General features: G+C 43.2%; 2 protein-coding genes and 2 pseudogenes across 6 annotated transcripts; 3 read left to right on the top strand and 1 right to left on the bottom strand.

Moving 5' to 3' along the window:
• Nucleotides 1-34633: 34633 nt before the first annotated feature.
• Nucleotides 34634-87218, top strand: SLC25A14 (solute carrier family 25 member 14). Of its 5 annotated transcripts, none has more exons than XM_056107729.1 (11): nt 34634-34763; nt 34893-35139; nt 42500-42593; nt 45147-45294; nt 55841-55935; nt 59033-59118; nt 63555-63650; nt 65522-65646; nt 68637-68772; nt 85073-85153; nt 86767-87218. In XM_056107729.1, the coding sequence occupies exons 2-11, from the start codon at nt 35065-35067 to the stop codon at nt 86806-86808; spliced, it is 978 nt and encodes a 325-aa protein (XP_055963704.1). In that variant the 5' UTR covers nt 34634-34763; nt 34893-35064; the 3' UTR covers nt 86809-87218. The 5 variants fall into 5 exon arrangements, with proteins under 5 accessions (XP_055963704.1, XP_055963705.1, XP_055963703.1 ...); XM_056107730.1 differs by having other exon boundaries at nt 34893-35130; XM_056107732.1 differs by lacking the exon at nt 34634-34763 and adding an exon at nt 36102-36119 and having other exon boundaries at nt 35102-35130.
• On the top strand, nt 40998-41098 carry LOC130017072 (uncharacterized; annotated as a pseudogene).
• LOC130017071 (uncharacterized) lies at nt 41461-41588 on the top strand (annotated as a pseudogene).
• Nucleotides 87219-108425: 21207 nt separating the features above from the next.
• GPR119 (G protein-coupled receptor 119) lies at nt 108426-109415 on the bottom strand. The gene has a single exon (XM_056107764.1). The coding sequence runs from the start codon at nt 109413-109415 to the stop codon at nt 108426-108428; it is 990 nt and encodes a 329-aa protein (XP_055963739.1).
• Nucleotides 109416-118083: the final 8668 nt, after the last annotated feature.

Genomic DNA, 118083 nt, shown 5'->3' on the forward strand with positions numbered 1-118083 from the left:
TTGCCCCAAGGCAGAACCAAAATAATTTATTTTGTACTGTTTGTTGGGCTGGAGTGATAGCACAGCAAGTAGAATGTTTGCCTTGCATGCAGCCAACATGGCTGACCCGAGTTCGATTCCTCCGCCCCGACAAGCTACCGAGAGTATCTTGCCCACACCGCAAAGCCTGGCAAGCTACCCGTGACATATTCGATATGCCAAACACAGTAACAAGTCTCACAATGTTACTGGGCCCGCTCGAGCACAAGGGGAGGACAGTGACAGTGACAGTGACAGTGACTGTTTGTTATGAATAGCCCACTGAAAACTATACAAAAAAATTTCCTTAGAGGAAAGTGTGAAGATTGTTGTATTTCACCCAGGGGCAATAAGCCCTTCTATAAGAGATTACTAACATGTTGTTAAAGGTTGGAGTTTTATGTGCATATATATATATATATCTGTAAAAATATAGTTCTCCCTAAGATTGGTTGCCTTCTACTTTAAATCCCATCAAATGTTGTATGCTACCCTTGGAATATTAGTGGTATGAGGTATGAGATTTGCAGCCACAGTCCAGGAATAGACTCCCTCATGGGTAGGCTCGACCTGAGCATGTGGAGAGCAGGCGTGAGCATAATGGTGATTGAGTTCTGTAGGTTTTCAGCTTCCAGGCTGGGTCCTTTAGGGCAGGGAGGGGCCTCACCCTCCCCCCTCTGGGTTGCCCCGATTGAAACAGCCTGGCGCAGGGTCTGGAGGCATGACTATGGCATATCGTTTTATGTGTTATGCTCTCTTCCAAGAGATTAATAATAAGTCTCTGAATCATGGCTGTGATGAGATTATTCTGATGCTAGCAAGAGGTGGCTTGTGGGCATGACTGCCAAGTTGCCAAGTTGCCAGAAATGGCGGAAGGTCACCCATTTCCAGTTCCGTTGAACCTGGAATTTTCAGTTACAAGTTATGTACACCTGGGTTTTCTGCAGATTCACTCATGGGTTAGGCTTGACCCGAGTCATGTGGAGAGTGGCTGTGCCCTGCTGTAGTTATACTCAAGCCAAGCGGTGTTACAAAGGTCAGGTGTTAAAAAGGAAACACTCCTTTTTTAGACTAATTGGAAACTCTTCCAGTGTTTTAATAAGCAATGAAGAGGGGACTCTTTGGGTATAGAAGTTGAGTTGCCCATATCTCTCAAGTACCAGCAGCAAACGAAAAAACCTAAAACAGGGTGGTTCTTTGGCAAAACCTTGTTCTCAGGATCTTTCACATTGGCCTCTTCCTAAGGGACTCTAGCCCCTCCTACTTTGGCCTTTAGTCAGAGAGTCATTAAATATTGGATATCTCCTGGCCTCTGAGTCTACCCCAAGCATCCCTGGAGCCTTCCCAGGTGTCCACCACGAACCACGGCTTGCATGTGCAGCCAGACCTAGCATGCTGTGGGTTTCAAGAAACCTTGCTACTTGGAAAAAAAAGTTCTGGCTTTTTGAGCTCGTTATAACTTCCACTGCCTTGCTGGCTTGCCAAGTTTTTCCCTGCTTTCTGCTTTGCTGCCTCTTTCCCAGGACTCTTCTATTTTTTTAACCTGCCTTTTCCTTTTTTTCCCTTGCCTTAAATCGCCTAGAGCTAAACCTACTTGCTGCCTTCATTAGCATTTCAATTGACCTCCTGGCTAGTTCTCTTGTTAGACTGAGATAAGGGGAAAGGATTATCTGCTTGGTTGTTGAACTCCTGCTTTTACTATCCCAGAATCTTTACACTAGTGGGTTTTCCCCCCACTCCTCACATAGTTAACGGTGATGCTAGAGCCTCTTTACAGGGCTATTCAGGTGCTGCCTGGCGGTGGAGGACTTAGCTGTGATGGTTCAGCATTGTGATTTGAGCTGGAATCTATGCCAGTGCTCCTTCCACTCTATGTCCTCTGTGGAATCTCAGGCAGCCCATGCGGGCTCTGTAACTTAGAGGAACTTTTAATAGAGTCAGATCAGGGGACTGGAGCGATAGCACAGCGGACAGGGCGTTTGCCTTGCAAGTGGCTGACCCGGGTTCGATTCCCGGTATCCTATATGGTCCCGTGAGCACCACCAGAAGTAACTCCTGTGCATTGCTGGGGTTAAAGAGTGCCAGGTCATAGGCATGCACACACACACTCACACAGAGATTATTGCATTTCTACCCCATATCCTAAGGTAAAGGTAAAGGCCCTCCCGTTGATCGTCGATTTGCTCGAGCGGGCCCAGTAACGTCTCCATTGGAGACTTTGTTGTTACTGTGTCTGGCATATTGAATACTCTTGGTAGCTTGCCGGGCTCTCCGAGAGGGGCGGAGGAATCGAACTCGGGTCGGCCATGTTGGCCGCGTGTAAGGCGAACGCCCTAGACGTTACTGGGCCCGCTCGAGCAAATCGACGATCAACGGGAGGGCCTTTACCTTTACCTTTTACCCCATACCCTAGAGATTTGCAAGGGAGCATACCTCCACAGCAAAGACCAGAGCAAAGAGAAAGAGCATACCTATTTCCTCATGGGGTTCTTGACTGCAAACTCACTGCAAACTTGCCCAGGGGTGGCTTATGTGAGGTGGGGAGGTCACTTTCTCCAGATCTGCCTCTGCCACCCCAAGACCATCTGGGAAGTCTAGGACTAATAAAATCTGCAGTGAGCCCCTGCATGGCACAGGCCAGAGCTCCAACAGCCCCACAAGGTGGCCTGATGTTCACTTGGTTTTCTCAACACTGGAGTTGATCCCCACCACCACAGACTCAGGTTGGAGCTAGGATAGACGTTACCTGGCATTACTGGGTTCTTGTTTTGCCTCAAAGCAAAGCATTTCAGTAGAATAACAGTGAAGTAAAACAGATTTTATTTGGAAGTTTTTAGAAAGGAAAAGGAGAGAGGGAATGTGAGAGAGAGAATAACGCACTAGAGAGAGAACAGAGGCATTTCCAAAAACGAGAGTCCCATACACACATCCCAGCATTAGATATGAGAACATGAAAGTATACATCTCAAGAGGGGAGATCCGGGTGCCATATGTGCTTGGGTGCCACATCCCAGCATTAGATATGAAAGTACAGGGGTTGGAGAGATAGCACAGCAGGTAGGGCACTTGCCTTGCACACGGCCAATCCGGATTTGATTCCCAGCATCCCATATGGTCCCCTGAGTACCGCCAGGAGTAACTCCTGAGTGCAGAGCTGGGAGTAACCCCTGTGCATCGCCGGGTGTCACCCAAAAAGCAAAAAAAAAGATATGAAAGTACATATCTCAAGAGGAGAGATGCTGGCGCCACATGTGCTTGGCTATATGGGCACAAGCAGTACATGGGCTCGGGCAGCATATTCGTGCCCTTCCTTTGCTCAAGGTGGATTTTTATAGGGCTTTTCCAAGTCGCTCCCCCAACCCTGTGTGGGACTTTTTAGCTAGATAAGAGTCCATTGCTAGGGTTGTTGCTAAGGGAATAGAGTGGAGAGTTGGGATTGGTGGATGATCTTCTTTGAAAACTCATTTTCCTGACCTTTGTTCCAGCTGGATCTTCTCCTAGAGGGTGGGTCCAGCCTTCTCTGGTCTGGGCTAGCTGGAGAATTTTTCAGGTCTTGCTTTCTTTCTGTATCTACAAGGTGGATCAGGCTGGCGACTTTATTTTTCATTTTTTTTCATTTCATCATCCTGTTAATCGTCGATTGCCTCGAGCAGGCCCCAGTAACGTCTCTTTCATCCTAGCCCTGAGATTATATTCACGGCTCTTTAGGAGAATGAGACCCATCATTGTTACTGGTATTTGGCATATTTGGTAGGCCACGGGGAGTTTGCCAGACTCTGCCCTGTGGGCAGGCTACATTCGATAGCCTGCAAGTTTGGGCGACTTTATTATTTTCCAGAAATTTCATTGTCATGATGTGTGTGTATATGGGGGGGGGGGCGGAGGGTTTCCCTAATCTACCTGTCCACATTAGTATTAGGAGATGGAGTCTTTAGGGAGTAATTAGGTTTAAAGGAGGTCATAAGTATAGCCTCAGTGATGGGATTAGTGCCCTTGAACAAAGGATAGGAGAGAGATCTTTATCCCTTTCTGCCACGTGATACAGCCAGGGAGCAGCTGTCTGTGAGTGAAAAAGAGAGCTCTTACCAGGAACACAAATTAGCTGGCAACTTAATCGTGCACTTCCCAAACTTTAGAAGTAAGAAATCAATGTCAGTTGTTTGTTACCTGAACAGACTGTGACAATAATTATATATTTGATTTTAAGAAATTGGTGTGAAGTGACATCTCATTGTAGTTCTAATTTGCATTAAAATGGGGTTTAATATCTATTCATGTGTTTATTAGCCATTTGGGGAGAATATCTCTTCAAAAGTCTTACCCAATTTTAAACTTTATTGCATTTAGAAAGTTGTGTTTTATTATATTCTGGATTCTAGGGTCTTATTAAATATATGATTTGCAAATATTTTATCTATTTTTCTGGGTAATCTCTTCACTTTATTAGTAGTTTACCTTGAAGAACAATCATTTTTAATTTTGATGGTATGGCTTTTATTTTTCCTCTTTTGGACTGTGCTTTTAGTGTCTTACTTGAGAAACTTGAATAATTCAACATCAAAATTTCTACATATGCTTTATTCTAAAAATATTTTAATTTTTAGATCTTAAATGAGGTCTGTGGTTCATTCTGGATTAATTTTTATATTCAATACGCAAAAAACAGTAACAACAAGTCTCACAATGGAGGCCGCTCAAGCAAATTGATGAACAACGGGAGGACAGACATTATAAGATAATTCATTCTGAATATTCTATTTCTCTATTGAATTGTCAAATATTAATTCTGAACTCTCATTGTATTACATGTATATGTGTGCATGTGTATACGTATGCATACTTATGCATAGATATAAATATATATATATATATATATATTCTGTCCATATGGCCAAAGCATATTATTTTATTTGGTTTTTGTGTTTGTGCCACACTCAGTGGTGCTCTGGAATTATTCCTGGGTCAGTGCTCATGGATCACTTTCGTGGGGCTCAGAGATCACAAAGGGTGCTAGAGATCAAACACTAGTCAGCTGCATGCATGCAAGGCAAGTACTGTTCTATCTCTCCAGCCAAGACCACATTATTTTAATTACTGTACATTAATGGGCTGGAGCGATAGCACAGCAGGTAGGACGTTTGCCCTGTGAGTTTGATTCTTCCACTTTCGATTCTTCTGCCCCTCTCAGAGAACCCGGCAAGCTACCGAGAGTATCTCGCCCCCATGGCAAAGCCTGGCAAGCTATCCATGATGTATTCGATATGCCAAACACAGTCTCACGAGTCTCACAATGTTACTGGGCCCTCTCAAGCAAATCAATGAACAACGGGAGGACAGTGACAATGACAGTACATTAATAGTAGTCTTTTGGGGGGCACACCCAGCAGTTCTCAGGGCTTACTTCTGTCTCTGTGCTCAAACTTTATTCCTGACAGTGCTCAGGTGGCCACATACAGTGCTAGGGATCAAACCAGGGTCAGCTACATGCAAAGCAAGAGCTTAATCGCTGTGCTATCTCCCTAGTCCTGTTGTAGGTTATGAAATAGGGAAATGGGAATCTTCCTATGATGTAGGATAACACTCTTTTGTCCTTTCTCAGGTAGCTTAGGTTTATCGGGTCACACCCATCCCAGGGATCCCAAGTCACTCCCATTCCTCTGTTTGTCTATAAACTCTTCTCTGTTCTCTTCTCCCCAGCCAGTTAATCACCTTTTCTCCCTAATCAGATTCTGTTAGCTTGTAAGATCAGATCCTTCTAAGAACATTCAACTTGTATTGTAAGTTATGTCTTTTGCATAGTTTACCTTAAAGCAATGTCCTTTCTGTATGGACACAGGAAGACAGTTAATATTATGCTTTGTAACTTGGGGGTTGATTGGCTCCAAATAATATTTACTCCTGGGCATCTGCTTTCTTGACTCAGTTGCCCTTAGTTCCTAGTACCCCAAAAGCAGGGTCCCGATGAGGGACTGAATGAACCCAGGTCAAGCTGTGAGCTACCCTGCCATCGAAATGGGCCATGCCACAGTGCCACAATACTATAAATTGAGGGCATGGTGATAGACAAATGCTGTCATGATCCAAAAGTAAGGACGAGACTAGGACCCTGCTGGGGCTAGGAAGACTAACCTGGCCTGAGGACTGAGGGATATATAGTGAGATGTTCTCAGGAAGAACCAAACTGTAAGTTTATATCTCTTACTGTGCTTATACATAATGACATTGCTAGAAATATTAGAAGTAGATTATTAAATAGTACAACTATTTAAGTAGATTACTAGCTGAGGAAAGAACACACCCTTGTTGGCATCCCACCCTTGAGCAGATCTCCTAATAATCTGGAGTAATCTCTTTAGATGATATTTTATCCTTGAGTTAATCTCCTGGAGGAGTGGTTGATTTGTTAATGTTTTTTTGATTTATTAATTTGTTGATTTGTTAATTTGTTGATTTGTTAATGTTCAACCCACCTTTGTGTCACCACCCTACATTACTGCTATATAAACTAAGACTGTAAGATCAGAGGGGGCTCGGGCTCCAGAGATCCAGAGTCAGAGCGAGAGGGAGAAAGGGCTCCAGATTGGGGCCCAGGAGAGAGGCAGAGGAGAGACAGGAGTGAGGAGGATTGGAATAAACGGCAACTAAAACAAACCAACCTGGCTCTCATTTCTTCCTTCGTCTGTCCTTGGCTAACAGCTGTCCTGATTCAGACCACACACAATGGCTCAAGAGCACCGAACGCGGGTGGTGAGATAGAGCCATCCAGAGAGCCCATGAACACACAACCTTCAGCATGCTTAGATTTTACACTATATTGTTCTTCCTTTGTGGGGTTGGGAAAGGGGAATTAAACCACACTCGGCATTGCTCAAGGCTTACTCCTGGCTCAGTGTTCAGGGGACTATATGCTATGCCAAACATGAGGCCAAACACAAGACCAGGGTCAACCGCATGTGAGGTCCTTACCCCAGTACCATCTCTCTGGCCCAGTACATTATTCTTCTGTTTCAAATTTTGTTTTAGATTTGTAGTGTCTTTTGCAATTCCATAATCAGTTTTTCCATTTCTTTATTTTTTTCTTTGTGGGCCCCCCTGGCAAGGCACAGGGGTTACTCCTGGCTTTGCGCTCAGGAATTACTCCTGGCTGTGCTTGGTGGACTATATGGGATGTTGAAAATCGAAACCGGGTTGGCCACGTGCAAGGCAAATGCCCTACCCTCTGTGCTACTGCTCCAGCACAGTTTTTCCATTTCTGAAAAAAAAGCAGGGTTTTTGTTCTTTACTGGTCTTGTAAATCAATTTAGGAATGATTGTATCTTAACGTTAGGGCTTATAGTTCTTGGAACCTGGAAAGTCTTTTACTTTTGAGGTCTTCTTTAAATTTTAACAGTATTTTTAATTTTTCAGTATAAAAATCTGAAGGCCACTACTCATGACACTTAGCCTGGCCATGCAGCTGTGCAGGCCTGATTATTCAGTGCTTAGGCCTAGTGATGCATCGCTGCTCTGGCCCAGAGGTTCTCAAATGCCACCAGGCTATACCCAATATTGTTTGGGTGTGTGTGTGTGTGTGTGGAGGTGCTGGAGCACATGGTGCCAGAGATAAAATTCACTGTCTCAAGCATGCAAGGCTTGTGCTCCAGCCATTTGACCTATTTCCCTGTTCCCTTCAAATTACAGTCTTAGATTTAGGAGGGGGCACATCCAGAAGTGCTCAGCGGTTACTCCTGGCTCTGCACTTAGGTACCACTCCTGGTGGTGCTCAGGGAACCATATGGTATGCCAGGGATTGAACCCAGGGCGGCCATATGCAAGGCAAACACCCTACCCACTGTATCACTCCATCCCCAAGACTATTATAGTTTGATTTATTCCTAAATATTTTTCACTTCCAATGTTATATTTTTCTTTGGTATTTGGCCACACTTAGCATTGCTCAGAGATTACTCCTGGCTCTGTGCTCAGGGATCACCCCTGGCAGGCTAAGGGGACCATATGGGATATCAGGGATCGAATCCGGGTAGGCCAAGTGCAAAGCAAGTGCCCTACCTGCTCGATGCAATTTTTTTTTGCTTTTTGGGTCACACCTGGCAATGCACAGGGGTTACTCCTGGCTCGGCAGTCAGGATTTACCCCTAGCAGTGCTCAGGGGACCATATGGGATGCTGGGAATCAAACCCAGTTGGCCGCGTGCAAGGCAAACGTCCTACCCGCTGTGCTATTGCTCCAGCCCCCCTGCTCAATGCAATTTTAAATGCAAAGATTTTCTCTAATTTTGGTCTCAAATGCCCAATGCTAATAGCAATACTATTATTTTTCCTGAACAGCTTTATTGAAATATAATTCACAGTTCATACATTAAAAGCTTAAAGTTCAAAAGTCTTATTACTATCACTAAATATATACTGTAGGATAACATTGGTTTGTCCTTTCTCCCTTGCCACAGGGAGCTTAGGTTTATAAGTTTACACCCATCACAGTGCTCTTCACTCACTCCCATTCTTCTGTGTTTATCTGTAAACTCTTCTCTGTGCTCTCCTCCCCAACCAATTAATCTCCTTTTTTCCTTAATCAGATACTGTTAGCTTGTAAAATCAGATCCTTCTAAGAACACTGAACTTGTATTGTGAGTTATGTCTTAAAGCAATGTCCTTTCTGTATGGACACAGGAAGACAGTTAATGTTATGCTTTGTAACTTGGGGGTTGATTGACTCCAAATAATATTTACTCCTGGGCATCTGCTTTCTTGATTCAGTTGCCCTTAGTTCCTAGCACCCCAAAAGCAGGGTCCTGACGAGGGACTGAATGGACCCAGGGCAAGCTGTGAGCTACCCTGGCATCAATATGGGCCAGGCCAAAGTGCCATGATACTCAGCTATAAGTTGAGGGCATGATCATGGACAAATGCTGTCATGATCCAAAAGTAATGACGAGACTAGGACCCTGCTGTGGTTAGGAAGACTAACCTGGCCTGAGGACTGTGGTCTGAAATATATTGTGAGATGTCCTCAGGAAGAACCAACCTGTAAGTTTATATCTCTTACTGTGCTCATACAGAATGACATTGCTAGAAATATTAGAAGTAGATTATTAAATAGTACAACTATTTAAGTGGATTACTAGTTGAGGAAGAAAGAGACATACCCTCATTGGGATCCCACTCTTGAGCAGATCTCCTAGTAATCTGGACTAATCTCCTAAAATGAGATTTCCTTTTGGATTTAATCTCCTGGAAGAGTGGTTTTACCTCTCTTGTTGATTTGTTAATGTTCAACCCACCTTTGTATCACCGCCATATATGATTGCTATATAAACAAAGACTGTAAGAGCAGAGGGGCCTCAAGAGAGAGAAGCAGAAGGGGAGTGGATATTGGAATAAACTACAGTTGATACCGACCAGACTGGCCCTAGTTCCTTCCTTCGCCTACCTATCGCCATCGGCCTCCCCCGAGTGGGGGAAGCGGCTCAAGACCACCAAATGCAGGCAGCAAGAGAGATAGAGCGCTGCCACCATTGAAATCACACAATATACAACCATTATCCCAGTCAATTTTACAACATTTCTGTCATTTTAATCAAAAATCCCAGGCACTTTGGTTTATCATGCCCTTTTACCTCCTTCCCCACTACAGTAATCAGTCATTAATATACTTGCAGTTTCTGTATGTTTGCTTATACTTGTTGCTTCATATATATGTGACCATATAAAATGTGACCTTTGTGCTTGGTTTCTTTCACTTGATGGAATGTTTTTAAGGTTTGCCCATGTTTTCATGTTTTAGTACTTTATTCTTTTTTATGGATGTATGGTATACAATTGCATGGGCACAATTCATTTTACCTTATGTCTTGATAAACTGAACTGAGGGACTGAGTGGACCCATAAAATTTGAATATTTTCATTTTGGGTCATTAAGGATGTTATAACCACTATTATAAACACCGATGTCACAAGGTTTTGTATAAACAGTCTTTTGTATTTGATCAACAACTTTATTGCAACTGGGGAAACCAAGACCCTCCTCCCCCACTGTCTGGCAGCATGGTGGTCTCAGGCTCTGGAATTCCAGGCATCCTGTGGGCAGAGGGGATTGAGCTCAGAGGTCACAGGCAGTGCTTGGGGCAAAGATACAGAATGTCAGGGTCTAGATTTCACCTTCTGCACTGAAGAGTGGGCTGTAAGCTGAGGCTCTGTGGCCACAGTCAATGACATGTTTTTAATTCTCTTTAGTATATACCTAGGAATGGAATTATTAGGTCATATATTTAATTTTATGAGGTGTTGCATGTTTTCCATATTGGCTGCAACATTTTACATTCTTACCAGCACTGTAAAAGGCTGGGTAATGAATTCTTAGTTTGACAGCAAAACCACAAGCAACCTAAGAATAAAGAGACTAATTGGACTACAAGAAAATAAAAAAAAAAACTTTACTGCCTCTGAATTCACTATCAAGTATGTGAAAAAGGCAGCCATGTGGAGCCAGATAGTACAGCAGGTACGGCACTTGTCTTGCATGTGGCCACCCTTGTTTGATTCCCAGCACTGAATACGGTCCCCTGAGTCCTTCCAGAACTTATTCCTGAGCACAGAGCCAGGAATAAGTCTTGAACATCACTAGACATGGCTCAAAAACAAACAAATGGCAACCTCTGGAAAGGGAAAAAGGAAGAGACTTATGCTGACAATGATGGAAATAACCCTGCAAAAATGGAGATGCTAAAAACAGAAAGCTGAAGGTACTGGATAGGCCAAGTGAAATATGTGCATTTTTTAATAAGTGTGTCTTTTGTCATTCTCAGTTTGAAATACTATATATTTTTTGCTTTTTGGGGTCACACCTGGTATTGCACAGGGGTTATTCCTGGCTCTGCACTTAGGAATTACTCCTGGTGGTGCTCAGGGGACCATATGGGATGCTGGGGATCAAACGTGGGTCGGCCGCTTGCAAGGCAAACGCCCTACCCACTGTACTATAGCTCCAGCACCACTGAAATACTATTTTATGGTTTTGCTTTTTTGATTTGGGACTACACCCAGCAGTGCTCAGGTTTTACTCTTGGCTCTGTGTTCAGGGATCACTCCTGGCATAGATCAAGTAGGCTATATATGGTACCAGGGATTTCACCCAGGTCAGCTGTGTGTAGAGCAAGCATCATACTTGGTATATTATTGCTTTGGCCTTGAAATACTATTTTTGTCAAGTTTTATAAAAGTGCAGAATTTTGTTTTAATTTTGGAGTTTTTTTAGGTCACATCCAGTGCTGCTCAGAACTAACTTATCTCCCTGCACTTAAGGATCTGTGCTGGTGGGGTTTGGAGGACCAGATAAGGTGCCTGGAATCGAACCCTGGTTGAAAGTGTGCAAGGTAAGTAGCTTACATACATACTCTTTCTCTCCTCTCTCTGGCCCTACCTTTTTGGAGGGGGGGTATTCTTGTCAGTGCTCCTGGCTCTATGCACAGGGATCATTCTTAGAAATGCTTAGGGGACCATATGTGTTGCTGGGAGTTAAATCACAGTCAGCTGCATGCATAATATGTGCCTTATCCCTGTAATATCTCTCTGAGTCAAGAATTCATGCTTTACATATGTACTTAGGGGATCATATGTGATTCTGGGGTTCTAGCTGGGTTTGGCTGCATGCAGGGCAAGCACCTTATACTCTGAACTATCTCTCTGACCGTCTTATTCCCGTTTTTTATTTGTCTACTTATTCTGTTCATTGTGGGCTGGAGAAATAGCACAGCAGTTAGGGCATTTGCCTTGCATGCAGTCAATATGGCCGACCCAAATTTGGTTTCCTCCGCCCCTCTCGGAGAGCCCGGCAAGCTACTGAGAGTATCTCGCCCGCATGGCAAAGCCTGGCAAGCTACCCGTGACGTATTCGATATGCCAAACACAGTAACAACAAAGTCTCACAATGGAGACGTTACTGGGCCCGCTCGAGAAAACTGATGAACAACGGGAGGACAGTGACAGTGACAGTGTGAACTGTAGTATGATGTCTGGCAATGCCAACTCTCAAGGACTTTGCAGTCTAATGGAAAAATAAAGCATTAAATAAAAGAATTTGGGGTCATAGCCAGGTTCAAAAATTCTACCGAACAGCCCACCTTAGGAGCTGCCATAGAAGAGATACTGAGCAGGTGGCTTGTTACTCAAAGCACCAACAGCTAGATCTTACTGTATGCTGTCATACACCATAAAGTAACATGTCTCCTCCTTCCCCAGGATTTCCCTTTAGCTCTACCACTTCACTTAATCACTTAACTTCCGGTTAGTCGTCGATTTGCTCGAGCGGGCGCCAGTAACGTCTCCATTTGTCCCTGTCGCGTGCTAGTGTAGCCCAATGGCATCTGTTCGCTTCGGGAACATGAAGGGCCTCAAACCGATCGTTCATGATCTTGACGAAGAAGTCTGACCATCTGGTAGGTGGGCGGCCATGCGGTCTTTTGACATCCCGTGGAATCCAATCAGTAACAGCTCTAGTCCAACGGTCGTCTTTAAATCTCATTACGTGACCAGCCCATCTGATTTTCGACACCTTGGCAAATGAGACAGCGTCCCTGATCCTTGATCGTCGACGGATGTCAGAACTCCGGATTCGTTCTCTCATTTGAGTGAAACGTGATATTCCAAGCATAGCTCTTTCTATTCTTCTTTGGGAGACCTGAATAGCGTTCTCATCTTGTTTGCGTAGGGCCCAGGTCTCTGAGGCATATGTTAATGCAGGAAGAACAGTGGAATCAAAGAGATGTGCCCGGAGCCGGAGGTTCTTCGTCCTCTTAGCTATTTCTTCAACGTTCTTGAAGGCGTTCCAAGCCGCTCTCTTCCTCCTGCGCAGCTCGGGTGCCAGGTCATTTGTCATGTTGACCTCTCGACCTAGGTACACATAGCTGTTGCATTCGGAGATGGTTGTTCCGTTGAGAGCGAATGGGGCGTCAGGAACAAGGCTGTTTCTCATAAACATTGTCTTCGTAAGATTCAGCTGTAGTCCTACCTTTCCACACTCACGGTCAAAGTCGGCCAGCATTTGTGCCGCTTGGCTTATGTTTGGTGTTATTAAAACAATGTCATCAGCAAAGCGGAGGTGGTGTAATTGCTGACCATCTATCTTCACTCCCATTCCTTCCCATTCCAGTCGTCACATGATGTTCTCGAGGGTGGCACTGAAGAGTTTTGGTGAAATGGTATCACCCTGCCGCACCCCTCTCTTGACATCAACGATCACTTCTTTGTAGAATGGTGAGATCCTGGTAGTGAATCCACAATAGAGCTCACGGAGGATCCTGATGTATTGGGCTTGAATGCCCTGATTGGCTAGGGCTTCAATGATCGCTTCCGTCTCAACAGAATCAAAGGCCTTCTTTAAATCAATGAACGTTAAGCAGAGCCGCATCTTGAACTCCCGAGAAACCTCAATGAGCTTGGTTATCGTGTGGATATGGTCGATGGTGCTGAATCCTTTGCGGAACCCTGCTTGCTCGCATGGTTGTCCTTCATCTAATGTTCTGCCAATCCTATTTAGGATGACTCGAGTGAACAACTTGTAGATGACAGACAATAGGCAGATCGGGCTATAGTTGCCAATGTCATGGATGTCTCCCTTCTTGAACAGTAGTACGGTCCTGCTGGTTTTCCATTGGGACGGAACCTTGCATTCAGACAGGTAGCGTGTGAAGAGCCGAGCCAGTGTATTGATGAGTACTGACGGCAGGTTCTTCAGGTGTTCAGGTCTGATCTTGTCTGGGCCGGGTGCTGTTTGTTTCTTTACCAACGAAATGGCGTGTCGGATTTCGGAGGGGAGAACGTTGGGAACAACATACCCATCCTGTGGAATTTGGTATGTTGGCAAATGGACATGGCTATCGAAGAGAGTGAGTAGAAGTCATGGATAATCTTCTCCATTGCCGTTCTGGAGGATGTGATGGATCCATCAGGACGTCGGAGGGCAGTCATCTTGCTCTTATAGTTGGCGAAGGACAGGCGGGCGTTACGAATACTTTTCCCGGCTTCTGCCGCATCTACCAGTACTTCTGCTCGTCTCTCTTTGAGGTCTTCCTTGATCGCATCTCTGCACTGCTTTGCAAGCTCGGACGTTAGCTTGCGGTTGCCTGAGGCATGCGCCAAACCACGCTGGCGAATTAGCTCAAGAGTTTTCGAAGATAGGCGACTTTTTGTGGCTATCTCTCTCTTGGCGTTCCTCGCACATTCATGGAGGTGCTGAACCAGTCGATCGTATTCCTCGTCAATGTTGTCAACAATGGCATCTTCCCATGTTGCCGCAATAGTACCAAAGAGTTCCCAGTTGGTGGTCGTTCTGGGAGTTCTCTTTTTGAACTTTGCAGCCCTTTCTCCCCGCTCTGTGAAGTAGAATTTTGCACGAAGGAGACGGTGGTCCGATCCCGTTCGAAATTTTGGGACAACAGCGACATCAGTCAGGCAAAACCGTCGATTGAATATGATGTGGTCTATTTCATTGTGGAATCGTCCACCGGGAGACTCCCATGTCCATCGTTTAGATTCTGCCTTCTGGAACTGTGAGTTACCATGGATGGTCTTGGTCGACATGATGAACTCTGACAGTCTCTCACCCTGTTCGTTCCATTCTAGGCCATGGGTCCCGATGTGAAGTTCTTCAGCTGATCTTCTCGGTCCTATCTTGGCATTAAAATCACCCACAATGATCTTGTAGAAGGTGTGGTCTTCTTTATAGAACTTCTCTAGCTCCATGTAGACACTACTTCCACTACCCAGCCGTTGCCACACTCCAGGACGCTTTCCGGACCCGCGCGGCAGCTCCGGCCGAGACCCACGCACAACTGAAGACCCACAGAACAAGATAAGCGGAACTCTCTGAGACCTTGGACTCCAGGCTCGGCGGACCCAGGGACAGAGCTTCTCTGCTTGCTCCCACCACCACAGGTGACAAAGGGATTCTAATCAGGAGCCCCACCCTACCCTGCCCTGTCTGCTTCCATCAACCACCCAGGGATCGAATTGTGCACAGGAGACCCACCCTACCCAGATAAATACCCCACTGGCAGACTTCCACTCTCCACACTACTTCCACTACCCAGCCGTCGCCACACTCCAGGACGCTTTCCGGACCCGCATGAAGCGGCCACGCGACACATCATAAGACACTAAATACCCGTCTTCTGGAATTGTCGTACCATATTTGATAGGGTTCAAATATGGTAACACCTACAAGGGTGATTAGAGGTCACCCCAAAAGCCTCTATACCTCTCGGAAAGACTGGCAAGCTACCGAGAGTATTCCACCTGCACGGAAGAGCCTGGCAAGCTATCCGCTGTGTATTCGATATGCCAAAACCAGTAACTACAACTGGTCTCATTCACCTGACCCTGAAGGCTTCACCGACATGGCAGCACTGAGAAGGATGAGAAAGGAGAGGCCGACAAAATCTCAAGGCCGACCTAGGCTGCCACAACAAAGGAAGACAAAAATGATCGTCTGTACTTTCAATGCACGTACGCTAGCATCACATGCATCCATCGAGGACCTGATGGTACAAGCGCGAATGATCAAGTACGACATCATTGGTCTGACCGAGACAAGAAGGCACGAATCTCACCATGCCGTTTTCGACACTGGAGAAGAATTGTTCCTCGGAACATGCGATAAAAGAGGTGTTGGAGGCGTCGGTGTCCTTGTCAACACAAACTTGGCCAAGAGCATTGATTCATTCGAATGCCTAACAACCCGAATCGGACGTTTACATTTGAATAGATGTGGCTCACTGCCTGCAGTTTCTATCTTCGTTGTCTACGCACCAACATCTCATTATGATGAAAGAGAAATCGAGAAGCTCTACCACTTAAGGTGATATAAATTCTTAGTATTGGGATAAGCTCTTACCTAATTCATAAGCCTATTGGATGCTTGGGTCTTTGCTCCCAAAAGTGGGCCATAGATACACTAGGTTACAAGGAACAGAAAACCCAGTCTTGCTAACCCAGTCTTGATAGTAGACCTGGATTCAAAAGCTGTTTAATCCAGAGACTTAAAGGTGTCACCAAAGGAGTTGGAGAGATAGTACAGCAAATAGGGCTCTTGACTTGCATGTAGCCAACCCAGATTAGATCTCCATCACCCTATGTGGTTCCCCAGGCCCACCAGGAGTGATTCCTGAGTGCAGAGCAGGAGTAAGGCCCTGAGCACAGCCTGGTGTGATCCCAAAACAAAAAACCAAGTGTCACCAAATTTACATTTCTTCTGCCAGGGTTTCCTTGATATCTGCTTTATCTTAACTTAGCGCTTCCTTATTGCTGGTATCTAGCTGCTTACTCCATCAGAGGCATTTACATCTTTGAGCACAGGAAGAAAGAGAGAGGTTTTGAAACTTCTTCAGAACATGAAAGTTAAACTTTCCCCCCCAGTGTCCAGGAAATTTCCACTCTCTTTGGCTCCAATGGGTCCATGCCTATAGTCAATCACTACAGAGAACAGGATTATGATGACTTACACTTGAACTGTGAAAAAATCCCCAGAAAAATTTAAACTGGTACTGAGAGATAACAGCCAATCAGGTGCTTGCCTTGCACACAGCTGACCTGGGTTCCATTACCAGTACTCTATATTGTCCCCTTTGACCTAAGGAGTGATTCCTGAGCACAGAGCCACGAGTAAGCCCTGAGTACCAGTATGTGTGATCCAAAACCAAAATATAAATTTGAAATATATGATTTTGCTGATTGGAATCACATTTCCAGGAGGAGACTGTGGCCCCATATGGCCCCTTTGGGTGGGACTCAAAGAATAAGAATTGGCAATTGGAGAGATAGTATAGGGGTTAAGGAGCTTCACCCTTGGTAGAGCACCCACGGGCTCTCAGCAATCTGCAGGAGGAGTGATCTATGAGATAGGACTGATCTCACAGCCAGGAGAAAGCCTTGAGCACCCCAAGTGTGGTCTGGACTCTTCTAAAAACAGGAGTTGCTCACCAAGATAAGGTGTGGATTTTGGAGTTATTGCCACAAGATCTTTCTGGCAGAGTCTTGACTTAGCCAGAGATGATATAGAAATCTCTAATCTACAATCGCCATCCTTTCTGGACAACTCCCACTGTAAGAGAGTATTTCTCTACCACTATCCGCAAATCTATTTCACTGTTTCTATTAGATTCAGAGTAAGAATGGCCTCTTGCCCTGCTGTCTTCAGACCTGCCAGCTTTTTAAAATTTATTACTATAGTTGTGTCCTCTTTCTAGCCAGTGTTTTGTTTTTGTTTGGGACCACAGCTGGTTGTGCTCAGGGCTTACTCCTGGCTCTGTGTTCAGGGTTCACTGGGAACCGTATGGCCACCATAAGCAGTGCCGGACATTCAACTCAGATTGACAGCATGTAAGCAAGTGCTTTACCAGCTGTGTTGTCTCTCCAGGCCCTAGCCAGTGTTTTTTCTGCCTGGGTTTTACATCTTTCCTGCTTGTTTCCCTAACCCCAAAAAGAGATTGATTATGACTGAACATATCCTTATTTGCAGCAGCGAGATAAGCAAAATGGCAACTTCGTTCTTCTTTTTTTAATGACGTTTGAGGTTTCTTAGGTCAATATCAGAATTTGTGCCAGATAACAGCCAAGTAACAGAACCTGGCTCTCATCTGTAAAATGAAAAAAAAAAAGAGAGAGAGAGAGAGTACAGGGATTAAGGTGCTTGTCTTTCTCGTGGTTCACCTGGGTTCAATCTCCCCTGGCATCGCAGCACCACAAACGTTTCCCCAGAGCCCACCAGGAGTGATGCCTGAATATAGAGTCAGGAGAAAGCCCTGAACACTGCCAGGTGTGGCCCCAAACCCAACGAAGGGAAATGAAAAAGAGAGCCCCGATCTGCCTTGAAAGGTCCGCCCTGTTGTGCAATCCTGTGGCCTTGGTGCAGAGATGGAGTGTCGTGTTTGGAAAACTGAAGCCGTAATTGCTTTGTGGAGTGGGAGAGAGGTTTTGCCCTTTATTCTGCATGGAGCTTAGCAACGAATTTGACCGCCCACGTCCAACTCTTAAGAGTGAGCCTCCCTTCCCCCATGCGAGCATCTTCAGCGCCCAGCACAGCCCAGCCACCCACGGACTGAGTCGCTAGCGTCCACTGTGGTTGGCTCAGGAAAATTAGCCATCGGTAACCTGGGCAACGGATCCAGATGCGCCTGCAGCTGCGTCTCCTGGCGCCGCATCCGGTGGAGGAGGGAGCTAGAAGGGCGAGAGGGAGGAGGCGCCACCGTGGCCGCCGCATTCTCTCCAGGGGGCCTACATTCCACTCCGCTCCCGCCAGCCTCTCCACCACCACCCCCACCCCATCCCTGGCTTTGTCTTGCGGCTGCGCAGGCGCCCCTCCAGGTTGCAGCCCACTCTGGAGAGCCTCCTAGGCTAGGCCCTACTTCTGTGCAGGTGGTTCGAAGGCGCCGGGGATTAGGGGGTTAACTGGGGCCGTCTTGGGGAGTAGAGGGCGCTAGAGCAGCAGCCAGGCCGGGTCTCGAACTGATTCCCACTCCCCCCCCCCCCAGTGAATAAAATGTCTGTTGATCGCAGGGACAGGCCGATTTCCCCCAGGACAAAGGAGGCCCAGAGCCGAGATTCCTGGTGGGGCCTCATGCACAGGCTGGGGGCAACGGGGCCAGTGGCCCAGCCGGCTCGACCCGTCAAAGGGAGCCTGAATTCAGGTGCTTGGATGCCGCGATTAGGCGGTGGCAGTTGCGGGCTGGCTGGCAGGGCCTGCCCGGTGCCCCCCACCCAGCCCTCCTCCGTCTGAGGCGCTTCCACACGGGGGGTGCGGGGGCGCGTGGCCTTGGACCAGAGGTCAGATTGCGCGCTGCGTGCTGCAAGGTCGCGGGCGCCAGGGCCTGGGACACGTGAGGCCGGGAGGAGAGGCGCTCTCAGAGGGTCCCCGCTAGCGAGTGGGGCAGCAAAAGTGGGAGGAGGCCGAGAGGCAGAGGAAGGAGGAGGCCAGTGTCGCAGTTTCTATTTTCTCCCGAACAAAGAGCCCGGGGTGTGCTGGGGACCGGTTGGGATCAGGCACCGCCAGGGCCGCTGTCATTGCAGCCGGTCAATTTTCTCTCAAAGGCCCCTGTGCGGTTCGCTTTCTCTCACGCACATCTCTCCTCTAGGTCACCCCACTCAGCCGGCGGGGATGCCCAACTGAGCCCCTCACCTTTTCCCTGCATTGTTTCGCCCCTCATCTATGCCACTTTGGGAATGGGGGGTCGAGGGTGGGTTGTCACTGAACTCAGTACGGTGACCCCCGCCCACCCCCAGCCTTCATTCTCTTTCCGAGTTCTTTCCCCATCTCCCCAACTCTCCCGTGTTTGGGACCCAGTGGTTTCTCCCTGCATCCCTTTCCCTCTGCCTTAGGAACTGCAGGAAACAGCCAGAAGCAGCCACAGCAGCAATATGGCCGCGCTAGGGACCAACAGGGAGAGGTTGAGATGCAGAACTTTCCACTGTACCTTGGAGTTTTGCCGAGGTTTACAGAAACAGCAAAGGAAAGAAGAAAAACAGTCGATGTGGAGATTAGGCAGCTTGAACTCCCATCTGCCTTGAGCGGTATAGTTGTGGGGCTGGGGTCCAGCTGCGATGAATTGGACATCTGAACTTTGATGTAATGTCTAGACTTGCAGATTTAAAACTCCAATGCCAGAGAGGTCGTTCGATGTAACCAGTTAAAAGGAGATGAGGGTACTCATGAGTCACCCTCCGACCCTGATGTTTAGGGCTTTGGGGTTTGAAATTTTAAAAAAGCACTTATTTTTCTTTCACATACTTTACAGTCTCCTGATATTAACATAGTTTAATGTACCCGAAAGAAGTCATTACAAGAAAGCCAGTATGGGATTAGAATTTCCAACCGTTTGAGCCAAGCGCTTTCAAGTCTGCTTTAGAATTATTTTTGGGCTTGAGAATAATTTAATGATTTTTAAATATGAGCTAAAACGAAAGGGCTCGCTGTTCTTTTTAATGGGCTGTATTTTATTGCTAATTTTTCTCTGTTCTTGGGCCACAGCCAGTGGTTTTGGGAATTGGGAGGAGGGTTGCTCAGGGCCGGGGGTGTAATTCTTGGGCTGCTCAAGGGACCATGCAGTATCTGTGATGACCCTGAGGAGGCTGGATCCCACAGCTACACAAACTTCAGCAGAGAAAGAGACTGCAATTAAGGACCTGAAGATTTATGACACCTGAATGACCCGCACCTCTGGCAGAGAAACTCCAGATCAAGGCAACCCCCCTTAGCAACCACCCTAGCAACGAACTCTTACCTAGCTAGAAATCCCCAAGTCGGGGGAGGTTGGAGAAACCCTATAAAAGCGACCTTGAACAAAGGAAGGGCTTGCATATGTTTTGCCCACATGGCCAAGCACATCTCCCACGCCTGTGCACACCTACATCTCCTCCCTTGAGATGTGTACTGAGGCTCTCTCCACCTTTGGAGAAGCCTGCCTTCTCCCTTGAGCATTACTTTCTCTCCCTCCTTCCCCTTCCAAAAAAAACTCCAAATAAAATCTGTTTTTACTTCACTGCTCGTCTGCTCCTGAAATTCCTTCCTGCGAGGAAGACAAGAGTCTATAAACCCTGGGTAAGGTCTAGGACTGACTCTCCTTTCCTATAAAGAGCAAATCCTCCTGCCATCCTGAATCCTAGTCTTCCTAGCCAGTCCTGGGTGGCAGAGGTGGATCAGGAGAAAGTGACCGTCTCTCTCTCCTCTCTGCCTCTTATAAGCCACCCATGGTGGCCCACTGACTACACCTGGATTGAACTAGGGTTCAAATCTTGGGGTACTGCTGTTTGCAAGGCTTGTCCCTATTGAGCAGTAATCCTCACTCCTTGAACAACATTTTTTATTGATTGTGGGCAGAAAGTAGGCCCCACACCTGCTCTGTAGAACTGTGCCATAATGAATAAGTTTCATTAACTGATTTGACTGTATGTGTATGAATGCAAGGCAAACCTCCTGAGATAAGGAGAGTCACTTTGTTCCAAAGTGAAGATCATACCCAAAATTTACAATTTAAACTTAAGTATCTTTCAATTTGTCATAGAAATGACTGGTTTTTCCAGAACCGAACCAAACCAGCACTTTGAATGAATCATTCAATGTCTTTGCCTTTTAGGGGGTAGATGGGTTGCTTGGGCTATACCTCGTGGCTCCGTCCTGTCACAGTGCCCAGGCAGCACTCTTGGTAGCTCACATGGGAAACCTAGGATCGAACCCAGGTTGGCTGCATACAAGGCAAGTGCCTTATCCATTGTACTATCTCTCTGGCCCTCAATGTTTTTGTCTTATTTGGGGAGCTATTATTTAAAATGTTAATGAAAAAATATGCAAATAGAAATTTAAATGTCAAATTAAATTAGATTCTTATTCTTACAGTAACGCAGTCTGTAAGCTTATTTTCTGCATATTGAGGATTAATTTGCTCCAGTTTTAAACATTTATCCTTTTATGTATGTTTTATTTATTTAACTTTTAAAACTCTTCATTCTTTATAAACATTCCAGAAGAAAGGACTATTTTTATCTCATAAGAAAAGTGTGAAAATAATATAAAGGAAGCTTTGTTAAGCATTAAACCCAGTATCTGGAACTGATTAAATTTGTATAAACCTCCATTTCTCTTTTTACTAATGTTCCCATGAAAAGTTACAAATTGATTTTGATATGAAAGCATGTTAGCCTCTTACAAGTCTTGGGGGACTCTTAAAGGCACAGCTGTTTTGGATTCCTAGAGTTTGTCCTGAATAAAAGGATGAACCTGTACTTGTTTTTAAATGCTTGACAGGAGGTTCTGTGAGTCAGGAAAATGAATCCCCCGTTAAAAAGAGAATTGGTTTGTGTAGTTTCTAGAATACAATAGGCAGTCAATAGAAGGTAGAGCATTTTTTTTGTTTTATTTTTGGGTCACACTGGAGATGCTCAGGGGTTACTCCTGGCTTTGCACTCAGGAATTACTCTTGGTGGTGCTCAGGGGACCATACAAGATGCAGGGATCGATTCCGGATTGGCCATTTGCAAGGCAAATATTCTACCCACTGTACTATTGTGCCAGATTCAAGTATTGAATCTTAAATAATCCTCATAAATATATTTCTAATATCTGCATATTATTTGAAAAATAGGGCTGGAGCGATAGCACAGCGGGTAGGGCGTCTGCCTTGCACGCAGCCAACATGGCCGACCCGAGTTCGATTCCTCCGCCCCTCTCGGAGAGCCCGGCAAGCTACTGAGAGTATTGGATATGCCAGACACAGTAACAACAAAGTCTCCAATGGAGACGTTACTGGGCCCGCTCGAGCAAATCGACGATCAACGGGAGGGCCTTTACTTTACTATTTGAAAATGATGTATGGGGGGCCACACCTGGCAATGTTTGTTTATGACTTACTACTATTTCACTGCTCAGAAGTCACTACTGGAGGTATTCAGTGGAACCTATGTGGTGTTGGAGATCAAACCAGGGTTGGCTTCATGCAAGACAAGTGCTTTATCCCCTGTATTAGCTCTCAATCCCCATGAAACTGATATTTTGGGGGGTTGGGCCACACCCAGTAGTGCTCAGGGCTTACTACTGGCTTTACACTCAGGAGTTACTCCTAGCAGTGCTCAGGGGACCATATAGGAAGCCAGAGATTGAATCCAGGTCAGCTGCATGAAAGGCAAGCACCCTACCCGGTGTACTATCGCTCCAGCCCTAAAAGTGGTATTTTTAAGGCAAGTATATTTTAAAATAATATTCCTTTAAATACATGTTTAGAATTCCACGGAAACAAACAATTTTTATTTTAAGAAGCAGACATTGAGATGGGCATATGGTTTAGTTATAGGGTGCATATCTTGCATTGTAGGATCTTGGCAGGGAAGCGTGGTGGAAGACAGAAAAACATTTGTCATAAAAAGTAATCCTGGAACAACCTGTATATATATCAACATTGTTTTTTTCCCCTGTGTTTTTGTTTTTTTGATTGCAGGAGTTTTTGTTTTGTTTTTGTTTGGGGGCCACACCCGGTGATGCTCAGTTACGCCTGGGTCTGCACTCAGGATTATTCCTGGCAGTGCTCAGGGAATCATATGGGATGCCAGGGATTGAGCCTGGATCAGCCACATGAAGGGCAACTTGCTGTACTATCTCTTTGACCCTGCAGTTATTTTTCTTATATTACAGTTTTCTTTGTTGTTGCTGCTGCTGCAGTGTGTGAGAGGGGTGGGGGCACAGCTGGGGGTGGCAGATTTTGTGGTGGTGTGTGTGTGTGTGTTGTGTCCATGAGTGTGAGCATGTGTGTGTGAGCAAAACAGTCTCACTCATTCAAGTGTTCTATCATTAAACTGCGCCTCTATGTTCTAGTTTCATTTAAAGAATATGTATGTGGGACTGCGGAGATAGTACAAAGGTTGAGATCCTTACCACATACAGAAACTTCAGGTGTGACATCATTTCAAATCCAAGCATAGCATATAGCAACCCAAATACTGCTAGGTATGGTCCCCGAGGGCCCCCCAAATATGTTTTTAAAATATTCTGATTGGTGCTGGAAAGATAGTACAGGGGTTAAGGCTCTTGTCTTGAATGCAGAAAACCTTGGGTGAGTCTCTAGCACCTCACGATCCCAGAGCATTGCCAGGGGTAACCTCAAGCATAGAGCTTAGTGTGGCTCAAGACTCAATAAAATTTTTAAAATAAGACTTCCTGATTAAAAAATAGTCACAGGGGTCAGAGTGACAGTACAGTGGATAAGGTACTTGTCTTATGCTCACCTGACTTAGGTTCTATCTTCTACACCACATATGGTCCAATAAGCACTGACAAGAGTGATTCTGGAGCAAAGAGTCAGGCATAAGCTCTGAGTACCATGGATATGGCCCCCAAACAAACTAACAAAACAGCCACAAATTACAGCTATTTGTTTAACAAAAGCTATAGTAAAGCGGTGCAGATACCATGGGAAAAGTTTGATAGTGCCTTAAAACACTAAATATAGAATTACCATATGATCCAGCAATTCCACTCTAGTCCAGACAATTCAAAGCAAGGCATCAAAGGGTCAAAGACACACTACAGCAGATAGGATGCTTGCCTTGTGTGCCGCTGACCTGGGTTCAATCCTCAGCATCCCACATGGTTCCCTGAGCCGCTCCAGGAGAAAGCCTGGAGGCCCCCAAAGAAAAAAAGCACAAAAACCAAAGGACTCAGATTCTTGTATACCAATGTTCGGAGCGACATCATTTGTTAATGGCCAAAAGGTAGAAACCACTCAATTGTCCTGTCAGCATATTTTTTGTTATTTTTTGAACTACACTCAGCAATGCTTTGAGGTTATCCTTGGCTCTGCCCTCAGGAATTACTACTGGAGTAGCTAGGGGGACCATATGGAATGTCTGAGATGGAATTCAGGTAGGTCTCATGTGAAGTAAGTTCCCTACCCACTGTGCTACCGCTCCAGCCCCTATAGGCAGATTATTGAACAAAATGTGGTATATACATACAATGGACTCATTATTCAGCCTTTATAAAGAACAGAAATTTGGTAATAGGCTTCTGATAGATTACTCTTGAAAACATGCTAAGACAAATAAGACAAAAATAAATATGAATTATTTTACTTATATGAGGTATCTAGAGGAGTTAAATTTATGGAGACAGAAAGGAAAAAAGCAAACTGGTGAGAAAAGGGGGTGATTGTTTAATGGGTTTTTGTTTGGCACTATGAAAAGTTCTGAAAATGGTTAGTGGTTGTTGGTTGACCAACATTGTGAATGTGCTTGATGCCACTGCACACTTAAAAATGATAAAATTTATGTTGTATGTATTTTACCACAATAAACAATAGCTGCAACAAAGGACTTCAAATGCCTCTTTCAAAGGGAGTTGGGATTGTGTGTGTGTGTGTGTGTGTGTGTGTGTTTGTGCGCTCAAACACGTGTGTGTTTGGGCCAAACCCAGTGATGCTCAGGACTTGCTCCTGGATCTCTGTACTCAGGAATTACTTCCAGAAGTGCTGGGGTTGAGGGGGACCATAAGGGATGCTGGGCTATGTGCAAGGCCCTACCCACTGCACTATCAGTCTGCCCTGATAATTGAATTGATGTAGGCCAATAACCCTGAGTCCCGGGTGGCAGAGGTGGACGGAGAGAAAGTGACCCTCTTTCTCCTCCCTGTTTCACATTAGTCACCTGTAGGGGCCCACCGACATCAGAACTTCAAGACATAATTCATATGTAGTTCTTAGCACAATGATGGGCTCATAGAGACTCCTCAATAAATGAAAGAGAAATGCTTTTTTTCTAATCCTTAGAACAGATTTAAAAAATCACTGTATCACTGTCATCCTGTTGTTCATCGATTGCCTCAAGCAGGCCCCAGTAACGTCTCCTTCGTCCTAGCCCTGAGATTTTAAAAAGTGCCACATTCAAGGCTCTTTCAGGGACAGGAGAATGAGACCCATAATTATTACTGGTTTTTGGCATATTGAATATGCCACGGGGAGTTTGCCAGACTCTGCCGTGTGGGCAGGATACTTTTGGTAGCCTGCCATGTTCTCCAGAGTAAGAACTAGATAATAAGATGTCATGCGGCCGCGAATGCTTCCAGGAGCAGGAGTCTCCTGCCTCTGCGCCTGGCTGTCCTCACCGGGGCCCCTTGGAGGAGGGTGGGTTGAGTTCCCCTCCCCATCCCGAGTAGAGCTCTGGCAGCTGAAGACCTCCGGTTCCAGCCACAGCCATGCTTAAGACCACTCTCCACACATTCGGACGAGCCTCACACATGAAGGAACCAGCAGAGGAACCCAGGTGTGCGGGACCCGGAGCATAGATCTTTAAGCCTGCTCAGATTGGAACTGGGGCCTCCTGCACCCAGATCCCCCATCTTCCAGTATGTAGGCGTTACACCCACCAACTGACCTCCCCCCGCGCCGTGTAATCCCATCAACAGCCAAGACCCAGAGACTATAAAAAAATAAAATTATAAAAAATGAAAAAAATTAGAAATTGAACTTCCATTTGACCCAGCAACACCACTCTTGGGAATATATCCCAGAGAGGCAAAAAGGTACAGTCGAAATGACATCTGCACTTGTATGTTCACTGCTGTACTGTTTACAATAGCCAAAATCTGGAAAAAATCCGAATGCCCAAGAACAGACGACTGGTTAAAGAAACTTTGACACATCTACACAATGGAATACTATGCAGCTGTTTGAAAAGATGAAGTCATGAAATCTGCATAGAAGTGGATCAACATGGAAAGTATCACGTTAAGTGAAATGAGTCAGAAAGAGAGGGACAGACATAGAAAGATTGCACTCATCTGTGGAATATAAAGTAACAGAATGGGAGACTAACACCCAAGAATAGTAGAGATAGGGAGCAGGAGGTTTGCTCCACATCTTGGAAGCCGGAAGCACATGCTAGGGGAAAAAGCAGCTCAGATAGAGTAGGGAACACCAAGTAAAGGATGTTGGGAAGGCAAGCTTGGGATGGGAGTTGTGTGCCAAAAGTAGACTATAGACCAAACAGATGGCCGCCCAATACCTCTATCGCAAAACCACAACACCCAAAAGGAGAGAGAATAAAAGGGAATGCCCTGCCACAGATGCAGGGTGGGGCAGTGGGGGAGGGGGTGGAAGTTGTGGGAGGGATACTGGGAACATTGGTGGGGAAGGATGGGCATTGGTGGAGGGATGGGTAAACCATCACTGTTTGACTATAATGCAAACACCAAAGTTCAAAGTTCGTAAGTTTGTAACTATACCCCACAGTGATTCACTAATAAAAAAAAAAAGAAAAAAAGAAACAAACAAAAAGAAAAAAGTGGGGCTTTTGGGGGCTGGAACTATAGGACAGCAGGCTGGCCACTTGCCTCACATGTGGCCAGTTCCGGAGCCCCTCCCGGCCCCGAAGCCCTGCCACAGAGATTCCTGAGCATCGTTGGTGCACCAACTCCAAGCAAACCATCAGTACTTCTGAAGTGGACTTGTAGAACTTAGTCCTCCAGGCTAGGGAGTTCTCTCCTCTCCCTTCCACTTCCCTGTTTTCAAAATTCATTATAATTATAATGCTGATATTCTTGAAAATATTGAGACAGCTGGGAGCCACGGAGCAGTCCAGAGACCCGCTACGGAACCACGGAGCAGCCCAGAGACCCACCACGGGACCACGGAGCACCAAAGACCCACCACAGAACCACGAAGCAGTACAGAGACCCAACACGGAACCACGGAGCAGTCCAGAGATTTGCCACAGAGCCATGGAGCAGCACAGAGACCTGCCACTGCCATTCCTACACCAATACCGCATCCTGCTCTCACCTCCGGGGGGCGGGGGAGTGGACACAGCACCCTGAAGTCTCCTCCCGGGGGTGGACACTGTACCCTGCACTCTCCTCCCGGAGGTGGATACCGAAGCCTGCACTCTCCTCCTGGGGGTGGGGTGGGGACACTGTACCCTGAAGTCTCCTCCCGGGGGTGGACACTGCACCCTGCAGTCTCCTCCCAGAGGTGGACAACACCTCAGCGTGCTCTCTCCTCCCGAGGGTGGACACTGCAGCCTGCTCTCTCCTCCCGGGGGTGGACACCGTACCCTGCAATCTCCTCCCAGAGGTGGACAACACCTCAGCCTGCTCTCTCCTCCCGGGGGTGGACACTGTACTCTGCTCTCTCTTCTCGGGGGTGGACACCGCAGCCTGCACTCTCCTCCGGGGGGGGGGGCACACTGCACCCTGCTCTCTCCTCCTGGGGGTGGACACTGCACTCTGCACTCACGCTTGTTTTCCAGCTGGTGATGTACTCAGGGACCCATACAAGGAGCTGTGGAATGAAGCCTGATCAGTGGCTGCGCCAAAGTGCCCGCCCTGCATCTGACCCTGTCACATGCCCCAGCTGTGTCTCAGGGCTCCGACTAGCCGACTGGCCGCCCTGAGGGTGGGTCTCTAACCCTGGGTTCCTGTGTGGGTCTCTGGGTTGTCTGAGGGTTTGGACCTGCCAGACCTGCCGGCAGCGTCAGCCTCCGTGAAATGCTCCTATCTGACGGGCTGCCCGCATGCGCCCACCATCTAGTTCTCTGAGGCTAAACAGTTCTGGGGCCAAGCCTGGGGCTGTTCTTTTTGCAGGTGGCAACGTGAGTTCTTTGTTCCTGGAAATGTGTAATTGGAGGCAGAAAAGACTCCTTAATTTCCATACGCAAACAAATTTCTTATGCAAAAAAGGGTAGTTTTTAAACGCAGATTCTGATTTAAGTAGGTCTTATGTGGGGTATGGTTTTCTGCAGGTTTAACAGCCGGAAGTTGCTCTAATGAGCACCTTTGAGTTGTTAGGAGTCAGAAGATTTTTGGGGGCCAAGATAAATGCTAGAGAAGGTCTAAAAGAGTTAAACCCAAGTTGTTCAGTTACAATGGCCAATACACATATAGCTTTTGTCACTGTCACTGTCATCCTGTTGTTCATTGATTTCCTCAAGCAGGCACCAGTAACGTCTCCTTCGTCCTAGCCCTGAGATTTTAGAACGTGCCACATTTGAGGCTCTTTCAGGGTCAGGAGAATGAGACCCATCATTGTTACTGTTTTTTTTGCATGTTGAACACGCCACGGGGAGTTTGCCAGACTCTGCTGTGTGGGCAGGATACTTTTGGTAGCCTGCCAGGTTATCCAGAGTAAGAACAAGACAGTAAGATGTTGCACGGCCGTGAACACAGCCGCACGCTTCCGGGAGCTGGGTTTTATAGTCTCTGGGTCTTGGCCATTGATGGGATTTCACAGCGCTGCCGGGGGCAGTTGGTGGGTGTAACGCCTACATACTGGAAGATGGGGGATCTGGGTGGAGGAGGCCCAGTCCCAATCCGAGCAGGCTTGGAGATCTATGCGTCAGGTCCCGCATACTTGGGTTCCTCTGCCGGTTCCTTCATATAGCTTTTGAGCAGATAAAATGTGGCTAATATGGACTAATATGGCTAATATGTGACATGGACTGTGAGTGTACACAAAAACTTGCAATTAAAATGAATAATCACATTAATATTTTTATGTTTATTATATTCTGAATTCATATTATTTTTAATATTTGTATTAAATGAAGTGCTGTGAAAAACCTTTTTCCTGATTTTGTGCCCCTGAATGGCAGTGCACAGGGATTACTCCTGGCAGACGCTGGGGACCATATGGAATGCCCTGGATTGAACCTGAGCGAGCAGCATGTAAGGTGAATGTCTTAGCCGCTATACTATCATTCTAGCCCAGAACATGCTATTTATTTTATTTTGGTGAAGCAAAACAAGTTTTTAAAAATTTATTTTTTATTGAATCCCCTTGAGATACACAGCTACAAATTTGTTCACCATTGAGATTCAGTCATACAATGTTCCAATACCCATCCCTTCACCAGTGTACTTTTCTTGCCACCACCAATGTCCCCAGTTTCCCTCACACCCCATATCAGCCTGCCTCTATGGCAAGCAATTTTCTCTCTCTCTCTCTCTCTTTCTTTTAGGCACTGTAATTTGCAATATTGTTACTGAAGAGCTATCGTGCATATCACTTTACCTCCTTTCAGCACCCAGTTCTTGTCTAGAGTGATAATTTCCAACTATCATATCATTTCTATTTTATTGAAATTTATTTAGAAAGATATGAGGGGGAAGAGAGAGAAAAGTATGTGCTCAGAACACAAACTTGTCAGATTGGAAATAAACAAGCAAAGAAACGTAGAGACAAGCCAGCAAAATACGTTTTCAAGGGAGAACATGGACTTGAAGAGCAAGTCTGACTTTGCCATTTTTTATAATATAAAAACTAATTGTGATTTTGTAAAAAAGAGCAAAATAACAGAAAATAGCAGCCCCTGCTATTTATCTGTTCAATTTTATTAAATTTTATTTAGTTTAGTAATACTTTGTATTATTTGTAATAAAAGCTCATCTCAGATATTCACTCTCCTGTTGGCCTGGAAGAAACATAGCCATGCTGTAAATGACCTGTGGAGAGGGATATGTTACAGGAAAGCAGCCTTTGGCCAAAAAGTAGTAAGAAATTGCCCTCAGTGCAAAAAAGAATAAACTAACTATGCAGCCATTTCAAGAGCGAGACTTTTATTCATTCCCTTGTATTTAGTGCTTTCAAATTACATGGTGCTGTGTAATCCCATCAACGGCCAAGACCCAGAGACTATAAAGACCCTAGTCCCGAAGCCAACATCTTATCATCTATTTCTTACTCTGGAGAACCTGGTAGGCTACCAAAAGTATCCTGCCCACACGGCAGAGTCTGGCAAACTCCCCGTGGTGTATTCAATATGCCAAAAACCAATAACAATGATGGGTCTCATTCTCCTAACCCTGAAAGAGCCTCGAATATGGCACTTTTTAAAATCTCAGGGTTGGGGCTGGAGTGATAGCACAGCGGGTAGGGTGTTTGCCTTGCACGCAGCCGACCCGGGTTCGATTCCCAGCATCCCATATGGTCCCCCGAGCACCACCAGGAGTAGTTCCTGAGTGCATGAGCCAGGAATAACCCCTGTGCATCCCCGAGTGTGACCCAAAAAGCAAAAAATCTCAGGGCTAGGACAAAGGAGACGTTACTGGGGCCTGCTCAAGGCAATCGATGAACAAAAGGAAGACAGTGATACAGTGATACAATTTTGGCCATGCTAGTAGGCATGCATTGTGATTTTAACTTTCTAGATGACCAATAATGATAAACACTTTCCATATGCATATAGGTTATTTGGATATACATTTATGAAACACCTTTCAATGATTTTTCCCACTTAAAATATTGAGCTTTGGGGCTGGAGTGATAGCACAGTAGGTAGGGCGTTTGCCTTGCACACGGCTGACCTGGATTCGATTCCCAGCATTCCATATGGTCCCCTGAGCACCACCAGTATGGGAAGCTGGCCCTTTAACTGACCAAGGCCTAAGTGCCTGTGCTAGGTATGGTCATCTTGACCTACGACCCCGAGGCAGGCGCAGCCTGTGCTATGTATGGTCGTCTTGACCTACGTGACCCTGCAACAGGCAAAGCCAGTGCTATGTATGGTTATCTTGATGTATGGTTATCCTGAGAGAACATCTGTCATGGCTGTCAGTAATAACAAGAAGTAACTATCTCGTGTCTGGTACGTGATGCATATAAATTTTATAAATCATATGGACATGGCCCTTTGTGTAACTACCTCGTGTCTGGTACAAGATACTCATAAACTTTATGCGTGAGATGTGAAAACAAAACTTCCTAACCATATATGGGCACGACCTTTTGTGTAGCTGCCTCACTAATGGATATATACCCTGATTGCCCCCAATAAAGTCTGTCCCTTTTTCTCTCTGTTTCTGAACTGCATTCTGTCTCTTGTGTCTTGTGTTCATTCGGTCGGTCCTTCCCTGCACCTACGGATCCTAGGGCCACCTCCGCGGGCTGGAGAGTGGTTTTGCGGGCTCCCCGCACACCAGGAGTAATTCCTGAGTGCAGAGCCAGGAGTAACCCCTGTGCATCGCCGGGTGTGACCCAAAAAGTAAAAAAATAAAATAAAATAAAATATTGAGCTTTGTAACTATCGCAGTAATTTGATAAAAAAATGGAAAAAATATTGAGTTGCCTGTCTTTTTTATTACAAGTTCTTTACACCAGATAGGAGACTTTGTAGGATAGCTGAGCATTTTTCTCTGAAGTGATCAATGAGAAAGAGTGAGGATTGAAGGGTTAGGAGATTCTATGGATTTAGATGGTAGGTGTGCTATGGTAACATATTTTGAAAAGGCTTGAAGTTGTACCTATACAACTAACATAGGATCATAAATGAAAGTTCATCGGTACCTGGGCTGGAGTGATAATATAATGAGCAGTATGCGTGACTCACATGCTGCCAACCTTGAGTCAGCCCTCAGCATCACATAGGGCCCCCCAGTACCATTGGGAGTGATTCCTGAGCACAAAGCCAGAAGTAAGTCCTCAGTTCCACTGGTTGTCCCATCACCCCCAATTAAAAAAAAAAAACCTTTCCAATTTGGAGCTTGCCTTTTCACTTCTAATAGTACGTTTTCATGAAAATATGCACTGTAGCGCTGTCCTCCCGTTGTTCATCGATTTGCTCGAGCGGGCCCAGTAACGTCTCTATTGTGAGACTTGTTTTTACTGTGTTCGGCATATCGAATACATCATGGGGAGCTTGCCAGGCTTTGCCGTGCGGGCGAGATACTCTCAGTAGCTTGCCGTGATCTCCGAGAGGGGTGGAGGAATCGAACCTGGGCCTACCAGGTTGGCCGTGTGCAAGGCAAACATCCTACCCATTGTGCTATCGCTCCAGGAAAAAAAAATTTAAATAAAAAGTGCATGTTAAATTTTTTTTTATCAGTTCCAGGGATCAAATTTGGCAGGTGCTCTCATACTACTATTCCTAAGTAAATATTCACACTTCAGTCTAGAACTTACTGGGGTTGTTTGTGGGAGTGGTCTGGGGAACAAGTGGTACCAGGAATGAACCTGGGCATTCCACACGCAAGCATGTTCTATACCCACAGCTCCACAGAACTATCTCCCTGGCCCCAGCATCTATTTTTAAATAAAAAGATAAATGCCAGTTTGTTTCTTCTTGGCTCAACATGTTCTATTTAGAAAGTTATTATGGAGAATACTAGTGAAATCCTTTTAACTTTTATGTCATCTTTAAATTTTGTGGTTGAAAAATACTTTTAAACAATTATATTTATCATCTATTTCTATTAAGATAACATTTCTGAAATGTAACATGTGGAGCCAGAGTGATAGCACAGCGGGGAGGGCGTTTGCCTTGCACACAGCTGCCTGGGCTTGATCCCCGGCACCCAATATGGTCCCCTCAAGCACCACCAGGAGTGATTCCTGAGTAGAGCCAGGAATGACCCCTGAGAAACGACCCCTGAGTATTGCTGGGTGTGGCCCAAAAACTAAAAAAAAAAAAAAAAAAGAAAAACATAAGAGAGAATGAGAGAGGGAGGGAGGGAGAGAGAGAGAAATGTAACATATTATCATAGTAACAGAAATAGTTTTATTTCTGATAGGCATGTAAAGCAATATGAACTTTGCTTTCTTCTTTCTTTCCTTTTCTTTTTGCAATGTCAGGAATTGAGTCCAGGGCTCCTAAATGCAGGGCATGCACTTACCAATAAGCCACAATGCCACTCTGCTGCTTTTCTGAACAAATAATTATCTTTTACTGTCAAACAGGGCAAAAGTCCGTGACAAATGATATGAAAATATAAATATAAATAAAACTATTTCTGTTACTATGATAATTTTTAATGTATTTATGATTCATTCCCAGTTTTAGTGAGATATAATTGACGTATATTAGTGTATTATTTATGTGACCCTAATCACAGTGAACTGCAAACGTTTTCCCGTTTTTACAGGTAAGAGATAGTACAGGGATTAAAGGGCTTGCCTTGCAAACAGCCTATCTTGTTTGAGTCTAACGCATAAGGTCTCCCAGGCATCACCAGAAGTGATCCCTGAGCACAGAGCCAGAGGCAAACCCAGAATACCCCCAGGTGTGGCCCAAAAAACCACCTCCTCCCCCCAAACAAATTGTTTCCCTGTTTAGAATACTATGTTCTTTTCATTCTTGATGTTTTTATGGCGGCACAGAGCTGGGAATTGAACCCTGATTGGCAGAATGCAAGGCAAGCACCTTATCTGCCGTACTCTCAGCTTCGCTTTTTTTTTTTTAAAGATAATGTTGGGTGTTTTGGTTTTTTCTTTTTTGGTTTATTGGGCCACACCCTGCAGTGCTCAAGGGTAACTCCAGGCTCTGCACTCAGGAATTATTCCTGGCAGTGCACCAGGGTCCCTATGGGATGTCGAGGATCAAGCTGAGTGCCTTACCTTCTGCACTATCTCTCTGGGCCCCTCAGGCCTAACTCTTTTTTTTTTCTCTTTGAGTCACACCTGGCGATGCACAGAGGTTACTCCTGGCTCATGCACTCAGTAATTACTCCTGGCGGTGCTCCGGGACCATATAGGATGCTGGGAATCGAACCCGGGTCCGCAAATGCCCTACCCACTGTGCTATTGCTCCAGCCCCTCAAGCCTAGTTCTTAAATTCCTAACTCCCAGAGCACAGGGGTTGCCGAGGTTTATTAGCTTTTTTTATCGCTCTTTTCTTTTGGTTTTGGGGCCACGTGTCTCTTCCCCACTCTATAGCTATTATCGGCCCCTGATCTTTACTTTCTTTCACAGACGCCCCTCCCCCACCCCCTCATTTTTCCACTTCCGTTTTAGTCCCTCGCCCCACCCCGCTTCCCTCCTTTTTTCCCCTACGCTGTGCGCAGGCGCCCCTCTGCTACCCACCCTTCCTCGCGCCAGAGCTAGGGAGGTGGGTGGGAAGGGAAAACAGTGACTAGGCGACAAATCTGTCCCCAGCTGGCGAAACAGATTTTAATAACTGCAGAAGCTGCCAAGTTCTCATTTCCTACCTGACCTCCCTCTTCCCGCACTTCCCAAGAGCGAAGTGACACCCTCTAGGGATCTACGCCACCAGGCGGCCGAGCACCCTTTCCCCCGCCCTCTCCCTTCCCGCCAACCCCCTAGTCATCCTTCCTCTTATTTCGCGCCATCTTTTTTCAGGCTTCCGGAAGGTGGGGTTTTAATGGCTGCGCCACGGTTGCCACGGCGACTCCTTAGTTACTTCCGCTGGTCGCAGTGCTTCCGGGTTGGCGTTGCGGTAGCGTTTCCGATCGTGGGAGCCTCGGCTTCCCAGTCATCCGATGAGCCCGAGCAGGTGAGGGGGAGCTCCTGGACTTCCAGGCTGGGGAGCGGGGTTGGGCCGCGCCTAGCTGCGCGGGGCCGGCAGGCTTGGTTCCCGGCTTGGGAGGGGCTTAACGGTCCTTTGATCTCTCTCTCCCCTCAGCTGAGCCCCTTCCCTGTCTTTCACTCTTCTGGCATCGGTGGTTTTACTTCTGCGATTGAACCCTGCTTCCTCGACCCCCCTGGGAGGCCGCCTCCTTCAGGCGCCTCCCTTCTCTCCACGAACTCGCACAGACAGCCGAGGACCTGGCAAGATCCTGCTACCCAGAGGGTGAATGGGTATCTTTCCCGGAATAATCCTAATTTTTCTAAGGGTGAAGTTTGCAACGGCGGCAGTGATTGTAAGCGGAGTAAGCAAACACGTCCATTGTGTTAGTGTGAGGGATGCTATTCAAAGATGCTCCCCTTCTGTTTCTCCCCCGCCCCCGCCACTTCTGAGGTCAAGGCATTGGAGGCATCTGTTAAAACGCAGTTCAGCTAATTGATATGGCAGCCACTGTCGATATGAATGGATTTTTCGGACCTGGAAACAGCAGGGATATTTTGAAATTCCTATCAATTTTTCCTTATTTTTTTCCAGGCTAGGGATGCTTATTTTGTGAATTCTTCCCCTCATTCTGAGTTACTACATAATCAAGGTCCTTTGTGACTCTGTTTCAGAAAATTGTAACCTCACTGCAAACAAACCCTTGTGCTTTACTTAACACCATCCTAAGCTAATCTCCCTGCCTTGTGCCTCTATGTAATCAGTGGCTTGCTGCAGCCCTAGTAAGTGAACTAAAATGTGGTGGGGTTCATTATGTCACTTGCCTGTTTAAAAAGTATTCAGGGGCTGGAGCTGGTATACCAGCAGTATAGCTGGTAGGGTGCTTGCCTTGCACACAGCGATCCCCAGCATCCTGTATGTCCTCTGAACACTGCCAGGTGTGGCTGACCCCACCACCCAAAAAAAAAGCCCCAAACTTGCAGTATTCAGTATCCCTCTTGTTCCTTACACACACATGACTTCAAGTATTTCAACCTAATCTATTCTTTATCCTTCTTTTGGTCGGATTTTTTTTCAGAAAGATAATGGAAATTTCTGTTAGTTGAACATTCTTCAGAATATACTATATATTGATGCCTGCCTCCACATGCTGTGATTCCCCCCCCACCCCATTTTGTCTCTGTCTGTCCTGTTCTCATTATCATTTATCAAGTCATTCAAACCCATGCTGATTATCTCCTTTTCTGTACTTTGGCTCTTGGTTTGTACTATATGGTTTAGTGCTCCAGTATTTCTCTAATGAACTACTTTGATTTCTTCCACCAGATTGTAAGCTCTTGAAAGGCAAGTACTGTATTTCATATAACTTTTCCCCAACCTTGTTTCCTTGATTATCTAGAAAAGATAGGTTCAATGAAAATGTCATTATGGCATTCTGGATATAAAAGATTATGATAAAAAGGGATTATGATAAATATCCTTCTGGTGTTAGAACATATGTTCTCTGTGTTAGGTATTTGGGCCACATCCAGCTGTGCTCAGGGCTTATTCCTGGTTCTGTGATCAGGGATCACTTCTGGCAAGGCTTGTGCGGGGGGACCATACGTGGTACATGAAATCGAACCTGCGTCAGCTACATGCAAGGGAAGTGCTTTACCCACTGTACTATCTTTCTGGCCCCAAGATAAAAAGTGTGTTTATCTTTTTTTTTTCTTTTTGGGTCACACCTGGCGATGCACAGGGGTTACTCCTGGCTCTGCACTCAGGAATTATTCCCGGTGGTGCTCAGGGGACCATATGGGATGCTGGGAATTGAACCCAGGTTGGCCGCATGCAAGGCAGACGCCCTACCCGCTGTGCTATTGCTCCAGCCCCTGTTTATCGTTTTTTTTAAACTTAAGTGTTTTTTTTTTTGCTTTTTGTTTTGTCTTTTTGGGTCGCACCCGGTGATGCACAGGGGTTACTCCTGGCTCTGCACTCAGGAATCACTCCTGGTAGTGCTTGGGGGAACCATATGAGATACTGGGAATCGAACCCCGGTGGGCCACGTGCAAGGTAAGCGCCCTACCCACTGTGCTATCGCTCTAGCCTGTAAACTCATGTTTATACTCATAGTATATTTTAGGTTTGAACATTTAATATAACTTGAAGAAACGTTTGCTTGACTTCCTATTATTAGCTTTGGAATCTGAGATTCTTTAATGCCTATGCTTACCTAGAGGAGAAAGAAAGACTGGTGCCCAGATTTTTTACTAGATGTTTGGAGTAGCATAGAGCTGTGCAATTTGTTTCTGGGACATTATTTTTATCAGTCTTTAGACTATCAATTTTTCCTTAGTTTTTCAGAACACATGTCTGCATTTTGAAGACAATTTCCAGTGAATTTATACAATGAAAATGTTTGAGATACTATAATATTAACTCAGATAAGACTGTTTACCCATATCAGGAGATAGCCCTCACAAATCAAAGTCATTTTTAGAGTACTTGGGTTTATTACGAAATTCTCTGTACAAAAGTTAGGGAAGTAAAACGAACAGAGTATCATGTAGTATTGGTCCAATCAAGCAAGCTACCTTTCTGATTTCTATCATAATTTTTATCATAATCTTTTATATCCAGAATGTGTACATAATAGACATCACACATCCATCAAATAAGTATTTGATCCATCTAATACTTATTTGATGGATGTGTGTCCAATTCTGTGCAAGCTATTCCAAGGGTTATAAGCGGGCACTGTGAAACATAGTGTCTTGCCTTTTCTTTTCTTGCCTCACCTCATTAAAGAAGGACATAGGGCTGGAGAGGTATACCATGGGCAAGACTCTTGCCTTGCACACATCTGACTCGGGTTTGATACCCAGTATCCTATAAGGTCGGTTCTCCAAGCCCTGCCAGCTGTGAACCCTGAGCTTAGATCCAGGAAAAAGCCCCGAGCACTGCCGATTGTGGCCCCCAAACCAAAAAAAAAGTGAGAGGGAATAATAAAGAGTAACTAGAAGACAAATCTCATCCTAGTCAATTTTGGTGCCTGAGATTAAGATACAGAAATGGTAAACGAGGGTTTAAATAAATTGTCTATCGGTACATTGGGTATGATGGGTACAGCTTCTAAAAGACTTGGAGGTTTTAGCTGACATAGTAATGATTCATTATTGTAATATGGCCTTCACAAAAAGAACTGTAATTTTCAACTATAGTTACTGGAGTGTAACACAGAGAATTATGAAAACAATTATGCATATTCAGCCTGGGAATAATAAGATATAGGAGAACACAATGGCTGTCTTGAAAATTTTCTTTTTCTAGCTTTTTGGGTCACACCCGGCAATGCTCAGGCTTATTCCTGGCTCTGCACTCAGGAATCACTCCTGCTGGTGCTTAGGGGACAGAGTGGGATGCCGGGGATTAAACTCAGGTGGGCTGCATGCAAGGCAAACGGCCTTTCCATTGTATTGCCACTCAGCTCTGTCCTAAAATTTTTGAAAGAAGTTAGAGAGACAGCTCATGAGGCTGTGTGCATGCTTTGTATGCTGATGCCTATGTTTGATGCTCAGCACTTGTGTGGTCCTTTAAGCAATGCTGACAGTGTCTCCAGAGCACAAGAGCCAGAAGTAGCCCCTGAGCACCACTAGGTGGGGCTCCCCCAAATAAAATATTTGAAAAACTCTCCATGGGTAAAAGACTCAATGTGTTATATATTACCTCCCCAAAAATAGGTAAAAACTATAGAAAGACAATTGTTACTGAGCTTGAGATATGACTCTTTAAAATCAGAACAGTCAAAGATAATACGGGACTTTAAAACAAGATTTCTTTCCAAGATTGGCAAGAAAAGGATTTTATTGTTGAATGAGGGTGGAAGTGATGGTAGAAGGAAGGTGGGAGGAAGTGATCCCCTCATCCAGCATCAGTGAAAGTGGCCCTCAAAAACAATTCTCTGGGAGTAGGAAGAACAGGATCTAACAATCCTTTAAGTTGCCCAAATTAAAAAAAAAGCACCAGGGGCTGGAGAGATAGCACAGCGGGTAGGGCGTTTGCCTTGCACGCGGCCGACCTGGGTTCGATTCCCAGCATCCCGTATGGTCCCCTGAGTACCGCCAGGAGTAACTCCTGAGTGCAGAGCCAGTAGTAACCCCTGTGCATCTCCAGGTGTGACCCAAAAAGCAAATAAAATAAAATAAAATAAAATAAAAAAGCACCAGGGACAAAATTTTAAACTAAAAGGGGCACTAGGCACCCCTTTTTCTCTTTTTTTCTGTTTTACTTTTTTTAGTCACATCCAGCAGTGCTTAGGGCTTATGCTTGGCTCTGCACTCAGGCATCACTCCTGGTGAGCTGAGGGTGGGTGGGCAGGAATATGGAACATGGGAGTCGTTGCCTTACCCCCTGTGCAATTTCTCTAGTACCCAGTACCCTTCTGTTCTAAATTTCACTTCAGAATTGTGAAGTTTTCATTAAGGAACCACGGAGCCAACCTAAGATTCAGCGGTTGGTCTTTCTACTCCCTATTTTGGCTCTGTCCCCTGTCTTTAACTGATTCATTATTTCCTGAATCATGAGTACATGCTTTTTTAAAATTCAAAGCCTGTGTGGTAGTAAAGTTCTGCAGATTAGCCAGCCCACCCACCAGATTAGTAAATTTCTAACAGACTCTGTAATGAGAAGATAGGAAATAAGTTGTGAGGAGGAAAATTTGCAGAGATGCACGGCAACTGTTTGAAATGTTTATTGGGGCATCTCTAAATTTATGAATGGAGAGTGCATCCCTCCCCGTTGCCACCCCTGACCACACAAACTTGGGGGTTGTGCCATGGTCCTTGCTTTTTTGGGGTTAGCCTTTTACAAGATGTCATGATTTGCTATCAATTATAATCTTAAAAATATGGGCATAACGTATTTCAGAAAAAAAATTGATAAAAGAGCTATTGGAAGTACCCATCCCCACTCTGATTTTATAGAATTCCTTTGAACAACTTCCTCCAAGGAAAACTATTTAAGACAGTCAGATGGACTGGCTGGCTGATCACAGTATGCTTGAAAGGGAGTTTCCATAATTGCTTTTTGGTCTGTAGCCAGAACTTTGGTATGCGGGCTGGAGAGATAGTTCAGGGGGTTAGGCGCTTGCTTCGTGTGTGGCTTTAGTCTGGTTTGGTCCCTGGCACTGCAAAAAATTCCTTGAGTACCACCAGGCGTGACCCCTACACACCTGGGTGTGGCTCAAAAGCAAATAACCTTCCCCTCTCTGCCCCCACCAATAAATAAAACATGTTTGCTATCCTCTCTAAATAATTGTTCTGTGCTTAGAGAATTCCTTATATGGGTATAAAGGAAAATCTTGTCTCTCCTAAAAAAGAGACTGTGGCTTAATGTTGCTAATCCTGTTGGGCAATGAAGGAGGGCAGCAAATAATATCTATTTTTTTTTTGCTTTTTGTGTCACACCTGATGATGCACAGGGGTTACTCCTGGCTCTGCACTCAAGAGTTACTCCTGGTGGTGCTCAGGGTACCATGTGGGATGCTGGGAATCGAACCCGGATCCGCTGCGTGCAAGGCAAATGCCCTACCCGCTGTGCTATCTCTCCGGCCCCAAATAATATCTATTAAAATGTAAATTTAGGTACTTTTGAAAATGTAGTAATGATTATAGCTAACAGATATTGAGTTAGGTGACAGACATCTAGTTGTTTTACACTTCTTATATAATTTTCAAAGCTACCCTATAATTAGTGTTTATTAGTCCCACTTGATAGTTCAGAAAACTCAAATACAGACAGGTTAAGTAACTTGCCTAAGGTCATAGGAACTAATAAAAGGTGGTGTCAGAATTTGAACCAAGGTAGTGTGATTTCAGAGACTTCATTTCTGATCATAAACAACTTGGAAATTGCTTGTACAGTTCAATGATATACATCTTCTGGAGCTCTGAAAAGGGAATAAATACTGAAAAGAAACCTGGAATGTCTGTTCTATGAAAAGATATTATTTCCAGCTAGACCTGGATTTAGCAGATTGATGCCTGGAGCAGCAGCTGTTAAAGTGTGGAAGCATCAGTATAATGCGAGAACATGGAGATTTTCAGGCAAGATCCAAACCATGAATTAGAAAGTGTGAGTGAGATTCTGAAGTCTGCTTTCTTCAGCTTTCTAGATGGTACACATTAAAATTTGAAACCCACTGATCTAGAGGGAGAAACTTTGGGGAAAAATAAAATTCAGTTCCATGTGGCATTGCCTGCTCCTCATTTCTTTAGAAGCAGGAATACATTCATAACGTGCTGTATTTTGTGGGGGAATTCTTGGGGCCACACCCAGCAATGCTTGGGAGTTACTCCTGATGGTGCTCAGGGAATCATGTGGGATCCTGAGGAGGATCGAATCCAGATAGATACATGCAAGTCCTCTACCTGCAGTACTGTATCTCCAGCCCCTAATTTTTTTGAGGGGGGCACACCCAACAGTGATCAGGGCTCATTCCTGGCTCTGCACTCAGGATCACTCCTGATAGGTTTTGGAGGACTGTGTAACATACTACATTTTTATGTTTTTTTTAAATTTTTGGCTTTTTTGGGTCGCACCTGGTGATGCCCAGGGCTTACTCTTGGCTCTGCACTCAGGAATTACTCCTGGCAGTGCTCAGGAGACCATGTGGGATGCGAGGGATCGAACCCAAATCAGTTACATGCAAGGTAAACGCCATACCCACACTGTACTTACACTCTGGCCCTATGCTACATTTTTCAAATAGGAATTCTCAGGACTACCAACCTTACACTAGAGGTTAAACAATAGTATATTTCTTCAACACGAAAAAGGGAGGGAGAGAAAAAGAGGAAAGTACAAGAAAGCAATAGCTGAGGGTAGCAGAGAAAAATGCTGCAAAGATTGAAATGACAGGGCTGGAGCAATAGTACAGTGAGGATGGCGTTTGCCTTGCACACAGCCAACCCAAGTTCTATCCCTGGTGTCCTATATGGCCCACCAACACCACCAGGCGTAATTCCTGAGTTTGGAGCCAGGCGACACCCCTGAGCATCACTAGGTGTGACCCAAAATGCCAAAAGAAAGGATCAAAATGATAGATCTAATGAGGGCTGGATAAGGAAGGAAGAGAGCAAGGTTTGTTCTCGCTCCTCAGGGAGCCTGAAGGAAGGTCGGAAAGTTGGTACTTAGCTCAGCCTGGGACCTAATGGGGGATAAGTTGTATACAGCTGGAAGTAGCTAGATTAACTAAAATTCAAATGTTTGGTGAAGAGATGAGAGGAGTATGAAAGGGTGGTGGTATTGGGGTGTGCTTTGCACCTGAATCAAGCAAACTAAATACTATAAACTGCTTTTGTGAGTTGCTTTAGCCTGTATAATTTGAATAGTAGTTTTCCTTAACTTGTTATTGTTTAGTTGAATGTCTATGTTGGGTATGCTGGATGGACTGAAGTCTATTACTGGGGTGGCGCTGGGGATATCATTAAGGAAACTAGAGAATGAGGGGCACAATTTTCGCTCCAAGTGAATCACCCTGACCCCTACATAATGGCAATAAAGAATGAATTCATATTCATCTAGTACATAAATCAGCATCCCCCATTTTGTGGCATTCTAGTTGGTACGATTTTTCCCTCTCCATGTGTTTTATTTGCAATTTAGTCAATAAAAGTAATATAACCAGATACTAACATCTGCTTCCTCATTCTTGCCTTGATCTGATTTGTGTTTATTTTTAGCACCAGAGAAGTACCACTGTAAGCCATGAGATGTCTGGTCTGAATTGGAAACCCTTTGTGTATGGCGGCCTTGCCTCTATTGTTGCTGAGTTTGGTAAGAATGTGAAAACTATGGGGTGGGGCTGGGATGGGAAGCTTGAGTCATTGGTGGAGGGACACTGACACTGGTGGTAGGTTTGGAGTTGGAACATTGAATGTCCGAAACTCTGTTATTAATAGCTTTGTAAATCATAATGCATAAAAATGAAAGTGGTTTATATTAATTTTTAAAGGAGTGTGAAAACTGACAAATCTGTCTTTTTCTTTTTGGACCACCCCGGTGGTTCTCAGGAGTGACTCCTGGGTCTGCACTCAGGAGTCATTCCTGGTGTGCTCGGGACCATATGGGATGCTGGAGAATCAAATGAGGTCAGCTGTGTGTAAGGCGAGCAACTTACTCACTCTACCTCTCTGGTCCCAGAAATCTGTTCCTTATGGTATAGATGGTAACATATAGTAGCAGTTATTTTTGGTAAAATTAGAGAAAATGTAATAAAAGCTCACTGTATTTGCTTTTCAAAGTTAACAAGTAATAATTTATGACAAAATACTACTAATGGTGTGGCAGTGAATTTAAGAAAAGTCAGACTGGGACCAGAGAGATAATTCAATAGGTGGAGTGTGTACTTTGTATGCAAGTGGCTCAAAGTTTAGTCCCCAGCACTGAATGGACCCCAAGCACTGCCAGGAGTAATTCCTGAGTGCAGAGCCCAGAGTAACCCCTGAGTATAACCCAAAGAGCACCCCCACAAAAAGTCCATCTGAAGTAGCCTCTAATCACCACCTAATGTGCTCCCATCTAATTTTTTACTCAAAAATTTTGTTTTAGTGAAACATTAATTTTTAAATTTTTTTTTGCTTTTTGGTTCACAACTGGCATTACACAGGCGTTACTCCTGGCTCATGCACTCAGGAATTACTCCTGGCGGTGCTCAGGTGACCATATGGGATGCTGGGAATCAAATCCGGGTAGCCCATGTACAAAGCAAATGCCCTACCCGCTGTACTATTGCTCCAGCCTCTAAAAATTTTTTGGACACACCAGGTAGTTTACATAAGGCTTACTTCTGACTCTATACCCAGGGATCACTCTTGCGAAACATGTACAGTGCTGGAGATCAAACTGGGGTCAGCTGCTTACAAGACACACCTTAATCTGACCATTGTTTCTCTGTCCTAGTCAAAAGAAAATTTAGGTCAAACGTCAAAAGCTTTTTGTATAGTTTGATAATTTGTTAATTTACTAGGTTTAGATACTTGTGAAGATGCAGAGGGAGTTAGACACTATAGTGGTTTCTGCTATATTTCTCTATTGATGCTTTTTCATTTTTGCCAAGTTGTTGGTATCCAAGTTTCCTTAGTATCCAGACTTTATTACTTCAAAGATCTGTTCCATTATATAAGCAAACCTACTGACAAGTTCAAATCAGAAGGACTGAAGACAGTACAGTCGGTAGGGTGCTTGCCTTTTATGCAGTCAACCTGGGTTTGATCCCTGGCATCCCATATGGTCCCTGAGCCTACTAGGATTGATTCCTGAGTGCAGAGCCAGGAGTAAGCCCTGAGCACCACTGGATATGGCCCCAAAACAAAAAAAGTCGAACCAGATTACTTTCTATTTAATTTTAATTTTTAACTAGTTTTAGTGTATGTTTTATCATCTTCCCAAATTTTCCCTTTTTTAAGTATTCGTAAATTACTCCATCATCTAACCTTTATTTACTTTCTTGACATGTGCTCATAAGTAAAAGCAGAATTACTGTGCTATTTTTACCATGTTGCTTTTATTTATTTATTTATTTATTTATTTATTTATTTTGCTTTTTGGATCACGTCCGGCGATGCACAGGGGTTATTCCTGGCTCATGCACTCAGGAATTACTCCTGGCGGTGCTCGGGGGACCATATGGGATGCTGGGAATCGAACCCGGGTCGGCTGCGTGCAAGGCAAACGCCCTACCCGCTGTGCTATCACTCCGGCCCCCCATGTTACTTTTGTACATTGGAATATTCCTTGAAAGCTATTTTGTCAATGTAATGGACACCATCTTGTTGAAAATTATAATAGAAAGACATTTGTTTAAAGGAAATGTTTTTCAGGCAATCTGCTGGTATTATTACTCCAGGGTGAATAGCTCATTATGGTCTTCACCATTACCTTATATCATATTAGGGAAATGTTTATTTCCTGTCAAGATAAAAGAGAACAATCTTAAACTTTGTAATACTTCAGAGAACTGAATCCTGTTCTTATTTATGAAAATTTGATAATATTTTATGAGAGAGAGATGGGGAGACATGGGGTGGGAAGGGGTAGAAGGAGATGACTGTATTATTGGTAAAATTAAAATATTTGAATTGTTTTACACTTGGAGTTAAGAGAAACATCTCAAAATACTTTGTCAGTTTCACTTAAACTGTGGTTCAAATCCTGCCTTCTCTATGCTGTATAGTACATTTTATTTTACTCCATACAACTTTTATGTGTTCTAGTAGAGATCCTGTATGTATTATAAAAGGACTTATGTTTTAAAAATCACCATTGGCTTAAATCCAGCAAAATTTAATTGTGCCGCTTGGAAAAATTTATGAGTGTGTTCTTTCACAGGAACTTTTCCTGTGGACCTCACCAAAACAAGACTTCAGGTTCAAGGCCAAAGTATTGATGTTCGCTTCAAAGAGATAAAATATCGAGGAATGTTTCATGCCTTGTTCCGAATCTATAAAGAAGAAGGTGTATTGGCTCTGTATTCAGGGTAAGACTGGATTCTTTCCTTAGATCATAAATAGAAATACTTTTTATTAAAGAAGCTTTGTTTTTCAGTTTTCTGCTGGTCTCAACTCTTCATAGTCACCATTTTAACTTGTAATTCCATATTGATGTGCCAGTTTAATTTTAATTAATTTATTGAGGTTGCAGTCTTAGTGATGCTCCATGAGCCATCAGAACTATACCAGAGGTTTGGGGGGCATGTTGTACCAAGAATCAAACTTAGGCCTCACACATGCCTTGCGTCCTATCTTCTGATGAATAGGTAATATTTTACTTTGCTTGTAAGTCTTTTTTTTTAAATTTTTTTTTTTGCTTTTTGGGTCACACCCGGCAATGCACAGGGGTTACTCCTGGCTCTGCACTCAGGAGTTACTCCTGGCGGTGCTCAGGGGACCATATGGGATGCTGGGAATCAAACCCGGGTTGGCCGCGTGCAAGGCAAATGCCCTACCCGCTGTGCTATCTCTCCAGCCCCTCTTTTTTGAAATTTTAATTTATTTTTATAAAGTAGTTCACAATATTTGATTACATTTAATATTTGAACACCAATCCCACCACCAGTACAAATTCCCACATCATATTTGGATGTTTCTATCCCGAACACCAACCCCTGCCCCAAAGCAGAACCAAAATGATTTATTTTGTATTGTTTGTTATGAATAAACTGCTGAAAATGCTCTGAAAAACTTTCCTTAGAGTAAAGTGTGTGAAGATTGTTGTATTTCACCTAGGGGCCTTTAAGCCCTTTTGTCCTTCTATAAGAGATTACTAATATGTTGTTAAGGGTTGAGCCTTGTGTGCATGTGTATATATATATATATGTAAAATATATGTTTCCCTCTAAGATTAGTTGCCTTCTACTTTAAATTCCATCAAATGTGGTGTGCTACTCTTGGAGTATGAGTGGTGTGAAGTAAGAGATGTCGCATGACCGCATTAAGGATAGGTTTACTTGTGGGTGAGTCTCAGCCCAAAAAGTGTGGAGAGCGGCCATGAGCATGATGGTGGTTGAGTTCTGGAGGTTTTCTGCTGCCAGGGCTGGGTCCTCCGGGGTGCCCCAAATGGAATGAAACTTTGCTTGTAAGTCTTGAGCTTTGAATCATGTACCCAACTGATTATAAGTGAAACACTTTGATATGGATGTCTCATTGCATCCTTTTTTTTTTTTTTTGCTTTTGGGTCACATCTGGTGATGCTCAGGAGTTTCCTCTGGCTCTGCACTTCAGGAATTACTCTTCACAGTGCTCAGGGGACCATATGGGATGCTGGGAATCGAACCTGGGTTGGTTGCGTGCAAGGCAAACGCTCTACCCGCTGTGCTATTGTTCCAGCCCCTCATTGCATCCTTTCCCGGAGACATTGACGTGACTGTGAATAGCAGCTCCACTAAGTGCTATTCTCCCTGAGTTTCCATATACTGACATCTTTGAAAATTTCATTCTCTAAAGGAACACTATTCTGGCAGTTTAAACATTAAATATAGAATGAGAGAGGCGAAAACCCACCTTTTTTGTGCTAGGGATCATATCAAGGGCCTTATATAACATGCAAGACAACCATATCACCCCCAAGTTATATATCTGGCCCAGAGAAACCCATTTTTGGGTCAACTTTTGAGTAGCCATTGGTTTGTGGTTTATCATCCAATTTGTTTATCTTTGACAATTTCCTCGGCCACTCCTTCCTCCAGAGTACATGTTAGTTGCTTAGAGAATGGAGGTATGTTTTATTATTAGCTTATGTGAGATTTAGTTTTGGGTGGGGGTCAGGGGTTGGGCCACATATCCTGGTGCTCAGAGGTAATTCCAGGCTTTGTCCTCAGGGGAACACATGTGGTAACAGGGTGGAACTCAGGTCAGCTGCATACAAGGCAGATACCTTACCTCCTGTACTCTCTCTGGCCCCTTAATATAATTTTAAACTTTGAACTTAAAAAGGTCATTTTCCTAGGGGCTTGTGAGATTGGACAGCATTGGTAAGGTACTTACCTTGCATGCAGCTAACTTGGATTCAATCCCTGGCACCCTATATGGTCCCCAGAGCTCTTGCAGGAGTGGTCCCTGAGAGCCAAGCTAGTAATAAGTCCTGAGCACTGCCTGGTATGGCCAAACAAAAAGAATTTTCATGGGGAAAAATTAAGTACTACATCTTGAAACACACGAGATACGGATCATTTGTTTCACCTTGTTCTTCCATCCCCATGGATGATCACAGGATTATTTTTTTCCTGGATCACAAACAATAAAGTCACATACCCTTATTTAGTCATAATATTTTTAATCTTAACCATCTGAGCTGCTGATGTCTTTATTTATAACTACTAAAGTTTAGTTCTGCAATTTGGAAGAACTTCAAAGGAAGTATGAGTGAAAATGTTTCTAGTTTATAACAGAAATTAAATAGGGTACACTTGGCTCCAGTATTTCTTTCTTGATAAGATTAAAGAGATACCTGCAACGGTTTGGAAGTAGAAATTGAAGTTTTCAAATCTCTAAGGTGAGTAATGAAGTATTCTTTTTAATTTTACTGTATTCAATTTGTTAGCGTTCTTTTAAGGATTTTCCATCTAAGTATTTGAGACTGTACAGTTTTGCTTTTTCATACTGTTTCTGTCTGATTTTATTTATTTCTATTTATTCATTTTTAATTGAATCACCATGAAATGCACAGTTACAAAATTGTTCATGATAGGGTTTCAAACATACAGTGTTCCAATACCTGTATCTTCACCAACATCTATTTCCCATCACCAGTGTCCCCAGTTTCCCTCCTGCCAACCACCTTCCTAGCTTACCCCATATAGCAGGCACTATATTTTGGCTTTTTTGGTCACACCCTGCATTGCTCAGGGGTTACACCTGGCTCTGCACTCGGGAATTACTCCTGGCAGGGGTCCCACATGGGATGTTGGGGATTGAACCCAAATGGACCACATGCAAGGTGAATACCCTACCCGCCATACTATGACTCTAGCTCCCATAGCAGGCACTTCTCTCTCTGTCTCTGTCTCTGTCTTTCTCTCCCTTTCCTTCTGGGCATTATGGTTTGCAATACAGGTGGTAAAAGGTTATTATATATATTCTTTTACCTCCTTTCAGTGTTCAGTTCTTGTCCAGGGTGACCATTTCCAACTATCATTGTCATAGTGATCCTTTCTCTATCCTAACTGCCTTCCCCTCCAACTTGTGGCAAGTTTCCAACTGTGGACCAGTCCTCCTGGCCCTTGATTCTACTGTCATTGGGTATTAGTCACATACTATATTTTTTTCAAATTAGTGCAGTTATTCTATGTCTGTCCTTCTCCTTCTGACTCATTTTACTCAGCATGATACTTTTCATGTCCATCCATTTATGAGCAAATTTCATGACTTTGTTTCCCCTGGTGGCTGTGTAGTATTCCATTGTATAGATATACCATAGTTCCTTTATCCAGTTGTTTGTTCTCAAGTACTCACGCAGTTTTCAGATTCTGGCTGTTGTGAATATTGCTGCAAATTGTGAATAGTTCCTCAATGAACACAGAAGTACAGATGGTGTTTCTGTTGTGTGTTTTTAGGCCCCTAAGGTATATTCCCTGAAGTAGTACTGCTGGGTTATATGGAAGCTCAGTTTCTTGTTTTTTGAAGAATGCCCATATTGTTTTCCAAAACGGCTGGATCAGTCAGCATTCCCACCAACAATGAATGAGAGTCCCTTTCTCCTGGCATTCATGCCAGCACTAGTTTATTCTTCTTTTTGATGTGTGCCATTCTCTGTAGTGTGAGATGATATCTCATTGTTCTGATTTGTATCTCCCTGATAATTAGTGGGCTAGAGCAATAGCACAGTGGGTAGTGTGTTTGCCTTGCAAGCGACCAACGTGGCCGACCTGAGTTGGATTCCTCCGCCCTTCTCGGAGAGCCTGGCAAGCTACCGAGAGTATCTCGCCCACTTGGCAAAGCCTGTTAAGCTACCCTGGCATATTTGATATGCCAAACACAGTAACAATTGTCACAATGGAGATGTTACTGGGCCCGCTCGAGCAAATATGAACAACGGGAGGACAGTGACAGTGATAATTAGTGATGTAGAGCATTTTTTCATGTGCCTTTTGGGCATTTGTATTTCTTCTTTGTGGAAGGTTCTGTTCATTTCTTCTCCCCATCTCTTGATGGGATTGGATTTTTTTCTTGTAAAGTTCTACCAGTGCCATATATGTCTTTGTCTTTGATAGTAAGCCCTTATCAGATGAGAATGGGTAAATATTTTTTTCCCATTTTATGGATGTTTTTGTATCTTGTTTGCCGTTTGCTTTTTTTTTTTTTTTTGCTTTTTGGGTCACACCCAGCAATGTTCAGGGATTACTCCTGGCTTTGCACTCAGGAATTACTCCCGGCGGTGCTTGGGGGACCATATGGGATGCCGGGGATTGAACTCGGGTCGGCCGCATGCAAGGCAAACGCCCTACCCACTGTGCTATCTCTCCGGCCCTGCCGTTTGCTTTTTTTTTTTGTGGCTTTTTGGGTCACACCCAGCAATGCTCAGGGGTTTCTCCTGGCTCTGCACTCAGGAATTACTCCTGGCAGTGCTTGGGGGACCATAAGGGATGCTGGGGATCGAACCCAGGTCAGCTGCATGCTAGGAAAATGCCCTACCCACTGTACTATGGCTCCAACCCAAGTTGCTGTTCGTTTTGTCTTTCAAGTTGTTTTTAACTTCAATGTCGTGGAGGGGTGTTCCTATGTTTTTTGCATGTACCTTATGAATTCAGGTCCAATATTGAGGTCGTTAATCCATTTTGATGACTTTTGTGCATGGCATTAGAAAGAGGTTTGAGCTCGTTTTTTGCATTTAGCTACATAGTTTTCCAAGCACCACTTGTTGAAAAGACTTTCCTTCCTCCACTTCATATTTCTCACTCTTTATCAAAGATTAAATAATTATATATTTGAGGGTCTCTTTCAGGATATTCAACTCTATTCCATTGATCTACAGATCTGTCTTTATTCCAATACCATGCAATTTTATTTTTTTTTTAATTTTTTATTTATTTTTTGCTTTTTGGGTCACACCAGGCGATGCATAGAGGTTACTCCTGGCTCTGCACTCAGGAATCACCCCTGGCGGTGCTCAGGGGATCATATGGGATGCTGGGAATCGAACCTGGGTTGGCCGCATGCAAGGCAAGCGCCTGACCCGCTGCAATACCATGCAGTTTTAATTTCTACCTCTTTGTAGTACAGTTTGAAGTTGGGGAAGGTGATGCCTCCCATCTTCTTTTTCCCAGGGATTCCTTTAGCTTTTCATGGGGGATTAGTGTTCCATATGAACTTCAGGAGTGTTTGATATGTTTCTTTGAAAAAGGTCATGGGTATCATTAGAGGGACTGCTTCGATCTGTATTATGTTTTGGGGAGTATTGCCATTTTTGTGATGGTAATCCTCTGAATCCATGAGTACGGGATGTGTCTCCATTTCCTCATGTCCTCTTTTATTTCTTGAAGTAGTGTTCTGTAGTTTTCTTTTGATATAGGTCCTTTGCCTCTTTAGTTAAACTGAGTCCAATGTACTTGATTTTCTGAGGCACAGTTGTGAACAGTGCTGGTTTTTAATATCTCTTTCTTTTTTATTACTTGTATATAGGAAAGCCATAGAGTTTGTGGTATTGATTTTGTCGCTGGCCACTTTACTATACAAATCTACTGTTTCTAGGAGCTTTTTTTCTATTTGGGTCATACCCGGTGATGCACAGGGGTTACTCTTGGCTCTGCACTCAGGAATTACTCCTGGAAGTGCTTGGGGGACCATATGGGATGCTGGGAATCAAACTCGGGTTGGTCGTGTGCAAGGCCTTACCCGCTGTGCTATCGCTCCAGCCACTCTAGGAGCTTTTTTATAGAGTCTTTAGGATTTTCTTAGTATCATATCGAACTCGGGTCGGCCACATGGGCTGCATGCAAGGCAAATGCCCTACCCGCTCTGCTATCGCTCCTCTTGGAGAGCCTGGCAAGCTACCAAGAGTATCTCGCCCGCATGGCAAAGCCTGGCAAGCTACCCATGACATATTGGATATGCAAAACACAGTAACAACAAGTCTCACGATGGAGATGTTACTGGGCCTGTTCGAGCAAATCGATGAACAATGGGAGGACAGTGCAGTGCAGACAGCGCAGTGCAGTATCTTATCATCTGTTAATAGTTGAAGCTTGACTTCTTCCTTTCCTATCTGGATGCCCTTGATATCTTTTTCTTTCCTAACTGCTGTGGGAAGTACTTCCAGTACTATTTTGAGTAGAAGTGGTGAGAGTGGGCAACCTTGTCTTGTGCCTGGTCTTAGAGGGAAGGCTTTTAGTTTTTCCCCCATTGAGAATAGTGCTTGCGGTAGATGGCTTTGACTATACTGAGGAAAGTTCTTCAACTCCCATTTTGATGAGAAATTTTCTTATATGAATGGTTGCTGGAGCCTGTCAAGTGCTTTCTCTGCATCTATTGATATGATCATATGGTTTTTGTTTTTTTCTTGTATTGATATGCTATATTTTGTTGGTTGACTTGCAAATGTTAAATCATCCTTGCGTTTCTGAGATGAATTGTACTTGGTTATGGTATATGATCTTTCTGATGAATTGTTTCATTCTATTTGCTAGAATTTTGTTGAGGATCATTTCATCTGTGTTCATTAGAGATATCGGCCTATAATTCTCTTTTTTTGTGGTGTCTCTGTCTGCTTTTGGTATCAGGGTGATATTTGTCTTGTAGAAACTGTTTGGGAGTGTTTCTGTTTCTTTACTCTTCTGGAAAATCTTGAAAAGGATTGGCAGTAGTCCTCATTAAAGGTTTGGAAAAATTTACTAGTGAATCCTTCTCAGTCTGGGCTTTTGTTTTTGGGAAGTCTGTCTGATTTTAATATCTGTCTGATTTTAATATCATGATTTTAATAATGCTAGTTTTCATGAAGTGACTTAGGGACTATTTCCTCTTTTTTTCTGGAAGAGATTTTGTGATTTATTTTTGTTAATTTATATGTAGAAGTTGTGTTTGTGTGTGTGTGACAGCACATGCTCGCTTGTATGTTCATGGTGCTGGAGACAGAACCTAGGGCTTCATACATGCAAGACAAGTTCTCTTTCTGTGAACTAGATCCTTGACTCCTTGATATGAATTTTTATATGTTTGGTAGGATTCCTTTGTGAAATTATCTGGAATGGGAGACAGTCTTTGGGGGAATTTTAAAACATGAATTAAAATTCTTCAATGGTTATGAGACTCTTTACATTATCTATTTCATCTCGATGGAGTTTTGGTTATTCATGGGTTTCCCCCCCCCCCGTCCTTTTTTTAGTTTTACATTACCAATTAACACGCTATTTCCAGAGTCATTGAAGCCACTCTGAGTAACAGCCCCATTAACTATGTATTTTTGTGCTATTCTTTCCGAGTTTCTAGTTACTGAAAATTTTCCTCCTTAAAAAGTACTATTCTGGTAGTTCAAATATAATGTAGTGCTCACTTCTGTAGCATATATACTAAAATTGGAATGATAAATGTTCAGTGCAGAATAAGGGAGATGAAAGCCCACCTTTTTTTGTTCTAGGGATTATACTGTAGACCTCACAGAACATGCAAAGCAAATGTATTACCACTGAAATTACATCTCTACCCTCTAGAGATATGTAAATAAATGTGTGACATAAGCATTGATAACAGGAGCATTTTGATTCATGAGAAGAAGAGAAATGTTTTTCAACCTACAGCTCAAATTATCCAGACTTTATCCACTGTCACTCTATCACTGTCATCCTGTCATCCTTTTGTTCATCGATTTCCTCGAGCAGGCACCAGTAACAGCTCCTTTGTCCTAGCCCTGAGATTCTAGAAAGTGCCACATTCTAGGCTCTTTCAGGATCAGGAGAATGAGACCCATCATTGTTACTGGTTTTTGGAATATTGAATACACCACGGGGAGTTTGCCAGACTCTGCTGTGTGGGCAGGATACTTTTGGTAGCCTGCCAGGTTCCACACAGAATACATTTATCAGAATATTGACAGAATGTTTTCATTCAGTGGTGTGGATGAATGCTGGCTATCCTCTATGAAACAGAAGTGTAGATCCCAGAATTTGGCAGAAGAAACTTCCAGGGAATCGAGTGATAGGACAGCGGGTAGGGTGTTTGCCTTACACGTGGCTAATGTGGTTCGGTTCCCAGCACCTCATATGGTCCCCGAGCCCACCAGGAGTTATCCCTAAGCACAGTGCTAGGAATAAACCCTGAGCACTGCTGGGTATGGCCTCCAATAATGAAAAAATGAAAAGAAACCTCCACCTTGTCCCTTGTGAAGAGTCATTCTCTCCCTTTAAAAAGTTGTTCATTTAAATTATAGGTTTATTTATGTTTTATTTTTTGAAGCACTGTGATCTCTTAAAAACAATACAACTGTGAAGAAATTTTATTTTATTTTTTGCTTTTTTTGAGTCACACCCAGTAATGCTCAGTGATTATTTCTGACACTGCACTCAGGAATTACTCCTGGCGGTGCTTGGGAGACCATATGGGATGTCGAGGATTGAACTTGGGTCGGCCCATGCAAAGCAAATGCCCTAGCTGCTGTACTATTGCTCCGGCCCCTGAAGAAATTTAAAAAAAAACATTATATAAATGGAACTTGGTAGTTGTGGTATAAAAGAAATCATTAATTTGGATTTGGGAGCCACACTCAGTGGTGTGCAGGGGTTACTCCTAGCAGTAACAGGAAATGAAGAGTTAGCCACATGCAAGGCAAGTGGCAAGTGCCTTAACCTCTGTATGTTTCTCCAGCCAGTATTTCCTTTATTTTTGGTTTTGCGACCACATCCCATGGTGTCCAGGAATTATTCCCTACAGTGCCTGGGGAACCATATGGTGCGCTGGATCGAACTCAGCTCAGTTGTGTGCAATGCAGGTACCCCACACACTGTCTCTCTAGCACCTCTTTATTTTTGTTAGTATATTTAATTAATTAATTTATTGCTTATTTTTGGGTCACACCCACAATGCTCAGGTTTTACCTCTGACTCTGCACTCAGGAATTACTACTGGCAGTGTTTAGGGGACCATTAGGCTGCCGGGCATCGAACCCGGGTTGGCTACATGGAAGGCAAACGCCCTACCTGCTGTACTGCCTCTCCAGCCTCCTATTAATGTTTAGTGCTACAAAATTTGTGATGTTATTCTTTGTCTCATTTCTGATATCAGTGCTCTGTTTTTTGTGAGCCATGTTAGAATTTATCAACTTCACTGTTAATTTTCCCAAAGAAATTTTTGTTTCATTAGTTTTTCTCTCTGGGCTGGAGTGATAGCACAGTAAGGCATTTGCCTTGCATGCAACCCACTTGGTCGACCTGGGTTCGATTCTTCTGCCCCTCTCAGAGATCCTGGCAAGCTACCGAGAGTATCTTGCCCGCATGGCAAAGCCTGGCAAGCGATCCATGACGTATTTGACATGCCAAACACAGTAGCAACAAGTCTCACAATGGAGATGTTACTGGGCCCTCTCGAGCAAATCGATGAACAACGGGAGGACAGTGCTACAGTGCTACAGTGCAGTTTTTCTTGATTTTTCTGTTTTCAGTTTCCTTGATTGATGCTCTATTTTCTTTCTTTTGGTTTTGGTTTGGTTTGGTTTGGTTTGGGGGTCAGACCTAGTGGTGCTTGGGGGTCGATCTCAGTGTTGCCCAGGGAACCATTCTTGCTGGGGATCAAACCTGGGCCTCTGCATACAGAGCAGGTGTGCTAGCTTTGAGCTAGCTATCTTCTCAGCCTCCTTTTGCTTGCCTTGGGTTTATTTTACTCTTTTTCTAGTTTCTTGAGGTAGGAATTTAGATTATTCATTTGAGATGTTGCCTCTTTCCTAAGTATTTTGTATAATAAATTTTCTTCCAGCCCTGCTTCAACTGTATCCTGCATATTTGGGGGGACCTCCCAAGTGGTGGTCAGGAGGACTGGGTGCCTCACATGCAGTTCTCAGCCAGCTGGGCTAGGGGTGCAATGCAAAGGCCCAAGGATGCCACACTGCTCAGATCCCGCGATGCCAGGGATTACCTGGGCCACCCCAGCCGTGTTTGGGGACCATCAGAGTTGTTTGGGGGGAGGATCAAGTGATGCCAGGGATTGAACCCAGTTCAGACGCATGTTAGGCTGTTCCCTCCCTAATGTACTGTCTTCTGGCTCTTTTCCTGCATATTTTCATATGTTGAATTTTAATTTTCATTCAGTTTGTTTTTTAAATTCACTGAGATATCCTGTGAACCATGGATTGTTCAGAAATATAATATTTAATTCACATGTTTTAGTAGGTCTTTATTGATTTTAATTTTACTTCTATTATGTTTAGAGAAAATATTCTATATGATTTCAATTAAATTTGTTGACTTTTTTATGATCTAAGATGTGTTTCTCTTGGTGAAAGTTTCATGAGTGCTTGGAGGGGTTGGGGAGAAGTCTTTGTGGTTAAGAGGAGGGAGGGAGGTAGTGCAAATTTGCAAGTCCATGTTTTCTTTCTTTTTTTGGTAGAATTGCTCCTGCTTTACTAAGACAGGCATCATATGGCACCATTAAAATTGGCATTTACCAGAGCTTGAAGCGATTATTTGTAGAACGTTTGGAAGGTCAGTATAGATATCTTACTCTCTTTGTGGTAGTACTCAAAGGAATTATTGAAATTATGCTTGATTAAAGAAGTGTTCGTCATGGGATGCCTGAAAATGAGTGACAGTCACTGCAAGGACAAAGCTAGCTTATACTGATGGGATAAATCCTTGCATAAATAGTGAATGTGGGTTACAGGGGTGATCTTCAATCACTGGTCAACTACTTTGGTTCTAACTGTGGTCCACGGACTGGTATGCAGGATTGGGGCTAGTCCACAGGTATTAAAAAAGTGGAAGAGTCTGAGAACAGAAAACTGGATATAGAAACTATGATATAGCTATATAGTGGAGTACTATGCAGATGTTAGGAAAAATGAAGTCATGATATTTGCCTATAAATGGATGGACATGGAGAGTATGCTGAGTGAACTGAGTCAGAAGGAGAGGGACAGATACTGAACAACTGCATTCATTTGTGTTATATAAAATTAGTATGAGACTAATAGCCAAGGCCCAGGAAAACAGGAGCCAGGAGGACTGGTCACTGGTTGGAATCTACCACAAGTGTGTGTGGAGTGGAGGGTAGGTAAAATATAGAAGGGACCACTATGACAATAATCGTTGAAATGGTCATGCTGGGCAAGAACTGAGTGTTGAAAGTAGGTAAAGGGATATACATGATACCTTTCAGTATCTGTATTGTAAATGGGGGGTTGGTGAGAGAGAGCGAGCGAGAGAGAGAGAGAGAGAGCCTGTTATAGAGGCAGCCTGGGGAGTGAGGAGTTAGGGGTGGTGGGAGGGAAACTGGGGACATTGGTGTTGGGAAATGTATACTGGTAGAGGTATGGGTGTCTGAACACTGTATGACTAAAACCTAATCGTGACCAGCTTTGTAATGGTCTATGAAATGGTGATTCAATGAAAAAAAAAGTTGAAGAATGCCAGATTAGAGGGATCTACTCTTCTAGTGTTCTTTTTTTTCTGTCATAGGGAGCTGGAAAAGATATTACAGTGGATAGTACGTGGCTGACTCAAATTCAATCCCTGTTACCCCATATGGTCCTGTTGTCATCACCAGGTGTGATTCCTGAACATAGAGCTAGAAGTAAACCTTGAGCACAGCTGGGTGTGGCTCCCTCCAGAAAAGAAAACCAATGAAAAATCAGAAAAAGACACCACTGGCTGGTCATTAGAGAAGGAGCACGAAACAGTTTTGTCTCAAACATTAATTTTATTGTTATTCTAATTTATTAGAAGTTAATATTCTCTTCACCAGGAGAACTTCAAACCAAATATATTCTCTAGCTGTCAGTTTGGGGAGAGGTGGGGTTTGGTCCACATCCACTGGTGTTCAGACGTGATCCCTGGTGGTGATTAGGGGAGCTATGTGGAACTGGGTACTTGAACCTGGGTCAGCAGGATGCAGTGCAAGTGCCTTAACTCTTGCACTGTTTCTTCATCTCCCCACAGCTAGCTGTAAATTTTGTTAAACTTCCTTTAGGTTATTTAATATTAGATTATTCTTATTTCAAATGCCACCTTTCCCACATTTAGCATTATCATCTGTCTGCTACTGCTTTGTACCTTGATCCTATATTAAAAGGTTATTTAGAGATTAGAGAACCTTTTGGTTAGTAATGTCCTTTGCATAACCTTATTTTCATAAATCAGAATTTTTGAAACATCTTCTTTGAGAAATTTGAAGGGTTCTCTTGTAACTCTTCCTAAAATAGTTTTCCTTTCTTAGAATCTTCACTTGCATTTACCTTGTTTCACTTTCTTGGGAAAGCAAGGTGGAGATTAAATTTCATTTTATGACAATAGATTCTATGGTCTCTTTCTAGCAAAGAAGATAAGTTCTAAATGACTAAAACGTCTTATTTCAGACTGGTATTTGATTTTATGGATACCAAGGCCACTCAAAATTAGTAATTAGATAATGTTTTCTTATTCAACATAGGATTTTTATCTTTTAATTTCGGTTCTTACATATTTAGATTCTTTAGTGGGTGGGGGGTTGGACTACGCCTGGTTGTGCTCAGGGCTTACTCCTGGCTCCGTGCTTGTGGAGCATTTCTGGCAGTGCTTGGGGGACCATGTGCAGTGCCAGGAATTGATTAGCCGTGTGCAAAACAAGTACCTTACCCACTGTTCTCTCGTGAGTCTCTAAAATCAATTCTCCAGAGAAGGATTTAATGCTGAATTGATGTGGTTATCCGAGTTTTTAGAGGGCATTTCCCAATATTCTTTAGAAATACCTTTTTTAAAAAATAAAAATATGATTTATGGGGTAGGAAAATAGTCCAGGACTGGAGAGAGAGTAAAGCAGGTAAGTCCCTTCCCTTGCCTGGCATCTACCTGGGATTGATTACCAGTACCCCAGTTCTCTGAGCACCACCAGAAGTGATACCTGAGCACAGAGCCAGGAGGAAGCCCTGAATACTGCCAGATGTGGCCCCTAATCAACCAAAACCAAAAAAGGTGATTCAGCAGTTAGGGCACATTGCATGGGCCCAACCTGGTTTGAAGTCCCAGTACTCCATGGTTCCTGGAGCATCACTGGGTATGACCCTGAAGGCTCCTGAGCACAGCTTGGAAGCTGGGTGACTTGCGTAATCCTTGGCCCTGCAGGACCCAGGTAGCACTGATTCCTCAAGCACTGAGTAGTTGTTTGGCTGAGTATTACTAGGGATCGTCCAGAGCCTCCTGAATATCACTTGGGAACCCCCCCCAATTTTTTTTTTTTTGGAAATTGGGACCATAAAGCACAGTGCTGCAGGGGTGATTATTGGCTCCTTGCTTAGGAATGAGCCCTGCTGGTTCGCGGGAGACCATATATGATGCCAGGGATTCAAAGCAGGGTAGGCTGCATGCAATACAAGAGCCTTACCTCCCATACTATCTCTCCAGCCCTATTTTTTAATGTTTCCCAATTTTTATATGTCTAAGCAGTAATTTGGAATCTAGAGATACCTGCTTATCTTTCATAACATTTGCAGTACATTTCTGTAGTCCATTCTCTGATTGGGACTCCCTTTCTCTGATAACTCAGTACGCCATTCTGAGAAACTGTTATATAATATAAGCAAATGTTTCTTTTTTCCCTTTTATACAGATGAAACTCTCCTGATTAATATGATCTGTGGGGTAGTGTCGGGAGTGATATCTTCCGCAATAGCCAATCCCACTGATGTATTGAAGGTAAGAGATCTGGTGGTATTGGATGTGTGCGATGTGATGCGAAAAGAGCACAAATGTGAAGATTTAAACTCAGATTCCTAATCTGTCACATGTTAACTATAAAACTGAGGTCAAATCACAGAATCATTTATGTCTATATTTTCTTAATATATATATAGAAAATGTAAAGTTAAAATAATATAGTGCTTATTGGAGAGGTTGCTAGAGATTAGAAATGGTTAATGTAAACTGCATGTCATTCTGCCTGGTAGATGATAGATACTCAGTAAATAATAGTATATATGATATGCATTAATTTGTTGCTAACTAAGGCTATCAGTTTCTAGATTCTATTTGTATTCCTTTCTAAAACTCATCAAAGATTAAACTTGTGTTTGTTAATAATCCTTTTCCCATTTTACAAAAGAAAGATATATTCTGGGGGGCTGTAGTGATAGTACAGTGGGTAGAGCACTTGCCTTGCCAACCCGTGTTCAATCCCTGCCACCCCATATGGTCCCCTGAGCCCTGGCAGGAATGATCCATGAGCACAGAGCCAAGACTAACTTACCCCTGAGCACCACTGGTTGTGGTTACAAAACAAAACAAGATAGATTCTGTAATCATCACTCATCATAGTATGGTCGATTGACCTGTGTCATAATTCAAGGTAACAAAGATGACTAAAATGGTATTTAGTAGGGCCAGAGAGATAGGGGGTAGGGCACTTTCCTTGCAGGCAACCCACTGACCTGAGTTTGATCCCTGGTACCACATATGGTCTTCTGAGCCTTGCCAGAAGTGATTCCTGAGTGCAGAGCCATGAGTAAGCCCAGAGCATTGTTAGATGTGTCTCCCCCCACAACAAAAATGAAAAAAGTTCTTAAGAAAATTCTCATTTTAAGGTACCTTAAGTCTAAAATGCTGCTGTCTTAGCTTTCCTTGTTTGTTTTGTGTTTGTTTGTTTTTGAATCACACCTGGTGGTGCTTAGGGCTTATTACTTGCTCTGCACTCAGGGATCACTCCTGGCCGACTCAGGAGAGCATGTGGGGTACCATGGATTGAACCTGACTCAGCCATGTGCAAAGCAAACATCCTACCTACTGTACGATTGCTGTGGCCCCATGTCTTTTCTTTTTCTTAAGAGGTATCAATAAATATATGATTAAACATGTGAGTTCTAAGTTCTAAAAATTTAGGGAGGGGACTGGAAAGATAGTACATCAGGTAGGGCATTTGCCTTGCACAGGGCTGACCCGGGTTTGATTCCCAGCATCCCACATGTTCCCCTGATTACTGCCAGGAGTACTTTCTGAGTGCAAAGCCAGGAATAACCCTTGAGCATTGCCGGGTACGACCCCCCAAAAATAGGGAGAATGTGATTTTTTGTTGTGTTTTGTGGCCACACTGGGGTTACTCTGGATTCTTTAGTTATTATAATAACTTGTAGAGGTGCAGTAGAAGTCCCAAAAGGACAACATATGCTTCACCATTTCCAATATTTTCCTCAGGCCAATCTTAAGAGATTACACTTAGAAATCACTACAGATGCAATTTGGCTCTGTCATTGTATGTGCATCCCTGTGTTAAACTTTCAAAGAATTAACCACAAGGCCAGGTAGAAATAGTACATTGGTTAAGGTTCTTGCCTTACACAGACTGAACCATTGCCTTACACAGGCTGGACGTGGGTTTATCCCTGGTATTGAAATATGGTCCCTTGAGCACCACCAGGGGTCACTCCTGAGCACAGAACCAGGAATAGACCATAATACCAGCTGGCTAGGGCCCTTCAACACTCCTCCTCCCCCGCCCCAAATAAAAAGAAAAGGAATTAACCCTAAAGGTATTCCCATAATTCATCTCTTTTTTATAGAAGCGAGGGGCAGGCACACTTAGCAATGCACAATTATTACTCTTGGCTCTGCACTCAGGAACTACTCCTGCCGGTGCTCAGGGGACCATGTGGGATGTCAAGATAGAATCTGGGTCGGCTGCATGCAAGGCAAGTACCCTATCCAATGTACTATCATTTCAGCCCCCATAATTCATCTTTTTATAGAAGAACATAGAAAAATCAGAGGTTAATTCTTACAGAATCTGTTTGGTAACTAATTTTGCGGATAATTGCATGCATTGTTAAGGCTAAAACTTTAAGGTGAAAAATAAGAATGGGGGTCGTAGAGGTCATTCAGTGGATGGTGTGCTAACTTTGCATGAGATGACCCATGTTCCATCCCCAGAACTCATATGGTTCCCTGATTCCTGCTAAGAGTGATCTCTAAGCACCACCATGTGTGGCCACAAACAAAAAAGAAACAAGATTATATTCATTATTCATAAAAACCAGGATAGAGTGGGAGATTATACAGAAATCTGTTTCTCTACTCACATATCCCTTCTTGAGAACTTTCCTCCCCTCTAGCTCTTTCTCATGATTACAATCATCCTGTCGTTCGTTGATTGTCTCGAGCAGGCACCAGTAACGTCTCCTTTGTCCTAGCCCTGAGATTTTAAAAAGTGCCCTATTCAAGGCTCTTTCAGGGTTAGGAGAATGAGACCCATCATTGTTACTTGTATTTGGCATATTGGGTACGCCACGGGGAGTTTGCCAGACTCTGCCGTGTGGGTAGGTTACATTCGGTAGCCTGCCAGGTTGTCCAAAGTAAGAATGAGATAATAAGATGTTGCGCAGAGCTGGCTTTTATAGCTCTTTCTATTCACAGCTATTTGGACAGGGATGGGGGAGATTTCTCATCTTAAAGCAATTAAAGTCATGACAGATATTCCATTTGCACTGTCAGAATTTTGACTAGAACTTAGAGGGATAGGATCAGTGAGATACCAGCATTAAAACCAGTGACTAAGTACACGAGAATCAGCAAGGTACTTGTGAGGAATCAGCATAAGGTGATAGACCATGGGTGGTAGATCCAAAATTATCTTCATAAAGGTGTTAAATAGCCATACTTTCACTTAAAAATCAATAAAATGAGTTTGCCTAAAAATGCCAAGAGTCTTTTTGGAAATGTGAACAGGAAGACCATGTTAAGCCAGGCTTGAAGCACCCAGTCAAGTATGGAAGCAAAGAAAGCCCGAGAAGATGTCATGGTCTCAATCCAATGTTTCTTATTTTTCTTTTTTTCGGTCACACCCAGCGATGCACAGGGGTTACTCCTGGCTCTGCACTCGGGAATTACTCCTGCTGGTGCTCGGGGGACCATATGGAATGCTGGGAATTGAACCCAGGTCAGCCATATGCAAGGCAAATAAAGGCCCTACCTGCAGTACTACCGCTCCAGTCCTCTAATCCAGTGTTTCATTAGTCCCTATCTGAATGCCAAGGCCAGTGCTCAGAGAAGCTCTTCCTTTTGTGTGTGTGTGATTTGTGATTTTGTTTTTGGATCGCACCCGGCAGTGCTCAGGGCTTACTTCTGGCTCTCTGCTCCAGGGATCACTTCTGGGGCTCAAACATGGGTGGGCTGCGTGCAAGGCAAGTATACTAACATCTATATTATCTCTTGGGCCCCTTGAGAAGGACTTTCTAAGCTGAATCAAGATTTTTAGAGATTGACAGTGATGATGTCCTACTATGTTTGTAAATTTGTGCTGCATGAGATAAAAGTCAACTTCTGGACTTGTGTGTTCGTTAAAAAAAAGTCAATGTTCTTTGAATTGTAGAAAATGAAGATAAAAAAGGACTCATATGCAAGATTTTTTTTTCATATGCAAGATTAGAACAGAGGAGATGAAGCAAGAAGGGCTGAGGAAGAGTTAGATAAGCTTGTCATCTGTCATCTGTGTATTTAGTTTGTAATCCGAGGTGAATGGGATGGATTTTTCCCCCAGTTTTTTTTTTTTTTTTTGCTTTTTGGGTTATACCTGGCGATACACAGAGGTTACTCCTGGCTCATGCACTCAGAAATTACTCCTGGCGGTGCTCGGGTACCATATGGGATGCTGAGAATCGAACTCGGGTCAGCAGTGTGCAAGGCAAACACCATACCCACCAAGCCCCTTTTCCCCAGTTTTTGGGCCACACTTGGCTGTGCTCAGAACTAACTCCTGGCTCTGCTTGGGGATCTCTGGTGGGCTCAAGGAATCATATAGGGTGCCAAGATAGAATCCAGATTGACCATATGCAGGGTAAGTGCCCTACCCACTATACTCTGGCCCCAGTGGGAAGGATTTTGGTGGATGTGACACTGACAAAGTTGTCTCTGACCACTGGTGCAGCCTTATTTGCCTTTATTCTGTACAACATGAGATAATTAAAGAGTAACTTCCATGCTTACATGTGCTCTTATTTCCAACCCCTTGTCACCAGCCCTATCAAGAAACCATAGAGATAGCAAGGTTATCTGTTATGAGATTTTAGATTTTTCTTAATTTCAAAGGGGTGGAGCATCTCCTTTTGATTCTCTCTGTTGATACAAAATTTTTTCTCTTGTTTTAGATTCGAATGCAGGCTCAAGGAAGCTTGTTCCAAGGCAGCATGATTGGAAGCTTCATTGATATATACCAACAAGAAGGTACCAAGGGTCTCTGGAGAGTAAGTAGTTTATTACTAGAATTATTCTGTATTATCGGTTCCTAGAATTAGCAAAATACATTTTTTATGAAAAGCCATAAAATTATGAATTGTCATAATATTGTAAGTGACATGGTAACATAACAAAAGAGCTCCTTATCGCCTATTCTACTTAATAGTTGTTGGCTGTATATTTGAAGCAATGCATATGCTTTGAAATTATAACATATCTCATCTTAAAGTAGCACTGTAGCACTGTCCTCCCGTTGTTCATTGATTTGCTCGAGCGGGTACCAGTAACATCTCCATTGTGAGACTTGTTACTATTTTTGGAATATCAAATACACCATGGGTAGCTTGCCAGGCTCTGCCATACGGGCAGGATACTCTCTGTACCTTGCCGGGCTCTCCGAGAGGGTCAGAGGAATCGAATCCGGGTCAGCTGCATGCAAGGCAAATGCCCTACCTGCAGTGCTATCTCTCCAACCTGTCTCATCTCATCTTAAAAGTATAAAATACAATTTTTTACTATATCAGACTTGTGTAATTAGCACTTTTAGAACATTTTCATCAATATAAAAAGAAACCCCCATATCTAATTATCACTTTCCATGTGCCCTAAATCTCCTAGCCCTAGATAATGTTTAATGTGCTTTCTATCTCTTCTCTATTAATTTGCCAATTTATGATAGAATATTATATTTACACATCACATCCTGTTGATAGTTTCACTTGGCATTTTGGTTGTTTATACTGCTTGGCTATTAGGGATATTGATAATATATTTCTATGTGTATAAGACTTTGGATGATTACATGTTTTTAGTTTTCTTGGGTATGTATTTAGGTATGAAATTGCTGAGTCACGTGTTAATTCTGTTTTACCTTTTTGAGAAATTATCAACGAGGTTCTAAAGTGATTATTCCAATTTACATTTGTGCCAGCAGTTTGTAAGAGTTTCCAATTTCTTCACATCCTCATCTACAATCTGTATTTGTTTGCTTATTTCCCTCTTAAAGCTGTCCTAGTGGTTTGTAGTGGTATATCATTGTAGTTTTGATTGATCTTCATTAACAGTGTTAAGCATCTTTTCACGTGCTTGTTGGATATTTGTGTATATTTTTTGGAAAATGTCTGTTCAGATCTTTTGCTTGTTTTAAAATTGGATTATTTATTGTGTTTTAAGAGTTATTCATAAATTTTGGATACTAGTCTCTGTGATATGCATGTGTTTTCTTGCACTGTTGGTGTCATCTTTCACTTTCTTGATGGTACTCATTGAATAACAAAAATTGTTAAGTTCAGTTTATTACTTTGTTACTTGTAATTTGAGTGTCAATGATTTTATTCCATGTACAGCAAATGAATTGGAGATTTATTAGTGCTATACATCAGCCATCAACTTTCAAGAGTGACCTCTATAATCCATACTGGATTTTTTGTTTCTTTTTATCTCCTAGCCCCTTTTTAAAAAAAATTTGTGTGACACCTGGCGGTGTGCAGGACTTTCTCCTAGCTCTGCGCTCAAGTACCAGGTGGTACTCACGAGCCATATGTGGTCCCAGAGATCAAACGAGAGTTGACCACATCTAAGTACTGTTTCTCTGCCCCCATCCCATTTTGTTTATAAATATAAATATTTATTTACATAGGGGGATTGGGGCTACTCCCAGTAATGCCCAGGAACTATTCCTGATTCATTACTGAGGAGTTACTCTTGGCAGTGCTGGGGAGACCATATGCAGTGAAGGGGATAGAGTCAGGGTTGACTGTATGCAAGGCAAGCACCGTACACCTAAAATTTCTTTCCAGTTCCCATTTTGTTCATTTTTAGATTTAGGTTACTACCTATTTATTTCCTTGGTGTGTCTTATGTCACTTATCTCCTGCAGGGTGTTGTGCCAACTGCTCAAAGGGCTGCCATCGTAGTGGGAGTAGAGCTACCAGTCTATGATATTACCAAGAAGCATTTGATAATGTCGGGAATGATGGGAGACACAATATTAACCCATTTTATGTAAGTATGGCAGGTTATGCTCGTTCTTCATTTTTAATACCTTGAACACAGGGAGCATCTTTCACTTAAGACCTCATTAGAGTCGATAACAGATACATCTGGCCTAACTACCCTTATCTCTCTTAGAAAACTTTCGATTTTCTGATATGTGTATAGACATCTTAACTACTTTGGAACTTGGGGGCAGTATCTAACAGCAGTTTCCCAGCCATCAATTTATGTTTGTTCACATGTAATCTCTACCGTTCTCTCTCTCTCTCTCTCTCTCTCTCTCTCTCTCTCTCTCTCTCTCTCTCTCTCTCTCTCCCCCTCTCTCTCTCTCTTTTGCTTTTTGGGTCACACCCAGCGATGCATAGGGGTTAATCCTGGTTTATGCACTCAGGAATTACTCCTGGCCATGCTCGGGGGACCATATTGGATGCTGAGAATTGAACCCGGGTTGGGCCGCGTTCAAGGCAAACACCCTACCTGCTGTGCTATCACTCTAGCCCTCACTCTCTAGTTACCTTCATTTGCTTTGGTTTAGCTAAGAAAGCAAACTCTTCTCAGGGAGAATCAAATAAAAGATGACATTTTATCTGGCCTGTGAAACAAAACTAGTTTGGGATTGATAACTGTTGCTAATCTTCTCTATATTTTCTTTCTCTTGTAACATTTATGCTATTTTGTTACCTAAGTGCATGTGATATGCCATGGTTTGCAGTTTTACATAAATTACAGATGATGAATGATACTTGCCACTTAGGGATTTAAAATTTTTACAGGGGAGAGAACTGGGGTCATGCTTGGTGCAGTGCACGGGGCTACTCCTGGATCTCTGCTCAGGGTCACTCCAGGCAATGCTTCAGGGACCATTTGTAATGCCAGGGATCAAACTGGGCTCATGTGTATATATTGCAAGCACTTCAGTCTTTGTGCTGTATCTTTGCTTTCTACTTAGGGATCTTGGTAGACTTATAAAGTGACTTCTTTTTTAAAAAACTGCTATTTGAGTTTCAGATTATAAAGTTATAAGGATGAGTGTTTTTGAGGGATAGGGATTTGAGATAATACCAGTATTATTTGGAGCTTCCTACTGGCACCATTCTCAGGGGTTTCTCCTGGTGGTACTTGGGGGACCATGTATTGCCAGAAATCAAACCTGGGTTGGTTGCATGCAAGCAAGCACCTTAATCCCTTCTTTTTTTTATACATTTTTTGGGTCACACCCAGCGATGCTCAGGGGTTATTCCTGGCTCTGCTCTCAGGAATTACTCCTGGCGGTGCTTGGGGGCCATATGGCATGCTGGGGATCGAACCCAGGTCAGCCGTGTGCAAGGAAAACGCCCTACCTGCTGTGCTATCGCTCCGGCCCCTTTAATCCCTTCTTAAGCCCTTTACTGTTTCTCCGGTTGAGGGACAACATCTGAAGGACATCTCTTTTATTTAATATTTTTTATTAAAGCACCATGATTTACAAAGTTTTTCATAGTTGAGATTTAAACATACAGTGTTCCGGTACTAATCCTCCCACCAAGGGACCTCCAGGTATCTCTCTCTGTCTCTCTCTGTCTCTCTCTGTCTCTCTGTCTCTCTCTCTCTCTGTCTCTCTCTCTCTCTTTCGGTTTTTGGGCTGCACATGGCAATGCTCAGTGGTTTCTCCTAGGTCTGCATTCAGTAATTACTCCTGTGAGTGCTTGGGGGACCATATGGGATGCCAGAGATCAAACCTGGTTTGGGAGATGCAAGGCAAGCACTTTGTCCACTGTTCTAGCTCTCCAGCCCCAAAGGATATCTCTCTTTTTCTGTTTTGGTTTTCTAATTGTATATAAACATTTTTACTCTTTTGCTGTCTGTTTTTTAAAACTTTCTGTTAAAGTACTGTGATTTACAAAGTTACCGATAGTTGAGCTTTTGGCATATAATATTTTAATACTAGTCCCACCACCACTGTCAACTTTCCTCTATCAGTGTTCCCTTTTTCCCTCCCACCCCAACTCCCACCCCCACCCCATCCCCACCTGTCAACTTGATAGGCACATTACAAAGTTTCAGTAGTCGCAGCTTAGATCTCATGATTTCAGTGTTATTGAGCCTGTGTTTGAGATATATGGCTATTCTACACCCACATCACCAGTATAACTGAAGTCCTGATGCCTGTTCACTCAATATTTCCTGTTCTCCGCTTGATTTCTTTCCTCCTCTCTAAACACTGGGGTCAAATGTGATCTAAACATCCCCCTTTTACTACAGTACTTTTCCTCATCCAGTATTCTATATGCCACAGATAAGTGAGATTAGAATTGAATACCCTATGACAGAACTCTATATATGGGCAGTTAATGATTTTTTCCTTTTGGGTCACACCCAGCGATGCTCAGGGTTACTCCTGGCTCTGCACTCAAGAGTTACACTCCTGGCAGTACTTGGGGGACCATATGGGATGCTGGAGATTGAACCCGGGTCAGCTGCGTGCAAGGAAAAACTCCCTACCTACTGTGTTATCGCTCCGCCCCCATGGGCAGTTAATTTTTGATAAAGGGACTGAGAACATGAAATGCAGTAAAGGTAGCCTCTTCAACAAATGGTTCTGGGAAAATTGGATAACTAGGTGTAAGGCTTCTTTTTTTCCTCCCTCCCTCCCTCCCCCCTCCCTCCCTTCCCCCCTCCCTCCCTCCCTCCCTCCCTCCTTCCCTTCCCTTCCTCCCTTCCTTCCTTCCTTCCTTATCTCGTTTTTAAAAAAGTTTCTAAGGACAGGGAAATGGCTTAAAGGTCTGGAACACATTCAATCTCCACCACCACATGGTCTTCTAAGTATTATCAAGTGTGCCGCTTCCAAAGATAGATATAGTGAAAAAAAGTGTTCTTTCCCTTTATGTTTTAAGGAAAGTGTAAGTGTCAGTTTTTACTAGTGTGTTTGCCTCACTATACATTTGTATTTAACCTAATTTCTATTTAGTGGGCAGTGATGAAATTCCATCTGTAAGCCTTCTTAAAGTTTTCATCTTTAGTTCCAGCTTTACATGTGGCTTGGCTGGGGCTCTGGCCTCCAATCCAGTTGATGTTGTTCGAACTCGTATGATGAACCAGAGAGCAATTGTGGGACATGTGGATTTGTACAAGGGTACTTTGGATGGCATTTTAAAGGTACGTACACCATGGATTAAAAAATTTTTTGTTGAATATTCGTGAGATAGACTATTACAAAGCTGTTCATGATGGGGTTTCATTCACACAATGATCCAACACCCATCCCACCACCAGTGCACACCTCCCACCAATAATGTCCCCCATGGCCCTCTACCATCCCCCAACACCATCCCCCACCAGCCTGCCTCTATGGCAGGAACTCCTCCTCCTCTCTCTCTGTCTCTTCTTTTGTGAATTATGGTTTACAGTGGGGGCCAGAGCAGTAGCATAGTGGGTAGGGCGTTTGCCTTGCATGCAGCTGACCCGGGTTCGATTCCTCTGCCCCTCTCTGAGAGCCTGGCAAGCTACCGAGAGTATTCTGCCCGCATGGCAAAGCCTGGAAAGCTCCCTGTGGTATATTCAATATGCCAAAAACCGTAACAAGTCTCACAATGGAGATGTTACTGGTACACACTCAGGCAAATTGATGAATAATGGGAGGACAGTGCTACAGTGCTATGGTTTACAATGAAGGTACTAAGAGGTCATTATGTTTGTTCAGGGCATTCAGAATTTTTACTTGGAAGATAAGACTGGAGTAGCTTTTTTAAGTGGGTGGGAGCTTGCGGTGTGGACGTTACTGCTGAAGCTTCTGGAAGTATGGGGAGGTGGGGGGAGGTAGCCCATCCCGACCCTGAGAAAGACTGGAGATTTCCGTCACAAAACCCGTGTACCCAGATTTTCAGCAAATTATACTCAGTGAGGTCTGTCCTGAGATAGAGTACAGCCAGGAATATGGTGGTGATTTTTTTTTCTTTTTGGGTCAATATGGTGATGCTCAGGGGTTATTCTTGGCTCTGCATTCAGGAATCACTCCTGGCGGTATTCAGGGGACCATATGGAATACTAAGAATCGAACCAGGGTCGGCTGTGTGCAAGGCAAATGCCCTACCTGTCGAACTATTGCTCCACCCCATGGTGGCAGTTTTGGATTGTGGGAACAAACGACTACTGGGGGCTCTGCTTGGGCAGGCACCAGACTGACTTTCCCCATTCCGGTTTACTCTGGTGTGTTCAGCCTTGCGTGGGTCTGAGATTAACGGCAGCTTTCGATCTTTTTCAATATTTATTTATGGGTCTCTGAAGCAGGGGTGGTAGATGAGCTTACATGGTGGCACTGGAGTTGGTTCTTGGGGGTGACTGCCAGTGCTTCCAGGAGTATGGGGAAGTGGGGTGAGGAAGCCACTTCCAACTCTGAGAAAGCCTGGAGATTTCAGTCACAAAACCCACATATCCAAATTTTCTACAGGTTAATATCTTGGTGCGGTTCATCCTGTGATGGTAGAATCCGGCCAGGGGTACGGATTGTGGGAACAAACGGCTGCAAATTGTTCTGCTTGAGCAGGCACTACTAGGCTAACCCACTCATTCCAATTTACTCTGGTGTGTTTGTTCAGTTTTGCACAGGTACAAGATTAACTGTGGCTTTTGATCTCTTTTGAGATTTATTTATGGGTCTCTGAAGCAAGAGTGATAATTGAATTTATATAGCTGAGCTGAAGATGGTTGTGGGTGTGGGTCTCACGTACCTAACTTGTGGCCATTTAATTTCTCGGAAAACTTGGTCCCAAGTTGTTGGAGTCCAGTCAAAGGCACAGGGGCAATTTTGGGGTGTCAGGAAGCATGAAGGCACTATCAGGCTGCTGATGCACTTGTCCCATGGGTACAGATTGACCAGCTGGCAGCACCACAACCCCTGCATTTTAATTTTTCTTTGATGCTTCAGACCTTTGTTAAGTCATTATTTTTGATTCCCTCAGAGAATTTTGAAGGTAGATGGGGAATAATCATTTTATCTATTTTTATAGTCTGTCAGAGTCATTCTCAGATAGAAAAACTGTCTCCTTGGCAATCTGCTGATGCATGCTGGTCCTTAGTATTATTCCAGCTTGAGTACTTGAGAATGCAGGATGCTTTTATTAATAGCAATATATGTAATTGAAAGAAAAAATTTAGCATCCCACATTTGCCCACTTCAGAAAAGATTGAGATCACGTAATGGAAAATCTGGCACTCAGTGTTCAACACTGTGCATTGGTTTTAAAAGTTTCTGCTATGTTAGGTTTCTAGGAAGCTTTTGTAAATGTAATATGTAATCTCATGATAATATTACAAAAATTTGGGTTAGGATATAATAAAAGGAAGCTTTTAGGTTTTCTACTACTAGATATTTTGTTTAACAGCTGTTGAAGGATATCTCTTTTTTTTTAAGTTTCTAGGGACCATTGAAATGGCTCATAGGGCCATTTAGGTACAGAGTAGCATATCACAGATATTAAACATAATCAGCACAACTTGGTAAATGATAAACTCATTAATCTATGGAAGGAAATTTCACTTCCATTTGGAACTATAGGTTAGCCTGCCTGTAAGTGTTGACGTCTTTAATAATTTATCTTGGTCCTGGGATTGGCTCCTGACAAAGCAACCTACCTTATTAACATAAGGCTTCAAGTTTGATCCCTGTGCTACCCACATGCACTGAGTGTGGTCCTGGTAACACTGCTTCTTGGGACCTTCTTTACCCTGGAAAAGTATGTGATTTCTGGTACATTGCAGCCAGGAATATCCAAACAATGCAAGTCAAGTATGTGACCACCCTCCCAGCAAGTATAGGAATTTAAAGTAAAGTGCAAATGCTAATACAGGAGTGCAACTACCTGTGAGCACTGTAGACAGAATGTGTGGGAGCATCACAGCTAAAGAGTGTGACCCCGAGCGCACATCACAGTTTGTGCTTGAGCACCACAACCAGAATGAGACTGTGGCAGTTACCACAGGGGTCTCAGAACAACTGTGTGAGTCACCTGCAGGCATCACAGTGATAGCAAAAGGAAGGAAAGAGGGAAACCTAATAATTCACACTGAGTACTGTACTGTGTATGTATTAGGAAGTGTTTTAATGGGACTTACATGCATTTATTTATTTAGTCTCCTCACAATTGAGGTAGATTCTGAAGCACTGAGAGATCAACCTGTCCAAAGTTTTTTTTTCTTTTATTTGAGGGTGGTGGTCACACCTGGTAATGCACAAGGGTTACTCCTGGCTCATGCACTAGGAATTACTCTGACGGTGCTCCAGGAACCATGTGGCACATGTGGCATGCTGCAAATTGAACCTGAGTCAACCGTGTGCAAGGCAAATGCCCTACCCGCTGTGCTATCGCTCCAGCCCCCTGTCCAAAGTTTTATAGCTAATAAGTGGGGAGCTCAGGTTTCAACTCAAACAATTTAACGTTAAGCAAGTATTATTTTTTGGGGTTCCAGGAAGCACACCTGGAGATGTTCAGGGATTACTCCTGGCTGTGCACTCAGGAATTAGTCCTGCCAGTTTTCATGGACCATATGGGTTGCTGGGGATTTAACTGGGATGGCCATATGCAACACAAGTGCCTACCACTGTACTGTCTCTTTGGCCCTAAAGCCAACATTTCTTTTTTCCCCTCTTTTTTATTGAAAAGTGGACATTCTGAAGCCTTGATGTCTGCCTAAGTTTGTGGCTTAATTAGGTTTAAAAGGATACTGAATGCTATACTGAGGTGCTTGCTTGCACTTAAATACTTGATGGGGAACTATTAAGAGATTTTCATAAGGATTGATTTGCATTTGATTAACTATATTTTTGGTCACATCTGGTGGTGCTCCCCGGCTCTGCTCAGGGGTTACTTCTGACAGTGCTCATGAACAATATGTAGTGACAGGTATTAAACCGGGGTTAGTGACATACAAGGCAAGCATGTTACCCCCGTGCTGTATCTTTGATTCCCAGGTTTGCATTGATCCCTCTGTTTTTCATTCTGGGGCCATACTCAGCAGTGCTCAGGACTTACTCCTGGTTCTGTGTTCAGGGGTCACTCCCAGTGGGCTTGGAGGACCATATGGGATGCCGGAAATTGAACCTGAGTCAGCCGTATGCAAGGCAAGTGCCTTGCCCTCTGTACTGTCTGTCTGTCCCTTTGAATAGATAGCTTTGATTTTGTGGGGGCTGGACAGTGATTTTTCATTCTAGGTATTCATTAGAATCACTAGTGAACTTTCACATCTTCTTGTCTACCTTAAACTGGTGAACACAGAACCTTCATGAAGGTAAGGAGGATAGAACACAGATGTCAGTGTTTTTTTCTTTATTTTTTAACCACGTTTGGTTGTTCTCAGGGGCTAGTTCTGGCTCTGTGTTAAGGAGGACTATATACAGTGCCAGGTATCGAACCAGGTTTGGCTGCATGCAAGGCAATCCCTTAAGCCCTGTACTATCTCTCTGCCCCTAGGCATCAGTATTTTCAAATTATCAGTTATTGTGATTTGTATATTCAAAAAATGAATTCGAGGGGCTGGAGTATAGCCCCTCACTGTAGTACAGCGGATACTGGAATATGCTGGAGTACAGTGTACTGGAGTACACTGCAGTACAGCGGGTACTGGAGTACACTGGAATACAGCGTACTGGAGTACACTGCAGTACAGTGGGTACTGGAGTACGCTGGAATACAACGGGTAGGACGTTTGCCTTGCACACGGCCGACCCAGGTTCGATCCCCGACATCCCATATGGTCCCCCAAACACCGCCAGGAGTACCTCCTGAGTGCAGAGCCAGGAGTAACCACTGATCATTGCTGGGCATAACCCAAAAAGAAAAAAATAAGAATTCGAATCTGCAGCGCTCTCTCAATGTTGCTCATTCAATGTTGCAGACCATTCAGCTAAGGTGATAAGCCTGCTCCAGTGGCACTTATTTTTAAAATTATTCTAGTGATTGTTAAAACTTTAAGGTAGATTAAATCACTTGGAGGGCTCATTGAAATGCAGCTGATTGGACTCCAACACTGGATTGATGCGGTACGTTCGGGGTTGGGTCTGTGAATTTGCATTTGAGGGGGAATACCCTACAATACTCAGGGTCTATTTGCAGAACTCACCTGGGGGACAATATGCAATGCCAAGGATGGAATTGGATCCAGCACATGCAAGGCAGGTGCCTTACTTCTTATACTATCTCTCCTTCCCTGAGAATCTGCATTTATAACAAGTTCTCAGCAATATTTATGCTGCTGGTCTGGAGACCTACTTTGGAGTCCTTACCTAGCGAATACGATTATTGATTAGAAGGCCTCCTAGCAAGCACTGATGTGTGTCTGGGTCTAACATGATTGTGGGAATGTCGGAGATGGGCTATGGTTGAGAATAGTTCATAGCTGGGCAGGATTTGGTTGACTGTGTAAAGAGTTATGGGATAAAGGATGTGTCAAAGATAACTTCCCAGTTTGGGGTTTTGGTGACCATGTGGTCCCATTCATTGAGCCAGGCATCTTAGAAAGAGGATTGAGTTTTATGGGAAATTTTCCAGTTTTGGACACTCAGTTTGAAATTTTACAAAGTACCCAGTAGATAGATTTGGATAGTGTAGTCTCAACTCAGGGAAGCCATTGGAGAGTTTAAATGGGAAGTGACACAATCTCATTTATAATTTTATTTTATTTTTTGGGGGGTCACACCAGGTGGTGCTCAGGGTTTAGGTCTTGGTGGACTATGTGGGGTGTCAGAGATCAAATCTGGGTTGGTTGTGTACAAGGCAAGCCTTGTACCTGCTGTACTACTGATAAAGTCCTTCATTTATCATTTCAAATTATGGTTTTGGCTTCTAGATGAAAATTGTATACCATTTAAAAGACTTATTGTGGTAACCTAGGCAAGAAGTGATAGGCTTAAAACAAACAAACACTGTCCTCCCGTTGTTCATCAATTAGCTTGAGCGGGCCCAGTAACATCTCCATTTTGAGACTTGTTGTTACTGTGTTTGGCATATTGAATACATCATGGGTAGCTTACCAGGCTTTGCCATATGGGCGAGATACTCTCGGTAGCTTGCCAGGCTCTCCGAGAGGGGCAGAGGAATTGAACCCGGCTTGGCCGGGCATGCTGCACGCAAGGCAAATGCCCTACCGCTGTGCAGCTTAAATTGTATCTTTAAGGTCTCTTGCCATTCTTGCAGTCTGTGATTGTAGGTTATCTGTATCTAGCCCTTATTTTGACTGATTTTCACGATTTTCTGACATTAATTTTGGTGTGATAGCTTCAGCATTTGCTGAGAATCTATTGGGGGAAGCATATTGTCATCCCATTGTTCATCGATTTGCTCAAGTGGGTGCCAGTAACATCTCCATCCATCCCTGTCGCATGCTAGTGTAGCCCAATGGCGTCTGCTTGTTCCAGGAGCACAAAGAGCATCAAACAGTTCGTTCAGGGTCTTAACGAAGAAATCCGACCATCTCCTAGGTGGGCGACCGCGTGTTCTTTTGACGTTCTGTGGAATCCAGTTTGTTTTGTTTCTAAAATTAGTTAAAACTGGGACTAGAGGGATAGCTATTTGTGTCCCTCCTTGCATACATGAGACCCTGCATTTGATATTTTTAAAAATTATTTTTTATTTATTTTATTTTATTTTATTTTTGCTTTTTGGGTTACACGCAGCGATGCTCAGGGGTTTTCCTGGCTCTGCACTGAGGAATTACTACTGGCAGTGCTCGGGGACCATATGGGATGCTGGGGATCAAACCCGGGTTGGCCGCATGCAAGGAAAACACCCTACCCACACTGGCACTCTGCCCCCCGCACATTTGATTTCTCACATTGCATGCCCCCTTGCCAAGCATTGGTGGATGTAGCATGGTGGCCCCTGAGTGTCATCAGGGCATTCTTAGTGGGCTCCACCACCACTGAGCCTCATCACTGAATCTGTGCTGGACTATCAGGCCATACCACCAGCCAAGTATCACTGGGGAAGCTTCGCCCAAATGGTTAGTAAGGCTGATTTTCTTGAATGTTTTTTTGTTTGTATTTTTAGGGGATATATACCCAGTGGTCCTCAGGGGATTATGCAGTGCCAGTGATCTAACATGTAAAACATTCCAGATCTTTGAGCTCTCTCCCGACCCCTTGAGTATCTTAATATACAGGATGGGATAAGAGATATTTACAAGTTTGGATTCTCATGTTATTGTCCTGTCTAAAATATATCCTTTTGCGGAGGGAGCGGTGTTTGACCTACAACAGGGATCATTTCTAATGGTGCTTGAGGGACCATGTGCAGTGCCAGGGATTGACCCTGGGTCATTCATATGAAGGAAAAGTACCTTAACTCCTTACTGTCTCTGCCTCTTAAATATATCTTTTGTATAGTAGCCATTTCACTTCACCAATGGAAAAGAAAACTAACATTTCCCAATGTCAAACTACATGCTTAACAGAGAAGATTTTACGTAATAGATTTTTTTAAATTAAATATGAACTGTTTATTCAATCCCCGGCACCACATGGTTCCCTCAGCAATGTTGGGACCCTGAACACCACTGAGTTTGGACCAAAACAAAAAATGTGAACTGTTTATATTGGTTGAATTCAGTACATACCAGTAGTTTATGTCCTGTGGTATGCATAATTGGTCATTTGATTCCCTTAACCACTGAGTTGTGTGCAGAATCCTCATTGTTGTAAACAAGAAACCCAAACACAGAAATTCACATTATTAATGTAATCCTCAAATCTCTCTCCTAAAGTAGGAAAAAACTGACAGGTTATAAATATGAACTCATAAGGACTGCTCCTTATTTAATTCCTTAATCCCTTACTCTGTTTTGACTTAATTATTGGAATTGATCATTTCTGGAGATAACATATCAATTAGTTCAGCACCATTAGACTGTACGTTCCATGAAGGTAAGATCTGTAAAGGCTACCTTTTACTGTGTAACAGATTACCCCAAAATTCAGTGCCTAAAAGAGCAAACTTCCATTATCTTGCAGTTTTTATGAGTCAAGAATTCAGTAGCAGGGGGCAGAGCAACAGTATAGTGGGGAGAGCATTTGCCTTGCATGCGGCCAACCCGGGTTCGATCCCTAGCATCTCACATGGTCCCCTGAGCACTGCCAGGAGTCATTCCCGAGTGCAAGGACAGGAGTAACCCCTGAAATAGCTGGGTGTAACCCCAAAAAAGCCAAAAAAAATTCAGTAGCAGCTTAACTGTGTTTTCTGCTTAGATTCTTTCAGGTGGTTATAGAACAATTGTCAGCTAGGGCTGCGTTCATCTAAAGACTTGAATAGAGAGGGGACATCTGTTTCAAAGATCACTGATGTGACTATTTGTAGGACATCTCAGTTCCTCTGGGACTGTTGGCAGAGTTCTTAGTTTCTCTTCATGTGGGTCTCTTTCTTCCTGACATGGCTCTTCCTGCATGATGCAAGAAAGAACAAGGACTGATATATAAAGGGAGTTTTATAGCAAAGCGTTAAAAATGATGTGTATTGGGACCTGAGCAAGTAGGACAGTGGGTAGGGTATCTGCCTTGCACATGGCCAATCCTGGTTTGATCCCCAGTACCCCATATGGTTCCCTGAGCATTGCCATGAGAGATCCTTGAGTGCAGAGTCAAGAGTAACCCCTGGGCACTGCTAGTTGTGGCCCCAAAACAAACAAAAACAAATGACATGTCCACTACTTCTGTATTCGTAGTACAGGACAACCATGACGCATTATGGGAAGAGATACACAAACGTGTAACTAGTGTTGGCTTTCATTGAGGACATTGCGGGCCATATTGGAGGCTGCCTAGCATAAGCATTTTCTCTATGTGTTATTATATTCCCAGTAACAGGAAAGTACCTTGTAGGAAATGAAAGTAAATAGAAACACTTGGGATTCATTAAAGCAAAAGGATTTTATTCAGTAAAAGGGGAAGAAACAGGCTACTAAATGGAGAAAGATATTTGTATGACATGCATATATCTTCCACCATTCAGTAGGCTGTTTAGATATAAAGTGTTTATATCCAAGATCCACATGAACTCATAAAATTTACCAACAAAAAAAACCAATAAAAATGGACATAATAATTTGAATAGACACAACTCCAAAGAGCACATATAGATTGCATGAAGGTATATGAAAAGGTTCTCATCAGGAAATGCAAATTAAGACCAAAATGAGACACTGTACCCATGAGATCACTTACATGAACAGCAGTAATAGGGGCTGGAATGATAGTATAGCAGGTACGGCTCTTGCCATGCATGCATCAAACCCAGGTTCTTGCCCTAATGCCCCATATCGTCCCCTGAGCAGTTCCAGGAATGATTCCTGAGCACAGAGCCAGGAGTAAGCCCTGATATAGCTGGACGTTGCCCCCAAACCAACAAACAGCAATAAGGCCAGAGAGAATATTCAAAGGACTGGAGTGCATGCTTTGCATCAGAGTTTGATTCCTAGCATGACATGGTCCCCTTAGCACTATTCTAGGAATAGTGCCTGAACACTGCTAGGTATGGCCCCCAAACCAAAAAAACACAAAAGCACCAATAACAAACGTTGGAGAGTTTGGTGAGAAAGGAACTCATAGCTACATTCTGTTGATGGGAATGTAAATTGGTACAATAGTACTAGAAAACACTGTGAGGCTTCTTGAACAGCCCCGCTTTTTGACATTTGTTTCAGCAGCCCCACTTTTTGATATTTGTCTGAAGAATAAGAACAATAACACAAAGTTATATACACCCTGATGTTTATTGAAGCATTAATTACAGTTGATAAATAACGCGACATCTTATTATCTCATTCTTACTTTCGAAAACCTGGCAGGCTACAGAATGTAACCTGTCCACACGGCAGAGACTGGCAAACTCCCCATTGTGTTCCCAATATGCCAAACACCAGTAACAATGATAGGTCTCATTCTCCTAACCCTGAAAGAGCCTTGAATATGGCACTTTTTAAAATCTCAGGGCTAGGGCGATGGAGACGTTACTGGTGCCTGCTCGAGGCAATCAACGAACAACAGGATGATCGTGATTGTGAATTACAGTTGATAAAATGGAAGTGTCTATTGATAAATGATTCTCTAGAGATGATGTGGTACAGGGGCCAGGAGATAATGTGGAGGGGAAGAGCATATATCTGATATTCAAAAAAGCATATGTCTGATATTCGAAAAGCCCCAATTTGATCCCCTGAATCACATGGCCCCCTAAGCTCTGCCTGTGTGACCCTGGTCATTCCCAGTTTTACCAGGCAGAGTGGTGAACTGTGAGGCGCTCACCACTGGACTGAGTATTGCTGGGAGTGCTGCCACCCCAGGCAAAGGTAACATGATACATTTACACAATGAAAGAAGGAATTTTTTTACTTGCAACAAAATGGAAAGAGGGGGCCGAAACGATAGTACAGCAGGGAGGGTGTTTGCCTTGCATGCAGCTGACCCATTTCAATCCCTGGCATCCCATATGGTCCCCCAAGCACTGCCAGGAGTAATTCCTGAGTGCCGAGCCAGTAGTAACCCCTGAGCATCACTGGGTGTGACCCCCAAAATAAAAAACTAAATTAAAAAATGGAAAGAATTATGTGAAGAGATCACTTAATCACTTAATCACTTAACTTCCCGTTAGTCGTCGATTTGCTCGAGCGGGCGCCAGTAACGTCTCCATTTGTCCCTGTCGCGTGCTAGTGTAGCCCAATGGCATCTGTTCGCTCCGGGAACATGAAGGGCCTCAAACCGATCGTTCATGATCTTGACGAAGAAGTCTGACCATCTGGTAGGTGGGCGGCCACGCAGTCTTTTGACATCCCGTGGAATCCAGTCGGTAACAGCTCTAGTCCAGCGGTCATCTTTAAATCTCATTACGTGACCAGCCCATCTGATTTTCGACACCTTGGCAAATGAGACAGCGTCCCTGATTCTTGATCATCGACGGATGTCAGAACTCCGGATTCTTTCTCTCATTTGAGTGAAACGTGATATTCCAAGCATAACTCTTTCTATTCTTCTTTGGGAGACCTGAATAGCGTTCTGATCTTGTTTGCGTAGGGCCCAGGTCTCTGAGGCATATGTTAATGCAGGAAGAACAGTGGAATCAAAGAGATGTGCCCGGAGCCAGAGGTTCTTCGTCCTCTTAGCTATTTCTTCGACGTTCTTGAAGGCGTTCCAAGCCGCTCTCTTCCTCCTGCGCAGCTCGGGTGCCAGGTCATTTGTCATATTGACCTCTCGACCTAGGTACACATAGCTGTTGCATTCGGAGATGGTCGTTCCGTTGAGAGCGAATGGGGCGTCAGGAACGAGGCTGTTTCTCATAAACATTGTCTTTGTAAGATTCAGCTGTAGTCCTACCTTTCCACACTCATGGTCAAAGTTGGCCAGCATTTGTGCCGCTTGGCTGATGTTTGGTGTTATTAAAACGATGTCATCAGCAAAGCGGAGGTGGTGTAGTTGCCGACCATCTATCTTCACTCCCATTCCTTCCCATTCCAGTCGTCGCATGACGTTCTCGAGGGTGGCACTGAAGAGTTTCGGTGAAATGGTATCACCTTGCCGCACCCCTCTCTTGACATCAACGATCACTTCTTTGTAGAATGGTGAGATCCTGGTAGTGAATCCGCAATAGAGCTCACGGAGGATCCTGATGTATTGGGCTTGAATGCCCTGATTGGCTAGGGCTTCAATGACCGCTTCCGTCTCAACAGAATCAAAGGCCTTCTTTAAATCAATGAACGTTAAACAGAGCAGCATCTTGAACTCCCGAGAAACCTCAATGAGTTTGGTTATCGTGTGGATATGGTCGACAGTGCTGAATCCTTTGTGGAACCCGGCTCGCTCGCATGGTTGTCCTTCATCTAGTGTTCTGCCAATCCTATTTAGGATGACTCGAGTGAACAACTTGTAGATGACAGACAATAGGCAGATCGGGCGATAGTTGCCAATGTCATGGATGTCTCCCTTCTTGAACAGTAGCACGGTCCTGCTGGTTTTCCATTGGGACGGAACCTTGCATTCAGACAGGTAGCGAGTGAAGAGCCGAGCCAGTGTATTGATGAGTACTGACGGCAGGTTCTTCAGGTGTTCAGGTCTGACCTTGTCTGGGCCGGGTGCTGTTTGTTTCTTTACTGACGAATTGGTGTGTCGGATTTCGGAAGGGAGAACGTGGGGAACAACATATCCATCCTGTGGAATTTGGTATGTCGGCAAATGGACATGGCTATCGAAGAGATTTGAGTAGAAGTCATGGATAATCTTCTCCATTGCCGTTCTGGGGGATGTGTTCGATCCATCAGGACGTCGGAGGGCAGTCATCTTGGTCTTGTAGTTGGCAAAGGACAGGCGGGCGTTACAAATACTTTTCCCGGCTTCTGCCGCATCTACCAGTACTTCTGCTCTTCTCTCTTTGAGGTCTTCCTTGATCGCATCTCTGCACTGCTTTGCGAGCTCGGACGTTAGCTTGAGGTTGCCTGAGGCATGCGCCAAACCACGCTGGCGAATTAGCTCAAGAGTTTTCAAAGATAGGCGATTTTTTGTGGCTATCTCTCTCTTGGCGTTCCTCGCACATTCATGGAGGTGCTGAACCAGTCGATCGTATTCCTCGTCAATGTTGTCAACAATGGCATCTTCCCATGTTGCCGCAATAGTACCAAAGAGTTCCCAGTTGGTGGTCATTCTGGGAGTTCTCTTTTTGAACTTTGCAGCCCTTTCTCCCTGCTCTGTGAAGTAGAATTTTGCACGAAGGAGACGATGGTTCGAGCCCGTTCGAAATTTTGGGACAACAGCGACATCAGCCAGGCAAAACCGTCGATTGAATATGATGTGGTCTATTTCGTTGTGGAATCGTCCACCAGGAGACTCCCATGTCCATCGTTTAGATTCTGCCTTCTGGAACTGTGAGTTACCATGAATGGTCTTGGTCGACATGATGAACTCAGACAGTCTCTCACCCTGTTCGTTCCATTCTAGGCCATGGGTCCCGATGTGAAGTTCTTCAGCTGATCTTCTTGGTCCTATCTTGGCATTAAAATCACCCACAATGATCTTGTAGAAGGTGTGGTCTTCTTTATAGAACTTCTCTAGCTCCATGTAGAACTTCTCGATTTTTCCTTCATCATAATGAGATGTTGGTGCGTAGACAACGAAGATAGAAACTGCAGGCAGTGAGCCACATCTATTCAAATGTAAACGTCCGATTCGGGTTGTTAGGCATTCGAATGAATCAATGCTCTTGGCCAAGTTTGTGTTGACAAGGACACCGACACCTCCAACACCTCTTTTATCGCATGTTCCGAGGAACAATTCTTCTCCAGTGTCGAAAATGGCATGGTGAGATTCGTGCCTTCTTGTCTCGGTCAGACCAATGATGTCGTACTTGATCATTCGCGCTTGTATCATCAGGTCCTCAATGGATGCATCTGATGCTAGCGTACGTGCATTGAAAGTACAGACGATCATTTTTTTCTTCCTTCGTTGTGGCAGCCTAGGTCGGCCTTGAGATGTGAAGAGAAGTAAGAAGAAATAAGGCAAATATTAGAAGATGATCTCACCAATGTCTGCAATATAAGGTTATATGACCAATGGGCAAAGTAAAATATAAAACATAACCAGATAAGTTTTGGTAGTTTTTTAAAAAACAGCTGCTTTTTGCAAGGTGTTTATTCATAAGTCTTAGCATGACTTGATGATTGTGGTCTCAGACTCATTTTATTCTGGTTTCGAGAACAAATTCAGCAGTGCTCAGGGACAACTACTGGCATTGCTCAGGGGACCATGTGGGTGCCTGGGATCCAACATGGACCTCCAGTATGCAAAGTATGCATTCAGGGGCTGGAGCGATAGTACAGAAGTTAGGGTGTTTGCCTTGCACCTGGCCGACCCGGGTTCAATTCCCAGCATCCCATATGGTCCCCCCAACACTGCCAGGAGTAATTCCTGAGTGCAGAGCCAGGAGTAACCCCTGAGCATCGCTGGGTGTGACCCCAAAAGCAAAAAAAAGTATGCATTCAGACTATTGAGCTATTTTCCCAATCCCTTGAAACCAAATTTTTTTTAATGTAGTAGTACTGCTATTTATTCGGCCACTGATTAGCTGATTGAATTGGGCATGAACTCCACCTTACTTTTTTTCATTTTTTATAATTTTATTTATTGAATCACCGTGAAAGCAGTTACAAAGCTTTTGGGTCTAAGTCTCGGTCATAGAATGAAACACCTGTACCTTCACCAGTGCCCATTCTCCACCACCAAAAACCCCAGTATACCCCCATCACAAACCCTCCCCCTACCCGTGGGGCAGATGATATCCACATTACTCTCTCTCTACTTTGATCACATTCAATATTTTGACACCAGACCCACCATTTTTATTTGAGATTTTACCCCAACACTCAGATCTGCTGAAAAGGCAACAGTAGACAATTTGTGTTCTATTGCTGGCTATGAATAACATATGATGTCGCGTGGCTGCAGTAGGGCCATGTGATTTTGAAATTCCGAAATTTTTACACTTAAATCTGGAGGGATTTCTGCCAAAAGCCACTGGGTTTTGAGATTTGCTCCTGAGTCTCTGGGATCATGGCCATTGAGTAGATTGATCAGGAGCCAGAGAGGCCATTCGTGGGCGATGACTTGGGGTCTCGTTGGGACGGGGAAACCAGGACCGGCTCCACCTCCATCCTGTGAGGCCCAACAAGTTTCCTCACTGCGGGCCCAGACCTGACTGTTCAATGGCCCCTGGAGGATGATGATCACCGAGCCGTCAAGGGGGAGCAGGTGAAGGGACAACACCCTTTCCCCCCTGTGGTGGCCTGGTGACAGTAACCTACTGCAGGGTCCGGACGCGTTTCTTCCAAAAGCCGCTGGGGTTTGAGATTTGTTTCTGAGTCTCTGAGATCATGGCCGTTAAGCAGCTTGATCAGGAGCCAGAGAGGCCATTCGTGAGCGATGACTTGGGGTCTCGTTGGGGTGGGGAGGACAGAACTGGCTCCACCCCCATCCCGTGAGGCCCTGCATGTCTCATCACTGGGGGCCCAAACCTGACTGTCCAGTAGCCTCTGAAGGATGGTGGCCACTGGGCCGCCCGGGGGAACAGGCCAAGGCATGAAACCTATTCCCACCTGGGTTGGCCCAGCATCCGTAACCTACTGCAGGAACCGGACACATTTCTGCCAAAAGCCGCTGGGTTTCTAGATTTGTTTCTGAGTCTCTGGGATCATGGCCATTAAGCAGTTCAATCAGGAACCAGAGAAACCATGCCTCCAATTATATAGCTGAGCTGGAGGTGGTTTGTGGGTGTGTTTCCCACATACCTAACTTTTGGCCATTTACTTTCTTGGTAAACTTTGCCCCAAGTTTTTGGGGTCTGGCCAAAGGCAAAGCAGCAATTTTGGGGTATCTGGAAGTCTGAAGGTGACATCAGGCTGCTGATGCACTCGCCTCACAGGTACAGATTGACCTGCTGGTGGCACCATGCCCCCTGAAACCAATTTTTTTAAAGTAAGTTTTTACTTTTTGTTCAGTCAACTTGAGATACACAGTTGCAAAGTTGTTTATGATTTGGTTTCAGTCATTCAATGTTCGAATACCCATCTTTGCATCAGTGGACATTTCCCACCAACAATATCCTCAGTCTCCCTCTCGCCACTGATTGCCCTCAACCCTCCCCCCTGGCTTGCCTTCATTGAAGGCACTTCTCTTTCTCTCTTCCTCTCTCTCTCTCTCTGTCTCTCTCTCTTTTTCCTTTTGGGCATTATGACTTCCAATATACAGGTAGGCCTTTTGGCTAATATCAAGTGAGGAAACAATTATTTTTAATGTATCTTGCACATGGGCTGGAGCGATAGCACAGCCAGTAAGGCATTTGCCTTGCATGTGGCCAACCCGGGCAACCCATGTTCGATTCCTCCACTCTTCTCGGAGAGCCCGGCATGCTACCAAGAGTATCTTGCCCTCACGGCAAAGCCTGGAAGCTACCTGTGACATATTCGATATGCCAAACACAGTAACAACAAGTCTTGCAATGGAGACGTTACTGGGCCCGCTTGAGAGGACAGTGCTACAGTGCTACAGTATCTTGCACATACTACACGCTTTGTAAATGTTAAAGGACGAATGGATGGACTTAGACTAAATATGCCTTAAAATGTATGCATTTAGAAAAAAAATTATTCATGGAGCCCTATGTTGCTGTGGGGCATGGAAGATACATACTAAGGGGCTAGAGCGATAGTACAGTGGGTAGGGTGTTTGCCTTGCATGCAGCTAATCTGGGTTCGATCCCTGCATCCCATATGTTCCCCCAAGCACCACCAAGAGTAATTTCTTAGTGCAAAGCCAGGAGTCACCTCTGAGCATCACTGTGTGACCCAAAAAAAGAAAAAAGGGATACATACTAAAGCAAAAGTAATTGTCAGGCATAAAAAAGAAAGGGGAGCTTACTGTTTTTATTTTATCTTTCAGATGTGGAAACATGAGGGATTTTTTGCTCTCTATAAAGGATTTTGGCCAAACTGGCTTCGACTTGGACCCTGGAACATCATTGTATCCTTTGAGAACACAAGAATAAAAGCAAGTGTTTCAGGCTTCCAGTAATGGTAGAGTATGGGAAGGAAATTTTAATTACTGAAACTTTTAGGCAAATGAGAAATGTAAGTATTGCAATGGTATTCTTGAGGATGGGACCGAATCAAAAGGTTCCCAAACTTAGCTGACTTATTGATCCCTTTTCAGAAAAGAGAAACTACTTAGCATTCCCCTGAATATCAGCCTTCTTTAAAGAGACAGAAAATGTTCCTTAGTTGTACCTAATGCTTCTACCACCTTCCTGAATCTTTCCAGAACCTCCAGGTGGGAGCAATATTGACTCCTTTGGAAAATACTGAACTAAATAGAGAAACTATTTCAGCTAGAGTTTAGTTCTGTGTGTCTCAAAGTTGGCAAGACTGCATGTCAATGCAGAGTAAAGGGGGTAGAAAGCAAGCAAGCCAGTGTCTCTCTTCTTGTCCTGCTTAAACAAAACAACAACAGCCAATATAGCCAGTTTAGAAAGGGACTATGAAATTTTTGGAAATGCCCAGAGGAAAATCTCTGCAGAAATAGTCCTTATTTCCTACCCATAACTATGGAACCAAGATAACTAGAAAATAAGACAAAATTACTCATTGAGTAGAGAAATCCATAGCCAGGTTAAGGCTCTTTCCACTGGAGTGAATGCTTCTCCTGTCTTTGAGTGTCTCTTATGTAGAGTCATAAAATGGATAATGTTTGTGATGTACATATAGTTATGAACACTGCAGGGTTGAAAAGTAATACACTACCTTGGACCCGAGCAATAATGGTACAGTGTGTAGGGTGTATGCCTTGCACACAACTGACCCAGGTTCGATCTCTGGCATCCCATATGGTCCCCCCGAGCCCTGCCAGGAGTGACCCCTGAGCACATAGCCAGGAGTAAGTCCTAAGCTTACTCAGGGTGACCCAAAAAACAAAAGGAAGAAAAAAGTAATTCCCTACCCTTGTGGAACCTAGAGTCTGAGAAAATTCCTCTCTTTCCTCAGATTGCTATGATAATCTAATATCTCTAACAAGGATTCTAGCACTGAATTATGTATGGTTATTGATGTTCTTGGTATATGTGCATGTGTTCTGTTTGCCCCTGAGAGTGTGGTCTAGCCTATAATTAGTTTATGTTACTATGTGCCAAAAATCATAATGCTCATATAGTGGGGACTCAGTGCATGCTTGATTTGCCAGATATTTTATTAATTTTTTTTGACATTTTGTTAAAGCACCATGATTTACAAAGTTATTCATAGTTGAGTTTTAGACATACAATATTTCAGCACTGATCCCACCACCAGTGCCAACCTCCCTCCACCAATATTCCCAGGTTCCCACTCCTAACCCCCTCCCCGCCAGCCTGACAGCTTGACAGCTTAAATTTGGTGGTTAAAGTTTAGGTCTCACAATTTCACGGCTGTTGACTGTGGTTTGGATATTTAGATCGATTGTTTAGTAAGAGAAGCTTACAAGCAAGTGCAGCTTAAGACTAGCATATAACAAGCACCTCATTTTAAGAGAATGTAATATACAATTTTGGAACGGGGTTTGGCTTTCAGTATCAACTGGGTGATCTTCCATGACTTACTCTTCAGTTTTTTATCACATACGAACAGCTCAAGAGGCTTCAAATCTAAGGACAAAAGTTCATGTGAGCCAAGCCCTCTGACCTTTCTACTCATCTCTCCCCCCTCCCTTTCCGTCTTCTATTGTATTTTGACAAACTTGTAAGTGTTTACAAAACCACCAGTTTCCCAGTGACCTCCTGATGGAAAAATACTAGGATGGTTCTAAATTGTGTTTGTGTTACCATGTTAACTTTTCCCTGCGAAAAACTGTTAACATTGAGACTCTGGCCACAGATTGGTATCTTCTGTGAAGATGGATACTGATGGGTGACATTAAAAATGGCCTTCTCTTGAAATGTGGGTTAAATGTAGTTGGTTAGCCCCAAACTTGGGCCCTAGTAGAAGGCATAGGCCAGGGCAGTTATTGCTATGTATGTTACCAACTTCGGTTTTCATTAAAGTATTTATTGTCAGTATAACTTCGCTTTTGTCTTTATTCATTCCTTTCTCTTATGACACCTCTTTTTGGGATGGGGCATGGGCATTTGTGCCTTACTCAGTGAAATGCTCAGTGGCTATTTCTGGTTTTGTGCTCAGGGTCACTCCCTGTGGTGCTCAGAGATTGGTGCCGGAGATTGACGATCAAACTGGGGTCAACCACATTCAAGGCAATTGCCATAATCCTTGTACCCTTCTGGCTTATCTTTGCGAACTTTTTTTCTTCGTTTTGGGGCCACAGCAAATGATGCCTAGGGTTCACTTCTGGCTCTGCACTCAGGAATTACTCCTAATGGTACTCAGGGGACCATATGGGATGCCACGGATCGAACCAAGGTCAACCATGGGCAAGGCAAGTGTCCTACCTGCTGTACTATTTCTCTAGCCCCACAGTTGCCAACTCTTTTTAAGTTACCTTCTTTGGTTACCATTAAAGAGAAAGTGACTATGAAACTGAGTCTGGATTTTTTGGGGGGTCACACCTGGCGATGCCCAGGGGTTACTCCTGGCTCTGCACTCAGGAATTATTCCTGCCAGTGCTCAGGGAACCATATGGGATGCTGGGAATTGAACCCGGGTTGGCCACGTGCAAAGCAAATGCCCTACCTGCTGTGCTATCGCTCCAGACCCTGAGTCTGGATTTTTAAAGCACATTTATGGGAATAGACAATGCACATTTTACTTTCCCACTGTGATTTGTTATCATCATACCACCTAACTTGTAAACAGCAGACATGTATTACTTTACTGTATGTTTACTTGGTTTTTTATTTTGTTCACACCTGAAAGTACTCAGAGCTTACTCTTAGCACTGCATTCAGGGATCATTTCTGACAGAGCTTGGGGGGATGCCAGCAATCAAACTGAGGTCAGCTGTGTGCAAGGTGAGTGCCCTAAGGCAAGTGTTTCTTGTCTAAACATGAATAACATTTAAACATGAATAAGCAAATTTTTCCGAACTCTTCTGTTCATAAAATGCTAAAAGACACCCCCCTGCCCCCCTCCATATAGCACAGCAGGTAGGGCCCACCAGGAGTGACCTACTGGACTACTGGGCATGCCCCCGCCCCCCAAAAAAGGAACTTAAAATAGAACCCTGTGGCCAAGGTTCTAACCATCTTAAGCAGGACTGGCTATTTTCTTGTACTAGATAGAACAGTGGCCAGTATAATGTAGACACTCAAATATTTGAGGTATGATCAGTTCTTCCTTTTATCCATTTATTCATTTGATCAATACACTGTTATATCCTCGAAACTGAGAATACAAACGTAAGACATAGTCTTTCTTGGGTTAGGGAGCTAATAAGGGATTCATGTATTTGCTTTATGTGCAGCCAGCCTCTGTTTAATCCTCAGCACTGCATGTGAGCCCTCAAACACTGTCAGGAGTGACCCCTGAGCACAGAACCAGGAGTAGCCTCATCACCTCAGGTTGTGGCTAAAACAAAAGAACAATCGTCTTGGTTTTCAACTCGTGTTGTTGTGGAAGAAATACACATGCAAGTAGATCATTGCAATACATACCTAGTGCCATGTAAGAGAGAAAGTACTGTAGAAGCACAGAGGAGGGACAGACAATGCTTAGGGATTGATCATAGACCTCATAGCAGTGGTGACATTTGTACTGAAAAGCAGATGATGTTATGTAGATAAGGAAAGACATTCTTGACAAGGAACTGGGGGAAACTCAAGTATGGTTGAAACGTAGGGCAGTGGTTTTCAAGTAACAGCTGAGACAAAATGACCTGCAGATCTTGTGAAAATATGTATTTTATATTTCATCATCTGATATAACTATTGTGAGTAAAGGTATTAGTTTTGTCAAAAGCATTTGATACATAAATTAAAGCTTGAGAACATGATAGTGTAGCGTAGAAAGGAAGAGAAATAGAATAGTTTTGCCTACTGGATCAATTAATGAAGGGTCTTACTTATCCTAAGATTTTGGCTTTTATCTTAGGGGGAAGGGGCAAGCAAAAAAGTTCAAAATAGGAAAATAACGTAAACAGCCTTTAATTTTTGTATATTTATGTTTGGAGGCCCATATGATCTTATTTGGGGCCTACTCCCAGCTCTGCTGAGGGCTTGCTCCTGGCGGCTCAGGGGAGAATATATGGAACCAGGGATTAGACCCAGGCCTCCCACATGCAAAGCATGCACTTGGCCTATTGAGCTATCAATCCAGCCCCCAGCCTTTATTGCTAAGAAGATAACCTGGTTTGGAGAGGAGCCTGAGCGGAACAGCTCGAAAGGGTTACAACCACTGAACTCTCTTCCCCTTTATGTACAGGTAGACAAAGTAAGGTCCAGAAAAACTAAGAAAATTTATCCCAAGCCACATCTATGTGGTGGCAGATTAGAGTCTAGAACAGAACCAGATTTCTTCCATCTTAATCTACCACCCCACAGTGTATTCCTATCGATTTGAAATTCTGCCTTTAAAAAATTAATTTTAGGGCAAATGGAAGGAAAGTATAGGAAGTCAAGTGTTTGCCTTGCATGTGGCTGGCCCTGGTTCAACTCCCCTGTACCACATAATGGTCCCTGAGCACTGCCAGGGATTACTCCTAGGTACCGTTAGATTTGACCTCCAAACCAAAATAATAATAATTTTAATGAACTTAATTTTTAGCAACATGGTAGATTATAGCAAAATTGTACAGCAAGTAGAGAGTTTCCATTTTCCCTTTACCCCCATGTGTGCACACCTTACCCTATCAAAACTCTTCCATCAGAGTGACTCATATAAAACAATCAACAAATATACAAAAGGATATTATCTCCCCAATCCATCTTTACACTAGGATTTACTTGGTGTTCTGACAAATGTTTCATGACTCATATGTACCATGATAGTATCATACAGAATAGTTTGTCCTAAAAATGATCCATACTCTGTATTTCCCTCTTCTCTAATCCTTGCAATCCATTGATCTTTTACCATCTCTGGATTTGCTTTTTCCTAAATTTTATATACTTGAAATTATATAGTATATATGCTTTTCATATTGGCTTCTTTCACTTAGTAACACACTGTTAAAGACACATTCCTCTGTGTCTTTATAGCTCATTTCTTGTTTTGTTTTTAAGTACCACAGTATATTTATCCATGCATCTAATGAAGGGTGTCTGGTTTGCTTCCAAATAAGCACTCATGTATGGGTTTCTGCATGGTTGTTAATTTTCAGCTTATTTGAGTAAATAACAAAGAGTGCAATTGCCAGGTGGTCTGGCAAATCAGATTAGTTTTGTAAGAAATGCTGACTGTTCTCCAAAGTGACTTCAATTATGCCCTCCTACCAAAATGAATGAAGAGCCCCTTGCCAGCTTTTGGTGTTGCCACTGTTTTGGAATTTGGCTATTCTAATCTGTGCATAGTGATATCTTATTGTTTGTATTTTCATAACTGCCACAATAGTTATACATACTAAATCTCAAATTGATGGGACAAAGGTAAGCCATTTTCCCCAGTGGCTGAAAGAGTTTCTTGAAATATGAAAGGATATTTGCACATTTCTGTTCATAGCAACATTATTCACAATAGCCAGTACTCAGCCTAAATGCTCATTCACATATAACTGAATACATACATATATACTCAATGGAATAATATTCTGCCATTAAAAAAAGATGAAACTGTGCCTTTTTTTTAAAAGAAAAGTGGATGGACCTTGAAGTGATATACTTAGTGATATACCAGGAAGTGAAAGACAACTGGATGATTTCACTCGTAGAATATGAGTCACTAAAGTAAATGAAGTGGGGCCTGGGATGATAGCACAGTGGGTAGGGTATTTCCCTTGCATGAGGCAGACCTGGGTTTGATTTCCAGCATCCTATGTGGTCCTCTGAGCACCGCCAGGAATAATTCCTGAGTGCAGAGCCAGAGTAATCCCTGTGCGTGACCCAAAAAGGAAAAAAAAAGAGTAAATTAAGTGGCAAGAAACAACAAAGCTAACAGTGAAAGCTGGTGTTTATCAAAGGGAAAAGGGGATTGGAGATGGAAGAAGTGAGGGGAGGGGTCTTTTTTTTTTTTTGCTTTTTGGGTCACCCCTGGCGATGCACAGGGGTTACTCCTGGCTCTGTACTCAGGAGTTACTCCTGGCGGTGCTCAGGGGACCATATGGGATGCTGGGAATCGAACCCAGGTCAGCCGCATGCAAGGCAAATGCCCTACCTGCTGTGCTATCTCTCCAGCCCCGAGGGGTCTTTTCTTTAGTGAGATGCATAGCAACTTTGGTCGTGGGAGTAGTAACAATTATACACATAGGAATGTAAAGTTGAACCAGAGAGAGAACTCAACAGGTTTGATCCCAGTACCACATGGGCCCCTGAGCACCACCAAGGAGCAATTGCCTAGTACTCCCAAGTGAGACCTTAAAATAAAACACAAGAAAGTGGTGCAAAGCTAAATCTCAAAAATGTATGGAGCTGGAGAGATGGTACAGTGAGTCAGGTGCTTGCCTTGCATGTATCAGATCCAGGTTTGATCCCTGGCACCCCATATGGTCCTCTGAGCACCTCCAGGAGTGGTCTCTGAATGCAGAAACAGGAATAAACCCTGAACACCACCAGATGTGGCCCTAAAGCCAAAAATATAAATAAACTCCAGAAATTGAATAGTTTTCTAAACCATTTGTAAGTCAATGAAAAAAAGGGAGAATTGGAAAAAAATTACAGGGATAAGTCTTGTTTATCATACACTGATCCATGGCACTGCATTAGGTCCCCTGAGAACCACAGGAGGAAGCTCTGAGTACTGCTGGGTGTCCCCCCCAAAAAAAGTTTCTTGAAGGGTTTATAAACATTGTGAAGTGGGTACCAGCTTAAATCTTAGGCCTTTTGAGAAACCTTTTGTTGAATTCCTCTCCAATAAATATATATGTATTTTATTAGATTTAATATTTTATCTCCAGCCAACTTGTGACTCTATAAAAATTAGAATTCTGCGGCTGGAGAGATAATACAGGGGTTAAAGTGCTTCTCTTGCATGTGACCAGTCTGTTGGTTCTCCTACACTGCATATGGTCCCTGGAGCACTTTTAGGAGTGATTCCTGAGCCTATAGGATGTGGCCCCAAAATAAAAACAACAAAAGTTCTATTTTTACTCACTCCTCTGTTCTCAGTGACCAGAAAGGCTATCTCTACACTCAATAAATAATTGTTAAATCATTAAGTAATTTTATCTATGTCCAAAGGATCTGGTAACATATATAGCAGAGGAACCTGGGAGATGATTAAAAATGTGATATCAGATGTTTTGCATGTGGGAGCACTAGGTTTGTTCTCCAGCACCACATGGTCTCTTGAGCACTGCTGGGAGCAACCCAATAGTGTGCCCCCAAATATATATCAATAGTTCAACTAGTACTATGAATCTTGATGAAATCTAAAGTTTGACTTAATAGATAATGATGGGATGATAGATTCGACATATGATTATTAAATACAGTTGAGGGCTGGAAAGAGCACAGGAGTTAAAGTGTTTGCCTTGCATGTGACCTACCCCAGTTCCAGTCCCTGGCATTGCATTATGTTCTCTGAGCACTGGTAGGAGTGATCCCTGATCATAGAGCCAGGAGTTAACCCTGCATTAGGTGTGGCCAAAAAAACAAAAATCCAAAAATTAAAAGATAAGATATGAGCCTTATTTTTAAGGCTTAAAAATACTCCCCCCTTTCCTTTGTGGTGATTGTTGATGTGGTAATCCGGACTTGCATGCACTTCCACTGGCGGTGCCTGGACTCCTTGAATTATGCTGTGTGTACATGTGCCTTTAATCTTCTTGTTTTTGTTTTTTGGGTCACACTTAAACAGTCGGGTTACTTCCTGCACTAAGGAATTACTCCCAGTGGTGCTCAGGGGACCGTAAGGGATGCTGGGTATCAAATCCAGGTCCACCGTGCAGGGTAAATGCCCTACCCGCTGTACCACTCTGGCCCCACATCTTATCTTTTAAATTGATTATCCAACTTGTACCTGCCTCACAGACCTTATATGGACAGAAGCTATATAAAAATAAAATTCAAAACATAATGAGTAAGACATCCTCTCTCAGAGAGCCCAGCAAGCTACCGAGAGTATCTAGCCCACACGGCAAAGCCTGGCAAGCTACCCGTGATGTATTCAATATGCCAAACACAGTAACAACAAGTCTCACAATGGAGACGTTACTGGGCCTGCTTGAGCAAATCGATGAACAATGGGAGGACAATGCTACAGTGTGTAAGACATAGTATGCTAAATGGTACTGTGGGGGAAAAAGAAGAGCGATAGTACTGGGCGGGCTGGAGCGATAGCACAGCGGTAGGGCATTTGCCTTGTACGCAGCCAACATGGCCGACCCAAGTTCGATTCCTCTGCCCCTCTCGGAGAGCCTGGCAAGCTACCGAGAGTATCTTGCCCGCACGGCAGAGCCTGGCAAGCTACCCACGAGGTATTCGATATGCCAAACACAGTAACAAGAAAGTCTCCAATGGAGATGTTACTGGGCCCGCTTGAGCAAATCGATGAACAACGGGAGGACAGTGACAGTGACAGTGGGAAAAATTAGGAGGGGAGGGAGAATATTGAGGCAAAGTTACAAAATGAGGAAGTCACATTTCATTGATTAGGGGGTGAGAGAAGGAGATGATCTGGGATTTATTCAAATGCAATGGTCCAGATCTTCCAGAGACACATTATGTGACACATTAGGGACCTAAGGTGATCATTGAAGCCAGAAGTGACTGTATCCTGGATGAATGAGTGTACTGGCAGTGGAGGCTTTGAGAAGTGGCAGGTTTAGCCACTAGGTGGCATTATAGTCACAGGCATGGAGAAAACGACCTGTGGGGTTTTTTGGGTTTTTTTTTTTGGGTAACTTTTTAAAGTAGGGTTAAGAATTGTTTTCGAATATTAAGTTACAAGTGCATATTAGCGTTTTATTAGAAGTTCTAAGTACATATTAGACTAGTAAAAATGTGGAGGAGACCTAGAAGTGTGGAATTCAGTGATAACCTAAAAGTGCCTCATTCAGGGAAGATAGTGCTACAAGTTGTGCTATTCAGTGAGATCACAAAGGGCATATGAGTAGAGAAGCAGATACAGAACTGAGTCTGGGTAGTCCAACATAAACAGATAGGAGAGAGAACCAACTAGCTTGCACATCAGTGGGCTAGAATATAAGAGGTCACACGCTCCAGGAAATACTGCATCACACCCTTCCGGGAGCTTTGTTTCATAGTCTCTGGATCTTGGCCACTGATGAGATTACATGGCAGTGCGGGGAGGCAGTTTGTGGGTGTGACAGCCAAGCTACTGGAAAACGGGACCTGGGGGAGGAGGTCCAGTCCCGATCCGAGCAGGCTTGGAGGTCTCAGCCACAGGTCCTGCATACCTGGATACCTCTGCCTGTTCCTTCATGTGTGGTTTTCTGCTGTCAGGGTTCTGCTTGGGGCGGGGAGGGAAACTCAACCTGACCCTCTCTGAGGGGCCCCAGTGAAAGACAGCCTGGCCTTGGGGCATGAGATTCTGCGTTGAATGAAAAGTTTTGATTGAAAAATAACTTCTAGGGCTGGAGCACAGTGGGTAGAGTATTTGCATTGCACGTGGCTGACTCAGGTTCAATTCCCACCACTGTCAGGAGTAATTCCTGAGTGCATGAGCCTGGAGTAACCCTGTGCATCTCCAGGTGTGACTTAAAAAGCAAAAAAATTTCAAAAAACTTATAGGAAGGTTAGAGAGGTAGGTCAAAGGGCTGGCATATATGTAATCCATGGCGGAGGCCTGGGTTCAATCTCCAGTGCCACTTGGTCCTCTGAGCACCACCACAAGTGACCCCCTAGCACCAATGAGTGTGACCCTAAAACCAAATATATATCTATCTTCTATCTATATACTTATATACTATCTCTCTAGCCCCACTCTGGTATTACTGCAGCATTATCTGTAATAGCAAAAATATGGAATCTTTAGAAATATGTGTCAATAGATGATTGGATAAAGAAAACACAATATATTTATAACAGAATACTATTCAACTAATAAAAGCATGAAATCAGGCAAAGAGATGATACAGTAGGTAACACATTTGGCTTAAACACAGCTGACCCAGGTTTGATCCCTAGCACCTCATATTTTTCCTGGAGCCCACCAAGAATGATGCCTGAGTTCAGAGCCAGAAGTGAGTACCATTGGGTATGGCTCAAAATAAAGTGAGTAAACCAGAGAACATTAATAAAAATTACCTGAAGATAAGGGAAGGTGGGGAACAAAGTTGAGGGTATAAAAATATATATGATGGGTTTTATTTATATTTTTCAAATTCTGTTCTTGCCTCTGCTTTAGCCAGCAGTCTAGATCATGGGGGCGGATTCCTGAAAAAAGAACAACAAAGCATAAAACAATAGACAGTAGAAGAATGGCAAGAATGTGAAGAAATTGTAATTGGGCAGTTCCTCAAAAGCTAAATATAGAATTACTCTATGGCCCAATAATTCTGCTTCTGTTTATAGATCCCAATATAATATTAGGGAGGCCTTCCCAGTGGGAAGTACCAGGGCTATACCTGATGATGTTCTGAAGGCCTCTCAAGGGAATCAAACACTGAACCCTCTGCATGCCATCCACCCCAGCTCCTTGACCTATCTCCTTGGCACATAAAAATAATTAAAGGGGCTGGAGCGATAGTACAGCAGGTAGGGCGTTTGCCTTGCACTTGGCCAACCCAGGTTATTACCTCTGGCATCCCATGTGGTCCCCCAAGCACCGCCAAGAGTAATTTCTGAGTGCAGATCCAGGAGTAACCCCTGAGCATTTCTGGGTGTCACCCAAATGCACCCCCCCAAATTAAAAATTAAAAATGGTGACTCAAAGATCCCTATTTATTGAAATTAATTAAAGCATTATTCACATTAGTAAAAGACAGAAACAACTCAGAAGCGCATAAGTTAATGAATGGATGAACAAATTTTGATATAATCATACGGTCACGGTCCTCCCGTTGTTCATCGATTTGCTCGAGCGGGCCCAGTAACGTCTCCATCATGAGACTTGTTGTTACTGTGTTTGGCATATTGAATACGTCACGGGTAGCTTGCCAGGCTCTGCCGTGCCGGCGAGATACTCTCATGGAGCGATAGCACAGTGGTAGGACTTTTGCCTTGCATGCAGCCAACATGGCCGACCTGAGTTCGATTTCACCGCCCGTCTCGGAGAGCCCGGCAAGCTACCGAGAGGATCTCGCCCGCAAGGCAAAGCCTGGCAAGCTACCCGTGAGGTATTCGATATGCCAAGCACAGTAACAACAAGGTCTCACAAAGGAGACATTACTGGGCCCGCTCGAGAAAATCGATGAACAACTGGAGGACAGTGACAGTGACCTAAACAATAATAAATGGACATATATAAAATTTATAATCATACAATGAAATATTATTCAGCCATGATGAAGAACAAAGAGTTCTCAGATTGCTACAACATAGATCCATAATGACAAAATAAATTAGTGGTTATGTAGGACTGAGGAAAAATGGTACTGCTAGTGAGCATTATATTTCTTTTGGGGTGGTTATATATCATAAAATTTAATTATGGTTTTGGCTGAAAAACTATATAAATACACTATGAAGCATTGAATTGTATGCTTTAAATGGGTGATCTTTATGGTTTGTAAAGAATATTTTAATAAAGCTTTAAAGAAAAGGTTCGGTATATGGTAATATCTTAGGGTGGTGAGTGATGCATTACCATAAAGCTGTTTGGTAGCAAAATATGGATTAGTTCTTTGTAACTCCAGATAATCACATGGGTATTTTTGTTTGGATTAAATAAATACATCATGTTACTGGAAACAGTAAAAACAAACAATTGACATTTCTGATCAGGAGACTTCAGATTGAGGGATAAAAGCATGATTCCAATCTCTAAGATTTTATTTTAGGAAAACTTTTTGGTAGACTAGAACATAAGAGAATTCAGGTAATGTCTGACACTTGAGTGGTTTATATTGTGTCATACTATTCTAAGAGTATTTTTTAGAAGACTGCATTGTTCCAGCTGCGCTATGAGAGAGGTACAGATTTTATTCTTTAGGTGAGAAACTGAGGCACAGAAAGGTATGGCACATTTGCTTCAAGGAAGTGGTAGAACCAGGATTCTAACCTGACTATTTTAATATAATTTTAGCTTGGGAACTACACCAGACAGTGCTCAGGGATTACTCCTGACTCTATTCTTAGGTGTTACTCCTGGTGGGAGGGAGGCTCAGGAGACCATGTGGTGCCAGGGATCAAATCTGGATCAGCCATGTGCAATGCAAGTGTCTTACCGAATGTACTATTTCTTGGCCCCTAGCTCAGACAACTTATCCCCGGACAATTTGTTTTATGAACCCATGCTTATTATTGGTGTGTTTTAGGTGTACTGACTCAGCCTTGTGTAAGATCACTTAAGCTTTTGACAGGAGAACAGTAAAATATATTGATTACATTATTCCCCCTATCTTTATAACACTCTGGGAGAGAGACGATCAATGGTTGTTGTTGGTTAGTGTTTGCCACTTAACTAATATTGAATTTATATTATTTTCCTGGAGACCTTTGACAGCAAATATTTCATTTCCTCTTATTCTCCATTTCTACTGCTTTCCTCTCTTGTACGGCCTTCCTCACCCCCATGACCTTTTCATCACTACCCAAATCTTTCTTTTTCTAGTATAAGTGAGCACAGCTCAGCATACACACAAGAACTTGCTTATTTGTGTGTGTGTGTTTATGTTTTGGGGCCACACCCATTGGTACTCAGGGCTTACTCCTGGATCTGTGCTCAAGAATCACTCTTGGTGTGTGTGTGGTGCTGGCGATTGAACCAGGATTATCCACATGAAGGAAAATAGCTCACCCCCTGTACTATCTCTCCTGCCCTGTATATAATTTTTTTGTTTTTGTTTTTAGCCACACTCAGTGTTACTCAAGGATTACTCCTGGCTCTGGACTCAAGGATCACTCGTGGAGCTTGGCAGACTATATATGTTGCTGGAGATCGAACCAGTGTTGGCTGCATACAAGGCGAACTCCCCACCCTCAGTACTAACATTCTAGCCCATAAACCCTGGAATTTTTTATACAGATTCCACTACTTTGAAATGAATAATTTGAGCATGGGGCAAGACTTCTCATCCTCTTTCCAGTGCATAGACATATGTTGTTAGGCTTACAAACAAATTCATGGGAGGTGTGATTAACTCTTAAGAACCTGATGAGAAGATGATAAAACAAGTCTTTTCTATTCACCAAACCACATTACTTCAGGGAAAATGTTGACATTAGTAAATGTACATTACATTAATTAGGATATTATATGTAAGTTCAAGTAATACAACTTCTTTTAAAAAACAAATATCCTTATCCTTGTGCTGGAGAGACAACATAAAGGGCTAGAGTGTATACCTTGCATTTATAAGGCTCTGATTCTGATCCCCAGCATCACATGACCTTCTAAGCATTTTGGTGTGGCCCTGGTGTCCCTGAACACTACTGGACCTAAGCAGCACCCAATCTCTTGACCAACCACTGAACCAAGAGTCCCTCACCACAGGCAGTAGCCTCTGGGGCCACCTGAGCACTGCTTGAGAGGCCCTCCAAAATAAAAACTAATTTAAAATAAAACTAATATCTTCATAAAAAATTAGAATAATCGTTACTCAGTAATCTTTTTTATTTTTTTTGGTCACACCTGGCAATGCACAGGGGTTACTCCTGGCTCTGCACTCAGAAGTTACTCCTGGTGGTGCTCAGGGGACCATATGGGATGCTGGGAATCGAATCCGGGTTGGCGGTGTGCAAGGCAAATGCCCTATGCGCTGTGCTATCTCTCCAGCCCAATCTTTTTTATTTGTTCTTGGGCCATACTCAGCAATGCTTAGAGCTTATGCTCTGTGCACAGGGATCACTCCTGGTGGTGTGCAAGCTACCATATGGGGTGTCAGGGATTGAACCCAGGTCAGTCGCATGCAAGGCAAATAATTTACCTGCTGTGCTGTCTTTTCAATCCCATTCTCACTAATCTCAATTCCTGAAATTTCGCATTAAAGGATATGTCTACCCTCTATTCAATGTATTAGCATCAGAATTCAATTTTTTTTTGCTTTTTGGGTCACACCCAGCAATGCTCAGGGGTTACTCCTGGGTCTATGCTCAGGAATTACTCCTGAGAGTGCTTGGAGGACCATATGGGATACCGGGGATTGAACCTGGGTCAGCTGCATGCAAGGCAAATCCCCTACCTACTAAGTATTGCTCCAGCCCCTCAATTGAGTTTTGTGCTGTGCCTAACTCACTATATGCATAATGTACTATATACATCCTTATTTATCCCATTTGTTTAGTAATCATGAAAAATAATTTATGTACACAAGGGAATGATACTTAGCTATAAGATGAAATCCTGCATTTCACCACAAAATAGATGAACTAGAGGATATTATGCTGAATGAAGTGAGAAGGATAGGGAGAAATACAGACAGTATAGTTTCTCTTATGTATGGGATATAAAGAAACAGTGTGGGAATAAGACAGAATAAATGACAACAGAACCTGAGAAAATTGCGTACAGAACTGGGCTCACCAGTGGCAGGTGGGAGAGGGTGGATAATTGGGAGGGGAACCTGAGACAACTGTGGAGGATAACTGACACTTTGTTTTGTGTATGTGTTTTTTGGGGGGGTTGGTCACACCTAGTGATACTTAGAACTTACTCCTAGGTGGTGCTTGGGGGTCTATATGGGATTCCAGGGACCAAACCTGGGTAGACTTTATGCAAGGCAAGTTCCCTGTCTACTATTGCTCCAGTCCCGGAAGCTGACACTTGGGTGGAGGATATGGTGTTGGAAGGTTGTCTGCACGGAGTCCTATCATTAACAGTGTTGTAAATGATGGTGCCTCCAGTTAAAAAATAAATTATTAATACAAGAGAGAAAGGAAAAGTAAGAAACTATCATATGCCTGAAACTATGATTAACAGTATTGCAAATTGGGGTGCTTCAATAAAATTTAAGGGTGAGGAAAAAGCAAAACCATTTAACAGATCATTTCATCAAGGGTACTTAAGGACCTGGAAATCTTCACGTGATGTTTGGGATTTTACATAATGAGTCTTTTTGTGTCACATTTGGAGTAACCTTGTAGTCATCCTATGATAATTTCTTGGTTTAATTTAAAAAATATATAACCTCTAGTTGGGGATGTAGCTCATCATCAGAGTACTTGCCATATATATGTATATTAGGCCCTGGGTGTGATTCCTGACACCACCAAAAACAAAACTCAACACTAAGATAACATGACATCAGTTTTCTTTTCCCATAGCAAGTGCTTTAGTATTTGTTGAATGACTCAACAAGCACAAGTCTGCAAAAATATTGTGAGTGGTAAAAGCTCAGTGAGCCATTTTGTAACATAGTGTGACATTTTACTGGTTATATGACTATTATATCAGCATGTTTATAAGTCTTATCAGCCTTTTAGTGACTTAATGTCAACACAATTGAGACAGAACTGGAATTGGATATGGATATGGATTTATTATGGATGGTCAGAGGGAAATATGATTCAGTCATTGGATTGGTGGGCAACATACCAAATAAAAATAAACATGAACAAATAAAGAGACCCCTTCCTTAGATTCTTGGCCTTTAATCCCTCCCATCCTCTGGAGTTTATGAATCCTGCCTTTCCCATAACATAGAAGAAAAGGAATTGCTTTGTGCACTAAAACAGATTCTGAGACCCTTAGCTGCTGCATTGGTTGTTTCTAGGATGCCTCATAAGAGGGTTCTTTGAATACAGTGGTTGATTATACTCTCAGCAGCTTATAAATCCAGTGAACATATGGCTGGGTAGTAGTAAGTTAAGCTATCATGCACTTTACTCTGCCACAGTTCATCCATGATGTAGAGCACATCTTTGCCTTCCAGCCTGGCCGAGATACTAAGATTTCAAGCTATTCACTGTCTGTCTCTTGGCTTTTATGTGTTTGTGTTGCCATGTCCTCATGTCTAGTTAGCATATTCTGGTATTTCAGAGTCAAGTTCCTCAGAAAATTTCAACAATGAAAACACACTGAAATCGATGTCTGGATATAACACTGTGCTGTATTGACAACACAATTATACTATACATCTTGTTCTTAAACTGCTGTCTCATTAGTCCAGATTTATAAATTTGCATATTAACTCTAGATGTTGAACATATCAACAGATTTCCTTTGGGGAAAAAAGCTGGTTAACCCCTTCAGTATGATTTATTCTTTAAGGAAAGTATATTTATTTGAGATACTCATGTTAGTGTAGTATGTGAATTTATAGAACACTATTTTGGAGGATTGTTTTGGGTAACACTTGGCAGTGCTCAAGGAATACTTCCAGCTCTATCGTCAGAGGTCACTACTGGTGGTGCTCAGAGGACCCAATGCAGTGCTCAGGAATAAACCCAGGTCAGCTGGATCAAAGCAAGAGCTTTAACTCCTGTACTATTTATCCAGCCCTCTGGATCACCTTTGACTTAGAAAATATTATAGTAAAACATTACAGCTCCAGAAAAACCAGCAAAAATATCACTCAAAATTTTTTATCTCAAAATTATTCTCTTTAGTATTACTTGACTTGGCATTATCGATGCTTTGGAGAAATTTTAAACTTAATCTTATTACTATTATTTGAAATTTAGGCATTGTAATAAAAATATTAATAATATTTCTACAATATACTGCTGCTACCCACACCTACTATCAGGGTGTTACTGCCCCTCCACCACTGTCCCTGGGAGAATTTGTCTTCAAGAATTAAACTGAGGCATGTCAAAGATTTATACAGAGGGATGGGGGAGAGATAGCACAGCGGGTAGGGCATTTGCCTTGCACGCGGCCGACCTGGGTTCGATTCCCAGCATCACATATGGTCCCCTGAGCACCACCAGGCGTAACTCCTGAGTATAGAGCCAGGAGTAACCCCTGTGCATCGCCAGGTGTGACCCAAAAAGCAAAAAAAAAAATTTATACAGAGGGATATTTATAATGGTGTTACAATAGTGAGAAATGGGAAGTAACAGAAACACAACTATAAGAAAATAGTTGAAATATATTCATGCTTAAAAGCCATGCAAACATTACAAGTCATATTTTGAAAGGAACTTAGTAACTCAGAAAAATATGCACAATATAATATTAAGTGAAAAACAGGTGGAGGAAATTAATGTTATCTCTGTATGTTACAATAATAGGTCCCTTTATGATTTAATATTTTCATAAATGAACAAAATTTATTATCAGAAAGAAATAATAAGTATCATATATACATTTATCTATACCTTAAAAGAAACCTCAGCAAAGATGGGGCAGTTTTAGCCCCTAGATCTCTATAAATATTGTGGGGTAGGTAGACAGATGAATTGACTCTTGTCAGTAGCACCAGTGAGTTTATAGAACTGCAGAAACAACAAATAAAGAGTTGCTAATTAAAAAGAAAATTCCAGGTCAGCCACCCTTTTGAAGGATGATATGGAAAGTGCTGAAATAATCACAGAACAAATGAAGTTTCTGAGAGCATCTAGGAGTTGTGATAGGTCTCAGGTCCATTGCTGCTCTTGTCCTGCTACTGATACTGTTTCCTCTTGTTCTGTACGCATCACACACACACACACACACACACACACACACACACATCCTGTACCTCTTGTGCCTATTCTTTTTTTCTTTTTGGGTCACACCCGGAAATGCACAGGAGTTACTCCTGGCTCTGCACTCAGGTATTACTCCTGGCAGTGTTCAGGGGACCATATGGGATGCTGGAAATCAAACCCCAGTGGCCACGTGCAAGGCAAATGCCCTACCCACTGTGCTATTGCTCTAGCCCCGTGACTATTCTTTTTATTGGTCTCTGATGAGTCTGACAGGAGAGCAGGCAAGTGATAATGAAATTAAAGTCATGAGTTTGTTTCCCATTGAGCCAGTGAACCCTTCTCCACACAGGGTGAAGATATTCCAAGCTTTGCTCTTTTGTTGACCAGCTGTCAGAGATGGGCGTGCTGGTCATGTGGACAAGCAGAGTTGGTAAGGCAGGGCATCTTGCATCTAATACATGTGAAATCCCTCAAAATGCTCTTGTACAGAGAGCTATGTATTCTTATGTTCTTGAGAGTAGTTTTCTGAAATGGAGGTGTGTTGTGCATAATTTACCCAAAATATTAGCATGAAAATTAGCCATATCACAGTTTTATAACAAATTCACAAGAAACTATTAACAGACCTACATTTTATCCTATAAATTCTTGATAAAGTTCATCTGGTTTGACCAAATTGCTGAGCAGGACCTGATTTCTTTGCAAGTTTATTAGGATACAATATCAAATACATTAAAGAAACCTAAATGTTTTCCTTCTGGCAAATGTTTTCTCTCTTATCTGTAAAGCAGCCTATATCTAAAAAAAATTAGACTTTTACATAACATTCTTTAGCTCTGCTCTTGGTAATTTATTAAACTCAGTTTTCTTCATTGAAGTCACTCTTTTTTCCTGTTTTTTAGGTCAGACACAGTGATGCTTAGGGGCTACTCCTATCTCAGTGCTTGGGGTCACTCTGGTGCTCAGAGGACCAGGAATCAAAACTGGGCCTCCTACAAGCAAAGCATTCACTCAGATATTTGAGCTATCTCTTCTAGCCCAATTATTCTCTTTTAAAATGTAATTTTAACTTTTGTTTTCAGTTGCTGGGTATTAAACCCAGGGCCTCGTATATACAAAATATTCACTTTACCATTGAGATAGAACACCAGTTCTTAATTTCAGTTATTTTATTTATTCAAAACTTTTTGCTTTTGTTTTGGGGTCGCATTCAGTGGTACTCAGGGCTTACTACTGGCTGGCTCTATACTCAGGATCATTCATGGTGGGGGCTTAGGGGACTATATGGAGTCCTGGGAATAGAACCTGGGTTGGCTATGTGCAAGGCAAGTACCTTACACTGTACTATCTCTCTGCCCCCTTAATTACAGTTATTTTAAAGCACGAGTATAGATAGTGCTTCTTTTGTATCTGCTCTGTCTTGATTGCATTAGATTTACTATGCCTCTTTTAACCTTAGTCACCTCTCATAATTTTCAAAATCTTAGTCAGGGTTTAAAGAATTCAAAAAGTTCAACAGAAATGACAGACTCCCTTAAATTGGGCAGCTGAATGTTTCATTATTCTTCAGGATTTGTAAGGGAGAGGAAGATAACAAAAATGTTCTCAGCACTAATAATGTGCTACAGTTTTCTAGGCATGTTCACATGTATTATTTGCATTAATTCTCACTATAACCATATGAGATTTGCATTTGAACCCCTATTTTACAAATGAGTCAAATGTATCTTTGAGGATTTAGATGGTTAAATCATAATTTGAACAAAAATTTGTACTTCAAAGCTTATATCTTTCCTATGCACATTCTGACTCTTAAGTATAGTAGGGTTTCTGAGATCCAACATAGTAACACACCAATTATCTCTCCCTCCTCAGCTCATGCCTTTCTCCTGTTATTTGTTTGGCTTTTTGGGTTGCACCGGCGATGCTCAGGAGTTACTCCTGGCTCTGCACTCAGGAATTACTCCTGGTGGTGCTCAGGGGAACATATGAGATGCTGGGAATCGAACTTGGGTCAGCTGCATGCAAGGCAAACGCCCTACCAACTGTGCTATTGCTCCAGCCCCCTTTCTCCTGTTATTAAACCAATTTCTATTTTGCTAGTACTAACTTGGCACGATTGGTCCTTTGTAGTAACCCTAGGAAACTAAGTTTGGAACCAGCAGTAAGGATGACATTGGTTTGAGTCTGCCTTCATTTTTTCCTCTAAACCCAGTAACTTTTATCTCATTCCCAGTAACTCAAAACTGAGTCCAAGTGTGTGCCTTATTGATGGCATAACTTGTACTTGCTGAATGCTCAGGACTTCACAGCATATTGGGTTCCAGCATCCACTTTAAAGCCAAAAAGTTCTTCAGTTGTGGAAACTTAAAGCCTACTATATAGTGAAGGCAAGCTTGGTTCTCTTCTGGGCCAGAGTGGTAAGCAGAACAACTGCAAAAGATCTACCAAAGAGTTGATGTGTATTAGAACGGATCAGAAAGAGACAGGTCCCTGGGTTGAAGACAGACTGTGAAGAGTAGATGTAATTTTCAAGAGTATGGAAATTGAAAGTGATGAACAATAACTTAAGAGAAACTGACGAAAGTAAGCTAGGAATCTAAGAATAAAGGGAATTAAAACCCAAGTGAAAAGCAGCATGGTATGGTGTCACCTTTATAAGGAGAGGATGGCCGGATTCCATCCAGATTCTGAACATTATTGTTTGAGATTTGCATGGAAAACTTTCACAGGACTCTTAGAATTAACCATTAAGCATTGGACTTATATGAATATACAGACCATCATTTAAGAGACATATAGGGTTGATCTTTCAAAGTAGTTTTGGCACCAAATCACAGAAATTAATCCAGACTGTTTTGGTTTCTTGCCCTCTTTTGTTATCCACTCAGCAGCTTTCTAGGGAGATATCTAGTTTAGGGCCTTAAGAGAAAAACTTTGTGGAAATCAGGAGGTTAAAGAAAGGATTGCTGGGGCCAGAGCAATAGTGCAGTGAGTAGGACATTTGCCTAGCATGCAGCCGACTCAGATTCAATCCCCAACACCCTATATGAATCCCTGATCCCTCCCAGGAGTGATTCTTGAGTGCAGTGCCAGGAGTGAGCCCTGAGAATCACTGGTTGTGGCCCAAAAGCAAAAAAAAAAAAAAAAACAAGGATTGCAGGGAAACTTTGGAAGGCTGATAACAATTACTAGGTTCCTTCCCCACCCTGTTCTTGAATGTATGCTGCCAGAGTTGCCTGTGGAAGACTAAACATAGTTCTGAAATGTGAAGACATTTTCTATACCCACAGAAAGTAGGATAGAGCACAAGTTCTGCAACTGATCTCCTCTGACATTTTGGTGGCATCATCTTATGGGCTGGAGCGATAGCACATCGGGTAGGGCGTTTGCCTTGCACATGGCCGACCTGGTTGGCCCAGGTTCGTTTCCTCCGCCCCTCTCAGAGAGCCCAGCAAGCTACCTAGAGTGTCTCGCCTGCATGATAAAGCCTGGCAAGCTACCCGTGACATATTCGATATACCAAACACAGTAACAAGTCTCACTATGGAGATGTTACTGGACCTGCTTGAGCAAATCGATGGACAATAGGAGGACAGTGCTACAGTGCTATAGTGCATCTTATGTAACTTAGTTTCTTAGGAAAATGCAAAATTGGGAGTACATGGAAGAAGGTTAAACTGCAGAGCAAAGTGGGTTCACTGTGCTAAGTTTGGCTGTGCCTACACTTGTACCATTTTCTCTATTCCTTTGCCCTTTCCTCCCTCCTAATTACTTAGAATTTGTACTTCAGCATTGACATCAGCAAGTAGCTACCAGTGACATATGGGACAACTGACGGAAGGTACACAACCTAGTATTTTAGAGACTGAAACGGGAGCAGTGATAATCACAAAGTCAGCTATTTCTTAAAGAAACACTCTTTTTTAAATCACCAGTGCGGAAACAAACTTGGACCCTAATCCTGGTTCCTACGTTTTATCCAGATACAGCTATTTTTTTTAACCGAGAGTATCTCGCCCGCATGGCAAAGCCTGGCAAGCTACCCATGATGTATTTGATATTCAAACACAGTAACAAGTCTCACAATGAGATGTTACTGGGCCCGCTCAAGCAAATCGATGAACAACGGGAGGACAGTGACAGTGACATCTATGTATCCAGATACATCTATGATTTAATCATGGAGGGTGGTACTCCCCACTTTACAAAGTGATCACCATAGTAAATGATTTAAAAGAGGAAACCTTCATTTCCTTGGTGCTTTGTTGCTTAACATGGCCACATGTGGCTGTTCAAAATTTGAAATATGGCTAGTTTGAATTGAGATGTTCTGTAATATATACCATATTATGAAGATTTAGTGTGACAAAAATTGTAATGATTTTGTATGAAGTGTTGAATGTCAAAATAATATTTTGAGTATTTTGGGTTAAAGGAAGTAACACATTACCTTTGTCCCTTTGCTTATTGCTTTTTATTTCCTTATTTTAAAACCTTTTTGACATGGCTGCTACAACATATGTTTTATGTGGATTGTACTGTATTTCTATTGGACGGTGGTATTCTACTATTGACAAAGATAGAATTTGATTATAAAGTATTTTAGTTTTTTATCAAGGATTTTGGGGGAGGAAAAGTAGTTTTGTATTTTTTGAAAATTTTTGGGCCACACCCAGTAATGCTTAGGACTTACTCTTCACTGTGCTAAGGAGGTACTCCTGGCGATGGATGGGGGGGCATATGTGGTGCTGGGGTTGGGGCCAGAAAGAAAATAGAGCTGGTAAGGCATTTTTGCCTTGCATGTGGCCAACTTGGGTTCTACCCTTGGCATCTCATATGGTCCCCTGAGCACAGAGCCAGGAGTAAACCCTGAGCATCACCGGGTGAGACCCCAAAACAAAAAAAATAGTACTGGGGTTTCAAGCCAGAATTGATAACATGTAAGGCAAACCCCTACCTCCTGTACTATCCTATCTCTCTGGCTCCAGGGCTTGATTTTAAGCATTTTTCCCGTGGTCCTTTCCTATTTTAAGTCAGTGTTTCTTGATCTTTTTCAGACTGTTAATTCCTTTCGACCTTGTTTCTGTCCTTTTGGCCCCCTGGCCTACTAGTTGGTCCTAGAGTCTCGTGTTTTGCTCACCCCCTCCCCCACTAATATAATTTTCACCTGTGCTCATCTTGTAATATCCTGGAAAGAAACAGGAGGCCATATACCCCTGGTTGAGAAATACTACTTTGAGTATACCAGTATAGGAGAATCGGGTATATTGCAAAAGAAAGACAGGGACAGAGAAAAGAGAGAGAGAAATGTTTAAGTGGGAAAAGTGATTCAAGGAGAAAGCATCTTACCTCATTTACTTGGGGAAACAAACAATGGGATTGGGTGGGGTAAATAGCCTGAAGTAAGTGTTCTTATTCCACTAGCTCCATATGATCTCCCGGTTCAGAGTGGGCCTGGGAGGGCAGGAAAGGGAGGGAGAGTTTCTTTGAAACTCTCTGCCCTTACCGTATTTCTCAGCAATGAGGCTAGGAGATAGTTGCGATATGACAGGAGCTTCCTCTGGGTCCTTCTGGGGCACGATCGCTGGCTGAGAGGAAGAGAAGCAGTGAGGCAAGCCCTTTCTTGATTCCTACAACCATCTGGTAGAGCTGCTGCCTCACCTCCTTCTGCCAATAGGCATAGAACAGTGGGTTGAGTAGAGAGTTGCCCACACCGAGCAGCCACAGGTACCGTTCCAACACTATGTAGAGGTGGCACTCCTGGCAAGCCACTTGCACAATGCCCGTGATTAGGAATGGAGTCCAGGACAGAATGAAGCTTCCAATTAGAACAGTGACAGTGCGGATGGCCTTGAAGTCGTTGGGAGTTCGTGAGGGCCTGTAAGCTCCAGCCATGACTCCTGCGTGCTCCATCTTTCGGATCTGTTGACTATGCACAGAGGCAATCTTGAGCATGTCACAGTAGAGGAAGACAAAGATGATCAGGGCTGGGAAGAAGCCAGCACAGAAGAGGGTCAGTACATAGACCGGGTGAAAGACAGAGAAGAAGCTGCAGGGTCCTTGGTAGGTGGTCTGCTGGAATACAGGGACTACAAATGGGAGGAAACCAATCAGATAAGAGAACAACCAAAGCCCGGCAATGCAGGCCCCAGCCACAAACCCATTCATGATCTGGAAGTAGCGGAGGGGCTGCTTGATGGCAAGGTACCTGTCAAAAGCAATCAGCATGACTGTAAGGACAGAGGCAGTTGCCGAGGAAGTGATAAATGCCATCCGAAGGCTGCAGAGGGTCTTCTGTGTGGGCCGGGTGGGGCTGGTGAGCTGATCTGTCACCAGGCCAGAGATGGCTACACCAAGCACAGCGTCAGCCACAGCCAGGTTCAAGGTGAAACAGAGACTCACGCCATCATTCTTGTGGATCAAAAACAGCACAGCCACAGCCACTACTGAATTAGCTGCAATGATGAGCGAGGATAGGACAGCGAGGGTCACTCCAAATGGGAACGATGACTCCATGTCCTGAAGAGGCATGATTCCCACTTAGTTAGCTCAAATTCCCAAGGGCTGAAGGAGCTGTGGGCTCAGGGCTGTGGCACAGTTCTGTTCTTCTCTGGACATTTAGGCTGGCAGCTTGCCATCTTTGGAATCCCACTGGTCATTTAGAATTATTCGCCGTCTCCTTTTCACTCCTCAGCCTCTTGCCTCTCCAGCTCTCTGAAGGCAGCAATCAAAGGGCATATATCCTCTGCCCTGAGCCTGAGTTAGTCCCTCCTCTTTCAACAATCAAGTTACCAGACAACTCCCAAGTACCTGATGCACACCGTCTCGCCAGGCTCTCTACCTTCATTGATGCTTCAAGGGCTCTGTTTGGAGAGACTGGGACATTAGTCAGGTCTCCTGTCTGGCAGAAGACATAATTGACATGAATCAAATTTTGTCTTCAGAGTTTTATAATAAGTTTCCACTCCCCACCCAACCCCTGCTTAAGTACTAGCTGAAAAACGAATTTCTGCTTAATTAAGCAATTACTTAGAAACTTATTCTCAGTTACTATTATGGTTGCATTCAGTCAAGCAAGGTTATCATAATCAGTTGATGTGAGAAGTTAGGGCAAGCAAGTTATTTCAGGGTCCAGGATACTTTAAGGGAAACGGATGTGGGTCTTAAGCTGTTTCTCACTATGGGTTCCTAGGCCCGCATTTCAAGGGTATTTGGTTCTTTTTTTCTCATTGATCGAAACAGTGTATTAAGGATTTAGAAGTTTAGGACTCTTAATATCTGTCATTTAGTTTAGAATAAAGCCCCTTCCCTATGTGAAGCTGTGTCTGTTGTGAAGTTCTGATTCCATGGAAATAGTCTTCTACACCATGTTGGATGTCTCTGCTCATGAGTAGTGGTACCCAGCCTTGCTTCTTTTGATCCTGTGTATCTCGAGCAGGAGATGGGGAGGTGAGGCGTGCTCTAGTGTTGACTTGGGAAAATTTTCATTTCACAGAGAAAATACTTGTTAGGGTTCTGCCAGAGGGTGGTGGTGCTGGGGTGAGTGAGCTGGACTCTGCTTTGGAGGGCAGCAGCATAAGGTCACTCCTATTTTAGATTGCGCACATTAGAACTAACCTTCTGCCAGCTACTCTCATCTTGGATACCATCAAGAGAGGTGTGGGGAAAAGAGCTGTTAGAAGCTTATTTACTCAGTTCCCGTGAGAGCACAAATGGGCAACGTTAATGTTTTAAGTGAGGAAGTGGAGAGCAAGGCACAGGGCGCAAGATAAATATTCTATTCCAGGATGTTTTGACAGTCTGAGGGGGCAATTGGCAGATGTGCCTCTTACAAAGACTCAAAGGGAAACTTGAACTTCTAGTCATCAACTTGACAGCAGTTGTTATTTGGTACATGCAGCAGGAGGCCCATTTTAGGTGCATGACACTGGGTTTAATTCTGTACCTAGATCTAGGCTTAGATGGCTTTTTGACAAGCCCATCCTCAGAATCAAAAGTACCAGAATCACGTGGAGGTTTTGTTAGAACTCAGATTCTTGGGTCCCACTCCCAGAGCTTCAGATCCATTTAGCCTGGGATGGGCCCAAGTACCTGCATCTCTGACAATTCTGAGGTGGTAGAATACTGCTGGCTGTATGACTGGAATGTGAAAATTAATACTTTTGGGGATGGAGAGAGAGTACAGTGAATAGGGCCTTGCATGCAGCTGACCCAGCACCGTAAATGCCTCCTCCAGAGACCTGTTAGGAGTAGTAACTAAGTGCAGAGCCAAGCGTAAGTCCTGATCATCACTGAATGTGGCCCAAATCATCCCCTCCAAAAATAAAAGAAAATCACTGCTTTTGTTGCAGTGGTTCTTTACCCTTTTGTGTGCATTGGAACCACTCCGTGATATCCCCAAACTATTGATATTTCAGTCATACAACAAGAGCTTCTGGAATTGTTAGTGTTGGAATTGTTAAAACTCTGTAGCTAGAATTTTAAATGCTTCACAGCGAGGTGATGAGAGTGACTCTTTGACATCTGAGATAGTTAGTGGCATATCGAGCATGTGTGCCTTGCACACAGCTGACTTGGGTTCGATCGTTGGCATCCCCAGTAGTCACCTGCGCACTGCAAGGAGTAATTTCTGAGGGAAGATCCAGTAGTCAACTTGAGCACTGCCAGATGTGGCCCCCAAACAAAAACCAACAAATAAATAAAAGGGCACACAGTAATTTCTGTTCCATTTAAGAAGATTGAGTATATGCTCTGCACCAGAGTTGTGTGTGGCTGTGTCTTGGTATAGAAGGATAGACACAGGGACACAAGTATTTATAACTTGAATCGTGACTGCAGTGAGGAATGTTTGCATTTCTAGACAAAAAATGTACAGAAGAATTCCCCCTAATTTTTTTCCTTAAAGAAATTCTCCTGGGGCCGGGGCAATAGTAGTGTGGAAAGGGCATTTGCCCTACACACAGCTGACCTGAGTTCACTCCTGGCACCCAACTTCGTCCCCCAAGCCCGCCAGCAGTGATCCCTGATCACAGAGACAGGAGTTGGCCCTGAGAAACACTGAGTGTGGCCCCAAAAAGAAATAAAAAACTCCTTAGTAAAACTTTAAGTTTAAAAACCACTCCTTAGGCTAGGTATATAAAGGACTGGAATACTTGCTTTGCAACTGAGAGCCCTGAATTCAGTCTCCAGCCTGGTATGGTCCCCCAATCACTACCAGTAAACAACCCTAAGCAACAGTCGAAGAGTAGTACTTCCAGGTGTGGTCCATACCCCAAACCTCAAAGCAAGCTCCTCAAAACACTATAATAATTCTGTCAGAGGTGAGAACAAAATTTTGCCATTGCTTCCAGTGGCAAAAGCGTGTGCTCTGTAGTTAAAACATTTGGGTGCTGGCCCATGATGATTTCTGATTTTGTACAAATGGGTCACCTCATTGATTTTCTTCAGGTGTGACATGGGGACAATGACACTGACTTCACACGGTTGTGGGGATGATAATATGATGCATGATGGGTTTGAAACAGCTTTCATGAATTGTGAAATATTACCAGGGTATAATTCAGTGTGTTCTAGCTTCTTGTTAAACATAATATGGATCAGATATGAAGCATTGGTATTATCTGAGATCTTGGTAGAAATTCAAATGATCAGGCTCTATCCAAGAACTATCGAAGCATAGTCTTCATTTGAACAAGATATCAAGGTAATATGTATGTGCATTAAAGTTGTCCTTTACTCTCTCACACTCTCAGATGTCTGGCTGTATTTATTTTGCTGTTGTGTATACGGACCCAAATTTAGTGACTTAAAACAATGGAAAATGCATTGTCTTATATTTCTTCATATCAAATGTCTGAAGTGAGTTTTATAGGGAAAAATCAAAATGTTGGTAGGGCAGAGTTTTCTCCAGAGTCTAAAAAGGAAAATAATTTCTTTGATTTTTGTTTGTTCATTTTGGGGCCATATCTGGAAATCCCAGGGTTTACACCTGGATCTGCACTCAGGAATCACTTCTAGTGGTGCTTGGGGGACCATTTGGGGTGCTGAAAATCAAACCTGGTTGGCCACTTGCTGGGCAAATGCCCTACCCACTGTATTATTGACCTGACTTCTTCCATGATTTTTGTTTAATTTTAGAGAATGCATGCACTTCTTAGCTCATTGCTGTAACTATTGCTTCCATATTTCATGCCTTTATCTTAAATCTGTTTCTTGCCTCCCTCTTTCAAGAACCCCTGTGATTACAATGGGACTTCCTGTATAATCCATGAAATCACGCCGTCTAAGATCATTTAACTTAATCATATCATCATGTCTCATTTTGTGTAAGGCAAGTGTGTTGCGGCCTTGCACTGATCATAGACCCATTGTAATCTTGCTTAGTGCTAGGTGTTATGTTGCCTGAGGCAGAATTTGAACCAGGTGACTGATTGGAATTCTGATCATGTTTAGCCCCTCAGATGTTGGGGAATTCTCTTTTGTAGAGAAATAGGATAAAGTTGGCTCTGTTCCAAAGCTTCTTTCCCTACAAGCATTCAAACAGTCATGGTTTCAGGTGTTTAAGGTCCCACTGTTTTGCCGAAAACAAAGGATTCATTCCCATCTTAGGCTCCCAAACATGCCTTCAGGCATATAGCCTCTTTTAGGCCAAAGGGCTAACCATGCTTAGTGTGTGTAGTGGAAGAAAAGCCTATGCACTTTTCAAAGCCTTACGCCTGCACTGTGATGATTACTGTGCTTACAAAGAATTTTCTAGGTTCAAATCACACCATCTAAGCTAGGTGTTATTGTTTTCACAGATTACATGTAAAGAAACTGATCCTTGAAGAGATGAAAGGAGTTATCTAAGGTCAACCAACTAGAAAGGAATGGCAACGGTTAGTATAGAATTAAATTATTGGGTCTGGGGTGATACTGCAGCGTGTAGGGTGCTTGCCTTGCAAGTGGCTAACTCAGGTTAACCCATGGCACTTCTGATGGTCCCCTGAGCACCGCCAGGAATGAACCATGAGTGCAGAGCCAGTAGAAAGCGCTGAGCACCGCCGGGTATGGCCCAACCTCACCCCTCCTGAAAATAATCTAGTTGTCACTCTATGTCCAATGAATTTTTTGCTATCAACATAGCAGAAGCTTGGCAATGATAAGGTGAATGGTACTATCCTAAATATATGCATGTCCAGGATCTGGAGAGATAATACAGTGGGAAGCACACTTACCTTGCTTCCGGCTAACTGGGTTTTATCCCTGGCATCCATCTCCAAGACTCCTGCAAGTGATCCCTGAGCACAGAGACATGTTAGTCCTGTGTACCGTCAGGTGTGATCTCAAACCAAAACCAGAATAAAACAAATGTAAACATGTCCTAATCCCTGGAACCTGTCATTATGTTGGCAAAAGGAACTTGGCAGATGTGATTAAGATTCTTGTGATGGGAAGAGTTGCCTGGACTTTCCAGGTTGGTTCAATGTTGTTATTACAGTGATCATTATAAGAGAAACAGGAGATTAGAGTGAGTTGTTTGGTTGTTTGAAGGGATGTGTCAGTGGAAGCAAGGGGTTGAAGAGATGCAAGGAAGGAATTATCAGCCAAGCACTGCACAGTGTTTCTGGAAGCCAGTAAAGGCAAGATGACAAATTCTCCCCTAAAGTCTTTAGGAGGAACCAGACCAACAGACACTGAAACTGTAAACCTAAAGAGACTGATCTGACATGGCTCTAAAGGGACCTGGCTACACAACCTTGATAAATTGGGTTAGACAAAAATAACCTTCACATTCTTGGCTTGAAGCAGCTCTTTTCCAGATTTCTTAAATATATTCCAATCGTTTTGTAGAGAACAAACATGCAGAAACTCACTCAGACAATCCTTTGTTTTTCTGCATTGTATCTTTGAATCAGCTAGAGGATTTTAAGAGCTGCTACAAATTATTATGATTTGGAGAGAATAGACCAAAACATTTTACACTGTTATTCAGGAAGGTAGATGACCTCAATCCCCCCACTCTTGTTTGTCCAGAAAACTATAAGGAATAGAAACAAATGGTGAAGCCTTCTTTCTACTTGTATAAAGATTACTTGAAACAAAAGGACAAGAGGTAGATTTAAGCATTGCTCCCACCATTCTCAGGACTTCAGTAAAGCCTTTTCCGGTCTTGCTAAAGCTGCTAAGAAGTGTTGCTCTTTGCATTGGGCATTGGTCTTTTCACAGTTTTACTGTATCCCAGCGATACTGATTTCAGAATTCTGAGCTTGGAACCTGTACAATAATAAATTTGTGCTGTTCTAAGTCAATAAATTTATGATAACTTGTTTTAGTAGCAATAGGAAAATAATAATGTGCTAAGGGGTTAATAAAGGAAACACATAAAAAACGTTTCCTCATAATGCTGCTTGTTAGGGTTTACTTCTCTAGAGATATTCGCTTGAAATACTACGAGAGTTCCTACTAAACCAGGAAAGAAGATATTGGCAACCTTAGATGCCAAAATTGTTTGTCATCAAAATGAGTAGAAAACCCAGTAGAGAGCAAGAACTTTCCAGCGCAGGAGGGGGGAGAATAAATCCTGAAAAGTTGCTCCTCTGTAGTCCTATATACAGGAGAGGGCTCTAAAATCAAAGCTTTCTCAGCAATGCTGGTTGCTTTGATTGGGTTGCAGTTTAGCTGCACTTCTTACTGGCTAGAGTTTCATGCCGAGAAGAATTATATTTTCACTTGATACTTAAGGCTGAGGATCTGGCTGTTACTTATTGGGACAGTACACTGAGTCCTCTCCACCCCTGCAGAGGTAAACATCAGGTTAAGTTGCACAGCTTGGGACAAAGGTTGGTTGAGGAAAGAAAATATATATTCAGGGCTGGAAAAAGAGTCCTTGTCTGACCTATATTTGAACCCTTGGCACCGTATTTGGTCTCCCACAACCCTCCAGGAGTAACCCCTGAGTACACTCAAGATTAACCTCTAAACACAGCCTGGTGTGTTCCACAACTTGTTCATTTTTACGGAAAATCTTTCTGAAAGGGTATTCTCCTGTGATGGAAATTTGGAAGACTAAAGTACCTGAGAGAAGAATGATATAGATTTATGGAACTCTCTTAACATAGGAGTCTAGGTGGATACTGAAAGGCACCCTAGAGGGAATGGATAGGAGTGGAGCTTAGCCAGAATTGAGGTTTCATGTTGAGGGCAGTGGGAGACAAGGCTGAAGAATAGGGCCTGCTGCAGATGCGAGTGCCAGAAGAACTAGGAGTCATATACAATAATGACTTGGAATAGGACTGTAACCGGATGCAATTCATTTTACAGATAATGCAATGGCATAATTAATAGGAGCTGATAATTGGTTAAATATTTTTGAGTGACAAATAGGTAATATATGTTTGTGAGTCTGGCCTATCAGGAGAAGGGTCAAAATACTGATGGAAAGTGGGAAAGCTGTCTGGGGGTGTGGTATGGTGGTGAGAAGTGGAGAGATGACTCTGCTGAACAAGTAGTTTGGACTTTCCTTAAATGTTGGGATTGGATTCAGCTTCCTTATTGCCCACAGGAGAGAACTTTGTATAGAATGGGTACTAAATCCATATTATTGGGGGAGATCAATGATGGTTACGGTGGATGACATATACAAATTATCATTTCAGACCTTTAAGATAAGGCTATCTTCTGAATTCCCATGCTTTTTCTACTTGGACTTTCAGAAAGCTAGGTGTTTTCTTATCTGTCTTTTCCTATCAATTGCAGACATCCATTGAAATGGCCCAGGCAAATCCAGGTGCCTTTCAGTTTTCCTGCCTTCAGAATGTATTTCTGCTAAACCCAACAACAGGTTCATAGCAGTTTTCTTTTGTTCTCTTTAACCTAATTGACACTTAACTTTTGCTTCGTTTTTCTTCTGAACGTTATGACCAGGGCTCTGGTTGTAACCCCAACTCTTATTTCTTAGTCACTCAAAGAAACCAATAAGATAGTGCTGGATGCTAGTTAACAATTTTTCAGTGGTGACTTTAACCCTACAACTAAGCAACCTAAGATTCCTAGGAGCAGATAAAACCCATACACAATCTGTCACTGTTTAGTTTGCATGGCCAAGATAATTTTATAAAGTTAATGAATAGCTGGGATGGGGTGGGTGAGAGGCAAAGATAGAATGAATTAAGAGAAACTGTAGTTGGTGGGCAGCCTCTGTTTTGCTCCTTGGAAGGGCACTGAGCCCCTTCAGGGTATGGTTTTCCTTATGACCATCATTATCAAAGTGCCTTTATTTATTTACTTGGTTGCTTGCTTGCTTTTTGGACGCACCCGGTGATGCTCAGGAGTTACTACTGGCTCTGCACTCAGGAATTACTCCTGGAAGTGCTTGGGGGACCATATGAGATGCCAGGCATCAAACCCAGTCGGCCTTGTGCAAGCATCCTACCCACTGTATCGCTCCAGCCCCTCGAGGTACCTTCCGGAAGGACTTCATTTCTGCATCTCTGAGCTAGACCTTCACAAGTCTCGACCCTCATTTTTTAGGACATTATGATTTGAGATATTGCCATAAATATATTCCAATTGAATTCAAATCTTCAATATGATTTAGATCACATATGCTTCCATCTCTTCTACTCGTTCCTGGTTATTTCTAGAGTGAAATGTATCTAATTCACAGAGAACTGAAGCTCAAATGCCTGTCTGCAGATTCTGATGAAATCAACCTGACCTCACAGGCTGAGGCAGAATACCTTGCAAACTACTTCTTTGAACCTCAGTTGTTTGAGGGCCAATATGTGTAAATTTCTTAGCCCGCAGTCTCTCATTACTTGTCATATTATCAGCTTAATAGAAGTTACTATTAATACATGTAATTATAAATTTTAATTATGTTCCTCACTTGAGTGAGAGACACCATGGAAAGAGATGATTAGTAGTTTTCCTATAAATCTGAGCATTTAATTCTGCATAGAGGGTCACATTAGTAAGTTGCCTATGAAATGGATTTGAGGGACAACAAAGAATTTTCCTTTTCAAATTTTCCTTTTCTGCTGTAATTCCTGTTCTTTTTTTCTTTTAATCAGCCCTGGAGGGGGGTGGAGGGGTGGAGTCGGGGCATCTCCCAATTACAAATGTGCTGTTTTTGTCTGTCAGTTTCTTTCAGTTTTCTCTGTTAAGTTTTCTTTCTTTCTTTTTTTTTTTTAAGGATCACATT

This window comes from Sorex fumeus, unplaced genomic scaffold (genome assembly GCF_029834395.1).
Source record: "Sorex fumeus unplaced genomic scaffold, SorFum_2.1 ptg000171l, whole genome shotgun sequence".
In the NCBI taxonomy this organism is placed as follows: Eukaryota; Metazoa; Chordata; class Mammalia; order Eulipotyphla; family Soricidae; genus Sorex; species Sorex fumeus.

Coding starts and splice junctions, on each gene's coding strand:
- SLC25A14 (XM_056107729.1), top strand. CDS start 35,065: ATGGGTATCTTTCCCGGAATAATCCTAATTTTTCTAAGGGTGAAGTTT. Junction 45,295..55,840: donor GTATTGGCTCTGTATTCAGG/GTAAGACTGGAT, acceptor TTTTTTTGGTAG/AATTGCTCCTGCTTTACTAA. Junction 65,647..68,636: donor ACAATATTAACCCATTTTAT/GTAAGTATGGCA, acceptor TTTCATCTTTAG/TTCCAGCTTTACATGTGGCT.
- GPR119 (XM_056107764.1), bottom strand. CDS start 109,415: ATGGAGTCATCGTTCCCATTTGGAGTGACCCTCGCTGTCCTATCCTCG.